This window comes from Zootoca vivipara, chromosome 7 (genome assembly GCF_965207765.1).
Source record: "Zootoca vivipara chromosome 7, rZooViv2.hap1.1, whole genome shotgun sequence".
Classification (NCBI taxonomy): Eukaryota; Metazoa; Chordata; class Lepidosauria; order Squamata; family Lacertidae; genus Zootoca; species Zootoca vivipara.
Genome location: NC_142590.1, coordinates 62,914,558 through 63,058,736, shown reverse-complemented (window position 1 = coordinate 63,058,736; position 144,179 = coordinate 62,914,558). Strand labels below are relative to the sequence as shown.

General features: G+C 42.3%; 1 protein-coding gene across 2 annotated transcripts; it reads left to right on the top strand.

The window, feature by feature from the left end:
- The first annotated feature begins 41,805 nt into the window (after window positions 1-41,805).
- Window positions 41,806-95,476, top strand: NGF (nerve growth factor). Of its 2 annotated transcripts, none has more exons than XM_035123389.3 (2): window positions 41,806-42,305; window positions 94,615-95,476. In XM_035123389.3, the coding sequence occupies exon 2, from the start codon at window positions 94,627-94,629 to the stop codon at window positions 95,323-95,325; it is 699 nt and encodes a 232-aa protein (XP_034979280.1). In that variant the 5' UTR covers window positions 41,806-42,305; window positions 94,615-94,626; the 3' UTR covers window positions 95,326-95,476. The 2 variants fall into 2 exon arrangements, with proteins under 2 accessions (XP_034979280.1, XP_088530562.1); XM_088674436.1 differs by lacking the exon at window positions 41,806-42,305 and adding an exon at window positions 50,819-51,757.
- The last annotated feature ends 48,703 nt before the right edge of the window (window positions 95,477-144,179 follow it).

Genomic DNA, 144,179 nt, shown 5'->3' with positions numbered 1-144,179 from the left:
ACTTCCAGGTGGAGTTCACAGCCCCTGTAGCAGGGCCAGCACAATTCATTTTGTCACCTGTGGCAAACCACAAAATGGTACCCCCTCTAAATCAGAACCAAAAAAAAATCATTCCAGTAGCACCTTAAAGATCAACTAAGTTTGTCATAGGTATGAGCTTTCGTGTGCATGCACACGACAGCTCATACCTATGACAAACTTTGTTTCGACTATGTCAGACCAACACGGCTACCTACCTGTAACTAGTATCTAAATCAGAAACAGGAGTGGGGGTGGGATAAAGATCTACATTGGGATCCCTGTGGATCCCTGTGGGATAAAGAACTATATTGCTGCCCCTGTGTATCTTGCCTCCTGAGGCGGTTGCTTCACCTTGTCTCATGAGTGGGCTGGCCCTGCCCTGCCCTGTAGAAAGTAGAACAAAACTTAGGGATCTGTGGCCATCCAGATGTTGCTGGACTACAACTCCCATCATTCCTGACCATTTGCTATGCTGGCTGAGGCTGATGGAATTTGGAGTACAACAGCATTTGGAGGGCCACAACCTCTGCACCTCTGAAATAGACACTTCTTTGGCACATCAAGGGAAATGAAGCATCAGGTACCACTTCACATATTATTAAGGCTTCAACTTGATATTCATTTACCTGGGGACCGAATAGGGCTTGCTTTTGAATAGACATGTATAGGATTGCACTTCACATCTTGTAACTGCACAGTTAGCTTGTCTTAATAGATACTAATGGCTATGAAGTCAATGGATGTGAAACGGTCGGCACAGCTAAGAGTACAAATAGCCCCTTAGGGCCTGACATTGCAGCATTCTAAACTGTTGCAGCATCCTATGCTTACAGACCACATTTTGTGCCTCCCAGCTTGTAAGATCTAGGTAGCACACTTCTGTAAAACAGAATAGCCAGATGCAAACGTGGACAGGGCTTCTGTTTTGTTGGCCGTGCCAGCTACACCTGCTGAAATTCCTTCTGCTCAAATTTTACAGATACAGGAGTCCTGCTACCCTCGATTGCATCTGGCCACCCTCTTGCAAAATCATTACTATTTATATAAGCTCTTTGCCGTATGAAACCACTAGCTGATTGACTACTAATCTTAACATGCAACAGATGAACATAGCGGGAATTCCGACAAACTCTTGCTAAAGCTGTGCCCTTTCTGACATCCGTGTGTGAGGGGCCATATAATCCACATCTGCCATTGAGCAAAGTCATTTCCATAGTAGTTCAATGGAGCCATGTGGAAAAGCTGCAGCTCAAACTCTTTGAGCCTGTGGCAGAGCCAGAATTCAACTACAGTAGTGCATTCTCCCCCAAATTGTGCCCCTCAGCGCATAGTGGCATCATTGCCATTTTGGGACCGTTAGCATTGTTGTTTTACAGCACTGTAACACAAAAAGCTATCCAGAGGAACTGCTAAATGCAGGGGTTCCATGGGGGGGGTGTGCTTTTATTGGACACAGCCCTTCCTCTGTCGGAGTTAACATTTCTATCAACAAGATGTAAGAGCCAGTGGATTTATGGAGTCCAACATAAACATATCACAACAGTTCAGGAAAACCACGCCATACGTCCAAGCTGAATTAAAAAGCAATGTCAAGCTGAAGAGCAGACAAAGAGACCTTGAGGCACAGAGATTATTGCTTAGAGAATGTGGATAAGTTCAACCCTGTTATTCAGTTTTCCGGTGAAGTTTCAGGGCAACTGTGCTTGCTTAAAGCTTGCTGTAAAACTGAGTATTTCGATAGGACAGTATTTACAATAAAATACACTGTCCTCCAGGGGAAGATCATTCTGCAGCTGCTGGGCAGAGGAGATAGAAGCTGTGACTTGTGACTTGTGTTTTGTTTTGTATTAATCTAGGAACACTAGTAAAAAGCAAAACTGATAGCTAATTGCACCAAAGCCAGGGAACTTTATGAATCCCACATCAAGGTTAACTCCACCTTACTATACATGTTAGGTATCAGCCCAATCTTTTATTCAGAATTATGCGATGAAGAAATCTTGTGCAGTGCATCATCCAAGGGCAAGACTGGACTATTGCCTCCTGGTTTTTAAGGGCTCAGTACTGAGACTTTAAAATAACTGCATCCTTCTAAATGCTTTCTGCATCTATCAGATACTTACACAATGAAGATGACACAGAAAGAATGTATTTCTTATCATTTGAACATACCATTCCCCATGAGCTATCTCCTTCAGGGCATTTTAAGTTTGATTATGGGTTCCATTTTGAAAAGAACGAAGTTCATAGTACCGTATTTTTCGCTCCATAAGACGCACTTTTTCTCTCCCAAAAGGGAAGGGGAAGTGTCTGCACGTCCTATGGAGCGAATGCGAGAGCCAGAGCCCATACAGAGCCAGAGCCCGTGCCAGAGCCAGAGCCTGCACCCGAGCCAGAGCCACGCCTAGGACAATTAAAGAAAGCAAAATATTTTCCCCCTTGTTTTCCTCCTCTAAAAACTAGGTGCGTCCTATGGTCAGGTGTGTCTATGGAGCAAAAAAATACGGTAATAGAACATGCACAGTGGATCAATGAACCCCAGAGTTTCTTCCTGTCTTGGAAACTCAGGTTACAAATTAATCGAATCAGCAGATCTGCTGCTAGCTTTGAGACCACCACCCTTCTCCCTCTCTGTCACCGCTGCCTGCTTCTTCCTTTCTTTTCTTACCTTTTGCAGACTCATGGGTAACAGTGATCTTCTCCTGCTATCTTTTCCTTTCTGGCTAGTTGGCAAAGGCCAGACTGCTAGCCAACTTCATGGCAAAATGAAGTGATGTATGATGGGCCAATTCCCCTGAGGCTCCAGCTGCCCCCTATTTTAATTTAAAACAGGGGTCCCCAAACTAAGGCCCAGGGGCAGGATGCAGCCCAATCGCCTTCTAAATCCGGCCCACGGATGGTCTGGGAATCAGCATGTTTTTACATGAGTAGAATGTGTCCTTTTATTTAAAATGCATCTCTGGGTTATTTGTGGGGCATAGGGATTTGTTCATCCCCCCCAAAAAAATGTTGTCTGCCCCCCCACAAGGTCTGAGGGACAGTGGACTGGCCCCCTGCTGAAAAAGTTTGCTGATTTAAAATATGTCAGAACAACCAGTTTCCATCACTGGTTTTAGTGGTCCAGAACCTCTGACAGTGGATGTAGAACATAACCATCATGGCTAGCAGTCTTGGAGAGCTTTAACCTCCATGAATTTGTCATAGTTCACCTGCCATTTCCCCCTACCTTACTCCTAAACTGATGATCTTGGACTCTTCCCTGTCTTAATGGGGCAGAGCAATTGCTGAGGCGACTTATGTTGTCATTCACATACACGGTAAAATGCTTTAACAGATTGCCAGGGCTGTGCACACTGCTTCCTTATTGGTGAGTAGGCTAATTCCTACCGGATTTTTAACAGAGATTTTCATATGTGCCATCTAATTCTTGGTAGATTATGCAAGTTTTGGATTACCATAACTTCTCTTGATTCCACCCTCCCAAAGGTCAGAAAGATGCAGTAATTGCTTTAGAATCATTAGACAGAAATGCCCACCTCTGGCTTAAGGGGGGGGGGAGTAAATTAATCCTGCCTGCAGAACCAGCTCAGATTAAAGCCAAAATGAGCATGTGAGGAGAATGTTTATATGGCATTAGAAGCAATTAGAAAGCTAGCTTCTGAAAAAAGTAAAACAAAACAAAAATAAAACCCATAAATGAATAGAAAAGTCTTCTCTGCACTGGTACCACAACTTTAACACTCCTTGCATCATCATCATAATCATCACTATTATTATTATTATTCATTGAAGGAACCCCTGTTTAGGGAAGTTTTTAATATTTAATGCTGTATTGTTTTAATATTCGATTGGAAGCCGCCCAGAGTGGCTGGGGAGACTCAGCCAGATGGGCGGGGTACAAATAATAAATTATTATTATTATATTGTTATTTTTATTCATTCTACTGCATATGCTTTTGACATTTAAACACCTGGTCAAGGCATGGCTTTTTAATGCTGATTTTGCTAAGCTGCTGCTGAGAGGTGATGCTTATACTGAAGTGTTTAAGTACTTCTGATTATCTTGCACTGCTGGATCAGGCCAATGACCTATCTAGTCCACCACCCTGTTCTCACAATGTGCAACCAGATGCTGCTGGGAAGCATGCAAGCAGGACCTGTGGTTAGCTGAACTCTGTCCCCCTGTGATTCCCTAGCAGACCCCTGTGTTGCAATATAGACAAGCTGAGCAAAATAACACAACACGATGGCCGGAACAGAGTTTCCGGATAACCAATCTGTTCAATGCTTCATCAGCCAATCTCTGTTCTGGCGATATTTGGTGACAGATTATGTATATATCGAACTTTTGAATTATTCTACCATGACTGGTGATGATTTAGAGAATTTGGTTGTAATTTCTGATCATTTGTATTAGTCTATAGTGTTTAGTCCATTGTTATTGGCCATCGTGTTGTGTTGTTTTGCTCAGCTCAACCCTTGTGATTCCCAGCAACTAATATCCAAAGGCATCCAGGATAAGCCACTGATAGCTTTATCCCCCATGATTTTATCTAAACCTCTTTGAAAGCCATCACTGTTCCTTGTAGGAGTGAATTCCATAGTTTGAACTATGTGCTGTGTGAAGAAGCCCCCCCCCCTTTTTTTTGTCTGACCTGAATCTTCTGGCCCCAAGCTGAGCGTGTCAGTGAAGACAGCCAATCAGATACCACCTGTGGGTTTATGGGGACATCAATAATGCCACAGCTGTGAAGGTTGGACCTTGGTCCATCCCTCACTGCTCTCAATGGCCCTATTACCTCAAAGGGGGGTGGCACATTGGCTAAGCTCATTGCTATTCTTGCCCTGGGATCATTTTTAAAATAAAAATAAAAATGGTAGGAAGCTCGAGTCACAGTTGCTGATACAGCTTTTTCTTCATCTCACACTGTTGTCAGGGCACTGCCAGGCCATCACTGGGGTCACCTGGGGGACATCTGGGGTGCCCAAGGTCCCAGACCTGCACCTAGTAACCCAACCCCACCAGTGCCAACTGCACCTCAGTGAACTGAACTCAAGCTCTTACTTCAGGCAGATTGTTCCTCTGCCTTTTTGTTGTTAAAATCAGTATTTACCAATTGTCTTATTAACAAAAAGCAAATAATCCCCAACTTCCTTTTATATCCAATTGGAAAGAAGTCCAGAAGCCACTGCAGAGTCCTCTCCCACCCCATAACCCAGCCTCCTGCCCATTCATTCTTCTAGTTGGGCCGCAGAGCCACTTATTGCATGTAGCTCTCATTACTGTGACACTCATACTTCAGATAAGTATAAGATCATTTGTCTGTCTAGCCCAGTACTGTCTGTTGCAGGGGTAAGGAATCGTTTTAGGCCTGCGGCCACATTCCCTCTTGGCTGACCCTCTGGGGGCCACATGTCAGTAGTGGACATGGCCAAGAAAAGCAGACACTACTGTGACTGACAGCAGCTCTCTCTGTGCCAAGCAGAAGCCTTTCGCAGCTGTGCTTCAGAACCTGGGACCTTCACACAGGAGGTATGTTCTCCAATGATGAGCTGCACTTCTCCCCAAACACTTTTCATTGGCTAACCTTTCGAAACAAAATGGTGATGCCTTGCTAATCTGTTCTCCCAAGTGCCTTGTCTATGGATGTTTCCCATCCCAGTTCCACATGTTTTTGCAGCTGGCAGCAACTGACATTGCCAGGCCAGCCAACCTTTATGGGTAGTGTAGTATATTCCCATCAGCATACTATTTTTATTGTTTCTTTCTGTTTTTTCTTGCATACAGAATTCACATAGTGATTTGCATTTCTCCATAAGGAGCACTGTATAAATAAGGAACTGTTGGGTAAAGGAATTCAGATTCTCTGCATAAAGGGGCCTGTAATGCCACATTGATACATCTGTACGGTCTGCAGCAAAACATTGTGATTTTGCCTTCTGTCTGTGGACTTATTAGTTGGTCTCTGACTGACCCAAGTTGTTTGTAGGAGAGGTTTGTATGTCACCTGCTGAAATCCACTCTTTTATACAACTTTTAAAGGTGCACAAGCCATGTTTGCTTTTTCACCTAGCTGTGCTGTAGCAACTGCTACATACATAGTCCATATTCATCATCTCAAGTCTAATAATTATCCCACAATCCTTTGCTTGAGTAACAGATGGACAAAAATGGAAGGAAAAGTTAGGGACCTTCAAGTGCTACTCTGTGCTCATACGGGGGGATATAAATTAAACAACAGTGATGGGTAATCTGACAGTGACTAAACATAAACTGAGAAGTAATTACTGTGGGGAAATGAGGACATAATACTGATAATTATATTATACATACAGTGGTGAAATTGTACCACAGATACACCCTGTCTTAAACCAAGTGTATAATTAACTAATTAAAATAAGTAAGTGTATCTCACCACAGGTGATGTTTTGACACCATTTAATGAAGACAATCATCTGCCTTATTAAATAACACAAGCAATACGTATAAAATCATTATGAATGTATTGCGTGGCCAAGAGAAACACACACCAACTTAACTCTACGAGAGTCCCATTACCACTGACACTCTATCACAGGAGGCACTGCAGGTTTGAAGATAACTTTCAAAATCACATTTCACCTGTACAAGTAATGAACGCATCAGAAAATTCCACTAATAAATCAACGTAGGCCACCAGTCCTAAAATAAAGGGTCTGAATAGGATTTCTTATTTGCAAACCAGAAGGAATCTCAAAGGTTGTGGACTCTGCATTACATAAAGGGTCACAGACTCTGGGAAGCATGAAGATTTCAGGTTTGGGGGGGGGGGTAGGTTGTGAAGACAAGCCGCTTGTCTTAGTGACGGCATCAACAGCTCTGAGCAAGCTTCACATAGTTTAGCTTGTTACCACAAGACTTAATGAAGTATTTTTAAATCCTTGTGATAAAATTGCTGTTCAGAAATGTCAGAACACCTGCACCCTAATATTTTTTTTATGAACTAAATAAATCCTATAAGCAAGCCTACTATTTAGGGGTTAGGGAAGAGTTTTTGCCCCCCCCCCAAATGACAATATATTTTCATGGCATAAACATTTCCTTGGGACTGGGAAGCTTTCACCTTTAATTCTCTTTGACAGATATTTGTATAACAATTAAGCCAGGCATCCCCAAACTGTGGCCCTCCAGATGTTTTGGCCTACAACTCCCATGATCCCTAGCTCACAGGACCAGTGGTCAGGGATGATGGGAATTGTAGTCCAAAACATCTGGAGGGCCGAAGTTTGGGGATGCCTGAATTAAGCAAAGAAGTTGAGGCCTATTGGTAAATCATAGAGCTGAAACAATTTGGTCCACCCTCTGAAAAGCTTATAGCTAGCATCAAATCTCAGATCACATCTGCCTCCATTGCCTGAGTGTAAAAAAACAAAAACAGTCAGTGCTTCCCAGTGCTACCATGGTGCAAACCATGGATATGAGATTTGTATGGATCCTCAAAATTTTTGTAAGTGATCCCTTCAAAACCATCATCAGATCATCATTTACCTCTGTATCCACTGACATGTTCTGTGATTTGTTGGTTGTTGTTTTTCATCCCGTCTAAAAACTGTGAAGTTCCATGAGGAACTCTGCCTTGAATGAATTCTTTCTGTGGCAATGACAAGCACCGGATCTGTGATTTCCACTGTGGTCTATCAGTGTAGGCTTTAACATGATGATGGGTTTGTGGGGTGGGGTGGGGAACCTCATTTAAAATCATGACAGGACAAATTGAGCAGAAGGAACCTTGGCTGCCTTCTCTTCTACATGACAGGATACTTAAAGGGCTCTTTCCAGTGTCCAGGATGTAAGGTAGGAAATCCTGTTAATAGAAAGCAGGAGACGTCTTGGTACAAACAGTGTTTGGGGGAAGGGCCATAGCTCAGTGGCAGATCATCTGCTCTGAATGCAGAAGGTCCCAGGTTCAATCCCCAGCATTTCCACATAGGACTGAGAGAGGCCCTTGCCCCAAACCCTGGAGAGCTGCTACCAATCAATGTTGACAATCTGGACTAGATGAACCGATGATCTCGCCCAGTATAAGACAGCTTCACATGTTCCTAATGCAATCAAATAAGAGTGCTATTCATCAATACCCACCTTAGCCCTGTAGCGTACTATCTCCTGCCTCTTTTAACAATAGTGGTGTGGCAAACTGAAAGGGTGTGTTGAGTGAAGGATGAAGTGTCACATGGTAAACTTTAATGTTAAACAAAGAAACAAAAGACAGGAAATGAAACGCTTGTGCCTCATTATCCTCTATGTCATTTCTTTGCTGTATCTTCAGGATGGCATAGGGAAGCCTGGACATTGGGGTGAAGCACGGGTTCCTCAGGATAAAAGTAGAGCACACCAAGAAAGCTCAGGATTTCGTAGAGCAATTTTATTTACTGAACTAGCCCTATAGATTTGAAAGCTAGCAGAAATATGTACTTTGTAAATATGTAATTCTGAGTCTCGGATTCATCCAACAGCCTCCTGCCAACTTCATTACAACTGATTTAGGGGGATAACACTCTGTAACGGAGAAATGCAACACCCAGCAGAATTTGGGGGCAAAGGTGTCATGAAAAGTGAGAGTGCTTCAACCTTCCACCATCTGCAGTTTCCCCACTCTTCTACAACCTCCTACATTTCTAGCATTCATCAGTAACTGTATAACCAAGGTGCCTGCCTAAACTTAATCAACAGAAAGATCCAGATAATTGGGGCTGCCACAGTAAAGAATCCAATCCTAGCAAGAAATCTGACTTTCTGGACAATATGAAGGGTTAGAAATCAAGCCGATGAAGGAGCCGAGTTAGTATCATCAGGTGCTCAAAAGGCAGAAGATTTGCATCTCCTCCATTAACTACCTGTCCATTTCCATATCCTCCTGTTGCTACATGCTTTTTGCACTCCCCCACAGCCCATGCTCCTATATTATATAACACTAACCAAGTTATTGCAAAATACTCCCCCCATATGTGGCTTTGTTAAAGACCCAAAAAGTTTCTATCTGAAGATCAGATGGGTTTGCTTGTTTTTTCATAGTGTGGATCACATTTCTCCTTCCCTTCCCACTTTTCTATTCAAAGACATGCAAAATGGCTAACACGATGAAGAATGCTGTCATTCTAAAGCCACTGGAAGGCTGACTGATCGGAGCTTGATGTGGCATCAGTGCCACTTCAATGACAGGGAGGAGCTCAGTAGATCAGCACTTGCTCCCCCAGACGAGTTATTGGTACCACTGGCAGTGTATCACTGGTAGTAGAAGCCAAGAACACAAGAGCCACGCTGGATCAGACCAAAGGCCCATCTAGTCCTGCATCCTGTTCTCACAATAGCCAGCCAGATGCTTGTGTGGAGCCCACAAGCAGCACCAGAGTACAACAGCACTCTCTCCCCAACTATGATTTTACAACAACTAGTATCCAGCGGCATACCGCAACACAGCACCAACCTCCATGCTAACTCAACTTTTTCCCTTTATAAAGTGGTGGTTCCTCAACTATGGGATCATATAACTATTGCTCAGCATCTCACAAAAACAACCACTAAGATATAAACTAAATATAAATATATAAAATAGCTAGAGCAGTAAAGCTAAACACAAATTGTACAGTCCACTATTAATAATAATAATAACAATAACAATAACAATAACAATAATAATAATAATAATAATAATAATAATAATACCTCGCCCATCTGGCTGGGTTTCCCCAGCCACTCTGGGCGGCTTCCAACAAAATATTAAAATATAATAATCCTTCAGATATTAAAAGCTTCCTTAAACAAGACTGCCTTCAGATGTCTTCTAAAAGTCTGCTAGTTGTTTTTTTTCCTTTGACATCTGATGGGCGGGTGGGCGCCACTACCGAGAAGGCCCTCTGCCTGGTTCCCATAACTTCGCTTCTCGCAGCGAGGGAACCACCAGAACCTCAGTGTCCGGCGTACTTTACAGTAAAGTACACTACAGCATTGCTGATTTAAAGGGATCACTGTGAAGAATTACACATATTTTGTCAACCTGCAATTAAACTGGAACAGTGGAGTAAAAAAAAATGGCATTTGTTACAGCATTTACTCACAAGTAATATAACTGAAATTCTATCAATTGAAATCAAACTATAGATTTGCACGCTGCCATCCTCAAAAATGTTCCTCCCTGTTCTGGGACTGGATAATCATTTATTCACGTACAACCAATTTATGAATAATGTGACCTCTGCAGCTCTCCATAAGCCAAAACTTTCTGCTGAATTGGAAAATTCATCTGATGTGGCCTAGAAGTTATGTTTTGGGGTTTTATCTGTGTTGCTCCTGCCAAAGTGTGGATTATCTGTTTTCACATCCATTTACCATACTGGGGTTGTGACAGCACAGACAGCAATCTGGATTTCATTGGCTGGGAAAGCTGCCCTCATAAACCTGACTTGGTACATCTGTCCTCTTGGCTGCCTGCACTTGTGCCCATGTGCTTTCTTGGACTTCTGCCTGCTCGGTGGTGGATCAGCTTCTGTGGTGACAGCTCGGAAGATTTTCTGCATTCCCTTCCTCTTGTACAAAAACAAACTTACCCCAAGATGTAAAGAGAGGGAGATGTGTTTATGAGCAATTCTGGATGACAGCCACAGGCAAGATTTATTCTCAGAGATCTCAGGAAAAATAGAAAGATTACTTGACGTGTCAAATTTACTTGATGCCTCCCTGTCCAGGCATTCCTATACTTGTCATTTGCTCTGCCATAATGAGTGAGGAGGACGTAAATGTGCCATGTTCAGAGCAAGGTTCTAGAAGGCTTGCTGCCTTGTTTATTATGCCAACACACGTGCTGGTCTTCAGCTGGTGGGTTGTGACCTGACCTAAGGTGGGTACCACAACAGCAACCTCCATGCAAATATATGGCAAAAAGAAAGAAAGAAGTATTGAGTCCCCAGTGTTAGGACCAAAAGATGGGTCTATGGATGGGCAGATGAACCACTGGAATAACTTCTCTTTACCTGCTTTGAAATTTCGCATGGTATCAAAATGTTCTCCTGCATTTTTCCAACCACTGTTTTTCAAGCAATGAGGGGGGGGATACATTTGAAAATTAACATGGGGAAGGGCATTGCTCATCAGTAATTTGTGGGGCTTTTCTTGTTCTTCCCTTCATTTTGAGGTGACTGAGGTGTGTGTGTGTGTGTCTGTCTGTGTCTGTGTCTGTCCGTCCGTGTGTGTCCTTTCTTTCCTTCTACAAATCGTCTCTCTGAAGGTCTGTGCTCTGCAGCCTTCCTGGGTGCCCATGCTTAGAGGAAAGCCCAACAGTGGATGTCATGAGTTTGTGAGAACACGCAGGATGCGAAGGCTGCAGGCTGACAACAGATTGTTGTACTCACTCACACATACCTTACTTACAAAGCGGCTGAGGGGTAAGTCTGGACTGTCTAGAGGGGTTGGGAGCTGGGGGCACTGTCATATAGTGGTTCAGACCCCTGGGCTCAGACCCCTGGGCTCTCACTTGTGGGGTGTCTCAGGGTTCTGCCCTCTCCCCCATGCTTTTTAACATCTATATTGTCACGGTCCGGTCGGCGGGTGTCAGGACCAGAGGCAAGATGGTGGTGAAGAAGCAGGGTCGAGGAGCAAGGCAGAGGCGAAGGTCCACGGGGCACAAAGCAAGGCGAAGGCGAAGCAAGGGTCCAAGGAGCAAGGAGCAAGGTGAAGGGTCCAGGAACAAGAAGCAAGGCGAAGGTCCACGGGGCAAGAGCAAGGCGAAGGCGAAGCAAGGGTCCAAGGAGCAAGGAGCAAGGCGAAGGGTCCAGGAACAAGAAGCAAGGTGAAGGTCCACGGGGCAAGAGCAAGGCGAAGGCGAAGCAAGGGTCCAAGGAGCAAGGAGCAAGGCGGAGGATCCAGGAACAAGAAGCAAGGCAAAGGTCCACGGGGCAAGAGCAAGGCGAAGGCGAAGCAAGGGTCCAAGGAGCAAGGAGCAAGGCGGAGGATCCAGGAACAAGAAGCAAGGCGGCAGCAAGGCAAGGGTCCAAGGAGCAGGAGGCCAGATGCAACCAGGCAGGGATAGCGTTGCTGTGGCAAAGAGCTGAAGGGAAATGCTGGGCTTTTATCCCTCCCAGCTCTTGCCACCAGGTGCAGTGAGATCTCAAGTGGCCTCACCTGGGTGACTACTCCTTGCCTCTCCAACACAAGCTGAGGACTTCACCTGTGTGGCCACGCCTTGCTTCTCCAGCACAAGCTGAGGCATGCCCCAGTTCTGCAAAGCACTACAGGCCCCAGAGCCTGACTCCTGCCCATACTCCTGACATATATGCAGCCACTGGGGGAGAGTATCAGGGGGTTTGGGCTGGGTGTTCATTGGTATGTGGATGATACCCAGCTCTACCTCTCTTTCAAATCAGAACCAGTGAAGGCAGTGAATGTCCTGTGTGAGTGTCTGGAGGCAGTTGGAGGTTGGATGGCGGCTAACAGATTGAGGTTGAATCCTGACAAGACAGAAGTACTGTTTGTGGGGGACAGGAGGCGGGCAGGTGTGGAGGACTCCCTGGTCCTGAATGGGGTAACTGTGCCCCTGAAGGACCAGGAGTCATTTTGGACTCACAGCTGTCCATGGAGGCACAGGTTAATTCTGTATCCAGGGCAGCTGTTTTTCAGCTCCATCTGGTACGCAGGCTGAGACCCTACCTGCCCGCGGACTGTCTCACCAGAGTGGTGCATGCTCTAGTTATCTCTCACTTGGACTACTGCAATGCGCTCTATGTGGGGCTACCTTTGAAGGGGACCCGGAAACTACAATTAATCCATAATGCAGCAGCTAGACTGGTGACTGGGAGCAGCCGCCAAGACAACATAACACCGGTCTTGAAAGACCTGCATTGGCTCCCAGTACGTTTCCGAGCACAATTCAAAGTGTTGGTGCTGACCTTTAAAGCCCTAAACGGCCTCGGTCCAGTATACCTGAAGGAGCGTCTCCACCTCCATCGCTCTGCCCGGACACTGAGGTCCAGTCCTGAGGGCCTTCTGGCAGTTCCCTCGCTGCGAGAAACCAAGTTACAGGGAACCAGGCAGAGAGCCTTCTCGGTAGTGGCACCCGCCCTGTGGAATGCCCTCCCACCAGATGTCAAAGAGAAAAAACAACTACTAGACTTTTAGAGGACATCTGAAGGCAGCCCTGTTTAGGGAAGCTTTTAATCTTTAAGAAATTAGTGCATTCTAATATTTCTGTTGGAAGCCGCCCAGAGTGGCTGGGGAAACCCAGCCAGATGGGTGGGGTATAAATAAATTATTATGATTATGATTATTAGTGCAGACCAGGAATGGCTGGTGGGGGTGGGGGTATGCACCTGCCTTCCAAGCAACAGAGTCACTACTGCTTACCAATAGGAAGAGGGGTCAGGCAGCAGGGAGGTTGGCGCCAGAGTGCTAGATTGGCTCCATTGGTGCATCGCCATGGCACTGATCTCCCTGCCACCTTGCCCTTCTCTGTAAGCTGTAGTTATGCAGCTGCCAGGGGTGCCCTCCCTCCCTCCTTGCTGGATGCTCATGGCGCAAACCGATAAAACAACATTATAAAACTTTATATCTAGCTATATTCCTACCTGCAAAAGAGGTAGAGTGGGTGGGTGGGGAGAGGAACTGCCTCTTTTGCACAGGAAGAAATGTTGAGGGCAGAATTGGCATGGCACTAATTAAATTTGAGGAGAATGCTTCACAAAAATGAATGAGGCGCTCATTTTCAATGTTTGCATGCGTTGCTCCTCATTTCAGAACTCTTACAGGGCATACGTACAGCAGGAGTTAATCCAGGGGTTCCCAAACTAAGGCCCGGGGGCCGGATGCGGCCCAATCACCTTCTAAATCCGGCCCGTGAACAGTCCAGGAATCAGCATGTTTTTACATGAGTAAAATGTGTCCTTTTATTTAAAACACATCTCTGGGTTATTTGTGGGGCATATGAATTCATTCATATATTTTTTCAAAATATAGTCCGGCCCCCCACAAGGTCTGAGGGACAGTGGACCGGCCCCCTGCTGAAAAAGTTTGCTGACCCCTGAGTTAATCATTGGAAATTTACACAAGATCACTTTTTTATTACATTTATTTATGTAATTTTTACATTTTCTTTGTATTTGTTATACCTTGCCCCGAGACCTTTGTGGTAATAGGCAACCAATAAACAAACAATAATATTAAAATTAAGAACTTAAGACGAGCCTGCTTTATCAGGACAATGACCCATCTAGTCCAGCATCCTGTTCTCACCGTTGCTGATCAAATACCTGTGGGAAAAGCCTGCAAGCTAGACATGAGCGTAACAGCACTCTGCCCTCCTGTGATTCCCAGCAACAGGCATTCAAAGGCAAAAATGCAAAGTAACACAGTTACTTTGCATTTTTACTTTGCATCCCCTTCATGGATCACTGCCTTGTCGTGGCGAAGGGGCTTAAACAGGCATCCCCAAACTTCGGCCCTCCAGATGTTTTGGACTACAATTCCCATCTTCCCCGACCACTGGTCCTGTTGGCTAGGGATCATGGGAGTTGTAGGCCAAAACATCTGGAGGGCCGCAGTTTGGGGGTGCCTGGGCTTAAATAACTTGGAGAAGTTATGTTTTGACCAAATGTGATCCACCTGGAGAAGGAATTGGCAAGCCACTCCAGTATCCCTGCCAAGAAAACTCCATGGACAAAGACAACAGGCATATAAAAGTTATGACGCTGGAAGATGAGCCCCTCAGGTCGGAAGGCGTCCAACATGCTACTGAGGAAGAGCGGAGGACAAGTACAAGTAGATTCAGAGCTGATGAAGCGGCTGGGCCAAAGCCGAAAGGTCGCTCAGTTGCGGATATGCCTGGAAGTGAAAGGAAAGTCCGATGCTGTAAAGAAAAATATTGCATAGGAACCTGGAATGTGAGAACCATGAATAATGGTAAGCTGGATGTGGTCAAAAATGAGATGGCAAGAATAAATATTGACATCCTGGGCATCAGTGAACTAAAATGGAAGGGAATGGGCGAATTCAGTTCGGATGACTATCATATCTACTACTGTGGGCAAGAATCCCGTAGTAGAAATGGAGTGGCCCTCATAGTCAACAAAAGAGTGGCAAAAGCTGTAATGGGATGCAATCTCAAAAATGACAGAATGATCTCAATACGAATCCAAGGCAGACCTTTTAACATCACAGTAATCCAAGTTTATGCACCAACTACCGATGCTGAAGAAAGTGAAATTGACCAGTTCTATGAAGACTTACAACACCTTCTAGAAATGACACCAAAGAAGGATGTTCTTCTCATTACAGGGGATTGGAATGCTAAAGTAGGGAATCAAGAGATAAAAGGAACAACTGGCAAGTTTGGCCTTGGAGTTCAAAATGAAGCAGGGCAAAGGCTAATAGAGTTCTGTCAAGAGAACAAGCTGGTCATCACAAACACTCTCTTCCAACAACACAAGAGACGACTCTACACATGGATATCACCAAATGGGCAGCATCGAAATCAGATTGATTATATTCTCTGCAGCCAAAGATGGAGAAGCTCTATACAGTCAGCAAAAACAAGATCTGGAGCTGACTGTAACTCAGATCATCAGCTTCTTATAGCAAATTTCCAGCTTAAACTGAAGAAAGTAGGAAAAACCACTGGGCCAGTAAGATACAATCTAAATCAAATCTCTTATGAATACACAGTGGAAGTGAGGAACAGGTTTAAGGATTTAGATTTGGTGGACAGAGTGCCTGAAGAACTATGGATGGAGGCTCGTAACATTATACAGGAGGCAGCAACGAAAACCATCCCAAGGAAAAGGAAATGCAAGAAAGCAAAATGGCTGTCCAACGAGGCCTTACAAATAGCGGAGGAGAGGAGGCATGCAAAATGTAAAGGAGATAGGGAAAGATACAGGAAACTGAATGCAGATTTCCAAAAAATAGCAAGGAGAGACAAGAGGGCCTTCTTAAATGAGCAATGCAAAGAAATAGAGGAAAACAATAGAATGGGGAAAACCAGAGATCTGTTCAAGAAAATTGGAGATATGAAAGGAACATTTCATACAAAGATTACCATAATCAAGGACAAAAGTGGTAAGGACCTAACAGAAGCAGAAGACATCAAGAAGAGGTGGCAGGAATACACAGAGGAATTATACCAGAAAGATATGGAGGTCTCGTACACCCCAGGTAGTGTGGTTGCTGACCTTGAGCCAGACATCTTGGAGAGTGAAGTCAAATGGGCCTTAGAAAGCACTGCTAATAACAAGGCCAGTGGAAGTGATGATATTCCAGCTGAACTATTTAAAATTTTAAAAGATGATGCTGTTAAGGTGCTACACCCAATATGCCAGCAAGTTTGGAAAACTCAGCAATGGCCAGAGGATTGGAGAAGATCAGTCTACATCCCAATTCCAAAGAAGGGCAGTGCCAAAGAATGCTCCAACTACCGCACAATTGTGCTCATTTCACACGCTAGCAAGGTTATGCTTAAAATTCTACAAGGCAAGCTTAGGCAGTATGTGGACCGAGAACTCCCAGAAGTGCAAGCTGGATTTCGAAAGGGCAGAGGAACCAGAGACCAAATAGCAAACATGCGCTGGATTATGGAGAAAGCTAGAGAGTTCCAGAAATATGTCTACTTCTGCTTCATTGATTATGCAAAAGCCTTTGACTGTTTTGACCACAGCAAACTATGGCAAGTTCTTAAAAGAATGGGAGTGCCTGATCACCTCATCTGTCTCCTGAGAAATCTCTATGTGGGACAAGAAGCTACAGTTAGAACTGGATATGGAACAACTGATTGGTTCAAAATTGGGAAAGGAGTACGACAAGGTTGTATATTGTCTCCCTGCTTATTTAAATTATATGCAGAATTCATCATGCGAAAGGCCGGACTAGATGAATCCCAAGCCGGAATTAAGATTGCCGGAAGAAATATCAACAACCTCAGGTATGCAGATGACACAACCTTGATGGCAGAAAGTGAGGAGGAATTAAAGAACCTTTTAATGAGGGTGAATGAGGAGAGCGCAAAATATGGTCTGAAGCTCAACATCAAAAAAACCAAGATCATGGCCACTGGTCCCATCACCTCCTGGCAAATAGAAAGGGAAGAAATGGAGGCAGTGAGAGATTTTACTTTCTTGGGCTCCTTGATCACTGCAGATGGTGACAGCAGTCCCGAAATTAAAAGACGCCTGCTTCTTGGGAGAAAAGCAATGACAAACCTAGACAGCATCTTAAAAAGCAGAGACATCACCTTGCCTACAAAGGTCCGTATAGTTAAAGCTATGGTTTTCCCAGTAGTGATGTATGGAAGTGAGAGCTGGACCATAAAGAAGGCTGATCGCCGAAGAATTGAGGCTTTTGAATTGTGGTGCTGGAGGAGACTCTTGAGAGTCCCATGGACTGCAAGAAGATCAAACCTCTCCATTCTGAAGGAAATCAGCCCTGAGTGCTCACTGGAAGGACAGATTGTGAGGCTGAGGCTCCAATACTTTGGCCACATCATGAGAAGAGAAGACTCCCTGGAAAAGACCCTGATGTTGGGAAAGATTGAGGGCACTAGGAGAAGGGGACGACAGAGGACGAGATGGTTGGACAGTGTTCTCGAAGCTACCAACATGAGTCTGACCAAACTGCGGGAGGCGGTGCAAGACAGGAGTGCCTGGCGTGCTATGGTCCATGGGGTCACGAAGAGTCGGACACGACTAAACGACTAAACAACAACAACACAGTTATACAGATTCTAGTGAGAAAGGCGTCTTTAAAGTAAGGTATGGGAAGTTCCATAATTACTAATAAATGAAAAGTAACTACAGTGCATTTTTTGAGATGGTGGGGGAAGATGACAAGATGAATGGAACTGTGCATTTGCCCTGTTCCTGGTTTAAAGCATCCATGTCCTGGTCATTTGTACAGTATCTGCCTGCTGCTACCAAATATTGTTTATCAGGGCCGGTGGCAGGGGAATGGGAACTTGCGGAGAACAGGGCATTGATAGAATATAACCCCTAGGCAAAAACTATGTTCTCTATTCTTCCTGCTTTAATTGAATTTGTGGCTCTACCTTTTAGAATCTTTGCTCTCACAGAGTCAGCTGAAGTACGAAGAACAAAAAAAAAGTTAAAGTAGTGGGAAATATCAGATTCTTGAGTAGTGTCCAGCTGGAATTGGACAAAAATAGACAGAAAGATTCTCACTGCAAATTTGCCATTGGAATGAAGGGCTTGTTTTTTCATGTCTTCACTAAAGTCCTCTCGGTAGAAAGGGGGATGTGGAAGAGTAACTACTGGGAAAGAGAGATTTTCTTGTTCCCAGCCATGGGGTTAGGGCCTAAAAGTGAGTGGTTGGTATAGAACAACACACAGCAGTTGACTCTTGACAGAACCCCATAATAACTTGGCAGGATGGGTCAAATTGCCTTCAACAATATCAATCAAGCCATCAATCAAAAAACCAATAACTTCCTGTCAATCAAGGACTTGTTAGCAGATCTCAGTATGTGACTGGTATCCAGCTTCTGATAATGGTAACTCCCAGTCTCCAGTCTCTGAGAACAGCCCGGACATCACAGTTCAAATATATATAAAGTCACCAATATTGTTCACTCCAAATAACCAGCAATTAACAGTAGTCTTTAACCTCTGTGTGGATGTGTTCAGCTTCTTTGGGAATCTTCTATATCATTTCTATTTTACCTTGGATATCCTTTGTTTACTGTAGATCAGGGGCTGAGAAAATGCAAGGGGAGATCTTTTTATCACCCTGGATTGAAAACTGAGGTGGTAAAATCTGAAAGTTCTCTAGAGAATTAGCTCCTACTTTAGTAACTCCTATGGGACGCAGGTGTGGTCAGGTAGTGTGTGTGCACCTTGTCAGATGAGGGTGCATAAAGTGGAGGGGCATGATCCCACTGTTGCTGCAACTGCTCCATGTGACACAGACCTGGGGACAGCTGCCTAGAGGCTAGAAGCATGTGTGCATGTGTATCTGGGGCAGAAGTGAGAAATGTTTACTTTTAGCTGTGGGTGTTTTGGAAGCGCATATGCATATGACAGTGAAACGCACATACTAGTTCACAGACAGAGCAATCATGGATGGTTGATGAGATGAAAATTAGCATATAGGTCAAAAGTAAACATTTCTCACTTCTGGAAAGCATAAGACACAGAACATACTCCTGATCAGTAGCTGTAATGGATGCAATATACCATGTGTGTATACATAACATGGATAATGATTTTGGTGGTGTCTTAAATGTGTTTGAATGTCAGCATTCATGTACAAATGTTAACAATCCAAGGTGAATTTTATGAATGCCCTTCCCTGGGTTTATATCGATATCTAATCATTCATAAGATAATTATGACAATCAAAAATATGAAGTACCACAGTTAATCAGATTCTAGTGAGAAAGGTGTCTTTACAGCAAGGTATGGCATGATTGACATTCACAAAGAGCTGCTTGGGATTTTCAAAGCATGAGTGCTAACACTAACCATATTTTCAACACTCACTTCAACAGAGCATGTTGGCTTGTGTGGAATCCTAGGGCCCATTTAAATAGTATACACTAGGGCTCTGCACACACACCCTGATACATTTTCTTGGGGCAGGGGCCTAATCTGGGAATCTGGAATGGTCCCGATTTGACCAGGATCTGGGCCCTGAACCCAATCATGGGACCTTGCAGTGTTTAATTAAATTAAATTACTAATTAAAGTAAAATATTAGTTAAACACTGCAAGGTCCCATGATTTTAAAACATAACTGAGGTGGGGAGCTGCAAGCTGCATGTTCAGTTAGGGTTTAAAACAGGGGTCAGCAAACTTTTTCATCAGGGGGCTGGTCCACTGTCCCTCAGACCTTGTGGGGGGGCCAGAGTATTTGGGGGGGGCATTCTACTCATGTAAAAACACAGGCCACATTTGGAAGGCGATTGGGCCGGATCCGGCCCCCGGGCCTTAGTTTGCCTACCCATGGTTTAAAACACCATTCAAGGCTCCTAGTTAGGTTTATTGCCTGGGGGGGGGGGAACCTTTAGACAGCCCCAGATGTCTCCGGGTGGACCTGAATCTGGGCAATTCAGGGCTGCATCAACCTGCTCCAGCCAAATCTCAGACTGGCCCAGATCAGCCCAATTTGGCTTGAATGGTTGCACATTCATGGTTCTTTTCTTTTAAAGAAGACTTTCAGAATGATGATTCTGTCCAGCAGGCAGGCAAGCCTGGCTTTCCTTCCACACTTTATTGCACCCTGTAAAAGTCTTGCTTCTGGCGGCATCCTCAGCCCTCCTATAAACCATTCGCACGGTACAAATTATCAAAGCTACATGTGTGGCTGTCACATCACAGCGACGCGTCCCATAGATCAGAACAAGAGCCTAACGTTTTATGTGTGTAGAGGCGGCATTCTAGTAAGCAAGGCATTTCCACCCCACCCCAAGCTAGTAATATGACAACGTCACCCTGTAGAGTGGGAGTCTCAGTATGCTATCCATTCCTGACTTACTTCAAAGTCACAGACTAGGGGGGGTGGGGAAGCTTTCCCTTTTCCTATTAAAAGAGATAATAGTACATTTCTCAGAAATCTAAGCACACTAAAACTTCATAACTCTGTTTTGTGAAACGTAACAAACTATAGCTCATTTAATTGTTTTAATAAAAAAAAACCGTAGACAACTGTTGCCACATTTATAGCAGAACCAAAAGTCTTGTGTGTGCCCTTTATAGGGAAAACTGAAGCCTGTTTACAGGATGTGCCATTTATAAGCCTGAACTCTTCTCTTAATATAGCCACTATCGTAACTCTCAGGTTAAGTGCCACGCCGGATGGCTACCCATCTGACAGCTTGAATGCGGACTCCAGACTAAATTATAACACCAAAAATGCAATGAAAACCTCATAAAATTCTCTGTGTATGAAAAGAAAAAGAAGTAAATGAAGGAGATATCACTACTTGGAGAGGCCTGAGGTACTAACTGAGCACAGAGTGGTCACATATCCTTATTGCATGCTAGAGGACAGCCAGTAGGGGAGCTGGACAGTGCAGAGAAACATAACACTGCCCATTAGGGTGATGGCTTTTTCATTTTTTCCCTCAAAAATTATTTCCTGTAGCACAAATGGATGAACTTTTGCCCATGAATGACTAAAATGAGGTATATTCCATTGAAATATTTAAAAAGGTTACGCACAAACAGTTTTTTTTTTTGTATGCCGTTTTACCATTTCATAAAATTGTATTAACAATTCTATATATATGGGACCTCAAAACTCAGCCAGCAGACCCTGCCGGACATGCTGGGGAAAGAACCTACAGGAGAGGTAGCAAAACATCGTCCTCTAGCGGCGTCTATACTGTTACTGCAGCTAACAAAAGCTTCCTTGTGTGTTTGATGACCCTACATAATGTTGTATATATGTGACTCTAAAGCTTGGGTTCAATTTTATATCTGCTTACAGTGACTTCAAAAATGGTAAAAAAAAAACCCTGATAAATGAAATTTTTTAAATTTTGTGCGTGAGGTTTTTTTTAATCAAATCTCTTTGAAAGTAAGATTTTATCTAGTGTTTAATGAAAGCTCATCAAATTATGATACAGGGAAATGAGGTTGTAAAAAAGTAATCACCCATGCTCTGGGTACCTCCAGGTTTCAATACTGTAAGGTGCGACACAAGGCTGAAGACTGATTGGAAACTGCAGAATGAGGCTGTTAACTGAGACTTGACTTGACTTATGGTCATATTCCACCTGTGCTACTCTGCATAAACAGGCTCCCAGTCTATTTCTAGGCCCAATGCAAAGTGCTGCTTTTGACTTTTAGAAGGAGGAGGAGGAGGAGGAGAGTTTGGATTTGATATCCCGCTTTATCACTACCCTAAGGAGTCTCAAAGCGGCTAACATTCTCCTTTCCCTTCCTCCCCCACAACAAACACTCTGTGAGGCGAGTGGGGCTGAAAGACTTCAAAGAAGTGGGACTAGCCCAAGGTCACCCAGCAGCTGCATGTAGAGGAGCGGAGACGCGAACCCGGTTCCCCAGATTACGAGTCTACCGCTCTTAACCACTACACCACACTGGCTCCCTTCATGTACCTGCTTTGGAATACATGAAGCAACCCTTGTTCCATGTGTATTTTCCCATACACCCAGTCACTGCAGCTACCACCAGAGGTGAGGTGGGTTGTTACCAGAGAGGGGTGTCTCAGGAGTGGTCCTACAATTGTGGAATGTCCTCCCCAAAGAGATTCACCAGGCATCGTTGTCTTCTGGGAACAAGTGGCCTTAATGCTACCCCTCACCCCATGATTTTTAGATACAGGCTGGATCTAGACACATTTTTAAAAAAGCATTTCAGGAAAACTTCATAAAGGGAAATCAAGTTGGTGAAAGATGGGACTCCACAGCGCCATCTGGTGTCACAGTGTTATAACACATACGTATACAAGCGGTTTTTCTTTACTAAAGTAGCTGAGTCCACTGTGTTAAACTTGCTGGTTCTTGTGTTGCTTTTGTGATCTTATGGCCTTGGTTGGAGCAATCCAAACCTCCAAATTCTGTGCTGGAGAGGGTTTCTCTGCCAGCACTGTTTGTCTTTGCCAGCCTCTGCTGGTAGTGGATTCGGTGTGCTTGCCTGGACTGTGGCTGGGTGCAGGCTGCAAGCCAATGGTATCCATACTGGCAGTAGACCGTGTGAATCCCCAAAATGGGGTGGTCAACGGATGGGGTGGTTTGGAGGTACATGAGCAAAGGATCAGCTGGATACTGAGCTGGATACTGAGCCAGCCCTGCTACTGTCACATGACAGCCCCCAATCCAGGCCTCTTCACTACTGCACCCTGGGAGGCAACATAGCTGAAATGTACCCCATACCCTCCAGCTGGCTTCTGCGAGCATCAGGGTTGTAGATGCTATAGTGGCTAAGCCATTCCATGTAACCTTGCTGCTGTTAGCCAGGGGGTTGGATTGGAGTTTTATTTTATGTAGTCCCGAGGCAGGAAATCTCACAAGGACCTCTTCTTCTATCCCTCCTTGGCAGTAAAATTACAACAATACTAAACCCTTCCAGGGTTGCAGCTGAAACTTCACCTAAAGTGAAATGCAAAGCAAATTTGTGAGTTGTGCCTCAGGTGAAACGTCTAAGGAATCTCAAGAGAGGCTACTTTAAGCTCAAAGACTTCTGAAGATTACCCAAATTATTGGACTGCTTGCTAGCAAAACAGTTGTGTGAATGGTGTATGGAGCATTCATGTCTGTGCAGACGTAGGCTTTTCAATGAAGACATTCCAGGACTTGTTTTTCTGGAGAATTTCCCCCCACCCCATGGCCTGTTGCAATTATTTCAACCACACAGTCAGAGGTGGAGATAGCTGCTCTGGCAGCCAGAGTGGTGCACATTTTGTGCACCCGGGGCAGGGCTAGCCACCCATGAGGGCGGGGTGAGCCGTCCATGGGGGGTGGGGGTGGGGTGAGCAACCATCCCAGGGGGACGGGGCAGCAATGTCACCCCCCAAGGGATGACACCAGGACAGACTGCACCCACCACACCCCTTTCCTCCACCAGTGCATACAGGTACCCATTGAACCACATGACTACACTGCAAGTGGTCACCAAGTTTGCCACATGTGCAAATCAGACTTTAGCCGCATAGCTCCTTGGAGGGAATGCTGATGTAGAAGCACCATGGACGGGTCATTTTTTCCACGAACACCATGGAATAGTGGATCAGGCTGATATTCGATTTACTAAGACAGAAACAATTATGAACTGATTCTTTGGTAACAAAGTTATTTCACTTCACAAGCCAAAGTGATGTCTCAATAATAGATCAGAGAGTTGGAAAAGATATTTTCAGTCATTCTGTCCAAGCACAACACATTTTGGGTCAATTCAAAAGGGCACTACACAAGGTCCAGACTTCCAATCTGCAAGCAACTCCATTTGGCTGGAATATGTGCAGCATCAGATTTCATCAAGCCCAATTCTTGACTTATTGTCACCACACTAAGTGCATACTGTGCTCTGTGGCTGACCTGTGCAGAATATTATGTGCCCCTGTTGCTCTGATTCTAGCTTATCAAAGGACACAGATGTTCACACATTTATTTCTATTTCTTATTCCCTCTGCCCAGCTTCCTTTGCTCTCCTGACAGCAAATGCCATAAACAAGTTCACAGTATAAAACAAGTACTCTGCTTGGATTAATTTCCCAGATAACTTCTTGCCAATTTAAACAAACTGTCTAGTTCAGTTTCTGATCTAAGCTAGCTCCATCTAGGGCTCTGCCCACTTGGGAGCTTACTGAGTAGGCAATTCTTTGCTAAACTCTAATTTTGGGAAACAGTACCATAAATAGGAGGTACTAGACTGCTTGTGCAATATACTTCCATGAGAACAGTGGTACCTGAGTGAAACCCAAATTGCCCAGGCATACTCCGCAGGTTAGCAACAATGATCATGGAGATCAGCATAATTGGCATGAAGTTTGCAAAAAGTAGGCATTGGAAGATGCAAGAAAATACAAAAAAAAGCACCTGAGATGTGATGAGACACAGGTTCAATTCCCAGCATCTGTCGGTTGGGCTGGGAAATGACAAGATACATATATTTAATAATTTTTTGTTTGCACAGTTCTTAAACAACTTGTAATGAAGCATGAGCCTATTGTAGGGGTCCTGTTTATCTTTCATGGAATATACCTTCCTAACACTAAAACACTGGGAGCATGCTGGAGTTCCTGTTTGTCTCTGAAAACCACTTTGATAGAAATAGCTTAAGTTAATCTTAAAGATTCTGTTGATTCTGATGCCTCCCAGACTTACCGTAGCTTCAATATACATGATGAAGTCAATTTGTTAGGACTGGCTTGATAGACCATCTCTTATGACAAGAAAGGACTTATCCCAGAAAATAACTGGCCTGATAGGCTGCAAGCCATACATTAAATATCATACGTTACTCATCCACAAACCCAGTTGGATTACAGATTTCCCTGGGGATGGGACTGACTGCTTCTCCCATTGATGTTCTTGTTGAAAAGTGGAATTGCATGACCATCAGCAAGTTGCTTCTAGTTTGCCTCTAGCATCCTCCTCTCAATTTTTAGCAGCAGAAATTTCATCCAAAGGTATCTGATTGACTGCTTCATACTCTTAAATCAGTTTGCCACCATTTAGTGTGAATTTGCAGGGCTTCCACTTCCAGCTGGCTTTTGGCAAAAGCTGTAAATAAATTAAGAGAGGACATTTCACTGCGGAGGGTCTAACCTCAAGCTGGAGTTGCAATGTTATGACGCAGTTTTAGCTCTTGAGTTGTTTGTCTATGGGAAAAAAGAACAGAAATTGAACCTTATTGCCCAGAGATCCCGTTCACGTATTCTAGAAAGAAAAGTACAAATGTACTTGCAAAAATAGTCTGTTGAAATATTCATATACCTGAATTATCTTACTCATAACAACAACAACAAAACTGAATACATTGAAAAAGCATTTAAAAAACAAAACCGTATCTGCATTTGTGCTAAAAAAGATGTCTCAGAGTTCCTTTGCCTGAACTGCAGTGACACTTAGTTGATAGTATTCAACTGTTACTCAGACTAGTTGAAATTAATAAACACGGAAGATGGAGCAAGCTTGTTTTCTGCTGCTCCAGAGGGTAGGACCTGAACCAATGGATTCAAATTATAAGAAGCGAGATTCCGACAAAACAGTAGGAAGAACTTTCTGATAGTGAGAGCAGTTCCACAGTGCTACTGCAGAAGGTGGTGGGGCTGTCCTTCATTGGAGGTTGTCAAACAGAGGTTGGATGACCATTCTGTCAGGAATTGTCTAGCTGTGATTCCTGCATTGCAGGGGGTTGTACTAGATGGCCCATTGAGTCACTTCCATCTATGACTTCATGACTAAGTGAAGCCTATTCATTGCACTGGTTAAACCACTGAGCCTAGGGCTTGCTGATCAGAAGGTCGGCGGTTCGAATCCCTGTGACGGGGTGAGCTCCCGTTGCTTGGTCCCAGCTCCTGCCAACCTAGCAGTTCGAAAGCACGTCAAAATGCAAGTAGATAAATAGGAACCGCTAAAGCGGGAAGGTAAACGGCGTTTCCATGTGCTGCTCTGGTTTGCCAGAAGCAGCTTTGTCATGCTGGCCACATGACCTGGAAGCTATACGCCGGCTCCCTCAGCCAATAATGCGAGATGAGCGCGCAACCCCAGAGTCGGTCACGACTGGACCTAATGGTCAGGGGTCCCTTTACCTTTACCTTTATTCATTGCACTGTGTCTACTCTTGAGTAAAACTTAGTTGCATACCACCCATTATATGCCCTCTGATGATTGACGGTGGTCACTTATGCATCATCAAAAAGGGGGAAAGTTCCCTAAAATTTGCACATGATCATTTACCTATAGATGCACATTTAAAAATAATTGCAACAATTTAAATAGAAATACAACACATCTCACCATAGTGGGGAATAGCAGGCAACCTCCATGCCTGATCAGTCGACTGTTCAGGTGCTAGTTGTTGTTGGGCAACTTCAAGGTTCCTGCTTCCCCTTCATAGACTTATTTATCTTTAAACAGACCTTGGGCGGGACAGCCTTCCCAACAATGGACTATCCCCTTGACAGTCTTCACTCTCCTCTATAGGAAACAATGCTGTTCTCAGCGGATACTTCTCTCTGCTACTTAATTTCAGCCTTAATTTCTGCAGCCTGAAAGAACAACAACACAGGAAAAAGTCTGAAAGGCAAGTAAGCAATCAGAGCAGGTGATCACTTACAAGATTCTTTTTAAGTTCAGCATCCTCCTCTGTGTTTGCTTCTACCTCCATCCTTGCTGTGGGCTTGACAGCGCATTCCTTAAGCTGCCCCAGAGTAATAAAGCAACAACAACAACAACAACAACAACAATAATAATGGTACTGCTCCTTCTAAGGTCATGCTTATGTTCCATGACCTTTTCTTTCCTACTGCTCCTAAATTCAATAGCAACCTGACTGCAACAGCCATATTTTGTTCACCTTCTGAACCACTCCTCTATTTTCAATGGAGTTTAGCCAAAGCCAGCCACATACATGGAGGAGAAGAATGTGAGGAAGTTTTCCCAGCCCACCTCTAGGTAGTGAAATGAACTTTGCAGTTCTAGTCAGGGGGCGGGGGGGGGCTTGGCTTCAAGGTTGTCACCAAGCCTAGTAAGGCAAAAGACAAACCAAAGGGTCTAAATGAATGCAGGATTTAAATGAATGATAGGTTAGCAGAATGAACCTAATGGAGAGACCAAATCAATGTCCCTTGATGTAATATTAAATTTTTATTTATTGGTTTGCAGTGGTTCTGGTGATTCCATTAGCAAGCCATACTTAAAATATTGAGGAAGTTTCCATGGTCCAGTCAAAGCTGAGCCAAGCTTACTAGGATTGTGATACCACACAAGACTCTGTGGAAAGGGTTCCATGATGCAGCTCTCCTTAGAAAATCAGGTCCATTTCATTTCAGCTATGAGTGTGCCATGTTTATATATCTCCTTTATTTCATGACACACCCACCCACCCAATAATAGAGTACATGTTCGTACTATATGAACATGTTCTGAAACTAAATAAGTAAAGGCTGCTCTCCAATTGGAGCACTCGCAGGCAAGTGTTTCCCAATTGTTGGTGTTCATACTACATTTTTTTAGATTTGTCTTGAGACAATCTTTAAACCTCTTTTGTTGACCACCAGCATTACGCTTTCCATTTTAAAGTTTGGAATAGAGTAGTTAATTTGGAAGATGATAATCAGGCATCTGCACAACATGTCCAGTCCAACAAAGTTGTTGTAGTAAGTATTTAGGTATCCAAGAGAGGACAGGTTGACATGAAAGACCCATGCAGTCAGGAATTGTTGTTGAATCCAGAACTCGCCATGCTTAGAGTAGACCCTATTGAAATCAATGGGACTTAAGTTAGTCATGACTCATTAAAGTTCCATTGATTTCAGTGTGTCTGCACTAAAAACATCTAAGCCTGGATTCAACCCATTGAATCACACACATGCACAACACAGCCACAAAGCCTCACAATTGGACTACTGTACTGTAGTACTCTCTGTGTCTTTTTCCTGAGGCTTTCCTTGACCCATAAGATTAGACACTGATTTATTAGAATGAACTCCCTGAATTTGTTCTATTTGCTTCTAGATACATTTATATGGTTTCTTTTATTTAGGATATAATTTTGTTTTAATGAATATTGTTTTTATACTGTACTGTACATAGTGTAACCACTTAGATTTCTACACTATCAAGCAGCTTAAAAATGCTTTGAGATGATAGATAGATAGATAGATAGATGATAGATAATACCACATCAAAGTGATTTCTTCATAACTAAGTGTACAAAGGAGGCCTCAGACAGCCCCAGATTTTTGTAAGGAGGTACAATGACATTTGGATCTATTTCCCTGGTTATGAACATTATTTATAAAATTGTGTCCACTCAGTGCTTTCATAAACCAGCCAAGACAACCGTGCTTGAAAGAACTCACAGTATGTTCTAGTAAGCAAACCATAGCAGACATGTCTAACTCCATCTTTTATGAATCAAATAATCTTTTAATTCAATCTACCTTGATTAACCTTAGAAATATAGTGCCATGCCTAGTTATCTATACAGAGCACAGATGCATAGAGAATTCATTACTGCTGGCTTCCTACGACATGGCTGTACAGTATTATGTAAAGTTGTGCCTTCTAGAAATCTCAAAGCACGTTAAAACTTTTAACTAAGACAATGTGTTTCAAAGGAATTTGTTTTCTTTGGAATATGAATGTCCCCATAAAAAGGCATAATCTGTATTACACAGCAGTGCCCAATGATTTGCAAGCCCTGCAAAGCATGTCCTGGAGTAAACCCTGCTCCCCACTAAACCAAATTGGTTTGTATTTGTCCAGAGCATACAGAAAACATTTTGGAAAGATTACTACAGCTACGTGCAGTTAACCTAGGCTTTTACTGTATTTGTATTGTTCTTTAAATGTCTGCCTTATGACCACCTAGTAGGTATGGCACAGTGTACATGGAATCTTTACCGCAGCCTGTTTCTGCCAATTTGCTCCTCTATCAAACACACTCTTGATGCCTCCAGTATTACGCATAGTAATGGGAAGGCAGGGCAGACAATACTGCACAAGATGGACCAATGGTTTGACTCAGTGTAAGGCAGCTTACTGTGTTCATATGAAACAAAATTTTTAAAAAAATTCATTCCAGTAGCACCTTAGAGACCAACTAAGTTTGTTATTGGTATGAGAAATAATGTCCATGCACACTTCTTCAGTATTCTTTTGGTAGCTTTTGCTTGCACGAAGCTCACAGAGGCATAGCTGTCAAGTCCTATTCAGCATAAGGGAATTTCCCTTTAAAAAAAGGGAGAACTTGACAGCTATGCACAGAGGTTCTCTGAAATCATATGCCCAAATGCTTTAGATGAACAGCTTGATATTGGGGTAGCCTCCCCATGGTTGCATTTCATACATCCACATACCTATTGTTGACCTGTAGGAATCAGGCACATTCAGTTGTTCCCTCTTGTAGCAAGCTCAAGTGATGAGGGCTGACAGGGTTGAAGCCAAAGTGCGACTGCAGAGCAATCTGAGCATGGCATCAGCATGACTGAGCGAACCTCAGTGTTCGCAAAAGTACAAAAAAAAAGGAAGAAAGCTAGAGTGGTTTTTTGTAGGAGGGAACATGCCAGAGGGAGCCAAAGTGAGCCTGAACAAACTCACTAGACACAGCATGTTGAGTGTAGTAGGAAAAGAAAAACAGAAGATGGAGGGAGTGGAAATGTAATGCCCTGTTCCTGTATCATTCTAGCAGGGAGGGGAATCCCATTGCCCTCCATAGGTTTGTTGAATTCCAACTTCCATCAGCCTAGCATGGCCAATGATTGGGGATAATAGGAGTCATAGTCCAACAATATTGTATCTGTACAATCGCACCTGCCTTACATTATCCTGGAGCAGGGGTTCCCAACAAAATTTTCTCGAGGACCCCCCATCGAGCCGCTATTGTGACAAGGACCCCCATTAATTCCTAATCCTAAAATTAAAAAGTGAGAGCCAAATGAAGAGTCTTTTTATATTTTATATTTATACGTTTTTTACAGTTCTTCCTCTTCATCTGTAGGCCTTTGTCGTTTTAACGAACCACTTTTTAACCAACGGTCCATTTTTAACTATGCGAACTGTAGCTTCCGCGAAAAACAACGCTTTGTTTACAAACACTACTGTTTTGCAAAGAGGCAGCGCGTGCCAGGGAGGAGGGAGGGGAATGGAGAAGACAGGGTACCTGCGCAGTAGCGCACAAATGAAGCCGACGCGCGCAAAGCATCTTGGGGAGGTGAGCGTTTAGAATGCGCGCGCTGCCTCTTTGCAAAACAGTAGTGTTTGTAAAGCGCCACCTAACGGCATACAGCAGAACTACTGCCTCTATCTAATTCTAGTTTTGCGCTAGACTGCTCATGCAGAAAGCGGCCCAAACAAAAAATCTGTTAACATACGAAATATATTTAATAATTTTTTTATTCTAATAGCATCTTGCGGACCCCTCTGGCATAGCTCGCGGACCCCTGGGGGTCCCCGGACCACCTGTTGGGAACCACTGTCCTGGAGGAAGGCAAGGCTGACTGGCTGTCTGGAATCCTGAACCTTGAACTTCCTGTTAGGGGTGATGTTATGTTGCAACATTTTGTTGCAGGTCCCACTTGTAACATTGTAATAACAAACTCACTAAGAGTTGTCATAAAGAAAATTATTTAGCATCTTTAATGTAGCAGGCTCCTTCATGGATCAATGCCTTGTCGTGGCGAAGGGGCTTGAATAACTCAGAGAAGCTATGAGCTATGCCATGCAGGGCCACCCAAGATGGACAGGTCATAGTGGAGAGTTTTGACTAAGCATGATCCACCTGGAGAAGGAACTGGCAAGCCACTCCAGTATCCCTGCCAAGAAAACTCAATGGACAAAGACAACAGGCATATAAAAGTTATGACGCCGGAAGATGAGCCCCTCAGGTCGGAAGGCGTCCAACATGCTACTGAGGAAGAGCGGAGGACAAGTACAAGTAGATTCAGAGCTGATGAAGTGGCTGGGCCAAAGCCGAAAGGTCGCTCAGTTGCGGATATGCCTGGAAGCGAAAGGAAAGTCCGATGCTGTAAAGAAAAATATTGCATCGGAACCGGGAAAAGATTGAGGGCACTAGGAGAAGGGGACGACAGAGGACAAGATGGTTGGACAGTGTTCTCAAAGCTACAAACATGAGTTTGACCAAACTGCAGGAGGCAGTACAAGACAGGAGTGCCTGGCGTGCTATGGTCCATGGGGTCACGAAGAGTCGGACACGACTAATCGACTAAACAACAACAACAAATGTAGCAGGAAAGGTGAAGCTACTTTCCAATGAATTTAATCTCTGAGCTGAGCCCACTTCCCTGGCTGATCATCTTGGAAGAATAGTCCCCACTCCTCCTTCTTGTGGATTTCCTACTTTAATTAAAATAACAAGTTGATAATGAAATTGCTGTGCACTGAGAATAAACAGCCGAACAACAGCTGTCATGATTAGCCTGCCAGAGGCTTGCATAATGGAATGCTAATCAGATGAACTAAACTCTTGGTACAATTTCCAGAAGAGTAGCTGTGTTAGTCTGTTGTAGCAAAAACAACAAAGTCTTGTGACTAGCACATTTATTATAGCATATAAGCTTTCATGAACCATAGTCCATTTCATCAGATGCATGAAGTATATTCTTGAATTGGAAAATGGGCAGAGCACTGCAGAGAAGTGAGTTCAGAGGGAAACGAAATGCAAAAGGGATAGTGATTATTGTTGTTGTTGTTTAGTCGTTTAGTCGTGTCCGACTCTTCGTGACCCCATGGACCATAGCACGCCAGGCACTCCTGTCTTGCACTGCCTCCCGCAGTTTGGTCAAAACTGCAGGAGGCAGTTTTGGTCAAAACTGCGGGAGGCAGTGATTATTACGGTACCTGAAAGATAAATAACTACAGTGACCAATCAACAAGGCAACATTGGTGATAGCACAAACATCCTAACATTGGTAAACTATTTTTTAAAAGGTGTAATCTCTATTCAAGGCACAAGTAACAGAATGGAGTTGCCTGTTAAACTGTAATTCAGAGGTTTTCTGCTGGAGTTGCCCTTTAACATCCCTTTGATCAGGTATGGCCACCTTAAAATCAGGTAGAGAACTGTCCTTAAGGTGGCAAGCCTCAAAATAAGGAAGGGTTTTGTTTGTTTTTTACATTTCAAAAAAGTATTTGTGTTACTTAGCCAGCCAATGTCTTATCACCCAAGCTGCCTTGTTAAATTGGTCAGTGTAGCTATTTTGCTTTCAAATAATCAACATTCCGGGCCTGGGACCCCTACAACCTACACCAATGCCTGAAGTGAGAAAATAGGTTATGGGACAGGAGAGGAATAGTGGTCTAAATCACGGACAGGAAGTTTTAAAATGCTCAATTTTTAGCTCAGATGACCCTATCTTCAGATGGTTACATACCCTGTATTTAAACACCTTGACTGCCCCTGGGATGTAACAGCCACTTTGAAATATAATCAAACAGTGAAATCACGGGGTCATCTGTCTCTCCTTGCCAGCATCACGCTGCTTTGTTTCCAGTTTCACAGCAGGGCTCATGTTTTAAATAGATTATGTACTCTACTCTGAGCTGGCAACAACTTGCTAATAGCCAGCAGCTGAGTGATAAACTATTGTTGCTGACAAGGACCTATAGGGCTCCAGGCCTTTTGTATGTTTCGGAAGTACAATTACCTTACCTCCGGGTCAGTGGATACTTTGCCTGCTAATTATTTTGAGACATTCCAATTAAGAGCAGCCAAGCCCACCCTGGCAGAATTCATCTTGAATACTAATACTATCTGTCGCTTTTCTTTAGGTTCCCCATAAATACAAATTACACCCGTTATAACATTGATTCAATTTAAGTCCTTTATGGGAGATATATTATCCTATGGGCAATAACAACTGGTACATCTGTACTCTTACACTTCATTACAGTCCAAATCGAGGAGTCTGGTTCATCCATGCAGCACTGGGTATTCCCACCATGACCGTGTCTGGATTACAATCTATTATAGAGGAAATCAAGCGGGGAATCGATTTTCTGATTGTGCCCCAGTTCAACTGCACACATACTGATTACAGTGTAGATTCATATGGCAGAAACAGGAACTCCATAAAAAGCAATCTAATTAGGTGGACTATATGACCCATTTATCTGCAATGTGAAAGTTAACTAGGTCCTCTTTGGACTTATTTTCTGGGTTCTTGGTGTGAAGGGCTGCACAGAAGGAGCAGATCCACAAATTGTATGAACCATAGCTTGCTTTCGGTGATTATACACCAAGGCTAGAGGAGCAGAAAAGATAGCAGCTAATCATCCCTGTATACACAGATCATTTTTTCCCACCATACAAATTTTGAGATAAACACAGTGATGAGTCCTTTGAAGATGAGTGCTTGGATGGTGGACAGTTCACCAAAGGGATTCGTGGATGAGAAAATTATTTACAAAAGTGATGTATGATCTTAGCTAGAAACCAGGCGATTTCAAAGTTCTTCCAGGTTTAGGAATTTATGGCTTACGTTTGATAAGGAAAATTGAGTTGCGATGAAAAGGAGATAAATTAAAGAAAGCTTAATTTTAATAGGGAGTAAATTTATTCAGAGGTGTTACCAAAAGAATCAATCATAGTGTGGGAAAAGATAAGAAATGAAAGGGTTTTATACTGGGGAAACACAAGGAACTAAAACTGTTTTTGTTGTTGTTGTTTTGTAGAGGAGAGCCTTTCCTTTTTCATTCTATTTTTTTTAATTTGTTCCAATCTTCATGAATTATTTTCACTCAGGAGTCTTCCACTGGAAACCTCACCATAGTAAGTCTGGTACATATGAGCCTTTGACTCATCATTCCAGAAAGCCCTGGTCTACCTCTTCCTTTAAAATGTTACATGACGACTTTTCTTATATGTATTGTTTTAGAATGCCTTAATAATACAGTTTCCTATAGTAGTATCATTGTAAATGTCTCATTTATCAATGCAATCTTTTAAATATAATTTACTGTTTTATCACTTCTATATCATCTACTAATTATTATTTTTAAAATTAATGTTTGCAACTTTTCACCATTTGTCACTTATTTTAAGTACATTTTAAATTGGCTTTCCTCTTGGTGTCTTTCACCATACACATGCTCACTGGAGCAAATTTATACAGACTAGTTTATAGCCTGTTTTTCACTCAGCTGTTCAGCTATCTGTCTTAACCATGGAACAGAACAAATGGAAACAAATTCAATGCATGACAAACAAATTCAGGCTGCAATCCTATATACACTTGCCTTGGAAAACCTCTCATTGAACTCCCAGTACTTACTCCTGTGCTTTCGTGTGTGTGTGTGTGTGTGTACACCATGGGTACCAGCACAGAATGGCTGCAATGGGCAACCAAAATAATTGTGACAGTACTTTGTGCTAGTGACAACTGTCAGAGAAAAAGCACTGTTTACTCCGAAGTAGAGGTGCACAGGGTTGCACTATCAACATAACACAGCCTTTTTATTTGAGGAGATGCAATGCTGTAAATTATCAGGGTAGATTAAAGTTAAGTCTCAGTAGTATTTCAGTATTGGGGAATATGTTATGTACATTGCAGCCATGAGCAAATTGATACAAGATGTTAATCAGAAGATTATATTAGCATTTCTCTACTTAGCAGCAGTATTGAGTACAGCCTTGCTGAGCTGCACAAAGCTGGCAAAAGAGTCTCCATTCCTCTCATTCATTTACAAGCTAGTAGATACCTAAAGCTGAATTGCTTAGAAGATCACTGAGGTTCGCTATCGTAGGGTCACTTAATTTGTTACATTTGGGAAGTGTCCACCTTAAAATGTAGAATGCAAAAGAGGCAAACACATGTTTGGAATGGAAACACACATTATCTGCAGACTCTGACATCAGAGAGCCAGCTCTGACTTGAGCTCTGTCTCAAGTATACCACTCACGGTGGCAAACTTGGGTTTTCTGCTTTGCAATGTGTGCAACAGCCTTAACCATCCTGTGATCTATGTATATTTTCTGCCATCCCGTTCAAGTGGGATATAAATTTAATAACGAAATAAATCACTGTTGCAAGTTTTGTTTTTGTTTTTCTTAAATGTGATGAATGTTTGAATTTGGTATCTACTAAAATAGGAAATGATGGGGTGCTGGATGTTACTTAACATAGGGTTAATCAACCCCTGCCAAACTCCCAAGTCTGTTGCAACTGGCCAAACTTCCTCCCCCTCCCTTTACGGATCCCCCAAACCCCTTCCCCTCACAGCTCACTCATCCCCCAGGCTTCCTTCTCTCATCCCAAGCAGCAGGGGGAGGACAAAGGGAAGAAGGTCATCCTCCACTCTCCAGCCACAACAGCAACAACAATAGGAGAAGTGTGGGAAGGCCTGCTTTTGCTCCTGAATGTAATATTGGTTTTCAGTGTGATGGCGGACAAGTGCTGATATAGTAAAGAGTGGCATACCTACAAATTGAAATATTTATATCCTTCCTTTTGGTCCCCAGAGAGACCCTGAGCTAAAGACTTCTCAGAAGTTGGTGCCCAGTATAAAAGGCATGCTTGTAGGTTGAACGTTGGCCATTAACTCACAGCAGAATGGGAACAGTAGCAAGAAACTGTAACAGTAGTACATAATCAAAAATAGTAAAAACAGAGGGGCTACAACACATAAAATCCCAAAAATATGCAGTTATTTACATTTAATATTCAGTTCTATTTATGCCGCTGAATAAAGAGCTTCTCAGAATGAGCATAATATAGGCTTGGATGATTCGTCAAGTTAACAAAAGCAAACACAAGCATCAAATAATTACTTTCCCAATCAGAATTTTAGACCATCTAAAATCAAAATGAGGCAAAGAGGAAATCAATATAATATTAGAGGAAATCAATGTAAAGTGAAGAACTTGTTGGGTGTGCTTGAAGAATCAGCGATCAGGCTTTTAGAACAAACTTCCTTCTTACATTTCTCTGCAAGTCCGCTTATCAGTCCTGCATGGTGGAGTTCCTATTAACCCTAGTGAATAGTAACAAATGTCAAGCTGTAGTTATGAATGATGGATAATCAATTTGTTGTTTTAATTTGAACTCTGTTGAGTTGGTTAAGTTTTTCGCCTAGCCACAGGACCTGACCTATTCACATTGCCTAGCCAATTCATCTGCACTAAGTCCACACTAAGAAAAGATGAAAGGAAAGTGCAGATTGGGTCCCTGTCTTGCTCTGCTGGGGCTTGCTAAGAGTACTAGTCTCCCCTCCACAACTCCAGACACCTCCTGGTCTGGAAGCAAGGAGGAGAAATGGGAGATAAAAGATATAAAACATCTCCCAAGTGGTTTTTCTGTGAGAAGACAGGTGGATTGCGTACACTGTTTGCCTCACAGTAAGAACAATATGGCAATTAAAACATAAACCACAATATTCAGAAACACAAAGCAATCAGAATTACTGCTTCACAGTGTGTTCAGCATAACCGGGTCTGGAATGTATCCCAGTGTGTCCTAAAGCATATTTCCAAAATAATTTCTTTCTACATAACATTTCAGTCCCATTGATTTCAGCACTGAGGTTAGGCAAGTGCTTCGCTCTTTTCCAAAGAAACTGAAATGCATGCGCATTTTGCATTCTACCAGTGAATAGACATTGTCAAAAGAAAAAGAAAAAAATACAGTCAAAATGTAAGCCAAATCTTGCAATGTTTACCATTAATTGGTTTGCATGTGTGTTTAAAATTAGAATATAAAAAGCAGAACTAGGTGGTACTTTCTAGTCATTACATACCGGTATATAGTACACAAGCATTCCAGGTGCAGGAGTTTAAAATAAAACTCACTGCCCCACAACTGCTGCCTACCTGCTTACCCAAACCATAACTGTAGAGGATTGCTAGAGTTTGCATACTACATCCCTAATTTCCAAGGATTCTAGTTACAGGTAGGTAGCCGTGTTGGTCTGAAGTTGTCAAAACAGAAATTAAAAAATCCTTCCAGTAGCACCTAAGAGACCAACTAAGTTTGTCATAGTTATGAGCTTTCGTGTGCATGCACACTTCTTCAGATACAAGGATTCTGACACATTTTCAGCACACCAAACTTTTCCCCTATCAAAATTTAAGACCTTTCTCTTTTGAGCTGCATATTTATCAAACTATTCCAAGCAAGCAAGAATGGTAAGTACTGTGATGCTCCCTGCTTTCTCTCATATTTCCTTTTCTGTAACCTTCCCAGATATCCTTCCTATATATCCCCCCTATCCCCCACTTTTAATCCAATATAGTTTCTGTACAACACCTTTCTTAAACCTTGTGCCTTCCAGAAGTTTTGGACTACAACTCCCATCAGCCTTCAGCCTTCCAGAAGTTTTGGACTACAACTCCCATCAGCCCCAAGCCAGCAGCTGTAGTCCAAAATATTGTGGGGACACATGTTTATTCGACAGGTAACAAACACGTGCATCTCCATAACACCAGTAGGTGCACATAAACACACATATTCACATGCAGATGAAGTCCTTAATACTTTCTACCACCACATCCCTTTAGCTTGGAGCATTAGCTCCCTAACAACAAATTGCAAGGGTTTAAAATATAATAATAATAATAATAATAATAATAATAATAATAATAATAATAATAATAATATAACATGTTGCTCCTCTTTATGTGCACATATGTCACAGCAGGTACCTAGATGCAGGATCCTCCAGAAACTCATATACGCTGCTTTGTGTTCTACCATAAAAGAAAAGCCAGTGTGATGAAGTTTTTAGAGTGTTAGACTAGGACCTGGGATACCAGGGTTTGAATCCATACTTGAGCATGAAGCTCAGTGGGTGACCTTGGGCCAGCCATATCTCTCTGACTAACCTACCTCACAAGCTTCTTGTGCAGATTAAATGAGGGTGAGAGCCATGCACACCACCTTGAGCAACTTGGAGGAAAGTGGGATATAAATGCAATCCATCTTTCAAATAAAAGTGGGTGGTAAGAGTACAATATTAACAATAACATTGAGTCTTGACATTGAAATTAAACATGCCACTGCCACTGAGAGAACCATTATTTCCAAACTCCTGGTAATCTGGGGCATGCAAATTGGCTCACCCGCTATTTTCTCCATAATGCATGTTCTTTTTCTGTGGCTGGCCAACACAATATGCAGAACTGTTGCATGAAGCTGTTAAGCAATCGTTTTCAAAGCATGAGTGCTTCAGTTAGTCATATAGAACCCCTGACCCAGTTCTGTGTTTTAGAGATTAAAACAATTATTCAGGAAAGGAGATATTGTAAACAAATTCTAGAATAAAACATTTTATAGATTTTGAATTCTTTAATTTCTTTTCTTCTACATTCTGAGAAACTCTGTCTTACTATACCTTATACAGATGTTAAAGATCTGCATGGCTGTCTTTCAGTGTCCATAAATTGAAGGCACATATTCCTTGTATTTTCTCAGATTTATAGATTGAAGCATATATACCAGTAGTGGGGGACCTGTGACCCTTCAAACATTGTTGATCCCTCAACTGCCTTCTGCCCCAACCAGAATTAGCAGTAGTCATCAATGATGCATTGTTTTATACTTTCTGGATGCCCCATGATCATATTGTGAAATATAGTTGTGTTTTAAGTTACAAATCAAGCACTGCTAATTGTTTCTTTTGGTTTTCTAATGTATTTCTTACCAATTTAAAAACTGGTGTGGCATGAGCAATTTTTTATTCTGAAAGTGTGGCCCAGAGAAATTTTTTTTTAGAAGGCAGCTCCACTTCCTAGTGGGATAGTGTTGCGGGCAGGCCACATGGGCAGGTCCCCCACTCACCGTGGGGGCGGGGCTAAGCCCCCCCACATCAGGAGGGAGTCCCCGGCCACGTCACGGCCCCCAGGCAGCCAATTCGGTTCACCGGGGGCGTGGCTTAGTACATTTGAGCAGCCGTACGGTTGGGAGATCTCCCTTCATCTTCCTGCTTCCGCGCAACCACCGTCCTAAAGTTTCTTGAGTTTTGGGTAAAGAGAGGGCAATATGCTTGTTTGAGAATCCTCCTTGGTCACACTTAGTTCTGAGTGAGTGTCACTCCAAACTCTGAAATGGGATTATGCTCTCCTACTTCAGTCTTCAGTCTTCCTAGAGTTAAAAGATAGGGTACTCATCTCACCACACTTCCCTCTGCTGGATGGAATCAGATATGTTCAAATCATGTTACACATTTGAACTTGGGATCAGAGGCTGGATTCAAACTACAAGAAAGAAGATTCCACCTAAACATTAGGAAGAACTTCCTGACAGCAAGAGCTGTTCGGTAGTGGAATTTGCTACCAAGGAGTGTGGCGGAGTCTCCTTCTTTGGAGGTCCTTAGGCAGAGGCTTGACAGCCATATGTCAAGAATGCTTTGATGGCGTTTCCTGCTTAGCAGGGGGTTGGACTGGATGGCCCTTGTGGTCTCTTCCAACTCTATGATTCAGTCTATTCTAAAGTTAGAGGGCCCAAGTTTCTGAACAGGACTTTCTCATGGTTAGTTTAGGTGTTGCCTGTTATCATTTATCTTTATTATTATTATTATTTTAAAAAAACATAGACAATTACCACAGCACTTTGGAATTTTTCTTTTATTTTCAGTAAGGTTGCCATCAAAGGATATTGTAAAATTGAGTATTTTGGAGCTGTATCTTGAAAAAGAAGAAGTTCAATGTTTCTATTACATAGTCTGCAGCACAATTGGTACAGTCATACATTTCAGGTTCCATGCAACTCTCATACCACCTGAATTTGACTTCCCATATTTTCAGACTAGCAGCAGTGTTTCATCATATTGGGAACCAAATGCGCTGGAATGGTGCTTACAATGAAATCATTTGAGAAGCCAAATGAAGACATTACATCCCTGGCCACATGGAAGTGGCAAATACTGCAGCTATGCTGGGATAGCCATTATGTTCTATGGAAGTGTGAAGCAGGCAGCCATCTCTGCACAAGGTATGTTGTTAGTTTCAGGCTTACATCCCTTTTGGAGACCTTATCCATCTTTGTTGCCAGCAAAGAGATGAAACAAATATGAGTTGTATAATGTGTCTAAACTGCATATTTATATTCAGAGTCTGAAGAAATGATTTATTGCTTTGTTATTGATAAATTATGCAATTTGCTATTATGCAAACAGGTGTGTTATTTGGGAGCACCAAGTATGAGGCGACACCTTGGGAACTAATTGGTTTATTGTGGCATGAGCTCTGCTTATTCTGGTGCAAAAGCAGTGACTGAATTTCTTACTCAACATTTTGAAAGTTGTACATATACAGAAGAAGAACCTTGCTAGATCAAATCAATGGTCCATTTAGCCCAGCATCCTGTTCAGAATTTGCAGTTTGCATATGGCTAGTTAAACTCCAATTAGCAATTTGTGAACGGTTAATTGGCTATGTATTCACTTTTTAATATAAGATTCCCAATTTTAGTTTAGCAAACTTGTTACTATGTTCTGTTATGGTTGCTTCACCTTAAAAAGGGATGTTGTAAATTCAGGGGGGAAAGGCAACAAAAATGATCCAGGGGATTGAGCAGTTCCCCTGTGAGGAGAGGTTAAAACCTTGGTTGGCCTTTTAATATAGAGAAAATGTGGGTGGTGACATGATAGGAGTGTAGGAAATGATGTATGCTAGGAGAAAGCAGATAGAGGCAAGTTTTTCTCTCGCTCTCTCCTAACACTAGAACTTGTAGAAGCTGAATGTTGGAAGATTCAGGGCACACAAAAGAAAGCAATTCTTCACAAAGTGAATTCTTCACACTAATTATGGAACTCACCCCCACCCCCCAAAAGAAGGCAGTGATAGCCAGCAACTTGGATGGCTTTAAAAGAAGAACAGGCAAGTTCATGGAGGAGAAGGCTACTTGCCTTGATGGCTATGCTCTGTCTCCACTGTTGGGGGCAGCCGGCTTCAGAATACCGGTACCAGTTGCTGGAAATCACAACGGGAGAGAGTGCCTCTGCACTCTGCTCCGGTTTGCAGGCTCCCTATTGGAATTTGGTTTGCCAGCCACTGTGAGGACAGGATGCCCGATTAGATGGGGCACTGGCCTGATCCTGTTCTTATATTCTTATGGCTATTGACTGATGTTGGTGGCTCAAAATGGAATTCTTCCCTTCCAAAAGTTGACACCGTTCTGTTCGCAGTTTGGTGGTCTGTTGGATCTTCTTTGAGTGGGAAAGGATTCATCATTCATGAACCAAGAATCCGGAGTTATCACTCAGTTAATCTGCAGTGGGGTTTATTTTGTTTTCATCTACCTGTGAATCGGGTTCACTCTGCATTCTTCATGAATCCAAACCTTGCTTTTTATGAATCTACTTTACTGCTCTTTCAAAGCTCAATTCGACAGGAACTGGGATTATTTATTGTTTACGGAGCAGGTATTTTATAGTGGGCCGCCAGGAAGAACTTAAAAAAAACCCACAAGCTGCCAAATTTAATTATTCCGGATAATTCCGGCGCGAAACTGAATAATCGCCCCAAAATAGATGACTCAAGGGGGCTTGGAACATTCGCCTTCCTTCGCCTCCCCTACGCGCGGAGTGGCCCGGCGCAGCTGTGGGAGGTTCTGCGCGGGGCGCTCCGCCCGCCCTCCTCCAATCAGAAGTCGAGCAAGCCTCTCGAGGCGCTCGCCTGCATTTCCATTCATCTCCCGCAGGAGACAGGAGCCGCGCACGTGCCTGCGAGTCCCTCTCGAGAGCCCAGCAAAGGCGGACGAGCGCGAGGGCGGGAAAAAGCTCGCGGGCGGCCTGGGCGAGCGACGTCTTCCCCGGGAGTCACCTCCGCGCCCCTCGGGGGACGTTTTCTCCGAGCGTCTCTGGGCTGCGCGCGGCGAGTCTGTGCAGCTCCCGCGCCTTTTTATGGCGCTAGGACCCAGGCGAGTCTCTCTCTCGTGAGTCAGTTGCCGCAACAGCAGCGGCGGCGGCGGCGGCTCGGTCGGAGTTGAGCGAGAGCGCCGTGAATGAGGCTGCGGCGCGCGCGCGAAGTGAATGGCTCGCGTGCGTTGGGAAAGTGGCCACGGAGCGAGGCGCTCGAGGATCCCGTGCGTGAGCCTGCGCGACGGCGCCTATAGCAGCAGCAGCAGCTCCTAGGGGGGCCTCTCTCCACCTGCCCGCGGTCGCAGCGCTGAGGTGAGTCGCCAATGGACGCAGCAGGCGCGTGAGGAGAAGTTGCTGCTGGGCTGCCAGGGTTACCGGGTTGCCTGGCGTGGAGCGGTTGTGGCCGCAGGGGACGGGACGGGGGCCACCTCTCGCGGCTCCTCTCCGCAAACTCGCAAGCGGCCGCAAGCTGCGTCCACCCCTGGGCTGTCACTGGAAATGGCACCTCGGGAGGAAGGTCCCTCGTGGTGTTGGACCAAGAAAGCCCAGCAGCCTATGGGATGAGCGAAGATTAGTGGCGCGTCTTTCTCTGGGGAGCAGCAGCCGCGTCCGAAAGTCGTGCCTTAGAGGGTTCAGGGTCCCTTATCAAATAAATAAATCCATAAACAGCATGAGTAGCCCGTTTACGCATAGTTCTGCGTATTGTCGCACGGGGGGGGGGGCAAGGCATTCTGGTGTAAATCAGGGCAAAGGCTGTGGTTCTCTCGCGCTGTTTTTGCACTTTTTAAAATCCCCCAGACACGTACAGGGTTTAGTTCCCCTCCAGCTACAAACTCCCTGCTGGGACAGGATGGAAACTGACGGTGCTCATTGATTTATGGTTTGTGATTAAGTCCCCCCCCCCCCCGAAAGCGAATGCCAGACAGAAGGGGGAAGAGGTGAGCAGATGAGCGGGAGGGGGTTGTTTTGTTTTTGTAGCTCTTTGGGACAGTTTGTAGATCTGTTTCTTCCTCCCCTTAACTTTTGAGCATTGCCTTGTCGGGTGGGAAACCTGCAGGAAATAAATGGATACATATAAATAGTGTGCTTGTCCGGCTGGTTTTTTCCCAAATTGTCACAAGCTTGGAAATTTGCGAGCATCGAAGTGTATGAGTGTAAATCCTTTGTATAAGCTAGGTGTAGGTTTTCTCTTGTACAGCATAACATAGCCTTGTACCTTAGCTTAACTGAAAACACGCATCAGAACTTTGTTGTTAAGTTGTAGGAAGAGATTCTGTCTAGAACACCTCATGTTAGCTTTACTTTATCTTACCTGGTTCCATTGATGCTCTCATTGTTTGATCGACATTCCATCATTAAATAATTCAGCTGTGGTGACAGTTCCATGGCACTGTACTGCTATAAAATGAGAGACGTCATTATGGTCCATGAAATTGTATTATTGGGGGTCAGGTATTCGCCTACAGGACAAAAAAAAGATAATAAGGACCAAAGGCCAAATGGGTTGGATGAGTCATATATTGAGCCAAAGACGATCAGGACCTTAACATGAAGTATCTGAATCATTGCTTAACTATCTTTGAAACATCTGGAGACATTGTTCAGTGATACAGTCACTTTCAAAGGAGTATGTGGAATTGGGATAATGATAATTCAGTAACTTGAGAAATGCAGAGAACTCACCCTTAAGGGACAAAATCTGTTTCACAAGATGCTAGGAGAGGAAGTCATGAAGTTTCTGTTGCCCATTACTTTCTCCTAGTACGGTATTAGATGAGCACAACTTTGCTCAAAAGCAACCTTGCTCTTCTTCTTTTAGTTGTTCTCTGTCTTCTCATTTTAAAAATGGGCAGAATGCTAAAGAGTTGTGAGATTGTGTCTGTTCACCTTGCTTTAAAGAGTCAAAGTTTCAATTCAAGAAAACTAACTTGTTTCTGAATGGAAAGTGCATATTCTTTACAGAACAACATGCAAAGATAAATTCAGCTGGTATATTATGAAGTCTGAAGTTGTGTTGGTGAGATAGATCCCACTTGTTGATGCAGATTTGTTTTGCTTCTGTACACATTAAAATTCTGTGTCACTTGCATGTATTTCAAAGGGGGGAAAGTTTGTTTCAAGACTCAGGTACAGATCGCAGTACTTCGTTTTCTAAGCATCAGTTTAAAGAAGAGGTGTATTTATTATTTGTACTAAACAATTTAATTCTGCTTGTATTGTGGTCGTGTTTCAACTGCTGAAAATGAAACTGTTTCCTTTTTGCTTAAACACCATAAAGTATAACATGCATGGAAATAATACAAAATTCAGTTCTGTCACATAATGTCAGTCCAGGCCAGGCTGATGGAGCTCTCCCAGACCATCCATTACAGTTTTTCAAAATGTCACTGTTTATCATGGCCATTTAAAGCAATGGTGACCTCTGCTGGCAATTCCCATCTAACAAATATGTGCTGAATTCAGCCGTCTAATAAACATGAATTGTTCCTGATTGATTTAATAGCATGCATTAAAGTAGGTTGGCTAATAAAACCACAAAGTTCACTTACACAGTTGTAATGACATTAATGGAGTTTGCTTCTAAGTAAGCATACATTGGATAAAGTTGTAAAAAAAATCCCTATTCTACCACCTCTCGACATGTGTTCTTCAGTTTTGTACTGTTTTGTGAGCTAGATTACACATACAGATTCCATTTTTTTTGCTTTACATTGCTTGCCAGAAACCCTGTCTGTTTTCGAGGTGAAGGAGTAGTTTTAATAATATAACAAAATTTCAGGGGGAAGACTGTTCCACATGAATATCTGGCATTTCAGATGGAAATAGTTTACTTTGTTATTGGTTAAACATTAAGCAATCCATGGTCTGGAATTAATTCACCTATAGAAGCAGGGGGGGGAGATCCTCTGCTTTTGGGTTTTCCCCCCTTTCTATTGGCCTTTGTATGATTACCAAAAGACAAAAGAGATAGATATACAGTTGAGTTACAGGTAGATGAGAGAGAACTTACTAGTGTGTACACATGCAGCTGTCTTGGAGTTAATGGTGCTTGCCTAATTTAACCCTGCTTTGGTCTTCTAGCATTTACATTAGTGGAAATAGTAGACCGCCCATAAGACTGTAAATGATAGCAAAAACTTTGTAGTAAAGAACATGAGAATGCAGAGATCTTTTTATAAAACAACAACTGCAATACACACACACATCTATACATCAAAATTAGTTTTTCTCTACCAAGGCAAGAATTCAATGTTGGCTCAGAATCTTGAGATCTGGACTTGATAATAGCTACTGTGCTTGGAAAATCAGCTTCTGGATAACAGAAAATAGCCAAATGGTGCTGTTTTAAATATTTAAAGCACTCAGAGAGTTTGTTCAAATGGCAGATTCCCCAATACTGAAGTGTTAAACTAGAAGTAGATGATAAAAATGTAGAGAGGTGTAAATGAATGCAAAAGTACCTAAGGAAATATTCTATCTGCTTTATCTTGTTAAGTCAGTTGGATACATTTTTTTTGTATAAGTAGACTAATAGATGCAATAATGATAATTCAGTGAGTTCAGACATCCCATTTGCTATAATTGTGTCTTCCAGATGGAATCAGCAAAGAGATAAAAATGCAGCCCCTTTGAGACAAAAGGGGAAAGGGGGGCCGGAAAGCAAAATAACAACATGAATATCAGTAAATCCCATGGCAATCTCTAAAACATGCTATCCTCTATAAGTCAGTTCAAAATTAATTCCCATTGAGTTTCCGGGTCAGAGTGCATAAGATTGCAGCCTAAAAAAGTAAAAAGGCAGTAGCAGTTTGTTGTTAGCATCTGTTCGTCTTGAGAGACAATGGAGTGTGCATTAGCAGCCCTGAAGTGACCTCTTCAGGCCTCAGCAGTGTGTATGGAGGTCCTGGGCTTGGCTGTAGGAGTTGCCGGTAGGAGGTGTACGAGGCACTATCTTAGAGACTGCACTCCAAGTTTGTGTAGGGTTTATTTTTTAGCCTTTATATCAGAGTTTTCGTTCTCCTAGGTAAGCTACCTTCCCAGGTTGATGAGCCCCATCTGCCCCAGTATAGCAGAATAGAATGATAATCTTCAAAAAAGACTGCTGAAATTATGCATTTTTCACACACACACCCCCAGTGTGATGCAAACCTCTCATGGGGAGAGGGTGCCAGTTTTTGGCTGCTGAACTAAATGTCTCAGAAATGTAGGGAGGATGGTAGGGATTCTTGAGAAATACTGGCCCCGGGCCATTTGGGGTTTCAGAGGTCAAAACCAGCTTCTTGCATTAAGCCTGGAAACAAGATCAGTTAAGCTGGTACAAGATCTGTGTAATTTGAACTGATTGACTGGCTCCTGTCCAAGCTTCTGGTTGCTGAAATTTGAAACTTTCAGATTGTCTTCAAGTGCAGCCCCACATAGTGAACATTAAAGTGGTCTGATCTGAAGGTGAATGAATGAGACCACATCTGGTTTATCAAAGAGAAAGAACGAGAAAGGGACAGTTATCATGTAAGATGAAGCTGGAAGGAAGTATTTCCTGCAACCACTGCCACCAGAATATTGAACCATCACATATCTATCTATCTATCTATCTATCTATCTATCTATCTATCTATCTATCTTGGGACACAGGTGGCACTGTGGGTCGTTAAACCACAGAGCCTAGAGCTTGCTGATCAGAAGGTCGGCGGTTCGAATCCCTGCGATGGGGTAAGCTCCCATTGCTTGGTCCCAGCTCCTGCCAACCTAGCAGTTCGAAAGCACCTCAAAATGCAAGTAGATAAATAGGTACCGCTACAGTGGGAAGGTAAATGGCATTTCCGTGTGCTGCTCTGGTTCGCCAGAAGCAGCTTTGTCATGCTGGCCACATGACCTGGAAGCTGTACGCCGGCTCCCTCGGCCAATAATGCGAGATGAGCACCGCAACCCCAGAGTCGGTCATGACTGGACCTAATGGTCAGGGGCCCCTTTACCTCTATCTATCTATCTATCTATCTATCTATCTATCTATCTATCTATCTAGAGTTAACAGCCTAGTCCAGATTTGTTCACTCTTCTGTGGTATCTTCTAAAGTGCATTCATACACCTCAGGTGGGGGGGGGGATAGAATAATAGAATTGTAGAGTTGGAAGGTATCCCAAGAGCCATCTGGTCCAACCCTGTGCAATGCAGGAATTAACATAACTTCAAGAAGATCTAGCAATACTTCCTCCTGGACCAAATTGGAGAGGCATCTTTTACAATTACAATCTTTGGTTTATGCTTCATACAGATTTGTATGCGATTAAAGCTAGAGTAGAACCGAAGTACATATTCAACAGCTCAAAGCTCAATGGCTTATGCAAGAGTTTGTGGCTCCTATGAGTTACTTAAAATGTGGAGCAAAGCTATATTCCTTGTACTTTTAAAATCGTATCAGGCTCAAGCTGAATTATTAAATGTGCATCAATATGACTGGAAGGAGGATTTTACATCTAGAATTGGATGGAACCTTGTAACCCCCTTCCTGATGCAGGAAATGCAGACCTAGAACATTCTCAATAGATGACTGTCCCTACCAACCCTCTACCTAATTATGTATTTTCATTTGTAACTGCTTTCACCTTCAAGACATTGTTCCTAATATTCTCCTAAAGTCAACCAGTGTGGTGTCATGGTTGTAGTGTTGTACTAGGGCCTAGGAGGTCCAGCTCTGAGGGCCTTCTGGCAGTTCCCTCCCTGCGAGAAGCAAGGTTACAGGGAACCAGGTAGAGGGCTTTCTCGGTAGTGGTGCCCACCCTATGGAATGCCCTCCCATCAGATGTCAAGGAAATAAATAACTATCTGACTTTTAGAAGACATCTGAGTTTTTAATGTTTGGTGTTTTTAATATTCTGTTGGATGCCGCCCAGAGTGGATGGGGAAACCCAGCCGGATGGGCGGGGTATGTATGTATAAATAAATAATATAGGAGACAAGGGTTCAAATCCACAGAAACTGAAATGAGTGTTCTGATGGTTCCTAAGCCATCCCAGGAAAGAGTGGAGCAAATCAGAGGGTTTCTTCCTCTTACCAGAGCACCAACTACTTGTTCAGCACCATTGCTGTTGCCTATTTTACCAATCATAAGGCCAGCAGGAGAATGAGAGTTGGGCTGGGTAGGTGGGATTTTCTTCTCCATTGAAGCCCTGGGCGTTTCATCTCTGTCCAGCCCAGCAGCACAATAGTAATAAAAGAGCAATCTTCCTTCCATCATAGCATTGGGCTTGGTGGAAAGGTTTCTCTCTGCCCTGCAGTGCCCAACCCAGCACCATGATGGGGAGAAAATTCCCTCCACACATCAGCAAAGGAATGGGGAGGGTATTGTGTATATGTATGTGTGTGTGTGTGTGTGTGTGTGTGTGTGTGTCTTTGTTCCTTGGGCTGAAAAGGGTGAGCTATTATGACTGCCTAGAACCTCCATAACTAAGGAAGATGAAATACATCTGTTGCTCTAATGCAGTGATCTAAGTGCTTGTGCATGGGATTCAATTTGTAATTGGGGCAGGGGAGCCTCGTGGTCAAATGTAGCAACCCAATGGTAAATCTTCCAGTAGGTCCTGCCAAAAAGGCTCTTAAGAACTATATGCAAAACTGTCACCTTTTTACTCCCCCTTGTGCCTTTGACAACAGGTTGACATGCAGATATCAAACAGGAGAGAAAAAGTGGTGAGAAAAGCTTCACCAGTTCAACTACTGCTTCTGCATTTGCTGTTAAGGACACAGGAGCAGGTTAAAAGTCAGGCACCCCTAACTTTATGGAGCATTTGATCTAAAACTTGCAAAGGGAACATAACCTGTGGTCCCTCTCATCTCGTGTGTTAAATGTTGAGCATACCTAACAAACAAAACCTACTAGATCAAGTCAGCTCAGGTGTGAAACCCAGAATACTGTGGGTGGCATTTCGAGAAATTGAGAAAAGTCTTTGTAAGCAGGGTTTCTAAAATTCAGACAGAATCTGTGTTTGAACTGACCTTTTTTCAGCATTGCTTATCAGCTTGTGTGTCAGTGTTCACTCTAAGGAACACTTTGGAATCTTTAAGAGGAGAGAAATTTTTGCTTCCCAGGAAACATCTTTTTCTTCTCTTTCCAAGGGTTCTGGGTTTATGGTATTACAGGCTTTATAGAAAAGAAGGTCTATTGGCAAGTAGCCATATCAAAATCCAATTTTCCATTACTGGGAACAGTAACAACATATGATTACACTTTCCAAGTTACTCTGATGAATCTACCTTGAGCAGTGGTAAGGAAGATGAGAGGGATTGGGTTAAATGGGTGCAGAGGAAAGAATGTATTCTAGCTAATGACAGGCAGAATCATGGGCAATCATAAACCACTTTCTGTAGCACTAAATGATAACAGTCATTTTGTGTAGCAAACCTACGTTGGTCCCAAACCTGAAGCCCAAGTAATTTGCTTTGAAATGTTGCCATTTCAAAGTTAGTTGGTAAAGCTTTAGAGAAGTTTCTACTGCTGGAAACTCTTGAGCATGAACCTTCAAAAGCATCCTGATAGGCTCTTTAAAAAGATCTGCAATGAAGATCCAAAATAGCTCTCCTTTTATATGTTGTGCTTTCATTAACAATGCCCTATTGAAAGATCACTTAATTTAATAAGAGGGACTTAAAGCAAATCTATGAGCAGAAACCTGCTTGTATAAAATGCTCAGATTCACAGGAATTTGCTTGAGGTACCTATTGGATAATGTGTTGGAAGCCAAATTATCACACTGTGGCCATTGCAGCAAATTGTTAGCCATGTCTATTCAAGTTATACTCAGAAGAAGAGAATGGGGTAAAAGAAAGGATGTTGCTCCTGTTTCAAGACCTATTGTTTTTCTTTTTAAAAAAATGTTGCAGGTATAAAGCCAGGGCCGTCTTAAGCATATCTGGCGCCCTAGCGCCAAGGTGTGAAGATCCCTCTGGCGCCCCCAACCCGCCCCGTTTCCCAGCGCAGCTGCCTGTAGCCTTGCTGTAGAGCCGACCCTGTATAAAGCAGACCGAAGCATTGTGTGTATGGTGCTATGTTTTAACACACGTGCCAAGGCTTGCATTATAAGGGCACTTTCACTACTATGATGAAGTGTGAGAGATTCCTGTTATAATTGCTTCTCAGCATGGAAAACAGTGTTGTTATTATGTTAATGAAGCATCAGACACCCAACAGAAACTACTGTTGGGGTCTTTACTGCCCCAGTGTTCAGCTATACAGCTTTGCTAGCCCTTACAATTGTAGAATTGTATCTGAAAACCTAACACGCTTGGTATGTGTTTGCTTGGTATGTATGATGCACGCTTGGTATGTGTGTTTAGTACCAGAAGAGGGCAGAGAAGAGAGATGTGATCAGGAAACCCAGATTAACCACCACATATATGTGGCCACCTCATGAGAAGAGAAGAATCCTTGGAAAAGCCCCTGATGTTGGGAAAGATTGAGGGCACAAGGAGAAGGGGACGACAGAGGACGAGATGGTTGGACAGTGTTCTCGAAGCTACGAACATGAGTTTGACCAAACTGCGGGAGGCAGTAGAAGACAGGAGTGCCTGGCATGCTCTGGTCCATGGGGTCACGAAGAGTCGGACACGACTAAACAACAATATGTAATTTAATCTAAAATGTATGTGTACGGTTACTTTAAATTACCCATTGTGCTTCCCCCAAAAAAATTTCCCGCTGAATTTAGTTATTTTTGGTTTCAGACCTTAGGCCTGACTCATGGGTAGTAAATATGAAAGAAACCTAAACGCACTGGCTTGACAGATAAGGCTGCACATTATTGGGGTGTGATGAGTAGGTATCCATACCAACTTGGTTTACTAGGTGCTACTTCAAATGTAGTGCCTGTTGCTTTAACAGATCCATTCTCCTAGTTTCTCTCATTTTCCTCCACAACTATAGCAGGCTGTACTGTAGCTGTGGTTCACCACTGATGGAGAAGAAGACAAGCCTTGCTGTTATGGAGCTCTAAAAGCAAGCAACAAATTGGTTGGGGTCAGGGCAGAGCTAGGAAGCCAAAAGTTGGGTGTTGGGTGTTGTTGTTTTTAGTTTTCTTAATAGGTTTAGGCCACTTAAAATGTGGGGTTGCCAAGTCCAGACCCTTTTCCCAATGAGCTCAAGGTGGTGTACAAGGTTCTTCCTCTCTTCCAGGTCCCAGTCCAACACTCTCACTGTCACACCACACTGTTTCTCAGACTTCCTGGGTTTTTGTCCTACACCTTCAGTGTAGACATACACAGAGAATTTATTCAACTTTTCTGCAATCTCTTTATACTTCTTTAGCACATCTTTAGTTCACTTGTCACCTGACTTCCTCCCAGATGGATTTCATACTCCTGGGGAATGTAAATCTTTTTTCTTTAAATCCTTGTTCTTAATATTCTTAGTGACAAGAGCCTCAAATTCTTTATTTCGTTTTCCACCCCTCTTCATCCACTTCTGTTTTGTGTTTGTGTGTGCGCACACATGCCAGTTTGTGTCTCTTGATTTGTATAAGAGACTCCCATTTTCTGAAGGAACCCTTCTTGCCTGTAGTAGTTTCCTTGCTTTAATATAAATATGCCCAGATTGTGTCAGAAGTAGGAGCTTGTGGATGTAGATCACATTGAAACCAGTAGTATTAAGCTATCAGCAAATTTCCCTCTACTATATTGTTTTGTTGACAGATGCATATTTAAGCAGCAGAGACTACACTGATTTTCAGCTGAGCAGGTTCAGGCATAGTTACAGGAATTCACCCAATAGCAGGTATGGTGATTTATTTGGCTGTGCTTTGGGGGATTTTCCTCTGTCTTGGTTAAATGTGACAACTGTTGTCAAAAAATATAATCACAGGTCTTGCCTCTAACACTGAGCTGCAATAAACATGACTGTAAAATTTTTAGCTTGGCAGTGGGTCATTTATTTTATTTTTGAATAGCTATGCAAGTTCCAGTTTTAAAGCTGCTATGCTTAAGGCTTATTTAGCTCCTCTGTGGGGTGGTGACTGTTTGGGAAACTAATAAAAGATTAGGCTCCGTTTGACAGCTTTGAACCACACAGAGGAAATTAGTGGAATTCGTATTCCAATGAGAGATGGATTATTGCTTTGCCAGTTTCATGTTACGTGAAATGTACCTTTGCTTTTCTTGCCACCTAAGACCCTTTTTTCGCATTCTAAACAGTATTAAGGCTTGGAGTTTTGTTTTTATGGCTCTAATTAATTAACAGTTTTTCTAAAGACTGTGAAATCATGGGTCTCAAGGGGCATTTTTTAAATAGATGTCAGCTCCACTCATTTTTACAGTGTGGCTTGTTTCCTATACAGCACATTCCTGCTTCTCTTTTCTCCTGCACCCAAGAGTGTGTGCAGATGAATGTGGCCTTGGAAGAAAGTTGCATGCTTCAAAGCATAAAAGTGGGCCAACAATGGCACTCAAGTAAACAGACATTCAAGAGAATTCCATTTCAATTTAGGCATCAAATTAGGGGCATCTGTCATTCCCCCCCAAAATAATAATAATACTGTAGGCTCTATCAGCCGTATAATCACCCAGGTGATCAGAGACAGATAATGATAGAATTGTAGAGTTGGAAGGGACTCCAAGGGTCATCTAGTCCAACCCCTTACAACGCAGGAATCTCAGCTAAAGCTTCCATGGCAGATGGCTAGCCAACCTCTGCTTAAAAACCTCCAATGAAGGAGATGTAGCAATAAAAGTCAAACATTTTCAAAATTCCAAGTACTGCAGTTTATCTAAAGTTCTGAAAGTCTGCAATTATGTTCCCTGTAAGATGTATGGATAAATTTCCCCCCATGATGAAGGCATTCTCAATTATCTACTGTTATGGAATAAGCTATAACATGTGTACTACTGTACTGTAACTTAAGTGCCAGTCTGTTTTTTAACAGAGTAGCAGAATCATGAAGCTTCCCTCTTAACACTGCTTTTTTAAAGGGGTGAGGGACCTGTGACTCTCCACATGTTGTTGGGACTTTCTTTCCCATAAACTCTAGCCACCCTGGGCAATACTCATGGATGATGGGAGTTGAAGTCCAGCAACATATAGGGCCACAGATTCCCCACCCCTGCTTTGTTAGAAAGGTTTTGTAAACCCATCCCTCCCCCATCCTAGGAATGGCACTGACAACTCTAAATGTCATGCAAGGCTTTCCTTCTCCACAGTCCTCTCCATTCTGCCTCACCCTCTAAAAGCCACTTTTATTGCATGTTTAATGGGGCTTTGCACGAGTGCTTTGGGTAGCTGTATCTACATTGGGTCTCAGATTTGGTCTCGGATTGTTCTCCTGCATCAACACTGGGTCCCCTGTGCTGGTTTATGTGCACCGTTACTTCAGAGCAGGATGGCATACAGAGTAAGATGGCATTTTTCATTGAAGGATATGCATTTGAGGACTTCAAAGTGGATGGAGTCCCATTCCAGTTCCTTTCCAGCAGAAGCATATTTTCATATAAAGGCTAATGTTGCTTGGTTTGATACCTTATTCATTTTCTGCTTGGGTCCAGAAGTGCCAAACTCAGTTGCTGTTATTTTACTTTCAAAAAACCCCAGACCAAATCCAAATAAATATAAAGTAAAACTAAAAATACATTTACAGTGGTACCTCGGGTTACGAACTTAATTCGTTCTGGAGGTCCATTCTTAACCTGAAACCGTTCTTAACCTAAGGCGTGCTTTTGCTAATGGGGCCGCCTCCTGCTGCTGCACCGCCACCACACGATTTCCATTCTTATTCTGGGGCAAAGTTCTCAACCTGAGGTACTACTTCTGGGTTAGTGGAGTTTGTAACCCGAAGTGTTTGTAACCCGAGGTACCACTGTACTGGTTTTCAAGGAGTCAAATGCTGAGAAAAGCAGAACGTGAAAACTGGTCCTTTCCCATTATTACCTGATGCAGAAAACAAACAAAACAAAGACAACAAACACATAGTATTCAGCCATGGAAGGAAAAAAATAAATAACATCAGCGCCGTCTTAAGCGCCCCTGTCGCCATGGTGCGCCGGATCTCTCCGGCGCCCTTCCGCCCTGTTTCCCAGCGCGGTGGGCGGGTGGGCGCGGCGCTGCTGCGCGGTGGGCGGGCGGGCAGGCACAGTGCGATCTCTCTGGCGCCCTCCTGCCCCGTTTCCCAGCGCGGTGCGCAGGTGGGCGCCGCGCGCAGCTGACCAGCGGACCGGCCGGCCAGCGGGCGGGCACAGCTCGCGGCGCCCTCCAGGCGGGCCGGCGCCATGGTGCCCTGCGCCACCGGGGGTCTACGACGAGCCGGCCCTGAATAACATAGACTGTAATCCTGTGCACATTAGGCTGCTTAGATTCCATTGACGTAGGCAAGATGTAAACCAGGGGTCAGCAAATGTTTTCAGCAGGGGGCCGGTCCACTGTCCCTCAGACCTTGTGGGGGGGGCCGGACTATATTTTGAAAAATTAATAAATTCCTACGCCCCACAAATAACCCAGAGATATGTAAAAACACCAGGCAGGCCCCACAAATAACCCAGAGATGCATTTTAAATAAAAGGACACATTCTACTCATGTATAAACACTCCGATTCCCGAACCGTCCATGGGCCAGATTTAGAACAGGCCTTAGTTTGCCTAGTCCATGATGTAAACATTTCCACAGTGCATGATTGCAGTCATAGAAAGTTTTTAAAAAAGCATTCACATTCCATTTGCACTGTAGGTTCCCCAATCCTACTCAATATCACCGTATTTCCGGTTGAACCTACTTGTATTAGGGTTTTCATGTAAACAGACAGTTAACTTATTAAAAGCTATTGTAATCCCAGTTGCAAAGTCTTGAGCTTTGCAATGCCATGTGCAAGTTTTCAAGATTGGACATAGTGATAAAAAGGTGTAGCTTTATAAGAGGAAGGCTGGCCAGCATGTGTGGAACAATATCTTCTAGGAGTCAGAGGCTCCTACTTCAAAACAAGAGATAATGCAGCACATATTTGGGAACTAAAGTTACAACTTGTCAGAAACGATTTTAAAAAGTTTCACATATGAGTACAGGACAGAAAATATTTTTCAGTTACTTGGGAAACTTCTCCTTCAGCTAGATTTGGTAAATATCGGACAAGGAAAATCCAAGCTGAGGAATTTCAAGTTATATGTCATAGATTATAGACTTATAAAGCAAATTATAAAAGTGTAAATTAGGTCATGGTTGGCTCAGACAGTTTATTTTAGTACACTAGTCCATAGTAATTGAATCCATTTAAAATAAATCTGCCTTGAAATATGATACTGTGAATGACAAAGCCATTTTAATAAATATAAAAAGCCAGGATCACTCTCTATTGAGGTCAGTGGGGCAGAATGCCTTGGATCAGGACTGCCTATGTTCCAGAGGGTTTGGTAACTACTAGCCAAATTATTTCCATATGTGTCGTCTCAGTACTGTAAGGCAAAAATGTGACTTTAGACAATTAAAATGTTAAGTAACATGTGTAACTGCTTGGCAGTATTGCCAAAGTATATCGCTAGTTGAATCTAAAATTGTTCACATTTAGGCAGAATATACATTACACCAGTAAAATGTTTTAGTAAGGAGACAAATCAAGAGAATGTTATCTATTTGAGAGGAACCCCACTGTCTGTTCCATCTGGAAAGCTTATCTCCCCTTTGATTTTTGTTCTACTTGTATATATTGCCTCCCATTTTCATTCCTGTCATTCTTGCAGTCCTAATTTAACATTTGGGAATTCATGGTTTACCAAAGTCCTAACCCAAGCAAATCTTCTAACTTTCAGTATCTTTCCTATAATGTACCTCTTGCCGTGACACTCTTTCAGCGATGTAATTAAGTAACTTTTGTGCAGAGAAAGTCATGCAGCAGTGATATAAATTTCATAGATGGTGATTCTCAGCCCCTTTTTATGCCGTTGCAGTCCCATTGAATAAATGACATTCCATCAATGCAAGTTATCTTAGGGCAAAACTAGACATAGTAATGCAGTTTGGTTGTGCACAGCTGTTTTTTCTTCAACTAGTAGCCAGCACAGAGAGACTGCGAAATAGCATGGTGCACTTTGGTTCTCTGCCCTTGTTGTAGTTCTGATTGGAATTGACTGCTTTACCTCCTATTTGCAATGGAAGAAAAGCTCCAATTGATGCCCATTTTGAGTAGCAGGCATAGGATGGGGGTTGCAGTGGGAGTGTGGTGCAGGCAAAGGGTTAAAGCCTTCCTCCACACACACACTACACACACACACACACACACACACACACACACCACAATCCTGATCTGTCTTGAGCAGGCATCCCCAAACTTCGTCCCTCCAGATGTGTTGGACTACAATTCCCATCATCCCTGACCACTGGTCCTGTTAGCTAGGGATCATGGGAGTTGTAGGCCAAAACATCTGGAGGGCCGCAGTTTGGGGATGCCTGTTCTTGAGGGTCCTATGTAGCATCTACTAGTTAAAGGGGGGAAACAGCTGCACAGAACTAAAGTATATTACAAACTTCACATCAGTTTGGCCTGTTTATCCCATTTTAGCAATAAGGTAATTCTTCCATTGATGGGCAAGCAGGAAATAGTGTCATAATATTATGTTGCTCCAATGATCCTGTTTGCCTCGTATCACTGCTGTTTAATTTATGAGCTATTGCTCTGACAAGTTAGAAGTTAACATGTCGGGAAATGCACAGCCCTGAAAATTTATTGTGCTCCAACCAGACAAAAGCCACTTTCCAAGACAAACTGAGTTAAGACTCAGTGGCTCATTTATAACATTTTTGGGCGCTGTTCTCTTCCGTTGTGGGGGCGGGGGGAGTATGTTTGTATTGGATTTTCAACAAATGCATAATTATTGCCCAGCAGGGAGAAGCTAGTTGAAAAATACAAACAACTCAGAAGAAAGAGGTTCTTCAGGGTTAATAAAGTAGCCAGTGCACTAAAACACATTCAAAGAAGGAACTGGCTTCCTGTAAACTCCAGGAGTGTGCCACATTGGACAAAAATATTCAGTTTGGATAGGACTGGCTAGATTGCTCATGTTTTTCCTGAAGTGTCAGTGACACGCAAGACTGGCACTTAAAGGCACAGTTGTAGTTTTTGTTTTAGCAGCCACCTGATACCTAGAAATGTACCTGGCGAAGCTTTTGCTGGCATGGAGTTAAGAGGTGGGAGAAGCATCACTTAGTAAATTAAAGGCATTGGCAGGGAAAAAATGGTGGCAGCTCTAATAAAAAGAAATTATGCAGTCCCTATTGACATCATGTCTAATTTACAACATTTGATAGTAGGATGTGGAGATGATGTGTGCTAAAGTTATGTTCGTAGTATTGCGTGTAAGCCAGTATAGTGCCGAAAGAGTCAAATTTGCAAATAGACCATGACCAGTCATATTCCCACAATGGCTATTATAAAGCTGATTTCATAATATTTGCATACATTCTTCATTCCTAAGTACTTGGCTTCTTGCAGCTGTGATACTGCTTCCTTCGATCATACTGTAGGTGTAGACATCTTGTATTATTATTGCATCTCACTTAACGTTGGAAGAAATACCGTGTTTCTCCAAAAATAAGACACCGTCTTATATTTATTTTTCCTAAAAAACAAACAAACACGGTGGCTTATTTTCAGGGGAGGTCTTATTTTTTTAATATGGTACAGTTTAACCTACAAGGTTAAACTGCCTATCACTATGGCTTGTTTTCGGGGTATGGCTTATTTTCGGAGAGTGCTTTTACTAGCTCCACCTGAAACAGTAAGGAATTGGGGCTTTCAGGCCCTAATCTCAACTGCAGTGCTATTGATAACACTGTAACAGCACTTCTCACCAGATGCTATAAGCCAGGGCTGGGGGACCTTTCAGCCAGCAGAAGTTGTTGAACGACTTCAATTCGTATCAGCTCCAGTCAGGATAGTCAGGGATGATGGGAATTACTGTATATTGCTGCAGTATCGGTGGAGGGTGGACAGAGGTTCCCCAGCTCTGCTCTCAACTTTTGCCACCATTCCCACTCATTGGATTGCATTTTACTGGGGGCCACTATTAATAATATGTCTGGTGATGCTTGTTTTCTTGTCGTGTTTGCCATGCTTTGACTAGCAATCCAAAGAAATGAAACACTACCCAAAGAGACACGCCTCTTCTAATCAAGCGATCAGCTCTTCAGGCAAACAGAGAGGCAATTTATGTGATTCCAAGCCTTTTCTCCTATGTTATTTCATTTTATTTATTTCTCAAAATATTTGCACCCTGCCTTTTGACTCAGATGGGCCCCTAAGGCAATTTGTAATCCATTAAAAGCAAACAATAAAATGCAAAAGTACAATAACTAATAAAGAGTAGTAACTTCTAAAATTAGAACCAATGAAACACATCCTTGCAGGGGAACAGAAACTCAGCCCAGACTAAAGGTCTGGCAAAATAGAAGAATGATTTTGCAGCTTGCCTACTAAAGGTACAGTCATTAAAGAATGGGCCAATCTGGCCTCCTGGAGAGGGAGTTCCATTAACAGGGCAATTTAACTGAGAATGTTGTGTATTGCACTGTGTACTGTGCATTAGTTTAACTGCAGTGGGCCACAGGACAAGGCCTCTGGTGAAATATACAGTTTGTGAGCATGTTAATGTGGAAGAAGACAGTCCATCAAATAATCTTCCCCCAAATGGTTTAAAGACTTTGTATGCAATAATCAGCACTTCAAACTGGAGTCTAGGAATGACTTGGCAGACAGATTGAACAATGTTGCAGCCTTTAGTATTTTACTCTTGGATAAAGAATGACATTTATTGACATGAATGTTCAGGAGAATACTTTTAGCTAATATAAAGAACTGTTGACACGTTTCCCTTGAAGAATAAGAAGTAATTACTCTTGAATGAGCTGAGTGATAAATTGCAGCTGCCCTTCACACAGGTATGTGCCATGCTAAAGGCCCAGAAGTGTGCCTGTTTTTAAAAAGTTGGCAACTCTGGTGGTGTGAACTGTATTCCATAATGATATCACACCTAATTTACAACAGTTAATATAGCTTGGGGCTGAGATAAAGTGTGCTAATGCTGTGTTTCTGACAACAGTGCAAAGCTGCATAGGCCGAATCCACAAATATCTCACAGCCAGCATGTAGACAAGATTATGATAGTAGACTTCAATGAATAGCAGTAGGGGATTTAATCCAAAAACAACAACAACCCCACCCTTACCCATTCAAAGCACATGTGTTGGGGGTGCATGGGCTTGCCCCATTCCCCTTCCACTGAAGCATCCTGTGCATACATTATCTGAGTGGCATGGAACGGCATAAGCGTGCATCAGTTCATGGCCCCCTCCCAAGAAGTGGCACAAGTGAAACCTAAAGCACCTGGGAGGTTTGCACAATAAAGTTTTCCTATGGAGCACCCAGTACGTAAGCAGAAGAGCTTCCCTAGGTTGGGCTGTGAGATGCATTTATTGTGTTGCTTCCATTCCTGTACCTGTTAGCCGTACATTGTTGATCAATCAATGCCATGCAGAGAGTGCATAAATGTGATTTTGCTTTAGGGGAAGTGCTTCTCAGATCTCCTCTTCCAATTTTCCTCCACAAAACAGCAGCCCAGACATGTAGTCATTTTCCTGAGGCCTGATCCAAAAGCCATCAAAATTAAGATTTCCCCTCTGTGTATTGTTTGAAGTTACTGGCTTAGGAAGGGGGTGGGCCTGTGTACTGTTACCAAGATGAAGCCGTAAAATTTTCCAGTACTGTAGTGCATGTCTAAGAAGTTTGTATCGCCGAGCTAGTCCAAAACAGAGATACTCCCTTCCCATGTTGCTTTTCCTTTCTCCATTAGCTGCTTCCTTCCAGTTTTCCATTCCATTCTATGGCAATCTTCTTCTTCACCCTGCCCCATGTAGCCTTGTTTCTTACTGTTTCCTCATTGAAGAAATCCTGTTCCATTGAGAATAAATCATGAGTCACAAGAGAGAAAAGGTCTCTCCCAGTAGTCTTTGTGGCAAGCAGGAGTGAGGCTTAAGGTTATTTTACTTGCTTTTTGTTGCTATGTTATTCCTAAAGTATTTTAACTTTATTCCACTCAATACTGCAGAGATGTATAACTCTGCAGAGGACAATGAAAGCGACTACATTTTGCACTAGGTTTCAGTGTTGGATAATAATAATAATAATAATAATAATAATAATAATAATAATAATAATTTATTATTTATACCCCGCCCATTTCCCCAGCCACTCTGGGTGGCTCCTAACCGAATATTAAAAACACAATACAGCATTAAACATTAAACATTAAACATTAAAAACTTCCCTAAACAGGACTGCCTTCAGATGTCCTGTTTCCCTGTAACCTCATTTATTACAGTGAGGGAACCGCCAGAAGGCCTTCGGTGCTAGACCTCAGTGTCCGGGCTGAAGGAGGGGGTGGAGATGCTCCTTCAGGTATACAGGACAGAGGCCATTTGGGGCTTTAAAGGTCAGCACCAACACTTTGAATTGTGCTCGGAAACATACAAGATGTCCATGTATATTGCATTAGTTACTGGACAAATACAGTATTGGGACTAGCTCTTCCCAAGCTGTTGCTGTGATCCTGTGATCCTACACATACTCCTTAGCACGTTGCCTTCCAGTACAAATACTTCTTTCCATGCATGACTGTGCTAGTCAAGAGGTTGGAACTCCCTCCTTAGCAATGCTTAACCTGGTACTAAGCATGATATCTTTCAGGCAGGCAGCAGATATAATCTTACTCACCTTCATTGTATTTTAAGTAGTGTTTTAACCTGCCTCGTGGATGTTTTTTATGTGTATTATTGCTGTTTTTTATATATATAAAAAAATCTGTCAGCCACTCTAAGAGATGTGTTCCTGATGGAGCACATATTGAGACAAATAGTCTACAACTGTATGAGCTTACACTGTTATTAGCTGACATTGTCCCTCACACATTGCATATGAGTTTTTATTACCTGTATATTGGAACCCAAACAGAAAAAGATTTAGGAAGATATGAACCAAAGAGAATAGCCAAATTTCATTGGTATATGAAGGTGATTTTCACAGCAATGTTTAAAGGCCACTGTTGGATATATCTAGGCTTTACTACACAGTCATATGGGTGGGGGAGAGATTCAATTTGTTAAGAATTTTAATGAAAAATTAACCTAATTTGCATTTTCAGAAACAATAAGCAAACTGAAACACAGCTATCCTTTGACATTTACACTTCTCTGAATTTTGCAATGCAGTCAGTTTTTAGGAGGGTTATGCACTCGTAACAGTTCTGTTGAAATAAGAGTGGTGTGCAGTGCAATCCTATACATGGTGACTCAGGAGCCCCATTGAGTTCAGTGGGACTTACCTTCAGGTAAGTCAGATTACAGCCTTAAAAGTGTTTCATTTTAATTGGAAATTATGGTGGCAGCAGTAGCCTTCCATCTCCCAAGCCTCTCAGTGTAAATAAATGATAGGTGACATATGTTACTGTGCAGTTCTAATTGTTGGGAAAGGGGGAGGGTGTACTGTCATGATCTTATCTTTCCCCCCGCATCATGGAGTTGCTGGGGCTACATGAAGTACTCAAAAATTATTTCCTGTAGCACAAATGGATGAACTTTTGCCTATTAATGACTAAAATGAGGTATATGCCATTGAAATATTTAAAAAAGGTTACTCACAAACCATTTTAATTTTTTTGTATGCCATTTTACCATTTCATAAAATTGTATTAACAATTCTATATATATTTCATATCAAATTTGGACACAACACCACATTCCACAATGGGGAGTGTTCTTAGCAACGTAGGGTATACAAATGTCACACCTGCACAAGGTAAAAGCCCCTTTTTGGGACCTCAAAACTCAGCCAGCAGACCCTGCCAGACATGCTGGGAAAAGAACCTACAGGAGAGGTAGCAAAACATCATCCTCTATACTGTTGCTGCAGCTAAAAAAGCTTCCTTGTGTGTTTGATGACCCTATATAATATGTGACTCTAAAGCTTGGGTTCAATTTTATATCTGATTACAGTGACTTCAAAAATGGTCAAAAAACTGATAATTTTTTTTAAAATCATTTTGTGTGTGAGGTGTTTTTAATCAAATCTCTTTGAACGTAAAATTTTATCTAATCTTTAATGAAAGCTCATCAAATTATGATACAGGGAAATGAGGTTGTAAAAAAGTCATCACCCTACTAGGTATAGTACAGCTTTGATCATTCCCTAGCATAGTGTAGAGAGAAATATCATTTTCCATGTTTTAGTGACAGTTCATGGAAATGATTAGGTGATTTCATCAACCTGTTGTCATAAACCCAATGCATACCAAAGAATATACCGTATTTTCCCATGTACAAGATGCCTCCATGTATAAGACGACCCCTATTTTTTCTAACCCAAAATTAAGAAATTAAGTTGTTTAGCTTTTTTGGGGAGGTGGGGGAGGTCACTTCCGCCAATCGCTCACCCGCCTGCCCGCCACTGCCGATTGCTTGCCGCGGCCACTGCCGATCGCACACCTCACTGCAACTGCCAATTGTCTGCCTGCTCGCCACAGCTGCCAATCACCTGCCTAATTGCTGCAACTACAGCCCATCACCAGCAGGCTTTGCCGCCGTCACCAATCACTCACCCGATCACCGCTGCCAATCTCCTGCTTGCTTCTGCCATTAATCACACGTCCCCCCTCTGCATTCACTATCCATGTATAAGATGACACCCAATTTTTGCCTAATTTTTTTTTTTAGCAAATAGCACTATCTTATACACAGAAAAAATGGTATGTTCTATAAATACTCAACAAAAGTATCTTACTGCTGCCCAAATCCAACTCACCCCGACTTTGGCTGCTCTTGACAATGCTTTCCTTCTTTTTCATTTCAGGCATTAGTATTAGTATTTTGAGTCCTGTAAAATATAGGCAGGTTTTACTAAAACATATGAAAATTTAAGCCACAAAAGTACCTAAGGAAAGAGTATTCCATTTACAAGCTGCTGATCTAGCCTGTATTATCAGAGCTGTATCTCACTAGGAAATCAGTTTCTTCCAAAAATAGAAGTCAGCTTGTGATAGGAGTTAAGTGATGCCATTGTGCCCCTTCTTTTAGGGCTGTCAAAATTATTTCAAGCTGGTTATAATGTCTGTGTGTTTATAATCTCCAGCTCCCTCCTTATCAACTCCTTCCTGATTTCTCACTGGTTTACAAAAGTACACGATTTTAAATGGCAAAAGACATGTAATGGCCAAGCTTTTCTGTTATAAACAAGGAAAATATTCATTTAAAAAATAAAGTAGAAATCAGTTGTCAGTCTTCAGGTATCATTAACCTCCCCTTCACCAGTAAATGTCTAATCCCTCTCTCTAGGACACTGATAGGATTTCTTCTCTGCTTCAGTTGGAACGTGCATCTTATCTCGTGCATTCGCAAGAAGAGGAGCTCCTTAAAAGTCTTGTGTCAATAGTACAATGCCTTGGAACATATCTTGTTTTTCCCTGAACTAATTACAGGAACTGAGGAGTCTAAAAAAGAAACACTTTTCACTCTCCCAGCCCACCCAAGACATGTCATAATTGGAATGGAAATTGCCCTCCCCAGTGTAACTAAGGACCTTAGAAAAAAGTTCCCATTGGTGCCAATGGGACTTGCCCCCATCAAAACTCCTAGTCACATAGGGCAACTCCATTCTGATAGCTGTTGGGAAGTGAAGTGCTGACACCAGGTGGATAAGACCTGGAATCAACTCCCTGATCAGCCCTAAACTGACTACATGGCATTGAATATGGCATATTATCTGTCTATCTCATTCCAGAAGTCTTAACAAGAGGGAATCAAAGTGCCATTTTGTACCTGTTTTAGTTACAGGTAGGTAGCCGTGTTGGTCTGAGTCGAAGCAAAATAAAAAAATTCCTTCAGTAGCCCCTTAAAGACCAACTAAGTTTTTATTTTGGCATGAGCTTTCGTGTGCATGCACACTTCTTCAGATACACTTGAAACAGAAGAGTCAGACCCTTATGTATATACAGAGGGTGGGGGGGTGGGAATGGGTGATGGGCTGATGGGAGTGGTAAACCTGTAGATGGCTGTTAACGACTGCTGATGACTGCAATTGGTCCTGCAGGGAAAAAGCAAGGGCTGAGGCGCTAAAGAAAGCTTGATCATGCATAATGAGATAAGAATTCAATGTCTTTGTTCATCCCAGGTGGCTCCATGGTTTTAAGTTTGGTAATGAGTTCCAATTCAGAAACTTCTCTTTCCAGTCTGTTCCTGAAATTTTTCTGTAATAAAACAGCTGCTTTGAGATCTTGTATAGAATGTCCTGGGAGATTGAAGTGTTCTCCCACTGGTTTTGAAGTGTACTCCTTGAAGTGTACTTCTACCGCAAGACAGAGTAGGAGTATTGTGCTTTTGCAGAATTAATTTGGGAACCGTGTGTGTGCCTGTGTGTGTATTCACGCAGCATGAACCACTTTTAGTGTTTTTTTGAATTCTGACAAGTCCATATATAATGGAGGAATTGGCATAAGATCATGGCTGTTCAGTTATATATCTTGAGCCAATTATTCCAGATTAGTGAGGGAGGTTTGTTTTAATGCCTTATTAAATATTCCTTAAAGTGCATATAAAATGACCAGACAAGAGGAAAAATGTTTATGAAACTTTTGCAGTGAATAGCCATGGCAATATAATGATACCAGACTGTAACCATGACCATCTGTTTTGCTGTCTAATTAATACTGACTTGCAGTAGATTGGGATATGGATTTTCCATCAGGCTTTGCCTAATTGCTGCTCTGCAGCTACATCACTGCGCATTGTGTTGGCATTCTATGTTTGTGCACATCCTCGCTGTAAACATGGCCTGTAGGTTCTGAGTCCTGATCTTTCCCCTACACATTCACCTATATTTAGTGGAAGGTATAACAGTGCACCCATGGGATGTGGTGGCGCTGTGGTCTAAACCACTGAGCCTCTTGGGCTTGCTGATCAGAAGGTCAGCGGTTTCAATCCCTGCGACAGGGTGACCTCCCGTTACTCAGTCCCAGCTCCTGCCAACCTAGCAGTTCGAAAGCACATCAAAGTGCGGGTAGATAAGTAGGTACTCCTCTGCCGGGCATTTCCATGGGCTGCTCTGATTGCGCCAGAAGCAGCTTAGTCATGCTGGCCACATGACCCAGAAAAACTGTCTGTGGACAAACGCCGGCTCCCTCGGCCTAGAGAGATGAGCTCCGCAACCCCAGAGTCATTTGCGACTGAACTTAACTGTCAGGGGTCCTTTACCTTTACCTTTTTATAACAGTGCAAGGATTACATGTAGTGCTGGCCCAAGACATTTTGCTGCCTTAATCCTACAAGGGCCAAACACTTTAGTATCAGGGCAGGGCAGGACCAGTCCTGGTTTTGGTTTGTTTCAGAATTTATCAGAATTCAGAAAATATCTGAATATAAAACATAGATAATAAAATAGTATTAAAACACATAAATCAACAAGAATTAAAAAAACTACAGAAATATATCTAATTTGAGAAGGCTTCGGAGAAAGAAAAGTTTTCAACAGATATAGAAAACAATAACCAATATTGGGGTTGCTTCACTTTTGAAGAAAGGGAATTCCAAAGAGCAGGTGCTACAGGTCACAGCATGCCTTACTGCAAAGGTGTATGTCACCATCAACAGATGCTCCTCCACAAATGTAAATGACTGGGGCAGTTTCTCAGATTCTGTTGTTCAGAATTGCATAGTAGTATAACCTTGAGCCTAGCTTAGTAGCAAATTGGCAGCCAGTGCAACACTATCAACAGAAGTGTCACATGTTCCTGATAAGATGCCCCAGAGAGCAACCATGCAGCAGTATTTTGTACTATCTGCAGCTTCCCAATGAAATTCAAGTGCAGACAAAAGATGGTATTTCTTCACACAGTGCATTGTTAAACTGTGGAATTTGCTCCCACAGGAGACAGTGAGAGCCACCAACTTGGATGGCTTTAACAGAAAATTAGACAATTTCATGGAGGATATAAGTGATTTCTAGCCATGAAGGCTATGCTACCTTCACAGTCATAGGTAGTGTGCTTCTGAATGCCACTTTCTGGAGACCGCAGGAGGGGAACATGCTATTGCACTCTAGTCCTGTTTACAGGCTTCCCATTGGCCACTGTGAGAAGAAGATACTGGCCTAGATGGGCCATTGGCCTGACCCAAGAAGCTCTTACTTTCCTAAGGGCAGCCTCATGTAAAGTGCATTAAAGTAATCAAGTCTAGAGGTTACCACCACATGGACCACTGTTGTCTAGCTAGCTATCCCTGTCAAGGGACAGTTGTAGCCAGCATCCCAGCAATAGTGTCCTAGTGGCTAAAGACACATGAGCCTTCAGTGACAATGCTGGATCAAAGAGTACCCCCAAGTTACACACCTATTCTTTCGGGAGGGGGAGGTGCAATCCCATTCAGAGCAAGCAACTGACCAATTTCCCAGACCTGGAAACTACTTGTCTTTCTTGGATTTAATTTCAGTTTATTGGCTCTTATCCAGACTATTATTATTGAGTCCAGGGATTAGTTTGTGACTTGCACAGCACCTCCTGATTCAGGTGCTACAGACAAAGATCTATGTGTCATCAGTGTGCTAATGAAAAGGTAAAGGTAAAGGGACCCCTGACCATTAGGTCCAGTCATGACTGACTCTGGGGTTGCGGCACTCATCTCGCATTATTGGCCGAGGGAGCCGGCGTATAGCTTCCAGGTCATGTGGCCAGCATGACAAAGCCGCTTCTGGCAAACCAGAGCAGCACATGGAAATGCTGTTTACCTTCCCGCTATAGCGGTTCCTATTTATCTACTTGCATTTTGAAGTGCTTTCGAACTGCTAGGTTGGCAGGAGTGCTAAAGAAACTCTGCTCCAAATAACTCCTAATGATCAATCCCAGTAGCCTCTTATAGATGTAGCATTGGGGACAAAATAATGCCCTGTGGCACCCTACAAAACATCTCCCAGCAGGCCAAAGGCCCGTGCCCTGGAATCAGTCCTGAAGGTAGGAGCAGAGCCAATGTAACACAGTATTCTACACTCCCATCTCACACAGCCAATCCAGTAGGATACTGTGGTCAATTGTATCAAAGGTCACTGAGAAATCAAGGAGAATCAACAGGGTCACACTCCCCCATCTCTCTCCGTGTGTGTGTGTGTGTGTGTGTGTGTGTATATATATATATATATATATATATATATATATATATATATATATATGCCTGAATTCAGATTGAAATGGGTCTAGAAAATCAGTCTCATCCAAGATTGCCTGCATCTATGCCCTGACCACCCTCTATGCTACCTTCCCCCAGAAAAGGTGTATCGGCAACTGGATGGCACTTGTGAAGAACCCCAAAAGGACATTTCACCATAGATATTATGAATTGTTAAAAAGGAAAACCACTCAAAGAGGAATGAAATTAATGCTGTATTTATGTTTAACAATAAAATGTTTGAAATCTGGCCCATACTTCTAGAAAAGGTAGATTTTCACTTGCTGTGCAGACGAATAGATGCTTTGTTTTAGTTATTAAATCCACTCAAATATATCTTGCATCAAATTTCTAGTTATTCCCATCCTCCCCCACAATTTACCCCAGGACAATAAGATTATCATCATAATTAAATATTTGCATATTATTATTTGCCTGGCTCAGGAAGCAGGATCGGTTTCTAGCTCATGCTCTTAGTCAGAAAATAAGCAACTTAATTTGTTTCGTTTTACCATCACAGCTCTTTTAATATGAAAAATACCACCATGGTTCCCTCCACAACCCCTTTGAGGTTCTGATCCAACTAAAACGAGTCACTTCTAAAATCCAATGGGAACATTTAAACTAAGTTTTTCCCAACTAAATTTTCCCATTGTTTCCAATAGGACATGCAGGATTGCAGTCTTAGTCACATGCAGACTTACTCTGAAGCCTCACAGTGCTCAGTTTAATAAAATATGAGTTAATCGTAAATTCATATTTGTATAAAATTTTCAAGTGCAACCCAAAATGGTACATACCCTCTCCCTACCTGTTCTCTGCCATGTCGGCTATTTATATTTAGCTCCTGATCCAGTACTGTATGTAACTCAGCATCTCAGGAATGGCAAGAACTTGCTAAATTCCCCCATCACCAATCCCTGATGGTAGATTTGGGTTTTCTTTACAATACAAGATACTTCACCTCATACAGAGTAAGAACAGAAGAGCCCTCCTGGAATAGAAATAGAAAAGTTTTTGCTGTGCCCAGTTAATTGATGAATCAGTAGGTATGTTGCCATCCATCTATCTGCAGACTGCCAGCAAGTGATCAACAAACAGCATTTGTTGAGTTGTGAAACACATTTGCTCATTTCAAGCATTGGCAAGCTTGACATCACTGATTATCAGAATGACACTTAAATGCTTAAAAAAAAACCTACTATAGAAACATGAGTACTACAACACACTATGTTTTGGCTGCCTTTGAAAAGTGATTGAAAACTGCAACTGTCCTAGAATGTGGCCACCTAGTTAATAAATGAACCTGGCCACTTACCAGCAATACTGGCTGAAGGTTAGTTTCTTCTAGGAGTGTGCATCAGACCCAGACAAGCCCTGAATCCCAAGTTGAAGTGGGACATTTTGGACAGATTTGAGGCTTGGCCAAAGCAAAGCAGGGTCTCTCTGAAGTGCCCCAACTGAAGCAGAGCTCCACAAAGTAGTTCGGGACCATTTGGTTTTCATAGAATCATGGAATCATAGAGTTGGAAGAGACCACAAGGGCCATCCAGTCCAACCCCCTGCCAAGCAGGAAACACCATCAAAGCATTCTTGACATATGGCTGTCAAGCCTCTGCTTAAAGACCTCCAAAGAAGGAGACTCCACCACACTCCTTGGTAGCAAATTCCACTGCCGAACAGCTCTTACTGTCAGGAAGTTCTTCCTAATGTTTAGGTGGAATCTTCTTTCTTGAAGTTTGAATCCATTGCTCCGTGTCCGCTTCTCTGGAGCAGCAGAAAACAATCTTTCTCCCTCCTTTGGGGACCTTTAAAAAACTGTGAAGATAGGCTTAACTTTTTGCAGACACACTTTCATCCCGTGAAAGGAGGGGTGACCTTTATGCCAGGTTGGAGGGACAGGAGTTGGAGTACTCTTTTGTGATTGACAGCTTCTAATCAGAGGGGAATGATTGTACCAAGTCTCTTCCACCAGTATTTTTGCACAGCGTATGGGAAACAACGCGGAAGACATTGTGACAAGGAGATAGGATGGCATGTCTTAGAGTTCTCCCCATAGCCGTGCCGCGCCCCAAACTTAGCTTCTGTGTGGATGTTTCTTTAAGGGAAGAGCTTGTTGACCACAGGTGTTGCCAATTAAGAGAAGGCTCTCTATAAAAGGCAGGCATGTGGGATGGGAAGGGAGCCTGCCTGCCGGAGAACTTAGGTAGGTTGCATGTCCTCGCTACCCACGGAGCAGATTGGGGACATTGAGTATGTATGTTTTGTTTTCGGTAATAAAGGTTCTTTGGTTCACCTTCCACCTCCTCATTCCTTTTGTCCTGATATCTGATAAAAGAACCGCTTTATTTGACAGAACACACAGTAATACTGTATCACCATGTTCTTTTTCCCACCCAGGTTGATGAGGAACCGTTAATGAGTGCTTTTTGGGTTTGGTCAGTCAACCAGCTATAAAGCCACCTAAAAGTTACCTTGTTCAACCCACATTTTACCAACTTCCTCGCAATAATATCCTAGGGGACTTATCAAGAGGCTTACTGAAATCCACAGCATTTCCCTGATCCACCAAGTTTTAATTCCATCAGAATAAGACTCAGAGTCGACTGACCTTGAGCCACAGAATGTTGCCTATCAGCTGGGAAACAAAAGTGGAGGACAGGGATAGGAGGATCCCGTATGTAAGTGTGTGACTGACTAGAATCCTGAACAGGAGTTCTCAGTACTGCATTGATTTGTTACAGGTTTCTGTTTGTGTAGTTGTGATACTCTTTCTTGCATTACATATGGCATCATATCAGCATGTAAGGCATTTCCTACATGTTTAATTGTGGTCTGTCTAGATAAACTGCATACTTTACATCAAAGCATGAAGCCATGTAAAAGTAAAGCTGTTACTATACAGAGGGAAGCAAAATAAAGATTATTTAATTATGCATCAGCTTCTTTCAGTCTAAATGCCTGGAGCAAAGTAAGTGAATCATACATATCACTTTTGCTCTGCTGGCAACACATTTGATGTGATATCTTATTGTCACTTTGCATTGCGCAAAACTGGGAGTTCCCTCTGCTCAGCAGAAAGTGTTAGCTATTAAACTTTGGAGTACCGTAATATAATTTAGAGTCTATTGCTTTTATTTATTTCATTCCTGGTTACGCCAAATGGCAACTTGTCCTTGCTATGATATTATTGTTAGGAATGTGAGCACGTATCTGCCTTAAAAGCACCTTAAAATAGAGTAAGTAAACTGTGTAATATGTAAACCTGGCTACCATGATCAAAGACAACAAGGGATAGTACACAACTGTATCCATAAATAAAGTGGACTTTTATTTATGCATCTCCCAGATATTTGCCAGAAAGTTGGGGAACCTTATGGAGTAGATTGGGGGGCATGGGGATTCCATGGAGGAATGAACAGGGAAGTCTGCTCACATAGCATTTGATATCACCTATGGGTTTCCAAGAAGCATACCAGCATGTTTTGAGAAAGCAGGGCTATCTCATATTGTTTCTACCTGTGGTCATAGGTTTGTCAAAGTAACCCTAAGTGGTCTCTTGACATAGAACTGAAAAGATGGACATAGGAAATGATGGACGGATATGGATTGGGGATATAATTATTCTTGATTCTCTAGGAAATTTGGGTGGCTTTTGTTGCCATTCACCATGGCATCCTTCTGAGCTATCTTGTCTGCATTGGACTGTGAAGAAGTGTGCATGCACATGAAAGCTCATACCAATGACAAACTTGGTCTCTAAGACACTGCTGGAAGGAATTTCTTCACACACTGTATGCTAATTCCATGGGATTAACATTGACTAATGCAAATCTTGAATATGCATTTTATCACCTATAAATTTATTATTATTATTATTATTATTATTATTAATTATTTATTTATTTATTTATATACCACCCTTCATCCAAGGATCACAGGGCAGTTTACAACATATAAATCTATAACTATACTGTAGCTAAAATGGGGTATATGATTGAAAGGAGAATAAGGGACTGTACTGTTGTAATAATCTGAAAACCCTAGTAAATGTATAGATAAAAAGAATACCCTTGTTCTACTACAAGACGGTGAGGGAAGGTGTCAGCCAAAGACTAGGAAAAAGCCACTCCAGAAGTCCATAGCTTCCACTTATCCATCCATCCCCTTTTCATTAGTATATTCCATGGGCAAGAAAACTGACTGTGTTGCGAGGTCTATAACAGCTGCCTTACCTCCAGAAAATTAGAACACCCACTCGCCCCTATTCTCAATTTTCTCTCCCAGGAACTGAGAAGCTCCTGTCAAAACATGGATTATATTCAAGCTTTTCTCTCCCTAGCTTCCTTCCTTCCTTCACCCCTCTTTGGGAGTCATGAACCAGGCAACAGCGGATGGCCTGTTCTTGGCTTGTCACCTTTACACTGAATCCAGTGTAGAAGGAAAGGTATTTCTGGCTTGATTGGGCTCCCTCTTGGTTTCTGATTAGACTTTAGCTAACACAGCTGGAAGCCTTTGTGAATGAACTAACTGTGTTGGAGAAACAGAGGTTCTCCTGGGCTATGTCATGACCTCACAATAGAGTAGTTAGCGCTTACATAATGCCATCTTTTTGCAGCAGGGAAGGGTACACATTTGTGTTTGGCTTTTTCACAGAGAAAGTAATAAGCATGGTAAGCATAAGATATAGGCCCTCTAAAGTAACTAGGAGGATGCTGGAAATGGTCCCGAGTGGGGACTTTAGCTTAAAAGGTGATGGAGTAACCCACTCATAACATGCTTTGCTTGCTTTCACATTGTTTCTTCTTCCTCTTCCTCTTTTTCTTCCTCCTCCTCCTCCTCCTCCTCCTCCTCCTCCTCCTCCACCTCTTCCTCTTCTTCAGCATCTCACTTCCATTTTTGGATATACACCACTTCAAGTTCTCTCCAGCATTCTCTTTTGTTTGCTACCTGTGAGTAGATTAGCACCTGCATATGGCATAAGTATTTAAATGGGACAATACAAGTAGTTCGAAAAGAAAATAAATACTGTTTTTTCTCTCTCTGAAAAGCCCTAGCATTTTTGCTACAATAGAGCTATTGCAAATATGCACAATTAAACATAATTTAAAGTGCAAGAACGAAAATATTCACATTTATTGTAGTTTTAAGTCAATAAGATAAAGTAGTCAATAAGATAAAGTAGAAATTTCAATATTTGTTTAATATGAAAGTGTCCCATATTTTTAACTGTTGAGTGGCTTTGGGATTTTAACTCTACTGTATGTCATATCTGCATGAACATTCAAATCTGATGTTTCCCAATAGTGACTTATGAGTGCTCAATTATTTACCGTATGCAATTAAAAGTTGAACATACAGACAAATAAGAGGGTTGTTTGAGGTCATTATTTATCATCTTATATTTGGAGGAATGTAGCAACTAAAATATGTGGCTGCAGGTTATACAACAGGGTATACAAGTCAGGACCTGCTTAATTAACCCTTCAACAATTATAATTTACAATAAAATAGCTACCCTTGATTGCACACTCTAAAACTGGTGCACCATTTTTAAATATGTGACAAAGGCCTAACCCAAAGTATTGATTGCACATAGCAGTAAATGTTACTGAGATTTGGATCTCTTCATCTGTTTGATGTACACAGTGAGTAAAATGTAAAGTAACATGTAATTCAAGCTTTCATTAGATTTTCCCTGTTACCTTTTTTCCAACACAGCAAGTGTATTTCAGAGTTGTAACATGAGGCAACAAAGAAAGAATTCATGTAGTAGAAAAAACAACCCCCTCATATGGGTAACAGACCTCTAAAAACAGGAAAGAATCTCCTTGAAGTAACCAAACAAAAGAGGGAATGCCTCTACTATGAAGGAGACATACTGTTTGTCATGAAGTTTGGTTCTGGAGTTTTCTTCCTGATCACCATGGTTCATTGTCACTATATGGTGCAGGCTGGGTTGAGTGAGTTTGTACGTACCTCTCAACTAATGTGAGTCTTTGAAATGAAAATTAGTGTCAAAGCAGTAATATTTTCCCAATGAACTTTCCCTCCAAAAAAATCTTACAAAGAGCGTGCACGTGTATGTGTGTGTGCGCGCACGCCCAGGAACATGGGGTTGAGGATGAAAGTTGGGGTGCAAAAGGGGTTGCAGAATAGGAGGTGGTTGTGACTTCAGGTGCTTAGTAGTCACATTGTTTAAGAGGAAGAAAGTGGGTGTTATAAAACTTCCCATGCCTGAGCCTACAGCTACTCAACTCATTGCCTCCAGTTTTCCTGTAAGAGAAAGTTGGCAACAAGGAAGGAAAAGCCTTCTATGTGGAAAGGGGTGGTCTGTGTGCAAGAGAATACTTTAAAAGGAAAAAACAGACCTCTTCAGACAATTTCAATAATAGATAGTTCTTGTCTGTAGCCTGCAGGCTTTTATAACCATGTGATTAAATATTTTAATTTAATTTAACTCATTGCCTGCAAGTTTTATAATTGTATAATTAAAAAAAAATTATATGGTCACAGAAGGAGCCTGGTTAGAAATAATACCCATGTTACCACAACCTCAGCCAACAACCACAACCAAATGGGATTTGCCATTTGACTAACCCTCACCTTTTTGAACTGAGTGGCTTTTGTCCATATGCGATAATAGTTCAGTGACTCCTTGGCTTCAATACATAATCCAGGGTATCCAACTGCTCAAGTCTTTCCTAACTAGTATTGCCAGTTTCCACATGGAAGCAAATTCTGTTCTGCCCGGGCACTGAGGTCCAGTGCTGAGGGCCTTCTGGCGGTTCCCTCGCTGTGAGAAGCCAAGTTACAGGGGACCAAGCAGAGGGCCTTCTTGGTAGTGGCACCCACCCTGTGGAATGCCCTCCCACCAGATGTCAAAGAGAAAAACAGCTACCAGATTTTTAGAAGACATCTGAAGGCAGCCCTGTTTAGGGAAGCTTTTAATGTTTAATAGATTATTGTATTTTAATACTTGGCTGGGAAAACCCAGCCAGATGGGCAGGGTATAAGTAATAAATAATAATAATAATAATAATAATAATAATTTAAAATGCTCCATAATATATTGTGATATGTTTCATAATTTTGGAGTTATTCGTTAGTATTTCTTTTATTGTGGGCCTATTCTCATGCAAAGGCACGATGTAAATTTAAGAAATAGATGAGGACAAGGGATATTATCAGATTTGACATTCCTCACAACAGTTGCAAATTATCCGCGCAATTTAAACATGGGATATAGTTAGAAGTATAATTTTTAGCCCTGCACAGATATGGGTGAATACAGAAACATAATGATTTAATGCACAAGTGGTGAACCTGTGGCTCCATATTCTGCTGGACTACAACTCCCATTATACCTCTCTATTGGCCATGCTAGCTGGGGCTGGTGGAGTTCAGCAACATGTCTAAGAACATGCATGCTTGCCTGAATAAGACCTTGTAGAGCAGCCTGAAGCTCCTTCATCCCTGGATCTGATTTGATCACTCTTCCCATGTTTTCTCTAGATGACCCATTGCTCCTTTGGGATGCTGTAGAATAATGCTGTGGCTTTTGCTTACTCAGTTTGACCTTAAGTGACCTCCCTATATTCAGAGCTCAGGCCCCACACATTTTGATGACCCTCACTTTCAGGCCAGCCCACATGGTTCTTGACCTAAGCTGACTTTTGACCATGTGTCCTGCAGTGCCTTGTCTGTGCTGGGGTCAGAATGGCTGGTAAACCTCTCAATTCAACCTACTGCTCAGGCGATCATAAAATCCATGCATTTTCCACTAGTCTCTTATGGCACCAAGTGATTTATTTTAAATATTGGGGGAGATACTTACACAGGGCAGCAGATCCCAACAATTCTTGCAGTTACAAGAGATACAGACTTAATCTGGCCTGAGGATACATTGGTATAGTTCAATCATGTCTTTTTAATTCACTTTTTAAAAAATCCAAGGTATTTTTGAACTTTTACCAAAGCTTAAATGCTCCCAGCAATGCAAAATACTAGTTATCTAGACTGAATCATCTTGCTAACTAGTTTTGCTAGCAGACTGCTTTTGTTTGTTTTCATGCCTTTCCTATGCTCACTCCATGTGCTTGTGACCGTACAGCTATCTGGAATCCAGAATAGAAGAGTTGTTTCTCTCTGTTTCCTTTACTGCTACGTGGTTGCCAAAACTACCTGGCTCCATGCCCAGCTCCCTAGATGTACCCTATCCCTCCAGTACTGCAGGTACATTTCTCTTCTTGCCTGAAGAATCCTACACAAGCCCTCTGCTCTTCCTATAAGGAGGCATTTTCTAACGGTCTGGAATGTGGCTATTAACTCATTCCCTTTCACTGTTTTGATAGGCCCCCTGGCATGCTGGGCCTTAACAGTGCTAATTTTAGAACTGTTTGTTCTGTGGAGGTCATTTTTTGTCTTGGGTATCGAATTTGGATTGCACTATCTCTTCTGTCAGAGTCGCTCAGCAGTGGCTGTGTCACCCTGTTAGCACTTGGGATTGTCAAAGACAACTGCTTGGCCCTGTGGCAGACCATTAACAGAATGGTAGTGCCCTGGAGGTGATGGGGTGCCAAATACAGTTGCTGGTCATTAGAAATGTGTATACTCTTTTTATCTATCTAGTGCGCGCTCTCTCTCTGTGTGTGTTGTGTGACCATAAAATTTAGAAACATTATTAATTGGTATTGGAAGCCTGCCTTTGTTTCTTAGCGGCAGTGCCGGGGTTTCCAGAATCAACATTCTCCTTTTTTACTGCTCACTTTTATGAGATTCCCCTTAAGGCTGATTCTCCTTACCATCATTTTCTCACCAGATGAACTTGGCTTCCAATGCCACCAAAGTCCCAGCAATGCTTGGAGCATGATTTCCAATATGATTCTCAGAAACAGAGCACACTCTCTGCCAATCAGGTCACCCGCTATTCTTGCTATAGAGTCTATCTGGGCTGGGTGCTGGAAATGTAGAGGCGGAATGCTTAATATCTTAATTATCCACACCCAGCAATCTGTAAAGCAGAAAAATGCACCCGCCCTTGCTGCTGTGCTGTGTTGTTCTACATAAATAACACATTCTTGTAGAAACACTTTACAGCAGTGGCACTGGGACCACCTTGGTAAAAGAGCAGCGTGCTGTGTAGCTCAGCACATATATAGCTATGTGCATCTTTACCTGTATAGCTAAGCACAAGAGGGACTACAGAATATATGACTTCGTCAATTTAAATTCATTGTTGCCCTATAAACCTTAAAAGGAAGGAAGGTGGTTTTATCTCATCTCAGAGCAAATATAAAGTAGATATTAAGACGAATTCATGTGATGCTGTTTACAAGATGAGCAGAGATATAACTGCCAACTAAGGCTGCAATCCTTATCTCACTTACCTGGGAGTAAGCACTATTAAAATCAGTAAGACTTACTTCTGTGTAAGCATGGTTAGGATTGTGCTGTAAGTGACTCATTCAGGCCTTTGAAGTTTACCCCTATAATTTATGCCTATATATTTGCAGCAGTCCAGCTACTATGCATAGAAGAGATATTTCCGGAGGGGTGACCTTGCTAGTCCATTGCAGCTAGCAAAAATTGCAAGAGACTGTTACTGTCAGTATTTTCACATTTAAGCTTTAAACTATTGACCCAGTTTGCATGTTACACTGAGGCAAGCCATGGCCTAGAGCAGGCATCCCCAAACTGCGGCCCTCCAGATGTTTTGGCCTACAACTCCCATGATCCCTAGCTAAGAGGACCAGTGGTCAGGGAAGATGGGAACTGTAGTCCAAAGCATCTGGAGGGCCGAAGTTTGGGGATGCCTGGCCTAGAGCAAATGGGGTGAAGGGAGATCCCAGAGAAGAGATCACAGGCACTTTGTTCCTCCCTGATCACTTTGCTGCTGGGTTGGGCTGGGCTGAGCTGAGTTAGGCCATGGTTTGACTTACCATGTTCACATCCAGACTTGTGCTTTTGTACTCTCCAGACAAACCATAACCTATAGCTCACAGCTCAATTTGCCCAGACTGAGCTAAATCATAAGCCCAGATCCAGATCCATGGCTTAGCTCAGTGGTGCTGAACTAAGTGTCCTCACGGTTTGCATTTTACCTGGGAAGTAGTGATGTCCTAATAAAAATGGATTAAAAAAAAGAAAGTAGTGATGTCTGGGAATCTGAAATCCATCCGCCAACTCTTTTAATCCTATCATTTCTTATGTCTGTTCTTGCTACAACCACCACCTTTATTGCTACATACAGTGCTTTTTTCCTCTTGTATTTCATTCCTTCTGAAGTGATCCTGGGCAATCGTACCACCATGTAGCCCATCATATTTAGCTGTATGCTGGTATTATTTCTAAGGATATAATGTAGGTCATTATAGTGACAGCAGTGTTTCTTGTACTGGTCACATTGGGTAGAATGGTCCATCAATTGTTAACACATAGGACGGGAAACACATTGGACTTGTTTTTCACGGAGTGCTTATGTTCATTTGTTGTTTAGTCGTTTAGTCGTGTCCGACTCTTCGTGACTCCATGGACCATAGCACGCCAGGCACTCCTGTCTTCCACTGCCTCCCGTAGTTTGGTCAAACTCATGTTCGTAGCTTCGAGAACACTGTCCAACCATCTTGTCCTCTGTCGTCCCCTTCTCCTTGTGCCCTCAATCTTTCCCAACATCAGGGTCTTTTCCAAGGATTCTTCTCTTCTCATGAGGTGGCCAAAGTATTGGAGCCTCAGCTTCACGATCTGTCCTTCCAGGGAGCACTCAGGGCTGATTTCCTTAAGAATGGATAGGTTTGATCTTCTAGCAGTCCATGGGACTCTCAAGAGTCTCCTCCAGCACCATAATTCAAAAGCATCAATTCTTCGGCGATCAGCCTTCTTTATGGTCCAGCTCTCACTTCCATACATCACTACTGGGAAAACCATAGCTTTAACTATACGGACCTTTGTCGGCAAAGTGATGTCTCTGCTTTTTAAGATGCTGTCTAGGTTTGTCATTGCTTTTCTCCCAAGAAGCAGGCGTCTTTTAATTTCGTGACTGCTGTCACCATCTGCAGTGATCAAGGAGCCCAAGAAAGTAAAATCTCTCACTGCCTCCATTTCTTCCCCTTCTATTTGCCAGGAGGTGATGGGACCAGTGGCCATGATCTTGGTTTTTTTGATGTTGAGCTTCAGACCATATTTTGCGCTCTCCTCTTTCACCCTCATTAAAAAGTTCTTTAATTCCTCCTCACTTTCTGCCATCAAGGTTGTGTCATCTGCATATCTGAGGTTGTTGATATTTCTTCCGGCAATCTTAATTCCTGCTTGGGATTCATCTAGTCCAGCCTTTCGCATGATGAATTCTGCATATAAGTTAAATAAGCAGGGAGACAATATACAACCTTGTCGTACTCCTTTCCCAATTTTGAACCAATCAGTTGTTCCATATCCAGTTCTAACTGTAGCTTCTTGTCCCACATAGAGATTTCTCAGGAGACAGATGAGGTGATCAGGCACTCCCATTTCTTTAAGAACTTGCCATAGTTTGCTGTGGTCGACACAGTCAAAGGCTTTTGCATAGTCAATTAAGCAGAAGTAGACGTTTTTCTGGAACTCTCTAGCTTTCTCCATAATCCAGCGCATGTTTGCTATTTGGTCTCTGGTTCCTCTGCCCTTTCGAAATCCAGCTTGCACTTCTGGGAGTTCTCGGTCCACATACTGCCTAAGCCTGCCTTGTAGAATTTTAAGCATAACCTTGCTAGCGTGTGAAATGAGGGCAATTGTGCGGTAGTTGGAGCATTCTTTGGCACTGCCCTTCTTTGGAATTGGGATGTAGACTGATCTTCTCCAATCCTCTGGCCATTGCTGAGTTTTCCAAACTTGCTGGCATATTGGGTGTAGCACCTTAACAGCATCATCTTTTAAAATTTTAAATAGTTCAGCTGGAATATCATCACTTCCACTGGCCTTGTTATTAGCAGTGCTTTCTAAGGCCCATTTGACTTCACTCTCCAAGATGTCTGGCTCAAGGTCAGCAACCACACTACCTGGGGTGTACGAGACCTGCTTATGTTCATAGCGCTTTTCAATTGTACATACCATACTTTTCTGTCTATAAGACGTCCCAGTGTATAAGACTACCCTTATTTTGGGGGACTCAGATTTAAGAGAGTGGGGGGAGATGGCTCAGAGTTGTTGAGGGTTTTTTTGCGGAGGATTACCCAGGATTGTTGAGCTTTTTTAGGGGGGATTGCCGAAAACTGCTCACCTGCAACGAGTCACACAATCTGTCCCAGCACCTCCCATCTGTCCTAGAAGCTGCAAAACGCCTGCCCAACTGCCGGAGCATCAGCCACTCAACACCACCCAATGATGCAGCAACCAATAACACGCACAATAGCCGCTGACAGCCGCGGCAGTAACCAATCAAACGCCCACCCTATGCACTACCCATGTATAAGACAACCCCCACTTTTTAGCATGATTTTAAAAGAAACAGTCTTATACATGGAAACGTATGGTACATTTGTATAATAATGTTGCCTAAACCAGGAATTGCTACCTTGTCTGTACATACACATGGGCATACTTACACAGTAGTACTCATCAATATTCTGTACACCCCTCTCCTCAGTTAGTCTAACCACACACCATAAGTGATGGCAGAAATAATGTAGGACCTTGCCACACCTGTGAAAGCACAATTCCTCAATTTATTTCAAAAAAATGTGTGTGTATATCTCCGCATCCCTGATCCGTATACTTGGCAGAAGCTTTATTGAGCACCAGAATCTCAGAGAGTTAATAATGTAGTCCCCTGGGATCATTAAAGAGGAAGCAAGCAGCCTTTTTCCAACACCCATGCAAGAGAATTGTAAGCAGATGCTTTAACAAACATTTCATTGTTAAATAGGCATTGTTCTCAAGTTTGTTACTATGGTGTTGGCTATGTCTGTTTATAATCTGACTCCATTTCATTGTGTTTGGTGATAAAATCTCTGAAGTCTATAGACTCTGGCAGGGCTCATTGAGGGAGCATTAATTGTGGAAACACTCAATTCCATCTGTGTAATGTATACCTAGGGAAGTGCACTTACTACTTCATAAGCCCAATGTATTTTGTGAATTTTCAAAATAAATAAGCAACTTCAGTAACATATAATTTAGCTCCATGCATTTTCTTTGCTGACATACGTCCCAGAAACTCTGATCCTTCAGTGATGTGCTTTGTAATGTGTTTTACATCACAATCCTACATGTTTAACCTGAAGTTACTTCCTTTATGTTCAGTGGAACTTAATGCTTAGTCAACAGTGCAATCCTCAGAAGTAAGTCCCATTGAGTTCGATGGGAATACAAAAATGAAGAGATGAGTAACAGAAGTGTTCCAACCTTAAGATACTTGAGTCTGCTCTTAAAAGTGTCTTCCTGGAGATTTTAAATACTGCAACCAGCATATTCAGCATGGGTGGGAGGAAATGGCACATCACCGAATTTTAAAAAATGAAAAGGCTCTCTTTCAACAGAGGAAACCGTATAAATACACATGCTATGTGGCTATCTCTGTTAATTAGAAGCAAGGGAGAATTGCTGGTACAATATACAATGTAGGAGAAAGGAGATACAGATGCTGTTGGAAGATTCTCCTTCATTTGTTTCCAATAAATATTTGCCAGATTCCCATGGGGGATGCTTATGCAAACTAGGGGCTGTATCATAGCGATTTCAGGAGTGTCCTTATATAAACTCAAGACCTTAGCATTCATTTTGTGCTGAGAACTGTGCAACCCAACAATGTGGCTGCAATTACTGATGATACAACTCAGGTTTTAATATAGTTTCCTAGTCTTTTATGTTTCAAATTATGAGTAATGACAAAGCAATGAAATCACCTTTTTTACAGAACTGCAAAATGAAAGGAGTAAGATCTCAAAAGGGAAACAGAGTATCACAGATCACAAGGGAAATGTGTATAAGTGTGAAAACATTCCAGCCAGGCACAGTGAGAATTATGAGTTGTTAATAGTTGGAGCACATTTTGGCTCTTTCAGGTTATTAACAGGAACATTTTAGAACTCATGTTTGCATAGGAAATAGCAGCTTATCAGCATTCATATCACATAATCTGAACCCCGCAGAAAGTCAACTGTGCTACATTTTGAATGCATATTCATGAATCTAAATGCAGATGTCTATGATTTTTCAGCTAGAAGCAAAAAAGAGAGGGAAGAAAGTGGGAGAGATTCTTTCACTTGAAAGGTCAGCCATCAGAGCAATGCTGAATTTTCATTCTTTAACATTTACAAGGAGTAAAAAAGTATTCTCCAAAGCTTTGCTTTCAACATTTTCATGTGGTTCTTCATGTCTGTTCAAAACCATTGCTCTCATTCTGCTTCTGTCTGGTGTCACCTTTAAAAAAATTAACTGTGCTGCTTCTTTCTCCCCCAGTGCATGATTTTAGCTGGTCATGGTGAACATGATCACATATAGTGAGTATGAGAACATCATGTAGTCATTCAAATGTATGTATTTGCTGACACCAGTGAGTACAAAAGAGAAAGCTATTGCCATTGAATGTGCATTCAAGTACACATCCTACTTATAGCACTAATTGTCAGAATCCATTCTCAGCTCTACATATCAGTGTTCATTCAACTGCATTCCAAGGCCAATGTTCTGTTTGGTAGCTTCATTGCCACACCAAAATGTTGGCAAAACAGAGAGCATCATTGCAATTGCTGAGGCACTAAATGTAAATACATTTTGTTTCCCTTTCAAATGCCCCCAGTATCTCTCTGAAAATAATAACACTTTTGAAAGGGTATACAAGACTTGGGCACTTTGTTCAGCTCATCTCTCCTATACTGTACACAACTTCAGTATATTTGGAGCCTAAATCTAGTCTCCTACCAACAATGTGAAAGCAACATTAGAAAAGTTAAACAGGTTATCTCATTCAAACTGACCATACAGATGATAATAGTATGCTTTGTGTAAATCATTACATTTTACTGAGTGGGAGATGTTACCTAGTAGTGAACAAATAATTTGAGATACAGTTTTTCATTTCCACTATATATTTTCTACAGCATCAATAGGCATATCTAGCTTGGAAAATTGAATATCTACAAAGGGAAGTATCTAGGGATGGACAAACGAACCTATTTCAATTCTACGTCAGTTTCATTGCTACTCAGTCATACGTCTATTCTGGCCTGGAGTTTTGAAGATATTTTGAAAGAGTACATTAATTTATATTTAAATTGTAAGCATTTTATACACATTCTTCTCTTAAGATGCATGTTCTTGTATGTACTCTTTACAAAAAAAAGAATGTTTGTGCATTTTTCATACTGAATGCACCACAAAATATGGAAAAAAATAGTATTTTGGCTGATAGTTGTTTTATAATGTGCAAGCAAGTTGAAGGCTCAAAAACTGGGCTGATCCATTGCAAAAAGCAGACCAAACTTCTCCTTCACGCTTAGAAATAACTAACTCAGGAAGAGTTACCTTCAACAGTATTAAGCCTGAGATCATAACATGGAAGTAAAAAGCTACATTTTTCAACATAGTTGAATTGGAGTTCTTTCAGCACTTGAATTCCGCGTGGCATGACTGGTTTAGGGGTGCTAGCACACTCTTTATTAAGACGTTACACTGATTTTTCTTTCCCCAAAATGGGTGACTAAGCTCTGGGCATTGGCTATAATTGAAACAAGAAAGTCAGTACAGAGAGGGAGGGCATCTGCAGTTTCTGCTGGGAATTGTATGAATTCATGTTCCTTTGAGTCTTAAATATCTAAATTGCATGGGGTTAGTGGTGAGGGAGAGAGCGCCTGGTTTCCTTCATTCTATAGGTGTGGGAAAAAAAGAAATCTGCTCTTAATCTCAAGGATTCTCTTACTCAAATAAACGGAGTCTCTTGAGGCAGATGGGTTCTATGGAGCTCTTGTTAACCCCAGAGCCAATTCCCTGGGTGGAGAGCTGTCCTTTGTTCATGATGTCATGGTCAAATGGAACCAGAAACACGAAACACTAGAAGATTGTGAGCTTTTTTGTTTTTGAAATGTAATTATATGTGTATCGAGGAAATTTAGGATAGCAGGTTTTCATCTCCCCCCTGACCTTTGCTACTGAGTTAATGAAAGGGTAGATGGATCCACTTTGAATATGAGCTTCAAACAACCCTTGATAGCTCAGTCTTTATTACACTAACCATGCTGTTGACATTTTGTCAGATACCAAAGGGTGTGTGTGTGTGTGTGTGTGTGTGTGTGTAAATAAATATAAACATTTGTATGCTGTTTCTTCAGGGCTTGAGGCAATATCACATTTGTATGCTGTCCCTTAAGGGCTTGATGCAATTTCTAGCAAATAAACCGTCAACTGTAATAAAAAAGAAACATTTAAAATAACAGTGCGCTTTCTAGCAGCAGCACTATAGGACCGAAACACCCTTTCCACAGCTGTAGGACTCCTGGATGAGGTAGACTTTATGTCCATTTGCAAAAACCACCAGAAAAGTACAATTTTCTGTCTCACTCAGCAGGTTGTTCCATAACATCAGAGCAACTGCAGTAAGAGTCCTGCTCCTCTTCACCAGTTATTCTTTTTTCATGCACTACAGCCAGTCCGAGCCAGGACAGAGATTATTTTGCCATATCCTTCAATAGCTATCTAAATTTTATTGAATTATCTAAAAGCAAAACTGGGATTCTGAAAACCAAAAAGAAGAAAGGAAATGTAGACTGGATGCCAGCAAAGCTCCTGTTGGCCTCAACCTATAAAAGTGAACAACTAAAAGGGGGGGCATGGGGAGGTTAATAATGGAATTATAATCAAGGATCACCACTACATAGGGACTGACAAATACATGTGAAGCTCTTGGATGTAAAGAAATATTTGTATTATAAATGTGTAAACAGGCATTGCAAGGACAAATACAATTTATACAACAGTCAATTAGCAGAGTGTTTATGGGAAAGTTGGAGGTGTTGCAATGAGTTACACAGGTAATTATAGTAAATAAAACATTCCATTTTATTAGTTACAGGTAGGTAGCTGTGTTGGTCTGATGTAGTCGAAACAAAAAATAAAAAAATTCCTTCCAGTAGCATCTTAGAGACCAACTAAGTTTGTCATTAGTATGAGGTTTCATGTGCATGAACACTTCTGTATCTGAAGAAGTATCTGAAGTGTATCTGAAGAAGTGTGCATGCACACAAAAGCTCACACCTATGACAAAGTTAGTTGGTCTCTAAGGTGCTACTGGAAGGATTTTTTTTTTTTCGATTCCATTTTATGGTAGAGTCAACCTATTAATCCACGTTGAACTCTGCTCTGAATTATGAATTATTATGAATGGAGCAACTAGTTGAAGTAGAGGCAAAAGGCAAAAATTATTGGCTTACAAACCTGGTGGGTTACCGATTTAGTGACTTGATACGGGCAGCAGTTTTCTTCTTGAGCTGTGCAAAGTTCAGCAAGCATGCCTAGAAATTGTGTTCTGGCATAGTAAAAACTTCTCTCTCAACAGAGAAAATCAGTGTAGCAATTTTAATCCACTCACAAATTTTGCAACGTGTGTGTGTCTGAGGGGGGAAGCAAGTAAGGGAAATCTAAGAGCCTACTACTGCAAGATACCTAGACAAACCTACTTTCACTGGCATGGATATAAAAGAATTATTGTTCTATTTACTTTATCTTTTGGCAGAATTTAACAGCATAGGACTATAATGTGTAATTGCAGAAGCACTCAAGATACCACTCTTAGTTAAGTTTGCCATCACTGAGGTCCACTGAGGCTCATTATCCTTAACAACTACCATCTAATGCCCAGAGAAATAGAGAATTCAAAGGATTTGACATAAATATTATGTACTGGCATTCATCTTGGAGAAAACACATACTGTGATCATGCATACAGTGCAGTATTAAATATGGAATAGCATTCCTTAAAGGCAGTTGGATTTTATTTTTAGTGGTCTTCCGATTTTGGTTTTCCCTGCCTAATTTTTGTGACCTTTGTCTGGTTTTGTCCTCTGCATGAGCAAAGAGAACAAACCTTTTTTGGGGGGGGGGGTAGAAGCATATAGCTGCTTGCTATTAAACTGAATGGATTTCAACTAGCTCAAATAGCAAGCGGGGGAAATAATTTATATCTGGATTGACAACTTGCAAAGAAAGTTTTCATTTCAGTGAATGATGTTAATCCCTGAGAATTGGACTGACAATGGAAACACTGACAGATTTTATCCTTAGTATCGTTTGCTTGACACTGCTTCGTTTACTGGATTTAGCCTTCATGGTGAATCCAGAAAATATAGACGAAAAGAACATTGAAAAAAAACTGCTGAAACTGGAACTTTTTTCTTGTGGTTAAAACAAGCTGCCAGTTGAAATGCAGGCTCTGTTTTCTTAGGGTGGCAGTGCTTGGAAATCCAATGAAATTATTTTTGGCCTAAACCCGTAATAGTAGCTCTGTGGTTATCATTGCTTAAAGTGGTGGACCTAGAGCAAAACCATTGTTTTAATAGGATAGTCCTACAAAGAATGTAATTTTGTACATTCTGTGTGGCATGAGGTTTTTCTGTTTTGTGGGAAGAGAACAGCAGCCAGCTTTTGTTCTGAAACAATTCTCATTGATGAAAATTGAATTCCAGAACATTGGGAACAACAACCTATCTATTTATCTACTTTATTTCAGAAATTTGTAAACTGCACCTTCATCCAAAAATGGATTTTAGGGCAGTAAATGATCTATAGATATAATATGAAACATAAAAAATACAATAAGATTTAGAGGAACACAACTATTTAAAGAAATATAAAAAGTACTACAGCATAAAATGGCTAGTCAAATGAAAAGCATGGCTTTCCCAGCATTTTCAGACTGAGGAAGACTCCCCTATAGCTTCTCCTTCACAGCCATGCAGGAGAAAAGGCTGCAGCTGGTTATACAACCAAAGCTGATGAAAGGTGCTTTGGGCCACTGAAGTCACTTGAGTCTCAAGCAACAGAGGCTGTGCATCTGCTCCTTCAAGGTGATTGTGTGTTGGCAATCATCTGTCTCTGGAGACGATGGAGGAGTGCACCTTTGGGGGGTGGGTGAAGTCAAACTAATCCTATCCAAAATAAGAAATAAACAAACTTTAGGGACTCAAGAACCACCAACCCACAGTGCCCCTGTCTTGTCAGTCTCAGTCACTTCTTGCTGCACAGGCAATTGTGACTAAGATTGGGTGCATTATGCCAGCTGGTTCCAGTAAAGATCTTGCTGGTGGAGCAACTTTCTGGCCAACACCCAGATAGATATAAGGGACTACCCACATCCTCCTAAGCTTAGTTTCCCAAGGGAGGAGGAGGAAGAACATAGTAGTGCAGAAGAATGTACAGGTTAGTGCTGTACTGAAACCTATCCTCTGGCCTACTTAAAAGTTTGCTTCGCCTGTGAAAGAGGCTTCCATTTTTCTGCTTCATTCACATGGCACTTTAGAAATTTAGTGGGCAAAGGACTGGACCTACTTTTTAATTGCAAGGTAGCCATGGGTGGTTTGTGGTTTTTCTTCCAGTTAAAGGTTTCTCCAACATTCTGCTCCCTTGCCATTCCTGATCCGATCGGGAAAAGCCCCATGTGACAAGTTATCTCACAATTCCTTCCCCTGGGCTTTAATTGAAAGCAGGTCAGGAGTAGAAGTGGAAGAGAAAGTGAGTTGGTTATTGCTTACTGAGAGGAGGAGGCGCAAGGCTGTGAAGAGGTCGTCATGGTGCAAACACACTGGCAGGAGCACTGGGTCGGCTCCGCGGGTGCATTTGCACCACTACAGCAACCCCACCATCTCACTCCCATCTCTCTCCTGCCTAGTAAGCAGCAGTGATCCATCTGCTGGGAGACTAGTTTAGTGGCTGCAGCTCCATCCGGCAACCCACTTCTGCTGGGGAGGTTGACTGCTCAGCACATTTGTTTTTAAGCGGATTCCTTCCTTTTACTCTTAAACTTTCAGCACCAGTTTCTTGAAAAATAAAATAACTTTACAAAACAAACAAAAAACGAAAAAAGCCCCAAACCAGTAAACAGTTGTCAGACACATGGTAGGCAGCTGCCTTGGACTTAAAGGAAAGTCCAGCCTATGGGGTTTCCATGGGAACTTAGGACAGCTGAGGTGTAAAGACATGGCTTATTCCTATCTTCATTTGTTAATTGGGCTCTTTTGGTTCAGTACCTATATTTTCTTAGTGTGAGCTAAGTACTCATACAGAGAAGTATGACCTGACAACCCCCTGCAGTGTAACTGTTGGCTGTTTTCAATAGGAAAAGCTAAGCAGTCTACTGTTAACATTTACCCTTAGAAACTTGCTTCAAGAATTTCCTGCTGTGTAGTTGGCTCCACAGATTCAATAAGCCTTGTGAATGATATGTCTGCCATTACTTGCCTTTTCCCACTACACTTAATACACTGCTGCTCTTTGTTCTGGATATCATGCTTGTTCCAACCTTGCTATAAAAGAGTGATGCAAGCAACTTAAGTCACACATTTTGGGAAGTGACAGCTCTTACATTGTCAGTCATCCTGGAAAAGCTGCACAATCTCCTCAAAGTTCCACTTTGCCAGGATGAGGAGTCACCTAGACTCTGGCCAGCAGGGAGAAGTCTGAGGCATCCCCTCAAACTTGATGCTGCAGGGCATTTTTTAGGATGAGGAAATTCCCTACCAGAACTCAAAGTTCCCCATCAATAAAGTGCCCTTTTGTGTTCACACAGCTACTTTCTCAATATAAAGACATGGATCCCTTTGCCTCTCTGCCCAGTCCTGTGCCCCTTCTCAGTAAACTCAAACACACCCAGCACTGCTCAAGTGCCTTTTTCACAGTGTCCCTTCCAAAATATTGTTTATAGCACCACAGAGTCAGAGGGTGTATTAAAACAAGTGGAAAAAATGCACATTGAAAACAATGGGACGATCCCCGAAAGTTTGTTGAAGATAATTGAAATTATTGTCAGTTGAAATAAATACAAACTTGAATATTAAATGTGATTAAAGCTTGTGCACTGGAATAATTTGCTATTTTAACAACAGGAAGAGGACAGAAAATAGTCTGGAAAAATTCCTTATGTCCACTCGTTTGTATTGCTGCTGATGCTTTGCTTGCTTCTATGCTGAGGATTCTCATACTTTGCATGCATTCTTTGGTTTAATTTGTAACTCTTTGACCTGCTGCATACTGGTCTTGCCTCACTTTAATAAACATGCAGCCCTAAAGGCCAATATAGATATTTTACTGAAATGCAAGAGCCAATCAGAGTGCAAGGAAACACCTCTAAGCACTCTTACTGTATTGTCAGAGAAAGGAAAGCCTAGATTGGAGTCTGGGGTCACTTCCGGCTGATCTGATAATTGAGCATTCATCCTGATTCGTTTGCAGAGTGCTTAGATGCCATTGTATCATGAAAACGTTATCCTACACTTTCCAGTCATTTTCCCCATGTACATTTCTCGTGCAAGCGATCCAATATGTGGGGGGGGAGAAGCAAGTTTGTTGCATAAGATCTCTAAATAAAATTTTAGTGCACAAATTGAGTTTGCCAGTATGTGACTGAATCCCACCCAAAAATAGCAACACTCTGGAAGTGTCCTGCATTGTGAAATTAAGTTGGTAGTCAGTCAGTGTAAGAGACTTGGATGGGTTGTTGGTATGATGGCAAATGCTAAAAGAAATGCTAAAAGAAGCATACAAAAGTGCAAGAGACTGCTGAAAAATGTCTTAAATTGACATGTCTTTTTGCCAAGTGCTCATCAGCTGCTACTATTTCTACCAACACTTGAGAGAAAGCTATTTTGGAATTAGGCACTCACTAGCTGTACTTCTGGAAACAATTCCAGATGTGAATATCTCTGCCTAGGTATTGTTTGTATGCCTATATTTGGTTGTAGGGATGCGGGTGGTGCTGTGGTCTAAACCACTGAGCCTCTTGGGCTTGCTGATCAGAAGGTTGGCGGTTCAAATCTGCACAACGGGGTGAGCTCCTGTTTCTCTGTCCCAGCTCCTGCCAACCTAGCAGTTCGAAAGCATGCCAGTGCAAGTAGATAAATAGGTACCGCTGTGTCAGGAAGGTAAACGGCATTTCCGTGCACTCTGGTTTCCATCACGGTGTTCCCTTGTGCCAGAAGCGGTTTTGTCATGCTGGCCACAAGGCCCAGAAATCTGTGTTTGTCTGTAAATCCCTTTGGGTATGAGAAGAAAGATAACCCAAAAACTGACCCACAATGCTGCATAAAAGAGACAACCAATGGAAAGGGAGATGGTTATTATCTTGAAGCTGTTTAAGAATGGCGGGGGGGGGGTATTTGTTGCTTGTAAACCGTGGCAAGACTTTAGAGGAAGTGGGGGGAAGCACTCAGAGAATAGGACTTTTCTAACTGCTAGTGGTACAAGAGCTGAATGGAAAAGATTGTTGTATGTAAGGACTAAATTTATCACAGTACAGTATACCTTTATTATATAATTTGTATTTTTATGAAAGCTTAGCCATGCTCCTTTTCATGGTTAAAAGTTCCCCACTGAAAATTGGAAGATCCTTTGCTTGCCACTTTAAAGAAGACTTAAAGTTCTCAAAAATCTGGTGTCCAAGCTGGCTTGTTTGGCCTGATCTTGGGCTCAGCTGCAGTTATGGTTAATGGAGGTGCTGGAACCCAGCCAGAAAGGCTGTTGGTGAGAGTGCAGCAGCAGCAGCAGTGGAAAGAATTCTGTATCGGGGTGCAGTTTGCAATGGTACTGCTCAAACCTAGGGCTCCTTCTTGTGCTTTTGTGAAAGAAAGAGGGTGCCTGTGTCCCATCTTATTTGCTTGGGGAAGAGCCATTGCTCCATGGTAGAACATCTGCTTTGCACACAGAAGGTCCCAAGTTCCGTAATTGGCATCTCTAAATAGGGCTGGATAATATTCCTGTCTGAAAGCTGGAGAGCTTGCTGCCAGTCATTGTGGGCAATACTGATTTAGGTCCAATGGTCTGATTTGGTTTAAGACAGCTTCTTACATTCCTATGCTGGTGTGTTGGGGGGTGGGGGGAATGGCAGTGCAAACACACGGGCAGGAGCACCATATTGGCTCCTCTAGTGCGTTTGCACCACAGCAGCTTCCCCGCTGTCTTGCCCCACCCCTCTCCCTCCCAGCTGGTTGCTTCTCTTTGTGAATGTATGTATGAAAGTGAAAGGGTGTTGGTGTGTGTCCTGTATATATATGTATGAAAGAGAGATTAATAAATAAAGTGGCTTGTATTTGTATTTGCCAAGGATTCAGTGACTGACTTTCAGGTTTGCTTCTCAGACACAGTCTTCTCCATCAGTTGTTCCAGATACAAGTTTTCTAGAATGTCTCCTGTATGTTTTAATTATTTTCTGCTGTAGCTTGGCTTATCCTCTTGAACTTTGCATACATTTCACTAGTTGCTGATTGTGACCTAATTGTAGCATGGATAGTGTTGGTGGTCTTTGAAGTCCCTTTTTAACAAAGGTATCTCAGTGTGTGGAGAGTTGGACAGACCAGCTATTTATCTTATTATTGTTCTGCTGATTGAATAGATTCAAATGACCTTTCAGAGATAGATAGAGATACATAGAGATAGAGTAGAGATAGAGATAGAGATAGAGATAGAGATAGAAAACACAAGCTTAATGGGCATTTATAGATAAGCAATATTCAGATAATAAAGACTAACAGACTGATCCTATGCATGTTTATGTGGAAATAAGTCTTGATACATTCAGTGGGGCTTCTGAGTAAACAGAAATAGGATCAGGGTGCAATTTGCAGCGAGCTTTCAAGCTGGTAAAGGTAAAGGTAAAGGGACCCCTGACCATTAGGTCCAGTCGTGGCCGACTCTGGGGTTGCGCGCTCATCTCGCATTATTGGCCAAGGGAGCCGGCGTATAGCTTCCAGGTCATGTGGCCAGCATGACAAAGCCGCTTCTGGCAAACCAGAGCAGCACATGGAAACGCCGTTTACCTTCCCGCCAGAGCGGTACCTATTTATCTACTTGCATTTTGACGTGCTTTTGAACTGCTAGGTTGGCAGGAGCTGGGACCAAGCAACGGGAGCTCACCCCGTCACAGGGATTCGAACCGCCAACCTTCTGATCAGCAAGCCCTAGGCTCAGTGGTTTAACCACAGCGCCACCTGGGTACCTTATAACAATTTCAGTCTTTCTCAATGAAACGGTCTTTCTTTTAATAATTTTGTGTTTAATATCTAAGGGGGAAGAGCTTTGCTATTGGTATGAGGAAACTGATTACTATTTCATCAACAATTCAAATCTTTACTACTGGGAAAGGAAAGCCCCACATTTTACTAGGACAGCTTTAGCAATATGGAGAGTTCAGTAAGTTTATACTTCAATATTCTGTGTAGCAACATGTTAAAAGGCTTGGGGGGGAATGCACATTTAAATATGCTCTTACATTTATTCATCTCAAATAATACTGTCCCCTATTCCGTATTCACAATTATTTCTTCATAACAAAATTCCCAATTTACCCATTAAGGATACATTATAGAAATGGTATACAGGGTCAACATCACTCTGGTTTTGAGTGCAATAGTCATTAAATTAGAAGCAGGGGTGTAGAAGTCATTAAATGATTTTTAATCATTTGATCAATTTTGAAATAATGGATAGAGTATCAAACGAGAACGAGACTGGTTCAGTGAATTGTGTGCCCTTGAATTTTATAAAAGGGAGCATACATGAGCCCACTGATTTCAAGCTAATTATTCTTTCTAAGCATCTTTTAAAGTATTTTGGTATTTAAGCTGATTTTTGTCGTGGAAAAGTGATAAAGGATGCAAAAAACAGGATTCTAGTTGTGGGAAAGCACCACTGGGAGGGGACCAAGGTTTTCCTCGGAAATGGGTGGAGAGAGACAAAACTTGTTCTTCTGCTTGTTCTTCATACAACAAAATGCTTTGGGACAGCCATGATTACACTGCAATACATGCAATTAGTTAATTACGGCAATAGGAGCTTATCCAGTTGGCATTACCATATGCCAGACTATATTTTCTCCCTGTTGATAAAACTGTGAATTTTTTCATGCTGAAGCCATTGTGAAATTCTACTTGATAAAACTTACAATGAGATATGCTTGCAAGCTATGCCTGCCGTTGGCATTATTGCTCTCCTTGAAGATAGATGCATCTGTGAACAGCATGCTCTGTGAATATTAATAAAATTTCTTACCAAGAAACAATAGTGCTATAGGGGCTATGAATGGAAGAACAGAAATGACCTTTGATGTGGTCCCCATACTGAAGTGTACTCATTGCAGATGGTGCACAGAACTGTACCAGCTTGAAACTCCATGTGACAATCATACCTGACCTGTGTCCTTGCTTTTTAATTATTCCTCTTTCCTCTGTTAATCTATTTCATCAACAAGAATATCCAATTTGATTTTTTTTAATGTTAGGAAGCTGACGTGGAAGCAAATACCCTAATACTATCTAAACCAGGCATCCCCAAACTTCAGCCCTCCAGATGTTTTGGACTACAATTCCCATCATCCCTGACCACTGGTCCTGTTAGCTAGGGATCATGGGAGTTGTAGGCCAAAACATCTGGAGGGCCGCAGTTTGGGGATGCCTGATCTAAACTATGCAATAAAAAGACCCAAAGGAAGGGAGATAAATCCTTTCTTGAATGTTGCTACAGTTCAAAGCAGCAAATCTGTCCATGCATTTAACCCCAAACTGCATTTTATGGCCATCCCAAACCTCCTTTTTGCTATTCAGAAGGGAGTTAAATGCCATGGGATTGTATTTAAACAACAAAGGCCGAGATGCTACTATGTGCTGGTGTCTGGATTTTGTTGTGCAAACCTTTTTTCATTAGCATCCCTATTGACATCAGAAAACTCGTTTGAGCTGTCCTGACACATCTGACTTTAATTTGAATTGTTCAGGAAATGGGGCCTGCATATTCCTTCAGTATATGGCTGGTGTGCTTCTTTTGCCCTTGCGCAAGAAACATCTGCCACTTGCTGCCACACAGCACAGGGCTTCACTCTGGGTCTTAACATAACTTGATTTGAGGTGTGGCTAACAAGTGCTAGGAGGGCTTTGCAACTGATGCCTAGTATCAGAGTCTGAACCATTTCCTTATGAGAGCTTGAGACTTTTGTCCACTCAGTATATTCAGCCAAAACACAACACAAAGAAGAAGGGGAAATCAATCTTGACAACATTTACTCAGTTTACATTTGTGATTGCAAGTTACATGCATTTCAACTCCCTGAAATCAATGCCCTTAAGCAGCAAATGGCTTTCAACATTTGAGATGTATATTTTTAGGACCCTCCATTCTTTTTGTGGCTGCAAGTTGTTCCAAACAGTTTTTAATATTGTGTTTTCATGTTGTAACCTGCCCTGGGAATTTAAAGCGAAGTGTTGGTAATAAATTAATAATAACACCATGATATATCAATGCTTCACTACTGACAAAACTGACAAATGTAGATGGGTTAATGGTCAGATCAGGGCTTATATATTAGTTTTTAATTTAGTATATCATTTTTTTGCAAGTTTCTTACATGTTATTTGGATATATTTTTAGCAAAGCTGATTATGTCCATACTGCCCACCCAAATGTGTGTCTAGTATCTTGTTTGGAGATATTCCAGTTCTGGCCTCCCTGTGGAAATATTTAATTTAATTTAATTTATTAAGTTTGTATACCACCCTTCATCCGAAGATCTCAGGGCAGTCCACAGCATAAAAATGTAAAATAAAAACACAGAATACATAATAAAAATGAAAACAAAACCATAAGCCCCTCTCCCACAAATTTAAACACATTTAAAAGGACACAGAATGTTAATCAGCCCTTCAAGGCCTGGTTGAAGAGGAACATTTTCACCTGGCATCTAAAGATGTATAATGAAGGCACCAAGCAAGCCTCCTTTACCCATGTTTGCTATCTTTGTGGCTCATTCCAATTTAGGAGAAGAAAATAATTCTTGTGAGATAGATAAATATCTTTCTCCAAAAGTTCCCCTGTAACCGGTGGAGAGTCTTGCCAGGAGCAGCACTCCACATTAAAGCCGCCAAACAATGGCTCTATAAGTCATCTCCTAATAACAAAAACCACAGGAATTAACAATAACCCAGTTATGATTTCCTAGTGTTCCCACTTTATGAAGCACATCACTGCTATGTGAGTTAGTCTTTCTGAAAGGGGTGGGGAGGAAAGCCACATCTGGCATCCACATGCAAGGCCCTCATGAAGAAGATGGAGTATTTTAACAGTGTGTTTTCACCGGGACTGCCTTATCAGCACATATCTATTGACTAGGCTTGAAATGGAACCTTTTGCATGTCGCCTTTTTTTGTGTGTGCGCTCACAGTAATGTTCCTGGTCTGTTCTCTCCTAGGTGCATAGCGTAATGTCCATGCTGTGCTACACTCTGATTATAGCATTTCTGATCGGCATACGGGCAGCACCAAAAACTGAAGATAATGCACCACTGGGGTCTCCTGCAACATCTGGCATTATGAAAACGTCTCAGCACAGAGACCCCAGCCAGCCTGTTACTGGGAAGGTAGTGAACAGCAAATCCGGGCAAGCTGCAAGCATCATAGTGGATCCAAAGGTTTTTCAGAAGAGGAGGTTCCAGTCACCTCGGGTTTTGTTCAGCACTCAGCCTCCACCTCTGTCAAGGGATGGGCCGAGTGTGGAGTTCCTAGACAGCACAGACTCTACGAACAGGACGATCCGAGCCAAGCGCGCAACTCACCCTGTGCACAACCTAGGAGAGTACTCTGTGTGCGACAGTATTAGTGCGTGGGTTGCCAACAAAACCACAGCGACAGACATTAAAGGCAAAGAGGTGACTGTGGTGGTGGACGTAAACTATAACAACTCCCCTTACAAGCAGTACTTTTTCGAGACCAAGTGCAGAGACCCTAAGCCAGTGTCCAGTGGGTGCAGAGGCATTGATGCCAGGCATTGGAATTCCTACTGCACCACCACACACACCTTTGTCAAGGCACTGACAATGGATGGCAAGCAGGCATCTTGGCGCTTCATTCGGATTGACACTGCCTGTGTATGCGTAATCAGTAGGAAAACAGAGAACCTCTGAGATAGACCAACCCTCCATCCTATACCCACCTCCTCCCAGCCCCCTACCTCAGCCTGTAAATTATTTTAAGTTATGAGGACTCTATGGTATATTTATAGTTTATACAGTAAAGAAATGAATCCTCATTATTTATTAAAATCTTTGAAACTGACGATGTGTTGTATATTTTAATTGCATCTCTTTCCTTTTAAAAGCAGGAGCTTTTTTCTTTTCTTTTTTTACAATTTTGTTAGCTGCAACTTTCCCTTTTAACATGATTGTCATAGCAAGATTTTGAAAATGGAATACTTTGCAGTTTTGCCTTCCACATCCTGATTTACCACGAAACAGCAGTTTTTATGTGTGACATTCTATAGTCTTAAAATAGACAAAAAGCAAAAGCTGTCATATTAGTCCATTGAAAGAATTCCAGATATCCTTCAGTTCCTCATCCAAGCCAAAATTAAACCCAAGTAAGCTAACTTAGATATTTTAATTTTTGCATTCATTCAGGCCACATATCAGAAGATACATAATTCTGCACCTTCAGCCATTCCATAGTGGTCTTCATGTTTATACATCCTCATAGATTTCAGCTGACATCTTACAAAGCTTATTTAAAATCGTCAATTTTCACCATCTTTCATTGTGCCTATTAGAAGGTAAAAAACCTTTTTATTTAAGTTGGTTGGTGATGCCCTTTTAAAGGAAACAATTGAGCAAATATTTTGTAATAAGAGAAATTATCTAGTTTGTAATATGGAATGAAACCACCAGTCCTTTCTACATTTCATTTAGGTCAACTGCAGCTAAAATTAAGATAGATCCTAATCATGCTCAATTTAGTTCTAATGACACCCCACACAAACTAACATGAGTGATGAATTATTTGACTGTTGCATTCAATGGGACATGCAGCTAAATCTATTTTTACTCCAAAGTAGGCCTTACTGATTTTTTTTTCATTTGTTTTAATAAATTTGTATACTGCCTTTATCCAAAGATCCCGGGGCGGTTCACAGCATAATGAGATATGCACAATATTATATGCATCATCATTTTAATGTGATATGCTCCCAAATAAGTGTACCTGGAATTACTATCTTACAGCACATGCCTAATAATGTCCATTGGCAAAGGGCTGCAGCTCAGTGGTAGAACATCTATCTGCCTTGCATGCAGAAGATCCCAGGTCTGATCTGCAGCATCTTCTGGCAGGGCGAGGAGGGAATCCTGCCTGAAACCCTGGAGAACTACTGCCAGTCAGTGCAGACAGTAGCGAGCTAGATGGACCAAGGTTCTGCCTCATTGTAAGGTGGTTTCTATGTTCTTAGTCCCACGTCAGTGGGTATACGTACAACAAAACTGTATGTTGCAACCTGCTCCGAGATCCTCTTTATAATGTAAGGTGGAATATCCATTTTGCTTAATAAGTAACTAAAATGCCTTAGCTGGATTGGGACCAATGTAGATAGGAATTGATTGGCAGTTCTGTTGGATTAACCTGAATACAGTTTATCATTCAAAGCTTTTAGGGCTGGAAGGTAGGAAAATCTGAAACAATCTTCCTATGATCATGACCCAATAAAAAAACAAAAAGTTCTAGTGGGTGCTTCAGACACCCACTTTTTTTCTGCAGTCACAATAACAAAAAAGCACACAATCTTAATGGCATTTAGGAATGCAACTATGTAGGTAGCATCCTGGTGCTTCTGAATAAAATGATACTCAAACTGCCCAGCAGTTTTTACTAAATGAGACACTATTCGTGCAATTAGCAGACGTCAGGTTCCAGGGGTGGGGTGGGGATTTGGATCAGACCCTAACATTCAGGGTTACAAGGCTTTAGCCCTTTGCTCCCTTTTGTGGTCCCAATCCAGACACTATTTGCGTCAGAGGGGAGAAGCTCCCATTTGCACATTGCTGGTGTGTGTGGTAGGAGATAGAGAGGAAGAGGAAGCAATTCAGATTGGGACCATAACAGGGAGCATAGGGTTAATCTTCATGCCAGGACCCTGATCTAGACCACCACCAGTTTGCATCTGTAATTTGCTTTTTAAAAGCAATGCACACAATTACTAATTGCTTGAATGGTCCTCAGAGACTAAATGAACTTGAGTGCTTCAATGAGAGCAGCCAAAAACTGTAAGATTGTCTGGAGAAGTTAAGAACCTTATTCTGTTTGTACAAGAGCATTTATGGATTGGGTGACAAAAATGTTACTATGATTAATAATCTTCTTTTATTTAAAAGGATGGGCCTTCAAGCATTTTTCTTCCTACCATAGCTGTAAAAACGCAGATGGCTTCCTTTTGCCAGCTAATAATGGGGATGGAAATGAGTGTGTTTACACAGGTTTTTTGTTTTTTTAGGAGTATTTTGGCCATTTTTTAGGTAATATAATCCAAGAGAAACCCTTTTTTTCTGGTGCCTTTGCTCCCACGCTGGAGAGACAGCTTGTTCAGCTTGAAGACCTCCACAGTGTAGCCTTTGGGCTTAGACCTATAATGTGTGTTCCAGCCCGTAGGGGCTGCAAAGAATAAAACTCTTCATAGTTCTCTTGTTTTCTTTGAAAAAGCAACTGCTGTCTGTTCAACAAACCAGTTCAAGATAAATATCGCACAAACTCTTTAAGTTATAAAGTCTTTCAGAACTCAGGAGAGCAACTAGTTTCAGCTCCCTTTTTCTACTTGCACACTTATTTCCCATCTTATTGTTCCCACCCACAGCCAAGACAAAGGATCTCTGCAGGACAGTGTTTCTGTTCTAAGAATAGTTGTGTTTTAGAGGGGAGGAAACAGCAACCCAGCTTTTACAACCACATTGGTATTTTCAGCAAGTCACAATCTTATCCTTGGCTCTTATGCGTGTACTGTAAGCAAGAACTGTCCAAATTCAGACAAAAATGTGCTTTGCCAGATATTTCCACTTGCTGTGTTGCTCGTCTGCTGGATAGGTCCTGGGCAGTAGCTAGTTTGGTTTGAAAGTCTGTTTCAAAAGAGAAATAGAGGGTAGATGGCATAAGCCCCAGGGTATGGTCTGAAGCTATTTGAAGCCATCACCTTACTGATTGTAGTGGTCAGTGTGGTGAAGCAGATCTGCCTTTCTGACACCACTACTGCTTACCTGAATAGGGCTGGGATAGGGCAGTGGCTGAGGCTACATGAAAGCCCTGGTGGAGCCAATCTCGTGCGCCTGAGCATCCTGACCACCAGTCCCATCCAGGTAATCTATTGGGAGGTGGTTTTGCAGCTGTGCCTCACAAGACTGGGTGCTACTGCCAGTCTAGTTAGTGGCTGGAAACAAATATACTACATTGGGTTCCATGATGGAAGAAAAATGGCAAAAAATTATAAGAAAATAAAGTCCATAACTCCTGCCCCTCCAAATATACTTTCAGTGTGTCCCATTGATATAGTTGCTTCTCCCTTTCATGGTCCTCTTTCACCCAGCATCATGCCTCCAAGGGCCAAATTTGTCTTAGGAGTTTCCAGTTACTGATCCCTAAGCTATACAGTACACAAAGTCATAGAATCATAGAGTTGGAAGGAACTCAAGCGCCATCTAGTCCAACCCCCTGCAATGCAGAATTCTCGGCTAAAGCCTCCATGAGAGATGGCCATCCAACCTCTGCTTAAAAACCTCCAAGGAAGGAGAGTCAACCACCTCTCATGGGACTCTCTTCCACTGCCGAACAGCTGTTACTGTTGGAAAGTTTTTCCTAATGTTTAGTCGGAATCTCCTTTCTTGTAATTTCAAGTCCTACCCTCCAGAGCAAGAGAAAACAAGCATGCTCCCTCTTTCCATGTGACGGCCATTAAGATATTTGAAGATGGCTATTATATCTCCTCTCAGTCTCCTCTTTTCCAGCCTAAACATACAAAGTGCTACCCATAAGGCTTGGCTTCTAGACCCTTGATCATCCTGGTTGCCCTCCTCTGCACACGTTCCAGCTTGTGAACATCCTCCTTAAATTGTGGTGCCTAGAATTGGACACAGTATTCCAGGTGTGGTCTGACCAAGGCAGAATAGAGTGGTACTATTACTTCCCTTGATCTGAACACTATACTTCTGTTGATGCAGCCTAGAATAGCATTAGCTTTTCTTTTTCTTTTTCTTTTTGCTGCTGCATCACACTGTTGACTCATGGTCCACCAAGACCCCCAGATCCTTTTCACATGTACAGCGAGTAAGCCAGGTGTCCCCCATCCTATATTTGTACATCTGGTTCTTCCTGCCCAAGTGCAGAACCTTACATTTGTCCCTTTTGAAATTCATTTTGTTAGCTTGCACCCGGTTCTCCAATCTGTTAAATTCATTTTGAATTCTGATTCTGTCTTGCGCGCCCTCCCAGTTTGGTGTCATCTGTGAATTTGATGAGCATCCCCTCAACTCCTTCATCCAAGTCATTTATAAAGACGTTGAACAACAACAGGCCCAGGATCAGAACCCTGGTGCAGGTTCCTTGTGCTGCTGCTATCTATAGTCCTACCTCGGGTTGTGATCGCTGCGGGTTGGGCGTTTTTGGGTTACAGACACGCCAAACCCAAACCCAGAAGTACTGGAATGGGTTACTTTTGGGTTTCGGTGCTCTCCCATGTGCAGAAGTGCTGAAGCACCGAATCGTGTCACGCGCATGCACAGACGAGGTGCTGCAGGTTGTGAATGGTGCGGGTTGCGAACGTGCCTCCCACATGGATCAGGTTCGCAACCTGAAGTTCCACTGTATTCTATTCTGTTCTGTTCTGTTCTGTTCTGTTCTGTTCTGTTCTGTTCTGTTCTGTTTCTATTCTTTATCATGATGGTTTTGTTTCTCCTCAAAGAAACATGCAGGCTGAAGTTTCAAAAGGCTGTAATTTTAGCCCTGATTTGGGTGTGAAAGTGGAGTAAAACCACTGCTTATATTTTGCATGTTGGCTAGACCTTTCTGGTGGGACAGCTTCAAAGCTCCATCAGGCTTGTGGTGGTTTTAAATGTACCAGAACACCCCATTCTGAACAGCAACCGGGGGGGGGGGTGTCACAAAATGGCAGCCTCCACTAGTGGCATTTTGGGAAATCTGAAATGACTGTAATTTTACAACTAATGTAAAAGTAAGGGTTTTGGCTGAGTGATGACCCTTAATATCCCTGGCCCGATATGACATGCTGCTCACTTGTGTGTATTCTTGGCTGTGCTACCTGTTCCAGCTCTTGTCAAATTCTGTCTGCACCCATTCTCTCTCTCTCTCTCTCTCTCTCTCTCTCTCTCTCTCTCTCTCTCTCTCTCTCTCTCTCTCTCTCTCCCTCTCTCCCCTTGTGTTTCTTTCCAGTACAAGGTGGATAAATCTATTGCTCCAAGCTCATTTGTATTTTTTTTTAGTAAGCATCTCCCAGCCTGCCATAATAAGCAACATGCTTAGACATTTACTCAAGTGTAACTGCCCTTAGGTAGGCACTCCAGTTGGCGCCCTTCCTCACCAGCAGATCCTAGCAACAATCTCACTTTATTCCATTTATGGCTTTGTTAGTCTCATTCCCAAAGTATAAAGAAAATTTAGTACAGCAGACTGTAATATTCCCTGCCAGTGAATCTGTTGACATGCTTACTTGCTCATGTAATGGGTTGCTTGTCAGCTTCCAGAGTGACATCACAGGCTAGGATGCTTAACTGTAAAGGCAGTTCATTTCAAGCAGCAACCTTGTAAGCTTAGCATGTCTGCCTGCCTGTAGTCTAGACAGGTACTGGAAGGAACAGAAATACATGCTGAAGGAAATATTCACTGGCTGTCACAAATCCCTGAAGCTGAATCTGGGACATGACCCTGGACATGGCTGAAAAAGTAAAATGGTTGAAATCTTAAGGCTCAGCCTTCGACAGGATTAAGCATACAATTTGGGTGGTGCATGTAGTGGGTGGTGCTTTTCAAACATTATGCTTCCTGCATGGAGCACAGTCTTGTGAAAAAGCTGCTCAGCAGCTCCCACACTGGGGTTGTAACAACATTTAATTTGGCCCCCTGAGACAGCTTCTGACTTGGGGAGCTGAGACAAAGCAATCACTGCTTTTCAGCACCCTCTAGTGGCAGGTAATGAATGCCAAGAGGGTGGGCTGAAGCAGCTACTGTCTCAACAGCTAAGTAAAATGAATACTGTATATGCATGGCACCTTGTTATGTTGTTGAAGGGTTGGTAGCTTCTTACTTAATGCAAGGCTGCCTTTTGACGAAGGGGAAGTTGTGCACAAGGTGTTATATGAAAAGGAAACATTAGGGGGAGAGGCTAGGGAGCCATAATAGGAAGAGATGCCACCAATGTGGAATATTCATATATTCAAGGATAAAGGCATTTTCACTTGCAGATACCATGAAAGCATTGCCCTAAAATACTTAGGAGCATTAAATTGATCTTCCAAATTGATGGAAGGTATGCAAACCAACTTCCAAGTCTGAAGCTTTACTGCATTGGAGTTAGGAAAGAAATGCGGTCCTTGCATGGCTTGAGATTTTTATTTTATTTTTTGTTTACCAAGCCTTAGGTTGACATGAGAAAACCACAGCTCCAGTGCTGTCTTCAGATTGTATTAATCGGAAACATGTGCAAGACCTGGCGGCTCTTCAAAGAGCTTGGAAACTCTGACACAGGCTTGCTCTCCAGATTGTTGTACTAAGCGGAGGACCGGCATGTGTAGGGCATCCAGCCTATTCAGACGGCTTCCAGTTCCACCTACTCTTCAGATCCTTTCCAGGGAGGAAGATAGCTGCCTATCAAGTTCATCTGCAGATTATGTCTGTTAAAATCACCATCCTTTCTTGCCCAGCTGAACTCTTAACCAAATATTTCCAGCATTATAAAATCCTACTTTAAAAAGAAATGAGATGTACTCTTATGCCTGCACCCATGGCAGTGAGATAAAGACTGTTTCTGCGGTACATCTGCATTAAATCATGAACTTCAGAGGAAACTGAAAATATAAAACAGTTGCATCTTTTTAGATATCCTCGCATTCCCTATTGGAATCCCAAATTAAACTCTTTGGTATGAACCTCGTCACTATCTTGCTCCCAGCCAATGAGAAAGACAGCATAAATAAATGCAACACTACAGCAATACCTTGTACTGGGCCAGCCTCTTTTGATGATACAAATGTTTGGGTTGCAGAGGATTATCCTTTGAGAAGAATTAAAAGGTACCAAGTGTTGTTTGCAAATTGTGTGCTCCTAACTAGGTAGAGAGTTTGGCCTGAATGCACAGATTTCACACAATAGTAGCAGGTAATGGGTAGATTGTTGCAGGCTTGTCATAATAAGTCTGAAAGTCGAGACTTACATTCAACCCAATGTTCTTTGCATTTAAGAAAGACATAAATTTTAATTTCCAGACAGGTGAATTAGTACTTACAGATAAGCCCTGGGGTCACAGGTGAACTAGCTAGCAAGGAAAAAGAATAAGTGGTGATATGGTTTTATACTAAATTTCCAAACTTCTGGCACAAGCTAGACCATATTCTATATTTGGAATGATGCTCATGGACAGATTTTGCATAAAACCAGTCCACTCACACATTTTAGCTTATTTGCCACAAGGCAAAAGTTAAGTGGCTACAAAGTGAATAGTGCTGCAGATCTGACACTTCTCAGCTGCCATTTATTCACTCTAGGCCACATTCATGTGTGGATAGGGTTTAGCATACATGCACAAAAAAGCTGTGAATGACTCCTGTGGTGTGTTGACCATGTGGGAGAGCATCTGTCCATGCCAAGAGGAAAACTGGGGGAACTCAGAATGAGAAATATGTGGGGAGGATTCATGCTATGTCATCTGGGTGGCTGTTTTCCAGACTGGAGATGATGTAACTCAGCAAATGCAAAAACTACTGAGATTCCCCCGCAAGTATGTGTGGGGAAAGCTAGATGCAAGAACGGACTGCAGATGAGTAAAAAAATAGATTTCCTAACCTCAGGAAGAGGATATGGAGCTGTGCAGTCCCCGAAGCATGCCTGAGAAAATTTACTTCCAGATTCCGTCAGTGAAATCAATTGGAGGAAATTGCTCATCTTCTAACATTGTGTATGCCATCAAATGCCAACGATGCCCTTCAGCTCTCTATATTGGACAAACAGGCCAAACCCTACGCCAAAGGATAAATGGACATAAATCTGACATCAGGAACCATAAGACTGAAAAACCAGTAGGAGAACACTTCAATCTCCCAGGACATTCTATACAAGATCTCAAAGCAGCTGTTTTATTACAGAGAAATTTCAGGAACAGACTGGAAAGGGAAGTTGCTGAATTGGAAATCATTACCAAGCTTAAAACCATGGAAGCACCTGGGATGAATAGAGACATCGGATTCTTATCTCATTATGCATGATTAAGCTTTCTTTAGCACCTCAGCCCAGGACTAATTGCAGCCATCAGCAGCCATTAACAGCCATCCACAGGTTTACCACTCCCATTAGCCCATCTCCCATTCCCACCCACCCCCACCACCCTCTGTATATATATAGGGTCTGACACTTCTGTTTCTAGTGTATCTGAAGAAGTGTGCATGCACACGAAAGCTCATACCAAAATATAAACTTAGTTGGTCTTTAAGGTGCTACTGAAGGAATTTTTTTATTTTAATTGGAGGAAAGTTCAGGACAGCCCAAAGGAAGTACTTTGTGACACAGGGCACAATTAATTTACAGCACTCACTGCCACCAGGTGAGGTAATGGCCACTCCTTATGATGGCTTGGAAAGGGGGTTACATAAATTAATGTGGGATCATTGTTTTTTGCTGGAGGTTTAATTATTTTATTCTTTTCATAAAGTGTTTTTAGGTTTAACTTTGTTTTGTTTTTACAAACAAGTAGTATATGAATTTTGTGAAATAAATAAAATGAGACTTTGGAGCAACAATAGGAGTGAGCAATTGTCCTTTGCCCTGCTTATGGACTTCGAGAACACATCTCATTGGCCATTGTAAGAAACAGTCGTGCTAAACTATATGGATTTTTGGTCTGTTCCATGGAGCTCTTGTGTTCTCTATAGAAACTTGCACTGAATTTCATAAATAGCCCAGAATTTGAATACTTGAATAATTACTTTGATTTTAATTTTATGTAAATCCATTTGTTGCTTCAGAATGCTCACATGATATATGTGTGTGTGTGTGTGTGTTTAATTTTCCCCATAGGAAATTTACATTTTTATGTTACCTATTTATTTTATAAAGGGCTAAAACAACGATCAGGAATTTTAACCAAAACCTGCTTAAGAAAATCAAGTCACACTAGTCCTGTAAAGCACTCAAAGTGTTATTTTTTAATGGTGGTTGTGTGTTATCTTCTGATAATGATGAGAGACAGAACTGAGAAGTAATGACTTTCTCAATGCTGCCCAGCAAGCTTCATAGTTGAGGAGAGGTCTGAACCTGAACTTCCCATACCCAAGCCTAATACAACACTGCAGATGCCAAGCTTGTCTATAAGAGGTGGTGGCAGAACTTTTAAAATCAACTTAAAGTTCTTCGGAAATGACAAAAAATGGAAATGTAAGCACATGAGGGTGTGTGTGTCAGGAGTCCAGGTTCCCAGCTTGCTAACACAGTAAGTGTAGGTTATTAAAAAGAAGGATCTATTGCAAAAACAGACAGATATCTCTGGATGGCTCTGACAAAGCCTCCGGCACCATTACTCAAGATGACCCTTCTGAAGACTTCTTTTGGCGTCTACAGAAGATATTGAACTCACGACTCTTACATCTCTTGTTTGCTTCCTATCTAGGAGCCCTGCCATCTGCTGACTCTTCGGTCTTAGTGGATCAGCTCCAACCTCTTCCTATTCTGAGAGGTTGAGTCTATTTGTGCCTATTTGTGCTTCCTGTGAGTTTTAGCCATGTTCTAGCCTGCTCTCAGCTACTGCCTGATCAGGACGTACACACCGTCAAGGTCAGGAAAAGCCAAAGTCTGCAGCTGCCGGCTCTCCCCTGCCTGACTAACATCTAAGGCTCTCTGTTCCTGGCTGCTTTCTGCAGTTAGCTGCAAACCTTTGCTTGGAGCTGGCTCATTCCTGACAGGGGACAACAGAGATGAGTGCACCAGCTCAGGGCAGCCCCCACATGCAAAAGACAGTATCCAGCTAACTCATTACACTTTCAAAATAGAACTTCCTCCCTTTCTTTTCCCCTTTCGCCCCCCAAATATGTTATTGGGGTTTCTCCAGTCCTCCAGAAGAGATTTGGGTAGGGCACAGGGCAAGGAGGGAATGCTCAATCAGCAGACATATTGCACTGACAGAATGGGGGTGGTTGTATTCTGCCCACACATGCCATTTTCATCACCTTCCATTCATGGAATATTACTGTCTGCACAGTGCAGTGGGAGCCTTTTGTATCCATGGAGCCTCTCCTTGCATTTCAGAATGCCAATGTGGGGAGCGGTCATGGATACGGAATGTTCCCCACTGCAGGGAGAGTCACATTCAACAAGCTGAAGAGTGACAGATATGGTCATAGGAGGGCAGAGCGTATCATGCTCATCCCCACTCCCGCTGCTCACATTGCCCTCTTCATTGCATCGAGGAGGTTGCAGCTTCAGCTGAACCAAGAAGACCCCTCTAACTGACTCTCCTCTTGATTCCCAGCTTGTTCGTGCAGCCCCATTTCCCCCAAGGTTATGAATTAACTGGCTGTTGGGTTCAAGATACTGGATCCATCTGGATACGGATTGGTCAACAAAGTGTTTCCATCAGAACATTTGGTTCACCAGTGAACTTTGCTACTGAACAAGGGCACTTGGGTTTATAAGACCTCAACCACAGCCTTCCTTCTCCCCACTGCAGACCACATCCTCCCTATTCTGGGCTCAGTCATAAAATAATTAGTCCTTTTTGAAGCCACATTCAAGAAAATTTCCTAGGATGTGTTCATTTTAAGGAGAAGAAGCAGCAGCAGCCAAAAGGGTGGGGGTAGTAATTGCCATCCTTTTAAATTGTTTATCTAGAACAATTTGTTGTGTAAGATTCTCTTTCTTGACATCTGCACACTGGTTGTTGCAAACCTTTGTGAGAATCGGATGTTTTGATCTTTACTAAAGAAGACCAACTTTCAAGTAAAGTTTTGAGAAGGTTCTGGAAGGACTAATAGGAAAAGAAATGGGTCTAACAAGGAAATGTAGTTATTAAAGAGATGGGGCTAAAGCAAGCCCCACAAAAACCTCAAATGACCCCAGGCAAAAAAAAAGGCTACATTTATGCAGAGAGGGGCAAATATCAGCTCCGGTGCAGTGAAGCATAGGCAAAACCATTATTTCTACATTTGAGTAGTTATTTGTGTACTTGTTTCTTCACGTCTGCTAACTGCAAATAGTTTATTTTGCTTAGCAAAGAATCTAGACCATACCTACAGTCCAAGCCTTGAATTGAATTGTGTGAAGGTAAGTTGAGACATACAGTATGTCTTTCTAAAACTTGGCTTAAGTGATCAGTGTATCCTACACACACACACACACACACACACACACACACACACACCCCAAATATTTGTAGCTTCAATTTTTACACATCATTTACCTTTGCATGTAACATTTGTACAATTGCATTTGTTGTCATATTTCTGATTTAAATTACTTCAATGCCTGTCTAAGGTTGGAACTAGATGTTCTCTTGGCAAATGTGTTCCAAAACCAACATTTGCCAAGATAACATGAATGCGAAGGAGGCACTTAGAGGGAAAGATCTATGCACTGGCTGTGCACAGGGTGAGAGGCACTTAACCTAAGCAATTACCTCTCCATGGACACTTCCTTCCTCTCTCTACCACCTACCCCACCCCACCAGCAGACTTGCTTCTGGCTTCAGAGGCTGGCTGTGGGAGAAACATATTTAACATTTGGGGGGACATTGGGGGGCAGAACTGAGGAATAGAGGTTAAGCACCACCTCTCCAGCGCACTAATTTTTTCCAGAAATGCATTAGCATTATGAAGGAAAAACAGGCTTGGGGACACAGTGATTTCCCCATAAATTTTAGTTCCACCCTGAGCAGGTTCTCTGAAGAATGTGGGATTTACTTCTCACTATCGGGGTATTGTTGGCAAAGTTCAATGCAGGACCCTATGCAGAGTCTGAAAATGAATATTTGGTGGGTGCAGAATCCAGTACAGTAGACATCCAATCCTAAGCTCTTCTCCAATGCCACATATATTGCATTAGGGAAGTGTTTGTTAAAATGTTCAGATCTCAAGTTCGGATAGTGGGTATAACTGAATACAAAACCAGGAACATTGTGCAGACTTGTGAGGCTTTCAGCAGAGCTTCAGGCCCAAGAACAAACAATTAATGGATTGAGAGGAGGCACAATTATAATAGTTTAATCAGCCACGGATTAACATCTTGCTCCTGAAACGTTGAGTGAGGTGTGCTGCTTCAGGTGAGTTCAAATGAAATACCCCCCCCCCCCCAAAAATGAGCATGTTTTCAATATCTATTACCCAACCTGCTTCTCCTCACTTAAGCTCCTAACAAAAGCTGTTTTAATGGTAGGCATTTGTGCATTTTAGTTAGTGTGTTTTTATTAATTTTTACTTTCTTATACAGATAGTTACTCTCCCATCTACCTATCCAGCTTTCACTATAAAGCAGGTTTCAAAACTGCTGCCTGGGTTCTTGTGGCCAATGAAAATTTGCCCGTCTTGTGCTTTTCTACCCCCAGATGCCAAAAGTCTTCCTTGTGAATGCACAAACTGGTACAGAGTGTTGCAACTCCTGAATCGTTGTCATTTGTGACTCCCCAGCTTCTCCCTGTCAGGGCTGAATGTTGCAACAAACTTTTGAGAGTTGACACTTTTGGTTCCTCATTAGCTTATACCTCAGTGGCTTCCACAAAGGTTGTGTCAAAATTGCAGAGAAGAGGCAACTGAACTTAAAATTTCATATGATTTGGATTCCAACCACAAAGGGTGCAACCTCATCCTTTGTGGTGGTGATGATTTGCTGATATGTCCTGTTTTTGTTATGAGTGATGCTTATTCTTGAATCAGTTCAGGTTTTTGATGATTGGCAAAGCAGAGGCAGGGAACTTTGCTCCAGATTTTTATTTCACAATATCAGAGGATGATGGCTGGAGAAGCAACAGTTTACACTGTAATTCAACAAGGGGGCAAACATCTTAATTTGGAAAAAATATACATAATATTGCTGATTTCTCCATCTTTTCCCTCCATGTTTTCTCTGTACACAGAACAGAACAAGCTATGTGGCAGTGATAGCTTTCTTTTTCCACCTTGCTGTTTAAGATGCATTAATGTACAGAAAGTGTTGCTGCTTCTGTCTGGTATGTTTATCATTATCTTTATATACTGTGGAATAATGAGAATCGCATTCTCTACATATCAGGAAGCTGAAATGACAAAACAAGTATTAGTACTGCTAAGGCATATTATTGGAAGTGCTCCTAAAATAAATAGCGGCAACAAGTTGGGTTGATTTGCGCTTCTAGTGACCCTAGAGTGCCACATGTTCCATGTTCCCATCAAACTGTTTTTCCAGTACCAAAAATTCATGGTACAACTGCCAGATGCTAATACCCACCAGCGGACCAAAATGGAAACTTTTCATCCTAAATTTGTCCCTCTCCCAATACAAGCTGAGTTTGCTTTAACAGACTTCTTTATTTTATTTTTGTGTGCTGAGCGATGCCTCTGTTGGCAAATATCATCTCCAGTCCTTTTTCCCCTTTCGTTTTTGTTTAACAGCAACAGCTTAAAGTTCAAAAGCTGTCTCCTTGACTCGTTGCTGCCAAAGACAAATACAGTTTTGTTAGAAATGAAAATACCTGAAGGAGGAGACTTGTTTGCTTCTGAGGCAAGAGTCCAAAGGCAAAAAGAAGCATCTTTACAGGCCTTCTGGAAAAAGCAAGCCCAGTGTTTAGATCACAGGTGTTCATAGAACACTCAACTATGGGTCACACCATATGTTTAAAGCCCTATGTCAGAGACCAGGCTGAGGAGTACCCTATGATGCCACTTTAAACAGTCATGGGTTCTGGAGACTGAGTCTGTACTACAAATTAGGCATCCCGAAGAACTACATTTCTAAGGTTCCTTGTGCCTGGGACACTATCACTATCCTACCCATGGTAGAGGTTGAAATGGGGTGGGGGAAGGGAATCAGGGGAGACTGTGGGCCCAGAGAATCCTAAGCCCCCTTGTTCCACAAGCAGGCTACAAAACTATGCTAGCCCTAGAGCTGTCAAAGTTTAATTTCCTACTGCAGTCAAATGAAGATTTAAAACAACAACAACACCACCATGAGAAAGACGAAGAAGCTGCTCCTGCTCTGGCCTACACAAGCTACTAGGGCTTGGAAGTGGCAGCTTCTCCATCATGGAATTTCCCACCCTTTGGTTTGTTATGGCCTTTATTTATAACATTTTGACTTCACCTTATCACTTGATGGCTTTCAATGTGTTCTGCAATAACAAAATTTGGAAAAAAATAAGAAAGCTGTGAAGTCAACAGATAGAACACTGAAGCAGGGCTCAGGAACCTGTAGCCCTTCAGATGCTGGACTACGTACATATCCCATCATCCTTAATTGCTGACCCTGCTGGCTGTGGGCGATGAGGTTTGGAGTCCAACAACATCCAAAGAACCGCAGGTCTCCCAGCCCTATCAATCAGCTGCAGAAAAGTGAAGTTAAAAGGTTCCCTGACAATATTAAAAGCCTTCCTTATTTCAAGCTTACAGAAAGGTCAGGAAAGCAGAATAACTCTACATCACTGGTAGTGAAAAGAAGGCATGTGTGAATCATTGCCAACGACCAGATGATAAGATTATTCCAAAAAATTATCACAATGTGTACTTAAGACAGTTTCCGAGTAGTATTTCAATGTAGCTCCTCCTAGACCCAAAGCAAATGACTTTCTCCCAGCACTTGGGGTTAACAGAGAAAGTGGAAGTAACAAACAAAGCCTCTTCAAAATAGGTCAGGCATAGCCAAGGCAAGTCTAGGCAACGTCAAAGCATGTCTCTCTAAGCAGGTCAGGTCAGGACCTAGGGCAGCTCCTAGTGGGCTCTGCTGGCTGAGCTGTAGAGGATGTCTCAGCCAAGAGAGCTGAGGCTTTACGTAGGCTGGCAAGGCCTCTACTGCTGTTGGCATGGACTCCTTGAAGAACGGGTATGTGCTGAGCTCTTGTTCAATTGTGCCAGTGCTGACTTCTATTCTGTGGAAGCAATTGTTGTTCTCCAAGTCTGGGGAAAGCAGGAAAGCTATGCCCTTAGGGCACAGGGAGAGGCACTGAGACTCCCACCCCAATAAGTGGATCTGCCAGTCTTTCATCCATGAGAGGCCAGGTTCTGGGTGGGAATTACGTCATCCTGGCTCTCTGGCATCTCTCCTGGAGGCATTTCAGAAGACTGGCCTCCAGTGGAGTGGAGCTTCAAGAACAGGAATCAGGGGAGGGGGGAAAAACCTCACTTGCAGCAGCATGATGTGGGTAACAGATGGGAAAAGAAATGGTACCTCCTCCATCTGGCCTAGCCTAGTTCTCTATGAATAGATGTTACAGCTGGGACCAGGTAGCTCTGCTGCCCTCCATAAACACAAATTATGGAGAAGAGGGGGGAGGCCTCACCTGGAGGCAACATGCCTGACAGCACTCAGGGTGATAGCTGGTGGTAAAGCTAACAAGGGGAAAATGTTTTACATATGTATGGTCAGGACCAGATTAGAAGTATGAGGGGATTATGGCAGAGAGGATGGAAGGTCTAAATCAGGCTTCCTGGACCTCAGCGCTCCAGATGTTTTTGGCCTACAACTCCCATGATCCCTAGCTAGCAGGACCAGTGGTCAGAGATGATGGGAATTGTAGTCGCAAAACATCTGGAGGGCCAAGGTTGAGGAAGCCTGATCTAAATTGTATGCACTTCATGTTACAATAATTGAATAAATAGAAGTAATCAAACAAATTATAAAAAGAACACCACATGTGTTTAAATCAAGCCTAAAACCTTCAAATATCATTCACTACATGCATTTCTTCAAACCATTTTTTTCTTTTCCTGGCTTCAGCAAAGTCAGAAATGATGTTATTCCTCCAAGGGGATCAACGTAGCATACAGACATACATGCATTTTTTTTTCTGACTTCCTCATGACAACCTCCTGAGGAAGTTAAGGCAGAGAGAGCTGGACTGGTGCAAGGTCACTCAGAGAACATTGTGGCTGAGCTGGGAAGTTTAAAGGCCTAAAAAATGGGAGCCTAATTGTTAATCCAGCCGTACATAACATGTGTGTTCGGATAGAGGCCACATTTACACCAAACATTTAAAGCACTTCTTGTTTATTACTTGGCACTATTTCTAACCTGCCAGGGATGCCAACTTGAATAAAATATTGTGGGGGGCCTAGGTAAGCACCACCCCACATAACTGATCATATGATACAGTGCACAGTATTTTATTGTGGGGGTCGCAGCCCCCACAAGTTGGCTCCTATGTAACCCGCTCTTTGTTGTTTACACTATCGCAGTGAGAGGAACAACATTAAAATACAACTAAACAGTATTTAATTTAAATACAATATATGTAAAACTGAACAAAAATGTATGCTAACATCATATAAGTATACTAACTAGAAATTAAACTAACATCAAAACTACGTCATGCAAGTGAGGAGCACCACTTGAGCATCATAATGCTATGCAAATCTGTGTCCTCTTCTATCCTTTGTGCGTGTGTTGCATTTTGTCTTTGGGACAGGGGATGGCAATGTATAGGTGGCTATCCTAAACAAAAGGCAAGTGGAAGGACCAGTCCCTGAGGGGAAATCCCACAGATGAGCAACTGGACATGCAACAAAGTGAGATGTGCACACATACAGTGAGCTTGAGCAGTCGGGCAGATATAGTCAAGAAAAAGCTGCTTGTCACTCAAGCGAAGTACAGGCTTGAGCTGAAAGCCTTCATAACCCTCCCAGATCTGGAGAAAGCACTGGAGTGCCTTTCTGAGTCAGGCTGAGCATCACTGCATCATAATCCATGGAACCTTCAGAGCTGTTTAGCCCTGGGCAGCTCACCACATGGGGTGCAGAAAGCAAGGATCTGAAGTCTCCGAACTCTAGCCCTGTTGGCTCCTGACATCAAGGGCCTGGTAAAGTTGAAATAAGAGACACTTAAAATTCTAATATCTTGGGATCGCTTTTATATGACCAACATTAAGAAGGAAAACAGACTTAATCCTTCTCTTTGGTTTGCTTGCATCACTGGGGTGAGCTGCCTCTGCAGCAACAAGTGTTTGTTTTTGATTAAGGCAGAAACAAAGAAAAAAGACAGTTTCCAAGGGAAACAGCTTATTTTCTTCCATTTCAAAATAATTTAATTAGTGGTCTGATTTCCTCCACTGAGCACTGCATTTTTTTTGAAGAAGGAAAAAACTTCATTGTGACTGGTATAGCTCAAAGGCATAAAGTGCTATATAATGTTTAACAAGTTCTTTGTAAAAATCCACTGCCATTCCCACCTATCAACAGGATGCTGTTTCTATATAAATCATCCCTCCTTGTGGGCTCTTGCTAGATAATTTTCAACAGCAGAAATGCAAGTAAACGCAGGCCTGCACTTCATTAATCACGCACAACTTTCCTCAAGGAACAGCACAAGGGCTCAACTGATTGTATCTACTTAAGAAGCAGGCATTAGCCCAAGACTGCCCTACCATTAGAGCAGGGGTTCCCAAACTAAGGCCCGGGGGCCGGGTGTGGCCCAATCACCTTCTAAATCCGGCCCGCGGACGGTCCGGAAATCAGCATGTTTTTACATGAGTAGAATGTGTCCTTTTATTTAAAATGCATCTCTGGGTTATTTGTGGGGCCTGCCTGGTGTTTTTACATGAGTAGAATGTGTCCTTTTATTTAAAATGCATCTCTGGGTTATTTGTAGGACATAGGAATTCATTCATATATATATATATATATATATATATATATATATATATATATATATATTTCAAAATATAGTCCGGCCCCCCACAAGGTCTGAGGGACAGTGGACCGGCACCCTGCTGAAAAAGTTTGCTGACCCCTGCATTAGAGGCATTCACTTCAGGTGGTAGATGTTGCGGGGTAGAGATGTAGCCTCTCACCGTTCCTTCTGAAACATCTAACTTGGTCTACCCTGCAGCCCATAAGCTGGTCTGCTGCCCCCAGGTGTGGTATGCTGGTCCTGTCACCAGCACTGAATTAAAACTCAAATGCCAGTCTCTGGAATGTGAGGGTGGCATCATGTCATTTGCCTCAGGCAGCAAAATTCCATGGATCACCCCTGCAGCAGCTTCCTAGTAGCACAGTTTGTTAGAGGTGGCCTGAGCAAAACTATAAAAAGTAAGCAATGTCTTAACCAAAGGTGGCATATTGTGCAGGTACTATGTTTCTTTTGCACACAACCCTAGGCACTGAAGACAAAGGATTTTTTATGCAAATTATTATTTTTTCATTCTTTTTCATGGTTAGGAAGTCTTTGTTGGCAATATGATTAAAGCTAGCTGGTTGTAACTGGGTTTATAGCAGAATAAATATTTCACTAGTTGTTATTTTTGGATGTGTATAATATTTGAAGACTTTGAATGATTTCTTCTTGCTGTTGTTCAGTAGCACAACCGGACACATTCATCTGTTCCAGATGCAACAAAACATGTCTCTCCCACATCCGTCTCTACAGCCACAGCAGGTACTGCAACCTTCCAACTGCTAGACCTCGTCCCCTCATCTTCCATTGTCTGCTGAGACAGATGGATGCCAGCTTTGTTGTTCTTTCTGCTGAATTGACCATTCTTCATATGACTTTGATTTCTAGCAGTGCCAGCTCCAGGTATTGGAGGGTCATTGTACAAGACCCTCTCCATGGGCGTCCCTCTCTCTAAGTACATGATTGGCAGAGAAGCAATGAGCATTCAGGCAGAGTCATCTACTGCTTTTCCTTGTCACCACCACTATTGCCAGGATGAGAGCAACAGGAGAATGAACAATGCAGTCGCAGGCAGGAATACTGCTGAATACCAGTTCCTGGAAATCACAGGAAGATAAGATATCTTTATTGTCATTGTCCCCTTGCGGAAATTACTTGGTTGCTACATCCACTCAGATAAAGCATTTCACATAATCCAAAATTACTACAAAACCTAATTAAAAACAGTAAATATGATACAAAATAACAAGTGGAATAAGATGACTTCAAAGTCCAGACTTTCCATTTAAGGCCAAAATCGCTCTAGAGAAGAAACTGTTTCTGAGACGGCTCGTTCTTGCCTGCATTGTTCCAAATCTCCATCCCAATGGCAGGAGCTCAAAGAAATACAGTGGTACCTCTACTTACGAATTTAATGTGTTCCGAACACACATTTGTAAGTCGAAAAAATTTGTAAGTCAATTCCCATAGGAATGCATTGGGAGAAAAAAATTCGTAAGTCGGAGCAACCCTATCTAAAAATTCGTAAGTAGAAAAAATCCTAGCTAAACCGCATCCAAGATGGCGGACGGAGCTCCATTTGTAAGTAGAAAAATTTGTAAGTAGAGTTATTTGTAAGTAGAGGTACTACTGTAGTGACCAGGGTGCATTGGATCTCTTGACATGTCTAGTGCTTTTCTATGGCACCTGGTGGCGTAGATTTTTTTCTAAGGTGGAGAGTGAGCAGACAATAATGCTGTCTGCTGTTTTAATAATTCTGCACAGCCCCGCTCTATCCTGAGAAGTACAACTTCCATACCACACACATAAACCATACGTGAGCACGCTCTGTATGGCACAGTGATAGAAGGCAAGCAGCAGCTTTTGTAGAAGATGATTTTTCCTTAAAATTCTCAAAAGATACAGTCTCTGCTGTGCCTTCTTCACAAGCCCCCTTGTATTAACACTGCAGGACAGATCCTGCAGGACTCAATGCCTAGAAATATAAACGTCGTTACCCTCTCCACACAGATTCCGTCAATCAAAAGTGGCTGGACCTTGTTCCTCTGTCTACTAAAGTCCACCTCAAGCTCCTTTGTTTTCTTTGTATTTATGAGCAAGTTATTAACTCTGCACCACTCTGTCAGCCGCTCCACCTCATCTCTATAGTCCGTTTCACCCTCCTTATCAGAGATGAGCCCGATCACGGTTGTGTCATCTGCAAATTTGACAACCCTATTACTAGGGTGGGCAGCGACACAATCATACGTATAAAGAGTATAAAGGAGCAGACTAAGCACACATCTCTGTGTTGTTCCTGTGTTAGTCCTAAGCATATTAGAGGTATAAGGGCCCAACCGGTCTCTCTGGGAGCGTAAAGAAAGTCCAGTATCCACCCACAGAGTGATAGTGGGAGCCCCAGATTTCCCAATTTAGTCATCAGACGTCGCGGTAGAATGGTATTAAATGCCGAGCTGAAATGTAGAGCGCTTTTGAGCTCAGGTCCTGCTTGCAAGTTTTCCACAGGCATCTGGTTAGCTACTGTGAGAACAGGACACTGGACTAGATGAGCTGTTGGCCTGATGTTCAGCAAGCAGGCTGAACAGAAGCAAGTCCAAAGAGTTCTTCTCACTGGGCCCTTTACTGGGCTGAAGAACTTAAAGAGATGCTCAGAAGTCATGAACTTTCACAATGGTTGTGAGGGACGAGTGCTGCTTAATCCGTCCTGTGTGAGACAATTCTCCCCTGTAAATGCCCCCTTGTGGTAATTTTCCTGGGTTTAGAGCCCAATGGGGGGGCATTAATTAAAAACAGTCAGAGGAAACCAGCACAACCCCTTTAAAGACCTTTGAACATCTAGCTGTTTAGCTAAAAGGCCTGTTGCACAAAGGAGAAATTCCTCACCTACTTCTTCCTACTAGAGAATCATTTGCATTCATCACAGAAGGTCCAGGTAAAAGACCTACAGGAGAACAGAGAGAACAGGGTTCCCTGTGGTAAAAGCAGGCCATTTTTCTTTTTGTAGGAAGAAGTGGGTGGGGATTAGCAGGGCATCCTATCTCTAACCAGGGGAATCACCTTCTCGTCAGTTCTCTTTGTAATGAGTTTTTGGAACCTTTGCAACATCAAAGAATTAATGCATGGATAGTAATTACCCAGCTGACAGTATTCCTTTGCCCTGAAGTAAAGAAGCAGATTACCAGGCCCTGGACAGTGCCTCAAAATTTATTGCCATTTAAAGAAAGCAATATGCCGTCTCTGGGTGAAAACCCCATGCAGTGAACATGCTGCCTTTTCACCCTGCAGTTACCTGCCTAACCAGGAGATTAAAGGAAAGGGAACACCCTGCCCTGTCTACTCATTTGCCAACTGCACCTGACACATTGTGTAACATGCCTAATAGCTTCCTGGAACTACATCTGAAATTAGACTTCACTTGGTGCTTCTCCCTCAATTTGCATCTTTTTGGCTGCCAGGGGACTTTCCTCATGATTTTTTTTTAAAGCCTCCAGAAATGCTGGCCAGGATTTGTTAATGAAAATGACTGATCAGATCCAGGTGCTTTGTGGAACAAAATAGCAATTAACCCAGATCAGGAAAGTCATAAAAGTTTCTAAGGTTTGGGATTCCACCTTGGCAGGATGACTGTAGTCTCCTTGGTTAATTGATACTGATCACTGAGCATTTTTTTTTCCATTGGAAATGGGCACTTCAAATGAGCACTGCTGTGTGTGGCACAGATCACCGTGCATATTAAAGGCTGTGGACGTTTGGTATGGTAAGAACATGTTTTAAGGAATTTTGAGAAAGAGATCTTCCACGAGAACTGTAACAAGTTACTTGGACAAGCTTCAGGCCAAACACCTGCAGACTAGAGAACAGTGACAATCTGCTAAAATGTTATTTGGCTTTGGCTGAAACCCGCCCAGCAGATGTAAGAGGGATGGCTTGTATAAGCAACAGAAAGGTCTTGTTCACTTGCTATACTCAGCGAGCTCAAAATCAGACAACTTCTCAGCGATAGATATTACGAAAGCTTCAGCATGTCATTGACTGAAGTCTTAATGGCTCAATGTGTCCCAGCGGGACTTCTGCGCAAGGCTGTGTTTCACAAGATGTTTACAGCAGTGTTGACTTTGCATGATGCTTAGTTATGTATCTAGTGCTTGAGCTCTTATCAACAAAGTTTAGCAAACTTTAATTAATCAAGTAAACTGGGGCCTTGCACTTTCGAAGATAAGTTTCTGGTTTTGCAACTTTTTTCAGTTTTGCGTTAGTGCTTTCTATTATTATTTTTTCATTAAGAAAGCCAAGAAAAGTATTTCTAAGGTAGCAAAAAGATGGATACTGATATAGTTTGAACGAGGCAGAGTATTATCCCTACACAGTATTAACAGCAAGGAAAGTGCAACCTTATACATGTCAGAAACAAGTCCCATTGAGCTCAGGCTGATATGTCTAGGGTGGAATCTACACACATTTAAAAATGCTGTGAAAATGCCGTTTTAAAAATGTTTTGAAAAATGCACTGAATTTGGCATAGCTCACTTTCGCCATCTAGTGTCACATTTGTATAAACATTTAAAACGTTTATTTGCAGCTGTATAGCTGAGTCCTAGGTTTTCAGTCTAGTTACTTTTAAATAATTATCGTTGTTGTTGTTGCACTATTTGAGTCATTATTTCTGTTACAGGGGACTTCTAGGACCATTATACTGTAAAAGAGATCCCACAAATCTGATTTATTTGCAGTGCAGGGGCCAGGATCCTGAAAACTATTCAATTTGGTGTTACAGCATGCTCCATCATATTCCTGTCCTACAAACAATAGAGCCATCCCAGCCCTGTGCATCTTTTCCCCTCACCTGAAGATTTCCCAGTTTCTTTTGGGGAAAGGCATGGATAGTATTTGTTGCACACTAGAACAGAGCCTAGGGCTTGCCGATCAGAAGGTTGGCGGTTCAAATCCCCGCTACGGGGTGAGCTCCCATTGCTCAGTCCCAGCTCCTGCCAACCTAGCAGTTCGAAAGCATGTCAAGTGCAAGTAGATAAATAGGTACCACTCAGGCGGGAAGGTAAACAGCGTCTCCATGCGCTGCTCTGGTTCGCCAGAAGCGGCTTAGTCATGCTGGCCACAGGACCCAGAAGCTGTACGCCGGCTCCCTCAGCCAGTAAAGCGTGATGAGCGCCACAACCCCAGAGTCGTTCGTGACTTTACCTTTAGAACAGTATAATACAGGCATCCCCAAACTGCGGCCCTCCAGATGTTTTGGCCTACAACTCCCATGATCCCTAGCTAAGAGGACCAATGGTCAGCGATGAATGGGAATTGTAGTCCAAAACATCTGGAGGGCTGAAGTTTGGGGATGGCTGGTATAATAGCTATGATCACTAGTATCCCATGACTGCTAGTCATGATGAACATATATAACCTGCAGTGTCAGAGGCAGTATGCCTTTAAATATTATATTCTGGGGAACAATAGCTACTGCCCACATATTATTATGCCATAATATTCATATGGGCTTCCCATAGGCATCTGGTTGACTATTATGGGAACAGAATACGGAACTGAATAGGCCCAACAGGGCCTTTCTCTGTTCTTAGAAAGCAGCCTCAGATAGGGGACTTGACAAGTCTGGTTGTGCATCCACAGCAGTGACCAGAGTAGGAATGAACACAGCATAGCTGTCAAGTTTTCCCTTTTCTCGCGAGGAAGCCTATTCAGCATAAAGGAATTTCCCTTAAAAAAAAGGGAGAACTTGACAGCTATGACACCGAGTGAAGGAATACCACAGTGCATCTGCACAACTGGATGGCTTCAATTGCTTCTGCTTCAACATTCAGAAATTCTTTAAATATATTTTTGAAATTATGATTTTCCCACACAGACACTGTTGCGTCTCTCTGGTGATCTCCTAGCTGTTCAAAGTTGTGGAACGTTGGAGAAGGGGGGCAAAACTGCCTACATGTTTTGCCATCCTGTAAAGGGGGAGGGAGGGAGGGAGAGTTTAGCTTTGCTTTTTAAACTTGGTTCACATGGACACTCCCATTAGTTGTTACGGGGGGGGGGGGCAAATGTCATTACCCAATGGTATCCATGTTGTGTAGATGCTGCATTTACCCCATGGCAAGAGCTGTAGAATGAAAGACTCATGTGTGAATTGGAAAGACAGGCTTTCTTAAAAAAATAAAAAACCCAGAACTAAACAGTGGTGTTATTATTGCTTTAAACACAAACAGCTTTTTTTGCTTCCCAAATGTTACATTTGACAGCCTGTTTAAATTTCCAAAACATCTGTGCCGTTAACTCTTGGAAAACACTCCCTTCCAGATCCTGGCTAATTCTGTTGGCCTGCTCAACACTGGCAGCAGCAACAGAAAGGGAGAAAAATGTTTGTAATGAGTGTTCCCATTTCCACAGCATTGTACACATTGAGAGCTTGATTATCCTGTTACAGTTGTTCTCATCATCTGGTCGTGCCTCGGATGCATCTATTGTGAGAACCCAACATGTTTGCTTCCCTCAAACCGATGGCTGTTGCTTATTTTGAAGCTATCCAGAGGCCTTCGTACTCTGGAGCTTCCAACACTCATTGCCTTTTACCATCAATAAACTGGCTTTCACAAAATACAATTGAGGAGTCTGCTACCTAAAAGGCAGCAACTGAGAAACAAATCAAGCTGACATAATCTATTCTAAACTATTTCTGACCCCAGGTCCCCCAAATCCATACTTCACACTTTGCAGGAGGCCCGGGGCAAACAATGACACACCCAAGAGTAAATAATATGTGATTTCTGACACCTTTGTAGCAGGGGGGTGTTTTGGGGATGATAAAAATGTCCCCAAAAAAGGAAGTATTCTCAGCTGAAGCATCCACATACGAAAATGGCTGGAGCTGGGCTTTTTAAAAATAAAGGTTTTACTTCTGAGACTGTCAAAAGCCTTGAATTATGTGTTGTCTTCCAGGGAAATCTTTTTCTAAAAAATTGTCAACACTACACAGGGCAATATTCAGCTAAATAATTTCACAAGTAGTACAACTGCTTGTTCCACCATATAAAGTGATGGAGAAAGCGTGGCTTGGATTTGATGGATATACCTGGTATCTTCAAGTTAGCCTTTAATTCCAGCATACAGGTAACAGTCATATATATATATATATCTATGAAGAGGTTAAAAGAACTGCTCATTTTCACTCACTCCCTATTCTAATCTTGAATCACTAATCTTATTCTAATCTTGAATCAGGAAAAGACATTCCACAGAGGAGGATAATCTCTGACTGTTCCAAGGGAAATGCTCTGAAAATAAAATAAATCAATTTGCCCGTTGTAGTAGCCAAATCCTGGTGGCATTTTCTGTGACAAAAGAGCAGAACGAATTTGGTGTGTGGCAGGGGGAACCTTTTCAGGCTTCTGGGCTCTGAGAACACCAGCTCTTTGGTTATTACATTGTGGGCCACATTCAGCCATCTCCTTCTGTACTAATTACATGAACTTTTGGCCAAGCAGAGATCAAGGCACCCTGCAGAGAGCTAGAAGAAGCTGATACTTCGTATACTTCGTTAAAATTCCTCTCTCCGTCCTACACGCCTCTCTGTTCTATGTTGCTCATAAAAGAGAATTAGGTGACCAGGAGGTGACTTCAATAGGTTTACAGATCTCCCAAGAGTCCCTTTTCACTCACAGACAATCACCACTTGTTCTCATCTGGGAATCCTTGCTCACACTAAGCTCTTAGCTACTGATCCTCATGCTCATTTACCAGTGGCTCAAGCTTCCCTTTCCTGTGCAAATGAAGAAGAAAAAAATATCTATGGACAACCTTGGCTGTTTTCCACTCTTGCAAGCATGTTAAGTTTTAAGAATAAAGCAGAAATTCACACTGGGCATTTAATAGTTCCCTCCCTCTCATCTCCTTGCCTGCTACATAGATTGTAGCCCCGTCCAGGCCTGCCTAGAGCTGGGAACAATTTGCTTGTAATTTCACATATCAAAGGGGCTCCACATGCAGTTAGTCATTGCAGTGCCTTTTTGCAATTTATATATTTCATTCATGAATTACTTCCTAATGATTCACCTCAAAGCAATTTCACAAAACAATTAAGACATACATAAAACATTATAAAAACTATATATATTTATGACTTAGTTCTCAAAACGATGTACCATCTATCATCTCTGCCCTTGATGCAACCCTGTTATATAAGCAACCATAAGCCCCATTTATAGATGACACACTGAGGCCAGGAGGTTCAAGAGTTAACCATTATAGGGTCCTTTTCTTTGGAAATAGAAAACAGCATAGATGCATGTGAGGTTGCTTTTTAATTCTCATTTACATAAGTTGAGCAGAGGGGCAATCAGTTATTCAGCCATACAGTGCTGCTCTTTGTAGATTTCGGCTCGGCATTCAATACCATTCTACCGCGACGTCTGATAACTACATTGGGAAATCTGGGGCTCCCACTATCACTCTGTGGGTGGATACTGGACTTTCTTTCAGATCGCTCCCAGAGGGTCCGGTTGGGCCCTTATATGTCTAACATGCTTAGGACTAACACAGGAACACCGCAAGGATGTGTGCTTAGTCCACTCCTTTATACTCTTTATATGTATGATTGTGTCGCTGCCCACCCTAGTAATAGGGTTGTCAAATTTGCAGATGACACAACCGTGATCGGGCTCACCTCTGATAAGGAGGGTGAAACGGACTATAGAGATGAGGTGGAGCGGCTGACAGAGTGGTGCAGAGTTAAAAACTTGCTCATAAATACAAAGAAAACAAAGGAGCTTGTGGTGGACTTTAGGAGACAGAAGAACGAGGTCCAGCCACTTTTGATTGACGGAATTTGTGTGGAGAGGGTAACAACGTTTAGATTTCTAGGCATTGAGTTACAGGAGGATCTGTCCTGGAGTGTTAATACGAGGGGGCTTGTGAAGAAGGCGCAGCAGAGACTGTATTTTTTGAGAATTATAAGGAAAAGCCATCTTCCACAAAAGCTGCTGCTTGCCTTCTATCACTGTGCCATACAGAGCGTGCTCACGTACGGTTTATGTGTGTGGTACGGAAGCTGTACTTCTCAGGACAGAGCAGGGCTGTGTAGAATTATTAAAACAGCAGAGAGCATTATTGGCTGCTCACTCTCCACCTTAGAACAAATCTACACCACCAGGTGCCATAGAAAAGCACTAGACATATCAAGAGATCCAACGCACCCTGGTCACCATTTCTTTCAGCTCCTGCCATCGGGACGGAGATATAGAACAATGCAGGCAAGAATGAGCCGTCTCAGGAACAGTTTCTTCTTTAGAGCGATTCTAAGCGATTCTAAGATTCTGGCCTTTACTGTTTTTAATTAGGTTTTGTAATTTTGGATTATGCGGAATGCTTTATCTGAGTGGATGTAGCAACCGAGTAATTTTGTTGTTCCCGCAAGGGGACAATGACAATAAAGATATCTTATTTAAAGCAGGACCAGTTTCTGACAAGCAAAATCAGCAGTATTCCCCCAACTTGAAAACCTGCTTGAAAAACTCAGGCATCTGCCTCTGTTGGTTGCATTCAAATTGCCAGACAATTTCCTCTCAGTCCCCATGCAATCATATGGGGTTTGTGGTGTCACTGGTAGTTTTACCTGCCACCACTGCTTATTTAAGTGAGCATTTGACAACCAACAGTGTCCTCTGCAGCAATGTCGCTAACTTCATCGGACACAATAAATATAGCATCCCCACAGCACTGGACTAATAAGGCACTAGAGACACCGAGGTAGGTTCAGCAAGTTTTCAGCAATCCACAAACTTTATGAACTCTTCATATAGCTGGTGTTTGCTCCTGGCCACATGCATGAAGATGAGGGTTTTCCTTCCCCTGTTGACGCAAGATTTCACATAGCCAGGACAAACAACTGGAATGTTTCAAAGTCTATGGAGATGATTTAAACAGCTGAAGAAAGGAAAGAATGCATCCAATCTCTCAAACCCAAAGCCCTTGTAAGGGAAGACCCACTAGCCAATAAATATAAGGATGTTCATTATTGGCTCTGATTGTGACAGGAGAAGTATTAAATTAGGAATTTAACTATGCACTAACCCAAAATTAGAGGACCTCAAAGGAAAGCAATTATTCACCACCACATTCTAATCACAACTTTTAACTCGGACAATCTTGAAAGGGACCCCCAATTTAGAATCCAGAAAAGGGGCAGCACAATTCACGAATGCCAGGCATCCCAACTACGGCTGGAGCTACATAGTGAATTGAGATGCCCATTTGCCAAGGGTTTGCTAATTTGTGTCAATTCAGGCCATTGTTTCATCTAGATCTATATTGACTTCACTTACATGAAGCAACTCTTCGGGGACTGAACCTGGGCCCTTCTGCAAGGAAATCATGGAGATTTGGCCCTACTCCTGGTTTTCATACAGATCTGAGCTGGACCAGGCAATTGAGGTACACAATGCAAAATGCTCTTGTGTCAGAGGAGCATGGGACTGAATAAATGTATTCACCTTACTACTTTCAATTTTCAGAAATGCAAAAGATGTGGAGGTGCCAGTGAATCAGCCTAGCTGCAATTATTATGCTGTGCGTTCAACTCATTTCCTACTCTATAAAGTTTGGGCATGCCCCCTCAGGTGAGAACTTGGGTAGAATTCCTGAGGACCTGGGATTATAAGGAAATGTAAAGGAAAGGCCTGCTTGTAATTCATTGCTCATGAGTGGCTTCCTTTAGTGCAGGTTTCCTCAACCTCGGCCCTCCAGATGTTTTTTTTTTTTTTTGCCTACAACTCCCATGATCCCTAGCTAACAGGACCAGTGGTCAGGGATGATGGGAATTGTTGTCTCAAAACATCTGGAGGGCTGAGGTTGAGGAAGCCTGCTTTTAGTGTCTTCCCTGCCAAAGCAAAGGGCTCCAGCAACACTAATGAAAAATCCAGCACCCCTTGCCCTCATCCACAGCTATGTCTGAAAATAAAAAAACACAACTAGTAGCTGAACAGTCTGTCTCAAGACAACCACTAAGTATATTAGAAACGCTATGGTTTCCTTTCCAGCTAGAATATACCGTATAGTGTCAGTTTGCCAGAATGTTTCTGCAACTCTTTCAGCTGGGGCAACTAGCCAGGAAATATTTTAGCTAATCAGATTTGAATGATCTATTAAACAAAGCGGATCTTCATTAGCATCATTTTTTCAGTAAGTGGCAAGGTGTGTGATGGTTGGGGATTCTAATCAAAGAAAGAAAACTGAGGGAAAGAAACCAAGATTCTCCAGACAGAAAGAAGAGAAGGTACCATCAACTCTAATTCAAACATTGTTGACTGGTGTGTTGAACCATCAGTATGTGGGGAAGCCAGCAGAGTCCATGGAAAAACTTTCTTCTGGAGTGTGATGTTTATTGACTTTATGGCAACAAGCTTTCATTCTTTGAACTGATGGAGACTGAAGTTTACCCCAGTTCTCTCAAAGCAAAAAGTCTGGAGCCAAATACAACAAACCCCAGAGGGATTACTCTGTTTCTTTAAAGGTAGCAATCAAACAGCCAACTGTTCTTTGATAACTGATTGCACCAGTTCACAGAAATAGAAATCTAGAAGGAATCAAGAGCAGATGCACTTCCACTTTTGTAAATAAAACTCGCCACACGCCCAGAAATGGATACGTAGGTGCCAATAACCTTGGAAGAAGCCTTGTATCAGCTGAAGTACTGATGAGCTAAACACACAACCAAGCTCGATTCAATTGGCTCAAATCCAAAGTCCTGTCTGAATTGGTAATCACTGCAAGTATATTTATCACGAGCTGAACAAAATGTGTGCATATTACTATCACAGGTCAGTTCCATAACCATTTTGAGCATACAACCGGCTTTTCTAGTTTGCTTTCGAGTTGCAGCCAATCTAGCAGATTTCATGTGTTTGTTTCCATTTTACAGGTGGAGAATTTAGCCTGGGAGAAAGTGACTGGCCCAAGCCACCCCAGATACATTGAAGGCTACATTGACATTTGGCATTTGTGACACCTTGATTCAGGATTAACCATTTATATTTTGCATCACAGCATCGTGAATCCAGGTGAAATGACTAAACCTTACCAAATGAAATATTAACATTTGAGGGAAAGCCCCATTGAGTCCTGCTGATCAGAACAGCGGCTCATATGGTCCAGTATCCTGTTCTCACACTACTAAGTCCACTTCTGTTCCTCAACAACTGTTCAGAGGTATACACATACCCATCATACTGGCATGATTGTTTGTCTTGGGGCATGTTGTCCACTGAAACAGCTTCTGGACCTACAGTTAGTTAACCAGCTGTCATCAAACAGAAGTTATTGGATGTTTCTGTAGTAAGAGGATAATTAACATTTCTGCTTTTACCTGTTTTCTATATTTCATTATATGATCACCCTTTTCTTTTGGCCACTTAGAATTGCATATCACATCGAGCTTTTTTTAAAAAATGCAGGTGTTGTCTAAATGTTTTAAATATCAGTCGGTGAATCAAAACTGGGGAAGACCTTAATGAATCACAGAGACATACAATCCAAGCAAAACATTGTACAGTATAGTAGGATTGCACACTACTCTCTGTGCAATCTTAGTGAAGGCAGCAATTGCACAAAACTGGATGAAAGGTTAGATGATTCAGAGAATGGAGCAGTCAGCTTATTGGAGGGGAAAGGGAAGGGGAAAGAAGTCATTTTGCTTATTTAGATTCTCCAGGATGGCTGCATGAATGCAATGGATGAGCTGTGAGTCATTTCAACACACACATGCCTTAGGAGTTGTACATACAGAGCACACATGTCATCATTTTGCAAATGTGGGTGCTTATTGTCCTCAATGTCCAGATGAAGAATGCATAAGAAGCAGAGCACACACTTTGTGGTTTCCAAACATCAGTTCAGTCACAGACCTGGGAACAAAACCCAAGGTTTCCAGATTCCACTCCAGCCGTCAAAACCACAAAGTTGTCTATTTCAAAATGTCCTTTATTTTAAAAATAAAGCCCATTTTGTCTTCAAAGTTCATTGAGGCTCAGCCTCTGGCTTTTAGTCTGTCCTTGTTTCTCCTGCATCCAAGCTCTATGTCTGGAAGAAAGTGCTTCCATGCCCAGGTCACAAAGTATGTTGTCTCAGCAACCATCTGATTTTATTTATTATCAGTTCTGTCTGTGAGTTCCAGGGCCAAGCTAGACAATGCGTATGTGTGTGTGGTTGCATTTAATGTGTCTGTTTTTCCCCTTTATTCTAAATAGCAACCACCAGGAGGAGAAGGGCAGGACATGGGGGGTATGAGGGGGGTTAATTATTTCCTTTCCCCCACCTCCACCAGGGTGCTGTCAAAAATTGCCCCCTTCTATTGAAGCTGTTCATCATGGGGGCGAAGCAGCTGCCTTTGATCACTTTGCCATTTGTTAGTCCATACAGAGGGAAAGGAATAAGCCCCTTCCCATCTGCAGTGGTCTTGGTGCTCCCCCCATGATATGGCTGATATTTAAAACAAAATAATTGGACATGTTAAAGGCAATCTAGTATTTAATGTGGGACGCGGGTGGTGCTGTGGTCTAAACCACTGAGCCTAGGGCTTGTCGATCGGAAGGTCAGCGGTTCGAATCCCTGCGACAGGGTGAGCTCCCGTTGCTCAGTCCCAGCTCCTGTCAACCTTGAAATGATGCCTTATGAGGAACGGTTTAGGGAGCTGGGTATGTTTAGCCTGGAGAAGAGAAGGTTAAGGGGTGATATGATAGCCATGTTCAAATATATAAAGGATGTCATATAGAGGAGGGAGAAAGGTTGTTTTCTGCTGCTCCAGAGAAGCGGACACGGAGCAGTGGATTCAAACTACAAGAAAGAAGATTCCACCTGAACATTAGGAAGAACTTCCTGACAGTAAGAGCTGTTCGGCAGTGGAATTTGCTACCAAGGAGTGTGGTGGAGTCTCCTTCTTTGGAGGTCTTTAAGCAGAGGCTTGACAGCCATCTGTCAGGAATGCTTTGATGGTGTTTCCTGCTTGGCATGGGGTTGGACTGGATGGCCCTCGTAGTCTCTTCCAACTCTATGATTCTATCCCTAACCTTTAATTTCCTAATTAAAGAGAAGAAACTTTCACAAAAGGCCAGGATTTTCCTTTTCCTTCAGCTTTCCACATATTTAGTGAACCTATTATAGCTGAAGACAGAAAGAGATATACAACTCTTCATACAGAATCAGTGTATGCTGCGTCCCATTCACTGCTTAGTCAACTAAAGCTACATATGTGATCCATGATGAATAAATGCATATGCTGCTAAAAACAACAATAGGAGACAGCCTTGCATTGGGTCAAACCCAAGACCAATCCTATCACCTTATCAAATGACATTGCAGTGCAACTGACCATTGAGTAAAGGTGGTGTTGGGTGCTTGAAGCAAAGTAGCATCCCAGCAGAAACGTTTAAAGTTAGCAATGCATCATCTTGGCAGAGAGGGAAAAGCTTCATTGGTTCTTCCACACCTCAGAAGATTTAAATAAAAACCAACAATTTTTGAGAGTTATGGTGAATAAAAGAGTGCTGAGCGTGAATTATGAGTGGCTACAAATAACTCACTGCGAGGAATTCTTTTCTTTTATAAGACTCCCACAGTAAGAGAGACTTTGAATTGACTCTCACTCCAATTCTGCTTGAAACTATCTCTTAATGGGATACTTTTTTGCCCAGCCAGGCATCAGTTTAGTTTGGAAGCAGTCCTAGTAAAAAGCTCACCTAATGCTAAGATGAAACAAAAAAACATGCAATGTTTCTCCTACATTATTTTTCTAAAAGGCTGAATTGGTCACAGTTCTAACAATTCCAGAACACAGTTCTTCTGTTTGCTACTCCATGTACTAAAAGTTATGGTGTGAAAAATGAGTGTCTTGTGTTCTTCTATAGACATCAGTAATTAGAAGCTCACATTGAGCATTGCCTGAAATCAGGTAATTGCAAATCTGGCAACAAATATTCCTGCTCTCAATTTTCTTTTAGCAAACTGTATGAGAAACCAAAAACTTCAATTTGGGGGGTTCTAGGTAGTGACTCTTCCAGCTGCTTCCTAGTGGCATTCAAAGAGGGGTTTGCTCAGCAAGTATATTAGTTTTGAGGTCTGCGTCACAGCATATGGAATACAGAATCTCTCTCGCTCTGATTTTGTATTTTTCACTCTGATTTTGTATCCTGTAACTGACTAAAGGAAGCAATAACCCAACATTGCCAGATCAGCTTTGTTTGCATACAACCAACCAATAGAGGAAGACACAGATTTCCCTGGAGTCTTCTGTTTGGTTCTCATGACAGAGCCAATCCCAAATTGGATCTGCTCCAGTATCATAGCAGGAAGTTTTTAGACATTGACTTGTAATGAAATGAGTACTTTTGGTTTCAGGACAAAGTTTTACTTGAGTAATGAAAGGATATGCAGCCAAAGCACAGCATCTATTTAGGAAAGACAGATGGGGCAAAGAGGCAAATCCAACACTCATCATGAACAAGTGATGTTGGGACACTATAGGATCCATGTAAGAACAAAAGACAAATGGAGGATATGAATTTCACTGAGCATTATGCAGAAGAAGCAGTACTAGATAGATGATAGATAGATGATAGATAGATAGATAGATAGATAGATAGATAGATGATAGATAGATAGATAGATAGATAGATAGATAGATAGATAGATAGATGATAGAGGATAGATCAGAATAATACACATGTAAAAAATAGGTTACCAAATGGCTCATACATGAAGATGTTGGAGAAGAATCCAACCCATGGTGGGTTGGGCATCCATAGCAAGCCCAGTTACATCCTATGCCCTTCCCTCAAAACCAAGTCAAACTCTCAGTTTTGCAGGGACGATAGTCAGATGAACACAGGAAGTGATATTGCCAAGGCATAACTTGCTGACTTCTGATCATGAAACCCTTTCAGGCTATTATGACCCCCATTCTATCTGTGCATTTGCTGATTTGGAAAAGGCCTGGGGGCAATGAGGAAAAGTGCAGCTTGATCCTCTGTAGCATTTTTGCAAGTCTTACATCACCCATCCATTTCCATCATTGGCTTTCCATACACAGACTGATCAAAAGGAAATGAAATAAATAGGATTCTGAGCTGCTGGCTTATTTTTGTTTTTCTTTTAAACCAACAAATCGGAGTCACTGAATGAGTGAACATATGTTGCGAACATGTAGAAGCGCTCCAAAATGTTTAAATCCGCACATGGAAGGGATTGACTATTCATTTCTATTGATATGTGTAATTGTACATGATGTATTTATTGCGCTTTGTTTGTATGTTCCAAGCCAGTACTTGTAATTGTTATTTAAAGGCACAGCAACACTGAATAGTTCTTCACTGATGTGCTTTGCTGTTTATGTGGCCACATCACAAGCTTTTATAACATTCCATGCTTTCTTTTATGGGTTTGCAGATGTTTCTACATAGAAAGCTTTATTAGAAAAGTTTTTAAGGGAACATAACAGCAGCCACAGCACACATACACAAAAGGTATTACTAAAACATTCACAAATAATAATTTGAAAATTTTATAAACAAAGAAATTGTTACGTTTAAGGGGAAATAGAAGCGGGTTAGTGTATACAGTGGTACCTTGGTTCGCGGACGCAATCCATTCTGCTGAGGCATTCGCTCACCGAAGGTACACTTCTGCACATGCGCAAAGCGCCGATAGAGCACATCTGCGCATGCGTGAGCTGTGTCTGCGCATCCGACGCCGTGGAACCCAGATGTAAACACTTCTGGGTCTGCGGTGTTCATAAACGGAGACGTTCCTAAACAGAGGTAGGCGTAAACCAAGGTTCCACTGTACACAGCCTCTAGCATCAACTGTTTAGGCAGAAACAATATGTAATTCCCAATTTGTTCCAAACTGGAGTCTTTTTCATGGAACATTTGCTTTTCTCCTGTTGGGAACAAGCCCCTTTGGTTTGTTCTTTTTCACCCACATTTAAATCCTATTTCTGTCTCCTCACCCATTAAGCACGAATGCCCCTAAAATGTTATTTACCAAACAACTGGGTTTTTTAAAAAGCAGATTTCTTTAAGAATGTTTATTTATCATCATCATCATCACCAGCATGGTTTTCTCCCTGCATGAAACCAGCTGTGGAAGGCTTTTGCTGACCTTTCTCTCATCTACTTAATATGCCAACCATTCATGTGTCCATTCCAGGGATCAGCAAACTTTTTCAGCAGGGGGCCAGTCCACTGTCCCTCAGACCTTGTGGAGGGGCCGGACTATATTTTGGAAAAAAATAATGAACGAATTCCTCTGCCCCACAAATAACCCAGAGGTGCATTTTAAATAAAAGGACACATTCAACTCATGTAAAAACACCAGGCAGGCCCCACAAATAACCCAGAGATGCATTTTAAATAAAAGGACACATTCTACTCATGTAAAAACATGCTGTTTTCCGGACCATCCATGGGCCGGATTTAGAAGGTGATTGGGCCGGATCTGGCCCCGGGCCTTAGGTTGCCGACCCATGGTCCATTCAATGCCTCAAAATAGGCTTCTCAGCAGTGAGAACTGGCTTTATTTTAAGACTGCCATCGCACATGTACTTATTTGTAACTAAATTTATGTGGCATCACTTCTGCTTGTCTGCAAACGAGAGTAAATCACTAGTCTGCTTTGAGTGCCACTTGTTACAAAGTGTGACTGTCCATATGAAACACAGATGGTGAAAACACAGGGATGAGTGTGCATTTTGCTGCACACCGAACTTACAGTTTTACAGTGCCTGTATTAAAAAGGTAATTTGCATGTAGTCCACAGAAAGCTCATGTTACCATAATGTCTGTTATTTATTGCACTCATGTGCATACCCTTAAAAAGTTCAAATACAGTCGTACCTTCCAAGGTGCGGCTTCCGATTGGCTGTAGGAAACTCCTGCAGCCAATCGGAAGCTACGCCAGACTTTCGGCTTCCAAAGAATGTTTGCAAACCAGAACACTCACTTATGGGTTTGCGGTATTTGGGAGCCAAAACGTACAGGTGCCAAGGCACTTGGCTTCCAAGGTATGACTGTATCCTATATGGGGTTATCCAATTTTATTAAAACAACAGCTCTGTGAGGTTAGGCTGAGAATAACTCCCCTCCAGTAATCATACAACACTCTACTCACTGTAACATACTGCCTCTACTTGAATGTTTCATGGCCAAACATTCAAGTGGAAAGCAAACCAGACAGTTTCATCATATAGTAGTTCACACATTAAATGACTGATTTTCAAAGTGTTCTCTCTTGTAGTATATTCATCCCTTCACACCTTTCCACTCCCTACAATATAATTTGATAGGCTTTTGATGAACAGCTGCACTGCATTTATAGGGCCACACACTTCAACACGTTTTCTTCTCTATGTCTACTTTTGTTCCTCTTGGCCTGAAATACCAGTAGGTTGTGTATTTCTCCTCTGTAATACGATTATAATTGGCATAGTTAAAACTGGTGTGGTATCCCTTAGACCTTTAGAACATGGGGAATGGGCGGGGGGAATTGCATGTTCTAGCACCCGTTAATTTAACGGGCTTCAAGATACTAGTACGATTATAATTGGCATAGTTAAAACTGGTGTGGTGTCCCTTAGACCTTTAGAACATGGTGACTCCCTCTATGCCAGCACTTAGAATATTTATCTGCCTTGCTCCTCTTATAAGCACTCCTTCTGATTTTCTGCTGGGCTGATGCTACAATTTGAAAATTCATTTAAGTGATCAAATCTTCAGATCCAGTAGCTCCCAAAAAAACCCCCTGTGTTTTAAAGGAATTTGATTCTTAAAAGCTAAATCCCACATTGAAGTCTTTCAAGTTGTTTGATATTTCATATTTGTTCAGTTAGAGTTTTAATTTCATGTTAGTTTACAAAAATTGTTTAATATATAACAATTTTGTAACATGGGAGAGTCTTCAACCTTGTGATGCGCAGCTTAAGAGAAAATATTTTAGAACTGCCTTTTAAAAAACTGCCCTTCCCTTGCAAATGCATATTTGTGCAAATTTCAGATCAGGGCTATGCTAAAAGGAAAAAAGACTTTGTGCAATGAAATTGCAGAGGTGCCACGGGGAGATCAAAACTGTTGGGCAGAGCCATCCTGTATAATTGCTCTAATACTAAAATTATTTCTATTCATATCTTTGCTATGAAAAAGAACAAGGGGCCCCTCATAAGCTACAGAGCCCAATCAATAGCAAAATGCATAAATAGACAGAGGTGTCAGGGAGGATCATGGCTGCCTAAATGGCTGTGGCCTCCTCATTGTTTATTCTCCAGTGTTTAAATTCACTTCATTTCTGAGTCAAAGGTCAATCTGAAACTCCTTGTATTTATTTTCCCAGTGAATTGGAGTAATCTAAATGCCCTGGTATTTCAAAGTGATGAATTATGTTAATGCACATTTGCAAACAATGTTTTAGACTTTATCAGAGGTGAACTTTGAAGGAATATCCATGTAAAGGTGAGAATATTCTTCCTATAATGATTAGGATACATTGAATATTCAGAATCTGAACCATGAAAAAGGGGGAAAGTGGTATGCAAATCCTTCCTAGTTGACCAAGGGATAGGACCAACTAATGCCATTTTGACACCCTAGGTGCAGTTTATATATATTTTAAAATATCTGCTTAGCTCCTTAGCATTGTCATATTTGGGCACATAGCATGTGCTGTCACAGCCTCCCACATATCATAATCCAATCCAAGCCACAACTGTAGTTTGTAATCAGAAATCAGAGAATGGGAAATAACCTCCAAACACAGCAATCAGCTCTAGAGAGTGAGCCAAGCCACAGATCACTGGACAAGTCACAGATAATGCAATTCCCATCACTACTGGCCATTGTGCATTCTGACTGGATCTTGACTCAAGCAACATCTGGAGGGCACCAGGTTGGGGACAGCTGCTTTAAAAAGACAGGCAAAAAGCTTTTTTGAAGCCTGCCTCTAAAAGGATTCTGTCACATACTCAGCCACTTCCCCTTATTGTGTGTGCTGCTGTCATCTAAACTATTCCAAATCTGATCCTGCCAACGACACAGGGAACCTGCCCAAGGAAAGCTGGGCTATCAGTTTCAGCAGACCACAACACTCCACCAAGCTCTTTCTCTTCTTGTTTTGCATTTCTTTGGCAAGCTGATTATTATTATTATTATTATTTAAATTTATATATCGCTCTATACCCAAAGGTGCTGCTGGGGCATCAGTGCAAAGGCTACTTCCCCACCCCTCCAGTCCAGACATCTCTGTAGCCCAATAATGTGTGCTTTAAATTAAATATGTTCATCATCTAAATTTACCAGTGTTTGCATTGCACCCATCTGTAGAAATGTTGATCCAGACAGAGCTTTAGGTTTTAGCCTCCCATATGAGCTGGGGGCGGCGGGCTGCGCAGACTAGGGCCTCCATGCTATATAAATAGGAAGTGCTACGGAACAAATTTATGCCAATCATTCGGAGAGGATTCATAAATATAGGGCCCTTTTTCTGTGATAAATATAAGCACTCTCAGTTAAACAATTACCCAAGTGTCAGACAAAAGTGAGTAAATTGTCGATCAGTCTTCTTAGAAGCCCTCATCCCTCTGGGCACAAAGGCAGAGGGGAAGCCAAAACTGTGTGCGAGGGGCTCCCAGCTAAATATGCCACATTCCACTAACTTTTATGTTCTACAAATAACGTGTCAAAAACAGCTCAGGGACCAAACGAGAGCAGGAGACAGCAGAGGAAGGAGACCACAAATGTTAGAACTTGGTGACAGCCCAAAACTGAAGCCAAGTATAGGTCTGTTAACTGCTGCATCCCTCTCAAACACAGGGCCCTGGGGGTGTATTACAAGGCGCGGGTCTCCCTTTATGTGGCTGGAGCAACAGTTAGGTTGCTGGCACTGACTTCAAGTCAAAGAGCACCAGCCTGTTATTACATGAACAGTAAGGTAAGCTATGACTCAAGTGTCTGGACCAACAGGTATTAATCATCTGCATTACACATGGTGAGTAACTGACTCAACGAAACAACCTGCCCCGGGGGGGGGGGGGCTAAAGCTGCAGGAAACCTCACTGGCTCTGGATTCCCAAAGTGGAAACATCTTTTTATTTTATGTCTCCTGAAGAAGTTGCTAAATATTGTGCCTGAAGGAAAGTTTGTGAAAGAAAGAAAGATCGACTGGATGTGTTCTATATGATAATGGGGGGTGAATGCAAAGGTGACCCAGTGGTCTAACTGTTCGCAGTGGACATGTCGCTTTGCTGGTTGTTGGAAGTTCCTGCAAAGACTTCCGTCACACATCTGAGCAGAATCTAGAGAAACAGAGGATTGCTTTCCCACCCTCGTCTACACTGCCTGGTTCTCCAGGGTTTCAGGCAGTGTTGAAGCACCAACCCGTTTTTCTCAGCCTTGCCTGGAGATGGTGGGGATTGAACATTGCATCTTCAGCAGATGCTCTACCACTGAGCTACCGTTCTGTTGTAAGAACTGTTCCTGGGACAATCTGTCTCAATGTGGTGCCCTACAGGTGTTACTGGACTACAGCTCCCTTCATCCCTGACCATTGGATGTGTTTGATGGGACTGGTAGCTCTACATTGGCTATCTCTGATCTATGTGAAGCAAGCACTGAACACCCATAAGGTGCCGTGCCAATCCAAATAATTTCCCCCTCTTCCCCAGTGCAGTGATAGAGTAACATGGGAGAAAGTTTAGTAACATATTGAAATGGTCCAGGTGCCCAAGTTCTGTCCAAAGGTATGACTTCTCTGGCACAATGCTCAGAGCTCACCTTACCATTTTCATCATGGATGTGATGATTCATAACTGATTCATCCAGGGTGGGGCACAACTAATTAACATTGGTAAAATACCTTGTGGAAAAGGTGCCATAGATGAGCACACTATTATTATTTCATTAGTCATAGCTTTGTCATTTGGCTCCTCCTAGGCAGCCCTGAGACAATTTCATTACCCACATATCTTCTTCATTTGTATCCGGAGACACCTCTTTGCTTGTGGCCTCTGAGGTTTCGCAGTGAGGCTCCAGCTCTGCTGCTTCTGCTTGCAATCTTGCCTCGTGGTGCAGCAGCAGCAGCAACAGCAGCAGCAGATATTAATAGAATCCTGAAGATTTTTAGTGGTAGAACGGCCAACATTCGCTTTGGCATCATTACAAGTTTCACTTATTTTTTCTTAAATAATCAGACCATGGCTTTTCCATGGCTTCATTTTTCTACTCGCATATTCCCCAAAGAAGGAAAGAGGAGGATTCCAGAGCTCTGAATAAGGATGCATCATTAGGAAAGGAAAATATTTAACCGTTGATGAATTTTCTGCTCCCCTCTATGGATGTTGAGCTATGCACACCGTGTGGTACAGCTGACTGGACCTGTTTCTGCAGTGTTTTGCCGTCCATATACATACAGTAGTTCAACAAAACAGAAATGTAATGTTGGCTCGCAAGGGGTCATTCTTCAATCACGTTTTGTCTAAATGATGGAACGAAGGGCTGCTGATGGCATCTTCCTTCGCTTAGCCCTTGATCCTGGTTTTGTTTGGGTGACTGGTTTATGCTGCAGACCTTGCAGTACATAGGAGGGCCTCTGTCCCAAGTGTCAGTGAGATTATGTGCACAAGGTGTGTGTGGGTGTGTGTGTGTTATTTCCAGTGTGCAAGAGTCAGTTCCAAAAGTCATAGGAACATAGGAATCTGTCTTATACTGAGTCAAATCACTGGTCCATCTAGCTCAGGCATCCCCAAACTTCGGCCCTCCAGATGTTTTGGACTACAATTCCCATCACCCCTGACCACTGGTCCTGTTAGCTAGGAATCATGGGAGTTGTAGGCCAAAACATCTGGAGGGTCGCAGTTTGGGGATGCCTGATCTAGCTCAATATTATCTGCACTGACTCTCCAGAGTAGCCTTTGCCAGCTCTGCCTGTAGCCTCCAGCAACTGAACTTGGGACCTTCTGTAGGCCAAGCAGATACCCTACCACCAAGCTATTTGTCAGCTGAGCCACTCATCTTGAAGGGATATAATTAACCCAGAAGGTTCAGCCATTATTGCCATCATTATTAATTGAAGCAATTAATACCAGAAGATAGTGGATATGCCAGACTGCTGATGGATAGTGGCAGATGTGCCAAATCATTTCAATGATACCATGAACCTGACCCAGAGTCCTGTGTCATATTTCATTTCCAGCAAGCAATCATAGCATTCCTTGGAAATGTGACAAGTACTTTCTTACTGGCCAATGGATCTAGCCAGCTGACTGTCATGGTTGCCAACAAACCAACGAACAAAATAACTTCTACAGATTTGGGGTGAGGGGTGTGTCCGGGACACTACTTGCTAGACAGGAGAAATGAAAGCTGGTTCCCTGACCTCTACCCAGTTTTCCTGTCCCCATATACATATATTTATTTTTGCACATGCTCACTTACTTGGCCTGTAGCCTGCGGCTTGGTTTGGCTCACTTTCTTGAGTGATCTTCAGATGGTCTTTGGGATTGGATTCAGTGTCAGCTTTCTCCATCTGTAAAACACAGTCAAATTTTAGGCCACGTCTTCTTTGAATTTATATTTTAAGTTTTGTTATCTTTTGTAGCATATAGTATTTTTAACTTGTATGTTTTATCCTTTGTATTATATGAAAAGCCCTAAACGGCTTCATAAACAACTATCAGAGTTTTAGAAGGCATCCCTGTTTAGGGAAGTTTTTCATGTTTGAAGTTTTATTCTGTTTTTAGTCCTCTGTTGGGAGCTGCCTGGGGAAACCCAGCCAGATGAGTGGGGTATAAATATTATTATTATTATTATTATTATTATTATTATTATTATTATTATTATTATCATTTGACCCGGAAACTACAACTAATCCAGAATGTGGCAGCTAGACTGGTGACTGGGAGCAGCTGCTGAGACCACATAACACCCGCCTTGAAAGACCTACATTGGCTCTCAATACGTTTCCGAGCACAATTCAAAGTGTTGGTGCTGACCTTGAAAGCCCTAAACAGCCTCGGTCCAGTATACCTGAAGGAGCATCTACACCCCCATCGTTCTGCCCGGACAGTGAGGTCCAGCGCCGAGGGCCTTCTGGCGGTTCCCTCACTTCGAGAAGCAAAGCTACAGGGAACAAGGCAGAGGGCCTTCTCCGTAGTGGCACCCACCCTGTGGAACACCCTCCCATCAGAGGTCAGAGAGATAAACAACTACCTGACATTTAAAGGTAAAGGTAAAGGGACCCCTGACCATTAGGTCCAGTCGTGACCAACTCTGGGGTTGCGCGCTCATCTCGCATTATTGGCCGAGGGAGCCGGCATATAGCTTCCAGGTCATGTGGCCAGCATGACAAAGCCGCTGCTGGCAAACCAGAGCAGCACACAGAAACGCTGTTTACCTTCCCGCTGTAGCGGTTCCTATTTATCTACTTGCATTTTGACATGCTTTCGAACTGCTAGGTTGGCAGGAGCTGGGACCAAGCAACGGGAGCTCACCCCGTCACAGGGATTCGAACCGCCGACCTTCTGATCGGCAAGCCCTAGGCTCAGTGGTTTAACCACAGCGCCACCTGGGTCCCTGACATTTAGAAAATACCTAAAGGCAGCCCTGTTAAGGGAAGTTTTTAATCTGTGATATTTGATGTATTTTAATGTTTGTTGGAAGCCGCCCAGAGTGGCAGGGGAAGCCCAGCCAGATGGGCGGGGTATAAATAATAAATTATTATTATTATTATTATTATTATTATTATTATTATTATTATTATTGCTTTGGTGGGTCTGTGAACATATAATAAATAATGATGATGAACAGGCCAATGTCTTCTAAATGTTTCGTCTTTAGTAAAACGCTGCAAAATGTGTGTGATTTGTGGGTGTGATTTAATGTGCCTGGACTAATCCGTTTGAGTTATCTGCTCTTCGTGTACTCCTACCCCTTGCTTTGAACGATTGCAGGCTGGGCTGCATAGAATTCTTTTGGCCTGGTACCATGTCTGGATGGTATTGCTTAGTGTCTGGGAGCTTGTAAACACATGCAGTCAATGTGCGTCTTAAGATGACTAGAACATTTTCTGTGGGCTCTGCCCTACATTGCTGGGCCCTACCCTGGACCTGACCCATTTACTTATAGGTCACCTCCCTTTCCAACCCCTTGCACTACCAGCCTATTGGCTATTGTTAACCTTACGCATGCATGGCCATCAGGTAGCTCTTTTCTTTAAAACAACAACAACCAGATGCCAAAATGCACTCATTTGCATTCATCATACATATTTGCTATTTGAATTCTGAGCCTTTCAGAAGTCTGTTGCTGAGTTTGTCAAAGTTCACACATGCACAGATGCTCGTGACATCCAGAAATTACCTTTAAAAAATGGATGTGGGGAATCTCAAGTTCCTAAACGAAGAACTCATGAACACGTGGCTCTGACCACAGACTCTCCAAGTGTCCCTATTTTCCAGGGACATCCCTGATTTAGAGAAGCAGTCCCGGTTTCTGATTTGATCCCAGAACGTCCCACTTCTCCATAGGGTGTTCCTATTTTTATTGTAGAAATGTTGGGGTGGGGGTGGGGTATGAAGTTATCCAATCCCTGAGCCATCATCTGAAGGAAATCCTGTATAGGGTGGTTTTTATGCATAATGTTCTATTATTATGTTTTATATATGTTGGAAGCTGCCCAGAGTGGCTGGGGCAACCCATTAAGATGCATGGGGTATAAATACCAAAATTATTGTTATGGAATGGGACGTTCCTATTTTCATCGGAGAAATGTTGGAGGGTATGAGACCAAAGGCCCATCTCAACCAGGATTCCTTTTGCACGGTGGCTAGGAGGATACAAATGCAATAACATCCACCAAATACACACTAAAGTACCCTTCTCTTACTACAGTCAGCTGAGCAGCAGAATGTCATCCTTACTTGGGCCTGGTGGCAGAAAGACAGTGATGTTTTCCTTACGTGAAGGACCTTCAAGGACCAGGAGACAGTGGTGTCTCAACTTACGAAGGTGATCCGTTCTGCGGCGCTCTTCATAAGTCGAAACCTTCGGATGTCGAAGCATCCATTTTGTGCATGCGCAGACCGTGTGTGCCGCTTCTGCGCAGGCACAGAACACGTGCATGGCAAAAAGACTTCCGGGTTTGCCGACTTCGTAAGTAGAAACCTTCGGAATTTGAGGTACCACTGTATAGAGATTTCCCATCCAAACATTGCCTTTTCTGCTGCACAGGACTAGGAAATGTCCCAGGGGGTTCCAAGTAAAGAAGAAGAAGAAGAAGAAGAAGAAGAAGAAGAAGAAGAAGAAGAAGAAGAAGAAGAAGAAGAAGAAGAAGAAGAAGAAGAAGAAGAAGAAGAAGAAGAAGAGGAGGAGGAGGAGGAGGAGGAGGAGGAGGAGGAGGAGGAGGAGGAAGAAGAAGAAGAAGAAGAAGAAGAAGAAGAAGAAGAAGAAGAAGAAGAAGAAGAAGAAGAAGAAGAAGAAGAAGAAGAAGAAGAAGAAAGCTGTTGCCTATGACCCATTTGCAAAGTATGGCCCCTGTCTAGCCTAATTTAATCTCTCACTTTAATATGAGAAAAGAGAAGATTAACATTGCGACCCTACTACTGAGATAGTACTGTCCCACCCATCAGAGCTCAATTCATTGTCACCTGTGTCACACACACACACACACACACACACACACACAGAGAGAGAGAGAGAGAGAGAGAGAGAGAGAGAGAGAGAGAGAGAGAGAGAGAGAGAGAGAGGTGGGGGCTCATATTGGCTCTTGGTTTTACATAAATCTCCCGCTAGAAGGATGCTGTGCTCAATTGAAAACATTTTAATTTTCCCCCCTTTCATTTGATCTTTCTGCAACATACTTTTCATATTAATCTTGGCATTTCTCTCCCATCTGGTTTCAACTTTTGATTAGAAACTTGAAGTTCAACTTTAGCACTTTGAGACAGAGAAATGGGGATCCTAAAACAATTAACCCCTTCAGCAGTTTATTCAACGGTGTTCCCAAAATATTTGACAGGAATATGTGACCATGCTATGTGTATGTGTGTGCAGAGCCAACTGAAAAGAATCGTTTATTGAACACAGGGAAGGGAGGGGGGTGATGGTATTGCAGACTGATTGACCCCGTTGCTGAGGACAAGAACAAAAATAATTGGACAATAATAATTGTGCAACAGCATTGCCAGGAGAGAAGGTACAGAAAAGTGGCACAAGCAAGTGACATGCATAGCGTGGCTGCCAGATTTTGACAAAAGTGGCATTTGGGGCCACTTCCAGATAGGCTGTTTATAAGCACAAAATGAGGGTGTTATTCTGCACTTTCCAGTGCTATTATCCTGCCACTTTTCTAACCGCAAGAAGTCTGATAAGAAAAGCGATGGAAAATTACCCTGAAAATATGTGATAGCAATCACTCGTTGGCAATGTCAAGCACATCAGATTGAATGCTCAGTAAACAGGCAACATTGTATAACTTCCATGCACATGTTCTGTGAGCGTATCAGCACAAATGCTCACAGCCAATCTTGGAAGTAACTTGAGGTGAGTTTGAAGGTCTTGATGAGCAAAACATCTTAAGAATTTTAAACAAAGATAAAGGAATTGAATAAGTTTAGAGGTCAGGAATAGACCAAGATGTTTTCTGGCCTGAAGTGGAGTATCAAATGCTTCTCACCTATACCCACCCCAAGATCAAAGGTGGCCCAATTATTTTGACACCTGATGCAGAAAATCCCTAGAAGTAAAAGTACAATTTTTAGAAAAACAGTTAAAGGTTTAGCAATTTGTTGCCTTTCATGAGAGACAAAATCAGCTGCTTGAGGCACCCACCTCACTCTGCCTAACAATGGGGCCGGCCTTGTTAATGATATTGAGGAAGAGGTGGGTCACATAGCTCCAGAGTTTGCTGCTGAATTTCACCTACAGCGAAATTTTACATTAATTTGGATGCTCCTCCTTTAGGGGGGAGGAGGACACCTGAAGGAACTTTCAATAGGAGTTAAAGGATTTTCAAGTGGTGAAATTTCAAGTGGTGAAATTTCTTAATGGGCTTTTGGACGTCTCTGGCATAACACACAAGATGCCATGCTGAAACAAGATGTGCTCTAATAGAAGAGGAGCAGGGAAGAGATATGAGCGCACGAGACATGTTTGATTACCAGGGTACCAATAATGCTGCTTAACAAAGACAGAGGGCATTCTTAGTAGTGGCGCCCACCCTGTGGAATGCCCTCCCATCAAATGTCAAGGAAATAAACAACTATCTGACTTTTAGAAGACATCTGAAGGCAGCCCTGTTTAGGGAAGTTTCCTATGTCTGACGTTTTATTGCTATTATTATTATTATTATTATTATTATTATTATTATTATTATTATGTCTGTTAGGAGTTGCCCAGAGTGACTGGGGAAACCCAGCTAGCTGGGCGGGGTATAAATAATAAATTATTATTGTTATCATCATCATCATAGGAGTTGGGGATGCTAGAAACAAAAGCCTACAGCTCTGTGCTCTGGCTGGTGGAAAGTTATCAAAGGAAACCTACAGAATGGATGGTGGCAGTAGCACATCAGACTGCCATCTGTAGGGGCCTGCCATTGTTTCCCAGAACCACCCTAAGAATAATGCTACATGGGGCTATCGTGGCAAAATGGATGAGCAATGCAGATGCCCTATATAGCTACCCTCCATGGTTCAGTGTTAGAGCACCCACATCATCCCTAGGAAGGGCTAGAAAAATACAGCAATATCCACTGTCATTCCCTATAGACAATGCTGAGCTAGATGGACCAACGGCCTCAGCATAAGGCAGCTTCTTTTTATGCCCTTCACATCTGAAAAGCCACCCAAATTCTTCTCTATATTTGGGTCAGCCCTACCGTTAACAGTGGCTGCATGTGGTGAGCCGTCAAAATGGCATTTGGGGGTAGCCAACATAACTCCACACATCCAGGCTTGTCATAAGTTCATCTAGCAGGAAGTTCCATCCATAGCTGCCAAGTCTCCCGTTTTCCCCAGGAAATCCCCGTTTTTCCAGCTGTTCCTAGCTGAAAAAATGGATTTTTTTGTTTTTTCCCGGTTTATTCTGGCGCGGCGGCCATTTTGGAACTGGGCGGAGCATGCTCAGAAGCGACTTTTGATGCTGCTCTGCCCAGTTCCAAAATGGCAGCAGCGCTACTTCCGGTCTGCTATTTCTGGCCCGGTCCCTTATTTCTCTGACAGCAACTTGGCAGGTATGGTTCCATCTATTCAGGATTTCCTGTTAAGGTTGGGACTTCGTATGGGCAACAATTGTATTCCTGGCTCTGGTACTTTCTGGCTCCCTCCAGCCCTGGTTGTTACTTCTAGCTTGACCCCAGTGCAATTCCTGGCTTCCAGCACCTGGCTCCAACATTGACAGCTGCTTACAGCTCACCCATGGCAGCCCTTTCAATCAACATAAATATGAGCCGGGGTTCTATAAACTAAACTGTTGCTCCAGATGACTCCCAAACTACAGGAGCCAAAAATCCACTCATTGTTAGGTTTGAGATCAAGTGGGAAGATTCCCCAGGGGCCAAATCCAAGCCTTCCAACAGCAGAAGGTGTCCCAAGGTGAAACATATCAAGCATACCGATGCTGCAAGCAGAAGGCTGCGAGCAAACAAAAAGTATGCTTCAATACTCTACTTCCATGTGCACAGATGCAAGCCCCAGCACAAAATGTGTGCCCAATTAGCTTCCCTATGCAAAAGAGATTTTGTGGATGCAGCTTGATTTGCGGGGGAGCGGGGCAGGAGCTCTGCTTATACGGAAGAGACTCTCCATATATGGCTCAAATAATCAGGTGCCCTGAAGGAAAAGACGGTAAGCATTAGTTAAACAAACAAGTAAACAAACACAATAAGCCAAGAGAGACATCCAGGGTGCTTCCGGAACTGTCACTATTTTCAGATGGAATTAAATCACATTCCAGCAAATTCATGTTGCATAATTTATGCTGATTTGGGGGTCTTGTGCAACAAACCTATTTCCTCCCTGAAACCAGACTTCTTTCAATAAGGAAAGTGACTGGAAAGTTGTTTGGTGTAATTATGCCCTCATCTGCACCATCAGGGCCGTCTCAAGCCGGTCAGGCGCCGTGGCGCGGAGATCGCTCCGGCGCCCCCGCCCTGGTGGCCGGGCGCAGCGCGCAGCGCCCTCCTGCCGCCCAGGCGCCCTGCGCCACTGAGACTACCCCTAGAGCCGGGCCTGTGCATCATACATTTAAAGTACAGTGGTTACAGTGGTACCCAGTGCTTTTTTCTATTAAAAAATGTTTAGGGGTACTCTCATTTCCCTACTCATATTGAAATACTGCCCCTCAACGAGGCCAAACCTAGATGCACAAAATCTTTAGGGGTGTGCGTCCCCCTGCGTCCCCCCAGAAAAAAGCACTGGTGGTACCTCGGTTTTCGAATGTAATCCATTCCGGAAGACTGTTTGAGTTCTGAAACGTTTGAAAAGTGAAAACTCAACAGCCAACAGCTAGGCCTCAGGATCTTGCACTCAGGGGAAGCTGTTCATCTTCCGGGGTGTGTTCGAAAACCAAAGCATTTGCTTCCAGGTTTACAGCGTTTGAAAACCAAAATGTTCGTCAATGAAGATGTTTGAAAACCAACGTACCACAGTACTGCTATACTACTTTTACTGTCATGGCTTCTCCCAAATAATTATGGGAACTGTAGTTTGTTAAGGGGGCTAAGAATTGTTAGGAGAGCCCTGTTCCTCTCACAAAGCTACAATTCCCAGAGTGGTTTAACAATCAATCCCTCTTCCCTCTTCTCAACACCCTTAAACTACAGTTCCCAGGATTCTCCAAGAGAAGCCATGGACTTCTATTATACCACCATATATAGTGGTATAATAGTGCTTTACATGTATGGTGCAGATGTG

Coding starts and splice junctions, on each gene's coding strand:
- NGF (XM_035123389.3), top strand. CDS start 94,627: ATGTCCATGCTGTGCTACACTCTGATTATAGCATTTCTGATCGGCATA.